Source organism: Eschrichtius robustus, chromosome 9 (genome assembly GCF_028021215.1).
Source record: "Eschrichtius robustus isolate mEscRob2 chromosome 9, mEscRob2.pri, whole genome shotgun sequence".
Lineage (NCBI taxonomy): Eukaryota > Metazoa > Chordata > Mammalia > Artiodactyla > Eschrichtiidae > Eschrichtius > Eschrichtius robustus.
Window position 1 is genome coordinate 22,434,090 of NC_090832.1, and position 144,179 is coordinate 22,578,268.

Here is a 144,179-nt window from a genome sequence, read left to right on the forward strand (position 1 = left end):
TGATGAATGGAGATCTGAAGCAGCTGCTGATAGGCTGTAATATGAAGTGCTATGACTGTTAAATGCACATTTGTTAAGAAGTGCCCTAGGGTGTCGGATGGTGTCTGAGCCATGGGGTCACAGAAGACCACAAGGGAATGGGAATAGAGAAGTTCATTACTCACAGGCCTTGGAGGAGTACATGACGTGCCTCCAGGGGCCACAGGGGGAGGTCAAGGCCAGGCGTGGGTAGAGAGCCGACAGGACCTGGGGCACATGCCTTTATCAGGGTCCAAGGGTGGAATGCTTTGAGGTTCCCAGGCTAAGCCTGGATTGGTCAATTCAATCTAAAAAGAGCAGGGTTTTTGTAAGCTTTTCGGGGCTCTTACCTAAGGGGCATGCAAGAATAAGGCCCTGGGAGACGGGGGAGATTGTTTATCACAAGGGTGACTCGGGGAGTCATGTCAGGAACTTTCATTTACTTGTGACTCTGAGGGCTATTGTCTCGGGTGTGCCAGGGGGAGGGGCTAGTGTCAGTTCAAGGTCCCTGCAGGCCACTTGTCCATACAAAAGGATGCCAACGCAGCAATACTATGAAGTAGTTTACTTAAACTCTCAACATGAAGGCTATTGAAAGAGGATTGGATCAGGAAGACCACACTTTGTGCCTTTGGGGAGATGCATTATAACAGACATGCAATTATCATTATTTTTGTTGTTGTTGTCTTTACAGCAGTCACAATTCATGGGATACCTGCATCATTCCAGGCACTGTGGTGAAGTCCATAGGCTTTGAATGCAAACAGCCTGGACTCAAATCCCAGTACTGCCACTTTTTAATAGTATGATATTGAGCAACCACTCCAAACCTCACCTTCCTCAACTGATAAATGGAAATAATATGAGGTTGATCTTGTAGAGTCGTTGTCATGATTAAATGAGCTGATGTATTTAAAATGGTTGGTACAATGCCTGACTCTTCACATTCAAAAACTTTGGCATCTATTTTTTTGTGTTATTTAGTATGTAAATAGTTTACAGATTTACCTTCATTAGAATGTTATCATATATGAACATCTTGGGGTGAATGGGTTTTTCAGACCAGTTCTCACCTGCCAGGGCTCTGATAAAAAGGAATGTAATAGGAAAATTTGGTGATGGGTAAGGACATGGAGAGACAGATCCCAAGTAGGTGACACTAATCAGGAGTGCCTCATTATGGGCCCTGGGGATCCTGGGGGGCGGTACTATGAGACACTGAATACTTTGGGGGGCAGAACAGAGTCCATTGTGCTCTTTTGCCTAGTCTAAGTGTTAAGCGTACTAAGCATACAACAGAGACTGATGTCTATAACTTAGCAATATAACGAAGTTCTAGGTGTTGAATCTAATTGCGTTTGCTTCTGAAATAAAAAAAAAAACCCAGTTGAGGACTTCCATTAAATAGCTCTACAACTTCTGGCACTCCTCATCTCTAAGATGAAAGCATAGGGGAAAAAGATTTCTAATGTCCCTTTTGTGTCTAACATTCCATGACTCTCAAAGTGAGGGCCAATATTATGTATTTCCTTTTATAGGAATTTGCTTTGCCTGGGGAGAGCAAAACCATATGCCCAAAACATTGTGTAAGTCAGGTCAATTAAGAAGGATTGCTCCTTCAGCTCCGGGTTTGCTTTAGCAAATCTTTAGAGCTGGCTCTTTATTTGTAACTCTGTAGAAGACCAAAACAAGCTTACATCTGCCTAGGGCATGGAGAAGCAAAACACAGTTCAGATGCATTCCTAAATCATGAATTTTTCTCATTGACGTACATGACATCACAGACAGTGCAGCTGCATGGCATAGATTTTTAGGGCTTGATTACAAACAACCTCCGACAGACATCCCTGGGAGAATGATGAGGAAGTTGTGCTTATGACATAGCTGATCCTTCTCCTCTACAGAACAGGCTAGTGGTTTTAAGGGCAAATATCAGCACCAGTCTTGGCACCTAAGGAATAATATATGTTGTTTAGGGATGGGTTGAAAATTGGGATCATTCACCATCAATTCATATTTTGAGTTTAGTAATTTTTCTAAAAGGCTATCCTGAGCATTTCTCATTTCTACATGTCAAGAAATGCTGACTTGGGGCCAGACCTTCAGTAACATTCTAAGCATCATTATATCCTGTTTATTTGAATGCTTGATGTCAGACTGTCCCCCAACCTGATGCTCCAACACCCTCAGACTCTGTCCTTTCACTTCTGGAACCTTAAACAATGGGCTCTACTATCATTTGGTCATCTACTAAAGGGTCTTATAATTCACTCTCCCATCTCCCCACAACCCACTCCAAATTTCAGTTGTAAATTTCTTTATACCCCCAGGATGAGGATACATGTTTCTCTTAGACAGGCCTATAGTAACCTGTACTTAACGCCTTTGGAAATACTTCTCCTGTGTGTTACTTTCTTCCTTTTTAGAATAAGCTCCTTGAGGAAAGGAATAGAAGCTGATTCTAATTGTAGAGAAACAAAATATGTTTGTGCGATGATTGAGTGACTGTATCTCATCTCCAATATCAAACATTGAAACACATGGAGATGTTTAAGCAATGGCTTGGCCCATAGTGACTCCTACCCTTATCCTTATTCAGCTTCTCAGTCATGGTGGACAATACTACCGTCTCCCTCAATCCTCACAAGAAAACCTCGGAGTAATCATGATTCATTGCTCTGCTTTGTATACATACTTCATGCAGCTGGTTTTTCTTTTTTAACTTCTTGCATATTATGTGAAGACTAACATTTATATATTTAGAAAGTCCGTAACATTCATTTAGACCCTTTCCTCAAGTGGAAATGTGAAACTAAATGATTAAGTTGTAATTAGTCCTCTATAACAAAGACATTTACCTATTTAATGAGTGGTTAATTGTTGGTTCTTTATATTAGGGTAGCCACATGATTTATATTCCAAACCAGGACTACTTTGAGAGTGAAAGAGGGCACTATTAATAACTGCACAGGTCGACAGGGGTAAGCTTGGACTCTACAGGTCACAGTGGGACATATGGTCACCCTATTTATAGATGAAGATGCTGCTGAACTAGCACCAACAAAGCATGCCCCTGGGACCATCCTTCCCTAATTGTGACGTGTACATGATGAGCCAGTTATATCTGCTTATCAGGACATCCTTGTAGCTGATAGGACAGGTAGGGACAAGGTTGGTTTGTGCCTGGATTTTAATTTATAAATGTGACTGAGTGACAACACAGAGAGGCTAACCCTGTTGAAAGAAGATTTTTATTACTTACAGGGAGGGGCTTACATTTTCCCAGAGGGGCCATGCTATGTCATGCAGGGCCACATGGGGAAGCACGAGGTTCGCTCAGGGGGGCAGATGCAGGATCCAGGGGAAAGCATGGTCCAGAGACTTTATTGTGTTTTCCATGGGAAAGGAAAGGCGGGCAGGGGAAACGGCTTAGGACTGGCTAGTTTGAATGATGTTGGTAGGCTCTGGGCTATATGGGTGGGCTCTCTAGTTGTCTGGGTGATTCAGGGCAGGAGAAATATTGGTTTGGTGTGTCAGTTAAAAGAGGTGGTTGGGGGTTTGGACCCAGCATTGATTAGAGGGTCTGTGCTATGATTTTTGTGCCCTTGCAAAATCTGTATCACAAGGGAAATGTAAACAACTTTGGCAATTAGTTCGACCCTATGATGAATGAATGCCAATTTATTAATGAATGCCTCTGAGAAACTCACTGTCTCAGTAGAGATTGAAACCTCAAACTTCACATCATTAGCTTGAAGCTCTAATCCACACAATGAGCTGGCCCATTCTCAGCTTAGTAATAATGGCCCCCTCAGGTGCCTGGGGACACAAACAAAAAGGACAGCATTGAGGGTAGGTTGAAGGTACATCTTTGAAATCAATGGTTTGAAGAAGACTCCTCTCCAGGTTTTGCAAGAAGATGTAAAAATTTAAACATATTTTACTGCATTTCAAGGAAAATGGTAGCAGATTGGCTTGATTTTAGGTATGATGTGAATGTGAAGTTCTCTTTTTTGGTATCAGGGAGGGATTTACAGTTGAGAACAGGTGGCCCAAACTCAGTGCTGCCCAATGGTGTGGTGAGGAAATGGGGAGGCCACTCAGGGAGGCCATGAAGCTGTCACTCCACAGTCTCTCTTGTGACCCCAACCAAAAGGCCACGGGGATGTTCCCATGTTTATTTTATAGCTGAGGACACTGAGAGGGGTTGAGGAAGTGTCCTAAGTACTTCAGCTTTTAAGATGCAGAACTGATAATAGAATGTAAGTTTGTCCAACTTCCCCAGACTCAGCTGGGAGCTCCCCTGTGAGGGAAAAACAGAGATCCTTTCTGCACAAGCCTGCTCTCTCCTGGTTTAAACCAGGGTTTAAAACCCATGCCTTTGGAACGGGCAGCCCCTGCTCCTCGGGTTCCAGACTGGAGCAGGCTTCTGCATATCTCCCAGCGTGTTGCCATTTATGGATTTGGGCAAAATAACAGAATTGCAAAGCTTCAGACTCCCAGACTTCTTTTTTTTTTTTTTTCCCTTTTCTTCCACACTGAGCTTCCTGTTTCTATGGCAATGAATAGGATGTTTTGTACCAAGAAACACTTTAAATGCCACTGGGGGAAGGTAAGAACCCCACATAGCTCTCTACAGAGCAGAAAGGTGAAATGATATGCTAAGAAGAGCTGAGAAGCGGAAAAGCTGGAATAGAGGTGGGAGGAGGGAGGAGGGAGGTAAAGAAGCATCTGTTGAGAAAGAAAACTAAAACCTAGGCAGCAACATGGCAGGCAAGAGCCAGGCGCCACAGAGCGGCAGCTGTCAGTACAGGGGCATCAATGAGCACTTGGAAATCCACGCGGGCATCATGAGAACCCCAGGGCTCGGGGTGTCAGGCAGTCTTCACCTGGCAGCGGGGGGCAGAGATCAGGGAGGCATCTCTAGATACGCTCACTACACAGGACCCACTACCAGGTGGCTTCCTGTGTAACCTGTAAGGTAAAGAGGCTCAAATATTCTACCCTGCAAATGCTCACTGGACACACACAGGCTGGTACAAGGCCACTGAAATCCAGCTCTTCCACCTACGAGGTTAGAACCAGGATTTCTGGTTCTAACCAGATACCCCGGGATGGACTCTGGAAGGCTCTGCCATCTTCCTTTCTTTTCCTGCCTTCTCTGGTTGTTTGGTTGCTTGGGTGGGATTGCTTACAATCCGTGTACCACACATGCTTACAAGAAGGCAGATGTTTAAAATAACATAAAATACAAGGGATGCAAAAGAGAACCTGGAAAATTAAAGTGGTAATGGGACAAATTTCTTTCCCTCTTTGCCCTATCTGACTTTCCCCAACTTATATGCAAAAATATATGACCAAATCAACATTCAGAAAAGAAACACCTTAGAACAATTTAAATTTTCACCTGGTAGAGCTATAAGTGGCCTATCAAATTGTTCTCACTTTTGGTTTTACTAATTCCTCCACTAGAGCCAATCCAAATCCAATCAAACTTCATCTAGCTTGAAGTTCCTGTTATACAAATTTTTAAGAGCTATAAGCTGGAATTAAAGGCACAGTAACAGCAAGAGCCAATCAGAGGGCAGCCTCAAAATAGCCTTGGTCCCCATGGAAGGCCAAGGCAGATGTATTTGTCCAGCTGCTTGATGCAGAAGGCCTCTCACTCACCAGAGGTCCGTAAAAGGCTCACCTACAGCTGCTTGTGAAATTGGTTCCTTGTAAATGAAAGTTGACCAGGAGTCATGTGAGCCAATGGCAGCCGGACAGGGAGGGCCAGGGTGCCAAACGGAGCAGGAAGTGGCCAGGGGCCAGGGTAAACAACGAGGGGCAGGAGCTGAGGTGAGTATCTGTCCCAGGATAGTTCAGCGAGCTCCTGCTTTCCAAGGGTTTGGCCAGGGCCACCTGGTTTATTTTCAGTTCATCTGGGTATGCCCTCATTGACTATGGGAGCCTCACATTTGCATGTCTGCTTTAGGAGACCCTAACAAGTACACATAATAAAATGTTAATTTATGCCTTCTGCTAGGGTTGGAATTGAGTGTGGCTTGATGCAAACTGCAAAACAGAACAAATCTGGAAATTCTGGCAGGCAGAAGAGTAGGGCGGAGGGAGGACGTGCTCCTCTGAGTTGTGGAAGGGAGGCTGAGAGGAAACTTCCTGGCGTCAAGCTCCCTTCAGACCCCAGACAGGGGCTTTCTCCAGCAGCTGGGCTCAGTTTCCCCAGCACAGCTGAGCGATGGCCTTTCTGTCTTGAGAGCCCCAAGCCACACACTGTAATAGTGACCAGTACTGGGCACAGAGTAGGGCCTTCGTAAATATTGGGGGAATTGATTAATAATACTGGGAATGTTCTGAAGATGAACTCTTCCTCCCATGCTTGCAAATTATCAGGTCTTGCTTACCTCTTTAAGAACTCCACACCCATCTCCACCTTAAAGGAGAAAGCCAGCGCACGTGATGTTCTGAGTTATTCTAAAAAGCAATCGGCTGTGGGTCTCTGAATTCTACTGACCCTAGACCAGTGCACACTGCCTCAGGCAGTCTTGTGTAAACAACTCTTTCCATTCAGCTGTGCTCAGACCACCCTATCCTGGTGCCACCCCCATGGCTGACACTCCTATGTGTCCTAAACTGGTCCCGTTACTAGGAGTAAGACAGAAATTCCTTATAGTTATCCCCCTTTCCCCCATTCGTATGAACATAAAGCTGATATCATTCCAGGATTAAAATACACTAGCAGAATTCTGGCTGGTCTCTGTAAACACCTTTTGGGGTTCCTGCCCAGCCCTTGACTCTGCGGTTGCCTGGGAATCATCCCCCTCTGCACAAAAAAAGAAGCTCAAGTAACCGTTTATTCACCAGGAACCCTCGACCTCCATCATAGATTGCATCAGAGTTCCAAGCTGGCCAATCATAGTCTTTCTCTTAGGAATTTGGAATTAAAGAAAGCTAGTTAGCATCTAAGTTTGGCTCAGACACACATTTTAGAGCAATGGTGGTCATCTGCGGGGAGAACTGGAACAAGTCAGTCTTGGGAGGGGGGGAAGGAAATGCAAATATGCAGAGTAAAGCAGAGTCAAAAGCAGCCTGCTTACACTTCCTTCCACTGGGTTCTGAAGATGACTTCGGGTCTTTAAATTCCTATTGATTGATTGATCAGCCTACCACCACTGCTTCCTGATACATGTAAACAAAAAGACTTTAAAAAGACAGTAACAAGTTTCACCACAGACATCTGTGGCTCTAATCTACGCTGCAATTCCTCACCCTAACCTTACCCTTTTTCATCATATCTTGACTCTAAGACTCTACTCAAAGTCAGGGCGAAGTTCCCAATTGCTATGTTACCATGACAACGACCCTTTATCTAGCTCTCAGTGAGCCCCCTGCCTGCCCATCCCAAATGATTTCCCCCTGCCACCGCAACGTGCAGCTTTGCTTGAGTCTTGGCATTTTTTCACACTTCTCTGAACCCACTCCTCTGGTCCTTCCTCTGTTTCCACTGGGATTGCTCGCTAGGCTTAGAAGGGGTTTGTTTCCCTCTCTCTGTGGCCATGCAAATACATCTAGATCGGATACTGGATGCTTTTGTTTTTTTTGTTTCTGTTCTTGGCAAGTGCAATGGTTTCTACTTGCTGACTTATGGAAACAGAAATTTTGGTGATGAAAAAATTGACTATAGATGGGGCACAGCACCTATAGGCAATTGGCTTTCGCGTGCCTGGCACGGTATCTGGTCCCTGCCAATATTTGTATGGTAATAAAAGAATTACCCAATTAAAAAAAATAGATCTAAACTCCTGAGGAAATGAATGAGCTAAAAGGAGTGGTCGCTTGTGTCCTTGGCTTATCCAGGGATCCTGATTCTCCTCCAGCAGGGGAAGAAGTGAGGGGTCTCCAGCCCCTGGGAAGTTAACTGGGCAGTGCCATTGTTCTCCTAGGGGTAAAGGGGGGAAGAGGTTTGAGGATGAACACACAGTATATAACACTTCATCTAACTTCTTTTTCTGTTTGATGTCAATAAACTACATCATGAAATGAAAGCCCATGTGATGGAGGGAAAGACCCATGAATGGCTTGCTTAACCATCTGATGAAAATATAACCAAGGAACTTATAGAGATGCCCTGTTCTCTTGCTCAGAGGCCCAACAGGTGAACAGAAATGCTTCTTTCACACAGAGCACAGTTGAGGACTGAGCATTTCAGGACACATGGGGCTCTGCCATGAGTGTGGGTCACACAATATTTCACAATATTCATGATGATATTTATGATGAGAAGCCTGAGGAAGCTAGTTCTGAGTTTCTAACTGTATGCGAAAGAAGCCTGCTCTGTGTCACAGGTATGCCTAAGTCTACCATTGTGATCCACCTGCGTTTACTGAGTGTAAGCTGGGTGTACCGTTTTTAGCCCTGGGTCTTATTTTATTTTTTTATGTTTCTTTCTTCATCATATTCTTTTTCTTCTATGAGAAACTCTCTTTGGTAATCTCTGCAGGAATGGCAAAAAAGACTATTTTTATTGTGAGATAGAGTTGTCTCCTGCATATGCAACATAAGGGATGGTAATAATTTTTTTAATGGCCACACATATGGAAAAGGTCTCTCATTGCTTTACACTCTCCACTGGATTTCTCCTCTACTCCTTCTGGCTTCCTGTTGTTCCCTGCCAAAAAGATGTTTTTCTGTCATTCTTTGAAGCCATTTTAATTTTACTTTGGAGTGGGCTCCAATTTGTTGGAGTGTGGGTTGCACACTGATACGAATCATCATAATTTTTAAGGTTTGAAATAGAGCCTATTAGGAATAAACACAGTTAAATAATTGTTTAAAGGATCCCACCAGGAGGAAAACTTTTAGGAGGTGGAAAACCCATATAACACTGAAAATTTACAATCATTTCCAAAATGCATTTGTGAGTCGCTGGCTGCCAAAATGCTTAGGGCACTGTGTATAAGCGGTAAACATCGTGGACTCAGTAAATGAGCTCTACTAGAGACCTTCTAAAAGAAAACCCCAGAGAGTAATGGGTTCCACTGGAGAAAAGGGAAGTCCTTTTAAAAGAATGATACATTAAATTTTCTAATTAGGTTTCAGGCCAAAGGTTGAGTAATTTAGTGGGGAATCCAGAGTCATCCCTGGATTTCTCATCCTCACACCACTTAGCTACTTTCTCTCTGGAAGTCTCTAACATTGTTAAATGAAAGAACAAAGTAGAGCAGGAGTTTTTAAAAATTAGATTATAAAAGACTGTAGCCTTCTGAAATATTTGAAACCTGGGACTCTGAAGAGAGGAGGGTGTGTGTCAAAAAATCTCAAGGCTGTACACACGATAAAACAAGAAACTCATTAGAAAAGAAAGTGGCAGTATGCCCTGTAGTCCTCTGACCTGTCCTTGTGTTTAAAGCCCTGTAGTCCTCTGACCTGTCCTTGTGTTTAAAGCTTTTCTTCTCTGGGTCCCCTATTCCAGGCAGGATGCCCCAGCGGCGCTCCTCCAGGTGGGGAGGTCACGGTGTGCCTATCCTGTGGTAAAGAGGACAGAGCAGCCCCGGTGGAGGACAGGCCTGGTTTGTGGGTGTAGGGGAGGTTTCTAGTAGCTCTTTTCATTCTTCCAAGTCATGACATTGGAAAACCAATTCTGAAGAAAGGGGACAGTAGCTGATTCAAATCACTGTGGAGAAGATGGCCAAGAAAATTCTGAATCTTAGTCCTCATGCACCCCCTAGTGTAGGATGAAAGGTAGTTCCTTGGTTACTGGGTTGAAGCCGAAAATCCTTCAAGCCATTCTCAATCACCCCCTTTGATGAATAGGACATATTAAGGGGGAATAAATGAGAAATAAAGTCCAGTAATGAGTTAAATTTGCAACTGCAACAATTGCAGACTACAAATTAATAATCATTTAAAAGAAGCAAGCAGCTTTGATATACTCAGGATTCAAATGTGAAGAAAGTGGGCAGACTCTCCATTGTTTAGACCAGCTTCTCAAACGTTAATGTGCATGTGGATCACCCAAAGATCTTGCTAAAATTTTTGATTCGATAGTTCTGGGTGGAGCCCTCAAGTCTGCATCTTTAACAAGCTCCAAGTGGTATAGAGGACGCTGGTCCACAGACCACACTTTGATAGCACTTCAAATAGCATGCAGGGCTGGTTTGTCCCCTCTGATTGGCCTGTGTGTTTTATAGTATTCTGAAGTTCTGCTAGGGCTGCCGTCTCCACCAACACTCCAACCAGCCCTGCTAGCACACTTCAATGATTCCCTCATTCATTCGCTGGCACTGTAAATTTGTCAGCTCAGAGATAATTCTTTTTTATTTTCTGAACTTAAATAGTATTTACCAATTTACATTTAACTGTTTGTAACGCTGGATTGTTAATGACTACATATTACTGTGTGATCTCATGATTTGTGAGTTGGTTTTGTTTTCCCAGCTAAGTTGTCTGCTCATAAGAACAGGGGCTGTCATACCACTTTGTTTCTTCCATGGGGACATGCACAGTGCAGGGCATATAAGAGACAATGACAAAATTTGTTGATTCCTACTGTCAGCTTTGATATGAAAAAATTTCAGATCTCTTTCCTAAGACTGAGTTTTGATTCTTAGGTGGCAGAGAGAGGAAGAGTTGGGAAGGCACCAGGTTCCTGTGAGAAGTGAACAGAGGATGCTGGGGAAAATTTGGACCTCTTCTGGCAATCAAGATAAATATATCCTGGACCTCAAAACTTTGCCTAAGGCTTTCCTTAGAGTTAGGTGGCTTGTTTTGAATTCTATTTAGGTTTGTACTTAAGATGACATATGTAAAAATGTTCAGACATCCTGAGCAGAGGAAACAACAAAAAGTAGATTTGAAAACAGTACACATGACATGACTGAGGAAAAAGTTAAGTGCTTTGAAGAAATATAAGATGAGATTTTCAAGTCAGGAGAAAGATATTGTATAAACAGGATAAATAACTCTTCTCTATTTTCATCGTGAAAGATCAGAGAAGGGTTACAATGCCACAGGCTTGAGTACAAGCTATACTCTCATGCCTTGAGAAATGAACAGATTAGGTGGCTTCACATACCATAGGGCTGGGTGTTTTTAAGACAGAAATGTCTCACACTTTCCAGAGCAGACCATGCTGAAATGCGCAACAAGAAAAGATGTGAGTTCCTGGCCATAGGCAATCACTGAGCTGTCCTTGCTGCCTAAAGTCTTTTTAATTCTGCCTGTATGGGCTAGAAAAGATGACTTCTGAGTTCCCTGACAAATCTGAGAGTCAGAGAGTTTTAAAAATAATTAACACCTATCATTAATGACTATGTATTGTACTGATTGATAATTATAATAGTTATTCATAATTATTTTGTGCAATAGACTTTCAGAATCTAAAGGCACCCTAGAGGCCAATAGAAGCAATAGACATCTTTTTTTCTATAGCAGGGTCTCTCTTTCCGTACCCCTGAGAGCTACAACATCTGTAGGTTCTGCTCAAACACCTCCAGCTAAAAGGAACTCCCTGTGTGCCAAGACAATCATTTCTGTGGGACAGTATTTTTCTGTCAGTAGAAAAATAACTCATCTTCACTGTAATAATTTTATAAAACAAAAGAGAAAAGCACAAAATAGAATTTGAAAATATCTATAATACTATCACCCAGAGATAGCCACTATTAACCTTTTGATGTATATGCCCAGGTGTCTGTGTGCGCGCGTGTGTGCACATGTGTATACTTTCATTTTGAAAAAATCATACTACCATATTTTAGAACCAGCTTTTATCATCCTTTGTCATTAGTAATTTTCCATAACATCAGTTTCAGAGGCTGAATAAGCATACTTTATTTTTTTAAATAGCTATAATTACTAAAAATTTTTTTCTTTCTATCAAGTTGAAACTTACCTCTTTATAATTTATATACATTGGTCCTTTCTCTGCCCTCCGGAGCTACATGCGATAAAAAGTGTCATCCTTCTTTTCCACACAGCTCTTCAAACATGTGGAGACTGCTTTCAGATCTCCCTGAGTCTTATTTTTGGGTTTCAATCAGCCTCAGGTTTTCAGGCCTTTTTATGGTTCTCAGGCTCCACTATCATGAAAGCTCTCCTCTGGATTAATTTCAGTATGTCATTTTGCCCAAAATTGGATACAATATTTCAGGGAAGATTAAAAGATGACTATCACCTCCTTTTTTTGGTGGAATTTGGAATATTTGTATGTAGCCAGTGTCCTGTTTGCTTTTTGAAGTCTTGACTTGTTGTTGACCTACTGAGTCTTCCATGTCTTACTCTCATACCTGCTGCTCTTGAGTTATCACAGTCTCCACCACCACCCTGCTATATCTTCTAATCATACGTTGGTCAAAAATTAGACTCAGGGAGGGCTTCCTTGGTGGCGCAGTGGTTGAGAATCTGCCTGCCGATGCAGGGGACACGGGTTCGAGCCCTGGTCTGGGAAGATCCCACATGCCGCGGAGCAACTAGGCCCGTGAGTCACAACTACTGAGCCTGCGTGTCTGGAGCCTGTGCTCCGCAACAAGAGAGGCCACGATAGTGAGAGGCCCGCGCACCGCGATGAAGAGTGGCCCCCGCTTGCCACAACTGGAGAAAGCCCTCGCACAGAAACGAAGACCCAACACAGCCAAAAATAAATAAATAATAATTAAAAAAACATTAGACTCAGAGAGATCTGAAAGCAGTCTCCACATATTTGAAGAGCTGTGTGGAAAAGAAGGATGACACTTTTTATTGCATGTAGCTCTGGAGGACAGAGAAAGGACCAATGTATATAAATTATAAAGAGGTAAGTTTCAACTTGATAGAAAGAAAACAATTTTTAGTAATTATAGCTAAAAAGATGCTACAGAAGCACACAGGAGTGTGCTTTATTTATGACAGATTGCTAAGTCTGTTGACGGGCAGAGAACGCCATCGTATCCCTAGTACCCCAGCAGTTTCTGGCACACAACAAGTGTTCAATGAGTATGTGTTGGATTAATGAAAGAATATACAAAAAGTTATGCATTCAGGCTAAGAGCAACCTGAGTGCATGATTAGAAGATGTAGCTACAGAAGCACACAGGAGTCCTTACATGGTCCAAGGCTTGGGTAAGACCTTGCTGAAGAAATATGATTTAGGTGAAGACCTGAAGGAAGATTGAGATTCATTCTTGTGAGATTCAGCCCATTTTCCCAGCCCACAGAGATAATTCTGGATCTCAATTTAATTATTATTATTATTTTTTTTGGTGAATGATAAAAATGGCATCTACATTATCATATGAATTGTCAAGAAATGGTAAATGTAAGAGAGCCCAGGACAGGTTTTTGTGACACCATAGACCTTTCTCCAGACTTTTCCAGATCTATCTAATTGTGTTTTGCATTAAGAAACTTTTCTCAATGAATCTATTTGCAGTGGGTAAAGAATATGGTTAATATGAATTTACTTAATTTTTCACTTTAGGATTCCTTGCTTAAATCGCTAATGTGCTTAAAGCCTCCGAAGGCTTGTTTTGGATGGAGTGTGGACATGACATTTCACACAAGCTCCTGATGCTCTGGAAGTGAGCTGTTGATCACGAGCTCTGGCTTATGAAGCAAATGTCTGCCGTTAAAGCTTCTTGGCTCCTTGGGTGGCGTTCCTAGAAGTTGCTCTCAGCTGGATGATGAGCGTATGTTAAACTGTGTTTTCCTTCACATACTGCAGGCTTCCTCCATTATTCTTGTCCATTTTTCCACGTTCCTTTTTGCTCTTTTAAATAATTGTGGGCTCATCATTCCTCCAAGTCCCACTCTGGCTCTGCAATATCCAAAGTGACCAATTCAGTTCCCAAAGAGTCAAGCATTTGTTTACGCCCCAAATACAAACAACTGAGAGACTAAATGAATCTTTCATTTTCCAACCTATTTTGACATTGTGGAGACACATATTAATCTTTTCTTGTTCTCACTCACCTTGAGCAACTACCTGGATGGAAAAAATGTAAAGCAATATTTTCTAATAGCAACATTGATTTCTTTTCCTGAACTGTTGCTTCATTTTATCATGTAGATGTGCTTTTGATACATTGATTGTAAACTCCCAGAAAGACAGGGTGACTTGCTGTAAAACGTAGTGAGTGCGACCCAGGGCCTGTGGTTACTATCAGTGACCATCTCAATCTCAGGCATGGGCTGGGGACACAAGAAGGAATCTGTCCTTGGTGGAAAGTAAATTGCTGTTGAACATTATAGGGCTGATACACTTCTTTGTGTGGAATGGTAATTCTTTTTGAAATTACTTCCAAACTTGGTTTAAATACAGTCTTGCCAAAAAAGCCAGACCGTCCTTCCCCTCTCATAACTCTGTGCCTTCATTCAGTTAAGGCATTTTTCAGGGACTATCTCTTCTGTTTTGCTGCTGCTATTTGATATTATCTAATGTTTTTCCATGAACTTACTGGAAGATTAAGCTGTTTTCTTTTCGGATTTATGTTGTAATGCCATCATTTATACAAATCCATCGCAGGCCTGTTTTGAGAGTTTTTTTATTTTTAATTTTAGCCATAATGTTACTGAGTTTCTGGGCAGAGAACACCTTTTTTCTGTCTGGCAGTGAGTCATGGTTTTAACACCTTGAAAGGCTTACCAGAGGCTCCTTTCATACATGTGGGTGCACTTTGAAAAAGCAGTGGGTTGAACTGGCTGATGCGATATTTAGGGTAGCTCATTGGCAGAGAGCTTAGAGAGCAGAGGTAGAGGGTAATTTTGTTGGACGTCTCAGGTGAGGTGAAAGTTCGCCTCAATCTCCACTGCTGACTTTGATGACACAAAAAAAGTGTTTCTCCCAGATACCAGGCATGAGGCAGACCCTCCGCAGGAGACAAGGCAGACTGTCAGGTTTTCACATTTAGCAAGAAATTTTTTTTTAATGATACTTTGATGTCATTCTTGGAGCTATCAGACATGTAGGGATCACTGAACATTTCTGCACTCTTCTAAGCCTGTGATGTACAAACTAGCAACTATTTTCAGGCCATATTTTTTTAGCACAGGGTGCTACATTTTATTTTCATCTTAGCAATGACTGAGTCCTCTTGCACATTATTGAATGTTTTACTCATTTAGGAAAATAACTCTGGCTGGTCAAAAATACTCATTGAACTGTTCAAGTGTGATATTTATTGATTCTCTAATATTTCACAAGTGCTCTGTCGAAACATTAGATTAAAGCGCTACGAGCAAGTAAGAAATTCTTGACAAAGTTTATTTATTCACCCATTTATCTATTCATTATGGAACAAATACTTATTGAAAAGTTGTTCTGTACCTGACATTGATGATATAAAGATGAACAAGACACTGGTTTGCCTTCAATGAGTTCACAATCTACTGGTACATCCAGGAATGTCAGAAGAAAATTACATTCAGTGTGAAAACTATCATTCTAGAGGGAAAAAGAAGGTGATTGGGAAATCACATAAAGGGTTCATTTTATTGTTTATAAGGGGAGGAGGCAGAGGACCAGGGAGGACTCCAAGAACCAGCTACATGTCCACAACCTTCTGGGAAATGCTAATGTAACTGGTGAGACCACAGTACCCCACCCAGAACAGCAGGCATCAATTTGACACAGGATCTGATTACGCGCTAACTGTGGGACACAGGGCATTGGTGCTGTGGGACTGCAGGGGAGATGGTGGTCCACGAAGGTGGGAGTCATTATGAAAGCCTCCACACTGGAGCTTATGTTGAGCATTAAAGACAGTTAGCATTTTGATAGGCTTTTCACTTGTATATCTCAAATAGGACAATCCAAAACAAGAACACTACCTACTGTAGGGGTACCATATATGTTTCCTGGAGATTAGAGAGTATATGATACAAAGCCGATTTCTTCTTAAGTGATAAACCCTCAGGTAGGGTTGGGGGAGTCTACATGCACCACAACCAGATGCCTCCTAAGGTTGAAACTGAACAAATATTTATAGTGAAAGTAACAGAACAGTCACACATTTTGAAGGGAACAAACGTGCGGATACATTGTAAGGAAATGTTGAGAACGGATCCGTTTCTCAGCAGAAACAAGAAGTAGTCTTTCACAGTTTTACAATCATTTATATATTCTTGTTGATCACATGAAAAGCACAAGATGGAAATTCAGGAATGTTGAGATGATATATAACTTTCTGGGAAGGGAATTTAAGGATCTGTAGTTCACTGAAGGGGGCAAGGGATGTGATAATAGAGAAATGGAACACGGGCTGCAGTACTCACGGACCATACATCTGCGCCGCAGGTAGTGAACAGATGAAACGAATTAAAATCATGTTTCTACTACTCATTTCAACCCACTTGCATAATTCTGAGCCAACTTTTGAAAGGAGGCTTAGCTGAGCTTCCTCTTCTGTAATTCCTGATAAACGGCGATACGCTGGTTGCATACAGATAACTATGAGTTCTGAAGACATGAACTAAAGAAGACAAGAACTAAAGAAGACAAATCCCTACAACCAAGAGAGTATAATGGGGAATAAGCTGGGTTAAAGCAATTAAACCAGAAGATCCTTGTGACCAGAAAGTTCATGGTTTTACTCACAGCTGCTATTTTTCTGGGGCCATTGGCTGGTGAGATTCAGGAAGTACCTTGGAGTAATGGCTTCCGCTTAGTGGGGAAGAATTCTTTAGGCAGAGCTCGTTCAGATGTTCTTTTCTCTCCAAAAGTCAGCGTGATCTGTCAAAGCCCTTCTACGGCTGTGGGACAAAGAAGAGAAGGTATTCTGTAGCAGGCAAGTGGCAGCAATCCCTCCCAAGTTGTAGAGTGGGCCCTGGAGACGAGCCATGCTTTCCACAGTTCTTGCATTTGCATGAGTCTATGCATTCACAAGTAGGAATCGAAATAGCTAGAGTTATATAAAGACAACTGATGCAGACTCTGAACTTTAATGTGTGAATGTCGTGAAATCATAGAAGACACTAAGAATTCTCCAAATCAGTCTATAAAGAAGGTCACATACAGACTGGTACAGAATATTAGGAGGATTTTTGCCCTGTTCTGAACACGGCTTACAAAAGGAAGATAAGGACAGGGCAATGATAGAAATACTTGCCTTCCAGGTATCTGGCTAAGTGTTTTATCAATACTTTAGTGAGGAAATTTTGGAGGTAATACAACAAACCACCCTATATCTGTATGTTAGTTGTTGGAACTCAGAATTTTTCAGCATAATATTAATAAATTATACATTTTATGTTTATAACATCAGTTCACGATCTATCTATCTATCTGTCTATCTATCTAATTTAAATAAAAGTAATCCTATCTGAACTAGCTACAGAAAGATATTCTAACTAGGTGCGTCCAACTGATATTGGCAAAGACAATAAGCAGCAGACTTCGCTAAATGGTGCCCGAACAAGGCAAATTCCTCTTTGGGTGTGCCAGATGAACATCCACAGGTTTATGCTTGTTACATAGATCCATGGAATGTTTGAGAGCTGGAACAGACCCCAAGTCCAATGCCCTTCTTTATATAGGCAAAGATGCCACAGGCCAAGGGGACTTCCTGAGGAACGGAATTTCACCCCCAGGACTCGAACCCTGTGCCTCAGCTCCCAGTTGGGTACTTTTACAAGTACACCAAACAGTCTTGGAACAAAGAAAGGGGAATCAATGTTGATGTCCAGTAGGAAGATACTGTGAAATATAAGCATTTTGATCCACTCTCCAAGGAATTACATTTCCCAACTTGATAAACATATCCTGGATATTAAACAACCATGACAAAGAAGCCAGCAGAGAACTTATTTAGAAGTTCTCTTGCTCTTTTCTTTTACTCTGACTACCAGAGAGAGTGTATATCTCTTCAGTTACTCCTCTTTTCTTTCCTCAGCATGGCTGGGAAACAACGAATTTGAGAAGGCTGATGGTGAGAGAGCTGAGGGAACGGGGCAGTGCAGGGAACTGGGTTGTGGCAGCTGCTATGTCCCATTGTCTAGGTGGGCACAGCCGTGGCCTGACCGATCAATCAGGACTCAGGAGGAGCTGGAGTTCCTCCTGCCTGTCTTTCTAATCAGAATTAAATCCTACTACACTATACGAGTTTTCATCATAAAACAGGGGGAAGTACACTTTTATTTATTATGAGAAAAGAAATACCACTTTCTCTTTTGAGCAAATATGAGCATTTCTAAAAACACATCAGCAACACCTTTTAGAAGAGTTTTGAGCTTATAGGGATGGAAACACCTAGGGTGGAAATCCCTTACTGGGAGCAAGTTTATGAGATGCAACCTCTTTGCTTAAGAGCTTAAGGAAAAGTCTTGGGAATTCCAAGTTGTCAAACATCTCAGGAAGAGGAGTGAAACACAGAGGGAAAAATAAGGAGAAATGTCTGGGAACTCATGGGTGATCACACTGCAACTAACCAGGTTCCCCCGAGTCTGCAGAGACTTCCTGCTCCCTCTACAATCCAACACTATTCCTTAAAGGAAATATTCAAGTTGAGAGATATTCAGATTTAAAGAAGTTGTGTAGTGTTGTGTGGGGAAAATAGACCAAGGGCAGGAGATGGACCTCAGAGGCGCCAACAGGATTCAGGTTGGAAAACCAGCATCCAAGCAGATGTCTGTGCTCACCTACTGTGTTAGAAGATTCTGGAGCACAGCAAGCATTTCCTGCCTCCGTGCATTTGCATCTGTTCCCTCTTACTGGAAAACTCTTCCCCTAGCTATGTACAGAGAGACCCTTCTGGCTGTATCATCCTTGCTCCCTGCTCTCCTACTCTTCTTTTAGAGGATGCCATTCACATCTTTAACAACATGAATCACAGTCTACGCTTTGATTTTATTGCAGTCATTCCACAAATACTTGTGAGCACCTATTCTATCTCAGGCACGTCCTAAGCTTGGGGAATAAGGCAGAAAGGAAAGTGGCAAAAGACCCCTTCTCCCTGTGCTCATCTTCCGGGGTGGGGTGGTACCAAGAACCCACACTTAGGTAAGGCTTTCCCTGTGCCAGGCCCTGCTCTTGGCTCTGACACAGCAGTTCATTTACCCCGCACCGAATCTCAGAGGTGGGGACTTCTAATACCTTCCTTAAGCAGACGAGGAAATCGTGGCATAAGAAGGTTAAGACAACTTGCCTTGGGTCACACAGTTTGTTCATCATTCCTTGGTTTAAGGACAGATCTTTGCTTATGATCTGTCTTTCCCAGTGAAATATAAGCTCCATGAAGTTAGGGACCATCAGTGTCTTGTTCCCTGGTGTATCCTCAGCATCTGGTACATAGGAGGTGTTTATAAATATTTACAGAATGAATGAAAGAAAAAAAAGCGTCCTTACAAATACCCATTAGGATCGTCTGGGCTATTTTAGTAGAAAGGCTGCACATTTAAGAAAATGCTATTTCCATCCCTGTTGGCTGTATAATGGCAAAATCGGGCCATCTTCATCCTTGCCTTCTACCATATAGAAGTGCATTTATTGTACAGCCATGTTCAACTACTGTATGCTTGTTGGTTAATACTGAAACTGAAGTTTAAATTTTTCCTTCATTACTGCCTCTTTTCTCCCCTGTTTATTGATGCTGCTGTGTTTAGTCTCCAGGAAGCCGAGCCGAGTTCCTGAAATGAAAACCACCTTCCCTCAGCTTGGATTCGGGCTGCGTGACTCAGGGGCTGGCTCCGACACCCTGACATCAGAACTCAAAAACCAGAAGTTTGGAAGAGACTTTATTCTGGTATCTAAGTAAGAAGGAAATACCTGGTGCAACTTGTCAGCCTTGAAGAGGAAAAAGAGAGTAATCATCATAATGAAAGGTGGCATCCTGGGTGAAGGCGAGACTGTTTACAAGCATATGTCTTGTGCACACTTGGCTTTGCACCGTGGGGCAGGATGTTCATTGTAGCTCCATGGAAGCTGCTCTCTGCTGTTTGTGAACTTTGATACCTTGGAGCTGCTTTGGAGTTGCTGATAATTATTAGGATTCCAAATTAGTGAATTAATGGAATTCACACATGATTGAACATAATCAAGAAGAGGCTAAAAATTGTTTGAGAATAAAACCAACTAAACCAAAAGGAAAAAGAAAGGTCTCCACAACTGGTGTATTTATGGAAAGGTTTCTTAGCAGGTGGACAGAAGATGTTAATGACCATGATAATAGGCATGCTGCTATATGATTGTCCGACACTGGGCTAAACCTTTAGTGTCATCTCATTTTTTTTAAAAAATTAATTAATTAATTAATTTATGGCTGTGTCGGGTCTTCGTTTCTGTGCGAGGACTTTCTCCAGCCGCAGCAAGCGGGGGCCACCACTCTTCACTGCGGTGCACGGGCCCCTCACCATCGCGGTCCCTCCCGCTGCGGAGCACAGGCTCCAGACGCGCAGGCCCAGCAATTGTGGCCCACGGGCCCAGCCGCTCCGCGGCACGTGGGATCCTCCCAGACCAGGGCTTGAACCCGCGTCCCCCACACCGGCAGGCAGACTCTCAACCACTGCGCCACCAGGGAAGCCCTCTCATATTTTTTTTTTTTTTTTTTTACAATATTTCTTGTTGTAAAGAGGATTATCCCTGTTTCACACTTCAGTAGGCTCATTCAGCCTGTCGAGATGAAGTTGGGATCCAAACCTGGTTCTGATTGACTCCAAGGCTTAGTTAGGGCTTAAACCACCATGTCATGTATTTTTGAGGATCCTCTTCAGGGACTCAGGGAAAGGAGAGGGGGTGGGAACGGTGACCTCTCATTCCAGGTACCTTCCTTTTCACCTGCTTGATCTGGCACGTGGACCTTACTAAGACATTGGGCTGGAGAGGAAGATCTTCTGGGATTTTTAGGATGTTCCCCCTGGCCTGCCCTGCCATCCTGCATCCTAGAGAGTCATTTGGTACATTTGGGACAGGAGTCAAGAGAGAGGGGGGGCCCATTTACTCCTCATGAGTATTTTGCAAGAAGGTGTTACTACCCATTTTACGGAGAGAACACTAAGATGCAAGGTAGAGATTAATTTGCACAGTGTCACATAGTTTCTCAATGGTAGAATTGCTATTTGAGCCCCAGTTTTTCTCAGTCAAAAGCTTTGTTCCTTCCAAGACTAAATCGAATCCCTTTCCCGTGGAGGTTCTCTTCTCGTGTCTGGGTGACTGGCGTGGGTGCTTCTTCCTCAGGGAAGGGACACAGGGTGAAGCCAGAGACCCCACTGCCCTGCAGTTTCTTCCACTTCATCCCCTCAGTGAGGCCTCTCATTCCATGTCTGGTTATTTGTGGAGGGATTGTTTACTGAGTTGTTGACTGTTATTTTGTTCTTGGGGCCAGGTCTCTGTGTTCCCTTATCTTGGAAAGGTGTGTGATACAGGGAAGAAAGCAGGAGTTACGAGGCAAAGAAGGCAATTCTTCGATGCTTAGTGTTCATTTGTGAAAACTTGGGCTTGTCACACTGGATGCTCCTGGAAGAGGAGTGGGCAGATGAATTATACTGCTTGGAGTTCAAAAGAAAGAATTGACTTGGCTGGAAAGGAGAAAAGGAAACTGGGGGCCCAAGAAAGTGCCAGATACTTCTCTCCATCACACACTTAGACACAGAGCCCGAGAAGGGGGATTTCTCTGGGGGATGGGGGTGAGGTGGGCGGACATATGACCTGAGCCCCTGGGAGTGTAGGCTTGGCTTGAAACTGAGGAATTCCTTGCCTCTGGGGGACGTCTTGGGGTTGGGAAGCAAGCGTATCAGTGACGACCACATGTGGACAGAAGACCAGGGCCTTCTAGCATTGTCTAATCCATAAGATTTCAGGGAACTTTGCATGATTGGGGAGGTGGAACTAAAGCCCCAGTAATGACAGTGACTGAATTTCTCACAGCCTCAGAGAAAAGTGAACTTGGAGCAGATTAAGACAAGAAATAAATGTGATATTTCTTGCACTTTAGTTTTGTGGACCAAATTTTATATCCACTACAGATCCATTTCTTTGGCTGAAGAAAAATTTTTCTTGTAGTTAAACGGACAAATATTCCTGGAAGAAGTTGTATTTATAATCTAGTGTCCCCACCTTGCTAAGGATAAAAATCTCATCCTCAATTGTTACAACAGTGACTCTTCCCAAACCTTGGCTTTGAGGAAGGCATGATGAGTTGACAAAATTCCATATGGCGGGAGGGATTCTTCAGTGCAATCTCTTCACTGTATAGGGAATTTGAAAGCATAAAGGAGCAATAGCAAGAGCCTTTAAAGGAAAAAGGTAAATACAAGTTTTCCTTAAGGAAAAAGGTAAATACTCCTGTTTAGTGATCCTTTGATATGGCACTCAACTTTCTCACCTGCTGACCACTGATGGAAATATGGACTGCGTCCCTCCCTCTTTTCCTCTCTCTATCCTGTTGTTCCTCCCTGTCCTCTTTCCTCTTCCCTTCTTATTTCATCATTCTTCTCTCTACTACCATTTTTTTTTTCGTGCTCTCAGCGAATGCCCCAGCCTCATTTGGAATTTCAGCCAGTTAACATGATAAATGTATTGCTTGATCAACTAACGTATGGATGAGAAATGGGAGAAATGCAGGGAGGGGTTAGAATAAGGTTAGCACAACACAGTCCTGCCGAGGAGTCCACTTTCTCCCTAGAGGGGATTGCACAACGTTGCTGAGATTTCTCACAGACCAGGTAAAGCAGGAAGCAAGAAGCAGAACTCTGTGACTTGACTCAGTGTTCCCAAGACGAGAAGAAATTGGTGTCTTGGGAGAAGAACATCTAGTGCAGGCGCTGAGACCAGGGAGAAATTGCATTTTGGTGTTTACAGCATTGAGTGCACTCCAGGAAAATTTTGGGGAGAAAAGGAAACAATTATGACATTGACTTCTTAATAGAGGGGACAGAATTCTTACTATCAAGTCCCAGTATTTTCCGAGTTCTCCTGGCATGGAGATGAATGCGAAGTCACTTGTGGGCTTCCAAGCAGAGGCACAATAGATCATAGCGGTGTGCTAAATTCCACAAGAGCTGTTTGCTTTTTCATGGCAGTCAAAAGGTCATTTAATGCCAGGACTTATCTGGATATGAAATAGTCATTTTGAAAATGTTCAGGTGAAGAAATAATGCCCTAACTCTCAACATGTGACTAATGCTTTGAGAAAGGTAATATTAACTTGCAGCATGTGATTCCAAGCAGAGCCGAGCCGTGGAGTGTCTGCTGGTTTCCTAACCATTCTTAAATTAAGGCGCTGCAATCTGTTACATAAATCTCTATTTTCTTATTTTAGGTTCAGCCAGCATTTTGCTAGTGAATAAATCAGACAGCCCAGATGTCATTTCTCCCTGACTAGATATAAATCACAACCAAAAGGCTCGCTAGGTTTGCCAAAAGTGCTTCATATGTCAACGAAATCTATCGTTACTGCCCCAGGATTCTCGCCTCCCCCCCAAAGGAATAAAGAGATCATTTGCCATCAATACAGCATCAAAGAATATTAAATTCCCCTGTTGAGTAATGAAATTCTCCCCCCTGATGTTTTACGGTATATAAATGGACAAGATGCATCCCTTTCCCAGTTGACGTGGAGAAGCTTCTAGAGCTGCTTGTTTTCTCCTTAGAGATGACCTAACGGAGCCTTGTTGATGAGGATCCACCACTTCACAGGACTAGATGAAGATATGGAGTTCCTTACCAATTCATTTCTTTAGGTGCTGTATTGGTCAGGGTGCTGTATTACTGTAAGAGACACCTTAAAATCTCAGTGGGTTACCCCAGAGAAGATGTCTTTCTTACTCACATCACACATCCAATATGGATGCTCTGTTGCCCTCACTCCCACTAGTGGTTCCGTCATCACCTGGAGCCTCCTGAGATAGCTTCCCTAATCCTCTGCAGCTGGCTAGCCTGGAAGAAAAGGGAAGGAGAATGTGCAGTTTTATTTGGGGAGTTTCATGGGTCAAGCCTGAAGGTGGCGAACACCACTGCCCCATTCCATCCCCTAGAACGTAGTCTAATGGTCACTTTCAAATGCAAGGGAGATGGCAAATGTGGGGTATTTCTGAGCGCAGCAGGAGAAATGAGATTGTGAATATGTGGTCATCTCCACCAGTGATGCCAGACTCCTTCCCTGTCCTTCCCTTCCTTCCTTCCTTCCTTTCTTCTTTCCTTCCTTCCTTCCTCCCTTCCTTCCTTCCTTCCTTCCTTCCTTCCTTCCTTCCTTCCCAGAGTCTATGGTGTTCTAGTTGCTTTGGTGACAGGTTTCCATGTTCTCCCCCTCCTTGATGGTACTTTAGTGGTCTGGGTACCGCTTCTGTACTGGGAAACCTAACTCAGTGTTGGACGGGTGGTCTGGAAGGAGATTCAGAAACAACTGCTTTAAAAAATTTTTTTTAATCATTAAGAATTAAAAGGGTAAAAATGAATAAAGTATGGCTGACACATATATATCTTCAGTATATTATTTTCCACAGAAAAGCTGCAAAACTCCTGACATGGCCTGACATCATAGAAGTGAAATATTTCCAAAATGAATTGAGCCCAAATATTTTATATATGGTGGACGCTCTATCGAGCCTAATTCAATATTTAGCAGTATTTATAATGAATAACAAGCAGTAACATTTTAAGTTCAAATTTCCTACTTTCAAAATAATTTTTCAAGTTAGTGAAGGATGGATTTCTACTCTCCATCTTTACCTACCACTGGTGATAAAGGGTACCTTCTTGATAGTGATTCAATTATAGCAACTTAGAAATTTAAATTTTAGAAAGAAAGAAACATTCACTTCATTGATAGCTAATCTCTGGCTCACTACAGAAGGGGGAAGGGAGGGGGCTGACTGGTCATGGGGAGGAAGCTAAGAACAGTTAAACTTCTTTTAATTAACAGTATTTTATTCAGTAGATTACATAAGACATAAGTACTTTTAAAAAATTGGGCAACGTATCAGTGTTTTTCTCATAAGAATTTTAGTGAAGAAATTAATGCATTGGTAAAGATTGCTAAAAGAGACAGAAGGAATTAAGAAAGGATAGCACATAAATTGAAGAAACATTGGCTTAAGGCACAGAATAAAATTTTATTCAAAGCACAGTTCAGTTATTTCTTTCTGAAAATTAAAAATTTTTATTTTAGTTTATTTAAAAAATGTCTCTCTTACGGGTGAACCAATAAGGTAAAAGAGAATTGTAATACCTTTTCATTTCTGCTTTTCAAGGAGTAATTCATTTTGCTTTATTCACTTGAGAGACTGAAGCCATTTTATTGTTGAATTTTATAAAGCTTGCGTAAGCAAGTTCTGTTCACCTGTAAGCCCAAGTTGACATGGTTGTAATCTTCCTTTTCTCACTGGCTGCTTCATTTACCATAGAGAAATCCTTTCTTCAGCATTATTTTCTCCCTAGAATGTAAGCTTCTTTAGGACAAATTCTTGGCTTATTCATCACTGTACTCCTAGCAACTAAAACAATATCTGACACATGCAGAGCCCTCAGTAAGTACTTGTTGAAGATTTGGGTTGATACAAGTGCAAATAAGGTGCCTTTAGTCCCTCTTTTATTGTGCCATAATGTCCTGGTTGTTAATCTGAAGATGAATTAGATCATTTTGTGAACTCCATTGACACTGTATCGGAAGTTTATTCATTTACTCTTTCACTCATTCATTCATTGATGTGTTTTGTGTTTATGGCACTAAGATGGACATTGAGGACCACAAGGATTTATAGGATGCAGCCCTTACTAAGTACTAAATTCACTGAAGATTAAAAAGCTTATTCAAACGCAGGTGATACGATGACAAACATAATGTATTTGAACAGCCCAAGGCGGAATGTAGCCTTTCTTAGGAATGCTCTTTTATGAGGTATCATTACTTTGTTCTTTTAAAAGCTTCTGTTCATCTTGAAAAGCTAGGGACTCTTACAAATTTCTGCAACTGGATTGGCAACTCCTTAAGGGCAGAAATAATATCTTTACTTGTATCTCCTATAAAGGGCAGAGTCTTTCTTCTAATTGGAAATCAATAAATATACGTTGGATGATTGAGTTATACTACTAAAAACACACTAACCTGCAGAAGAGATTTAAAGTGGTAATAATGATTCTAGTTTGTCTTCCATATAGAGCAGGGATGGAGATATCTTGCCTTATGAAAACTGACTATTGGGTAGCCCTAAGATCTTTACAGAAAGGGATATATTGCAGAGATTGCTATAGTTCTAAAGTGACGAGGAGTAGATGTCTCCATGAATCTTTCCTGTGGGGTACATACAAATTCATTTCCCTGGACTTGTATATGAATAAACTGGGTCCAATTTGCATTGAGAAACCCACTACAAAGGAAATTACCCTACAGCTTGCAAGGCAGCAATAGAGACACAGATGTAGAGAACAAACATATGGACACCAAGGGGGGAAAGCGGGGGGTGGGTGGGGGGTGGTGGGATGAACTGGGAGATTGGGGTTGACATATATACACTAATATGTATAAAATAGATGACTAATAAGAACATGCTGTATAAAAAAATAAATAAAATAAAACAAAAAACCAAAAAAACAACAAAAAAAGGAAATTACCCTACAGATAAAAGATGTGAGGAAGATGTTTTCCAAATGGATTGAATTTCTAGTGTTTGTCTTGTGTTATCTGAAGAAAGCAATACCTTCCTTCATCCTTTTAATACATGACAAGAAATTTGACAGGGGTTGGGAAATGATAGCCAAATTTTATTCAGCCTTCTGCCTTCCCAACAGTAAAATCCTAATTAAATAAGTATTAGATCCAGGATAGACTAAAGTGTGAGATAGAATAAAAGAAGACCCTTGCAATAACATAATGAGAAAAGTATTTTTAAACCGAATTAGCACTGTTTGAAAAATGAGGCAAACTTGATTCTTTCAAATGTAGGGCTCTCAAGTGGTGAAATTTTGTACACACAGCACAGATGTGTGCTGACAGATATTCAGAAAAGAGGGAAGATCATGCTGTGGAAAAACTGACATGAGTTGGTCATATTAATCTTTGGAACAATCATAGATGAGTCATGGCAAATTCTTACAAAGAATGCATTTTAATAAAAAATGTATGATTTATCTAAGGTATCTCAATTTTTAAAAATTGTACTGATTAGCAAGAAAGAGGGAGGTGATGTGAATTCAGTTTTTTTCAAATCAAAAGGGAAGCAAAGAGGGGAAAAGAGTCAGTCTCTGTAAATGTCTTTTCAGTGGAATCTGGAAAAACCAGCTTGCCATTTCTTTCACTTTATGGTCTCACAAAATCATAAATTCTTGGAGGCCTGAAACTGATTTTCTCTATGGATATCCTTGTTTCTAATATAGATTATAAAAAAGATAAGTTGTAAGAGAGAGAAGACTTTACTTGCTGAGTTTGTTTAAATGTGGGGGGCTGGCTCTAAGAATTCATCAGGGACCTATGCTCATTCTGTCTTCTTGTTCGGTTATCCTCACCATGTGGCTTCCATCTTGTGGTACATCCACACTTCAAGCCAGTAGAGTAGAGAGCATACCCCTTCTTTCTTATTTCTTATTTATTTATTTGGATTCCTTTTTTTTTTTTGGCCACACTGCACGGCCAGGCCCAGCAGTGAGAGCACCGAGTCTTAACTAATGGACCTCCAGGGAATTCCCATATACCCCTTCTTTTTTTTGTTTTGTTTTTGTTTGTTTTTTATAAATTTATTTATTTGTTTGTTTTTATTTTTGGCTGTGTTGGGTCTTTGTTGCTGTGCGTGGGCTTTCTCTAGTTGTGGCGAGCAGGGGCCACTCCCCGTTGCAGTGTGCAGGCCTCTCACTGTCATGACCTCTCTTTGTTGTGGAGCGCAGGGCCCAGGCATGCGGGCTTCAGTAGTTGTGGCACGTGGGCTCAGTAGTTGTGGCTCGTGGGCTCTAGAGCCCATGGCACACGGGCCCAGCTGCTCTGCGGCATGTTGGATCCTCCCGGACCAGGGCTCGAAGCTGCGTCCCTTGCATTGGCAGGCGGATTCCTAACCACTGTGCCACCAGGGAAGTCCTACCCCTTCTTTTTTAATGGCATGTTCTGGAAATTATACACACCAATTCACCTCAGCTCCCATTGGCCAGCACTTAGTCACATGGCCATGTTTAGCTGTAAGGAAAGCTCGGAAATGTAGTCTTTAGTGGGGGTGGCTCAGGGACCAGCTAAAACTCAGGAGAGATGCAAAGAGATGATAAAAGGAGTACTGTTATCATTGCGGCAGGCTGAGATTCTGCCACTCAGCCTGAGAGAGTCTTAAAATTGAGATGGCGCAGACTGAGAACAGAGGCTGGGGTATGAATAACTGGGCAGCGGGAAATGGTGTAGAAAGCCAAACTGCAGTCAATAAATGAATTCATAATGATGGATAAAGTGCAAGATTAATTTTAGCTAGAACTCACTAAGGGTCAAATACTATCCTATGTGATTTGTTTGGACTAGTTTATCTAATCTATCAAACAACGCTCTGAGGTAAGTCTGATAACCATTTCCACCTGAGAGATGAAAAAACTGGTGCACAGAACAGTTTAGAAACTCACTCAAGCCATATACTTAAAGCTGCCAAGGTTGAAAGACAAACTCAGGATGAACAGATGTTAAAATATTGAGGCCAACCTTGAGTTCATGTGAGGGTTTAAAGGAAATGTCTCCCCATGGTGCTTACTGTAGATAATCTCTTTAGACAGAGTTTATCCTTCTGTTGGCCTCCCAAGGAAACATTTTGAAAGTCTACCTCTCTTATTCATTATGACACTTCTAACTAAGATTCTTCCAATGATCTGCTCCGTTCACTTCCCTTCCTAAGCAATGTTCTCAACTCCAGCACCGTCCATCAATCTCAAGGCAGGGTCACTCTATACAGTGAAACCTCTGGTACTTCCTGAGAGATGGCAGGAAGATGGGTCCTTTCCCTACCTTAACCTGGAACCACTGACTGCCTAGCTGATGCCACCAGGCTATAAACGGCTGCCAGGCTAGGGCTGGGGCTCTTGCTCTGCTAGGAGTTTCCTATTTTACCCAATGTCCCTGTGGCACTGTTACACCCAGAGACGTCATAAAGTATCTGGGCCCTTTTCAGCAAGTGATTCTGGCCAGCCAGAGCAGAACTCTCTCTGTATAACTACCTGCTTAAGTTAATTAAATTTAACACATGAGTTATGCATGGTAGGTCCTAGAAATATGAGTGAAACACAATCTGTGTCCACAAAAATCTTACAGTCCATGTAGAAGACGAGCTCAATAAAAATAACGTTACAAGGGAGAATAATTAAGTGCCAAAAGAGATGAAAGGCAGTAATGTCATATCTGTGGAGGAAGCAAGTGTCCTATCAATCCACTTTGAATGAATTATGGCAAAGCTATATTATATGAGTAATTAATTGAATAATACATGCTCTAACTGAAAGGGAGGGAGCAAGAAACAAAACAACTAAATTAGGGCAAGGCCATTTCCATCTGCCCTTCTATTTAATGAGAATGCATCCTGGAGGGAGCAGGAGATGGGAGCTATGAATCTGCCCTTTCCTCAGTAGCCTCAGTCCTCTTGGGCAGTAGAAGTTTGCAATGACAAATCCGATATTGGACTTTAAATGTGATTTGAGGAGTTATACAGATTAACTGTGACTAAGTTGCTTTATGCCTACGTGTTGATTCTATGACCTAACCAGAAATACAAGAAGTTACTCCACTTTATAGGAGTCTGACAAACAGAGATGAAGAAAAGAACGTCCCTGGTGGAGGGAAGGGCGTGAACAAAGGCAGAGATGGGGCAGAGTAGACTATTGGGTGAACACAGGGAAGAGCTGGGAGAGGAACCTCAGGAAATGAACTGGAAGGTGAATATTTGCCCATCCGGAAACCAGTTTTTCTACACTGTTCAGAATCCATCAGACTTAGGGCTCACTTCACATTCACACACAAGACGTCCCGTTTGTGTGATGGGGAGTAAGTACGATGGCTTTCAGCTTTCTCCATCTCCCCAGCTCTCCCCATGTTCCACGCCTTCATCCTTCCTGCTTTTTCTTTGAGATAATGAAGTGGAAGTTATGTGACCATGAATTCAAATCCAGATGCTGTGAATTTGGGTCCCTTTGGGCTCATTTTCTCTTCTCTCCATTAGTATAGTAGCCCCTAACCCTCAAGTTTGTCTTGAGGATTAAGTGAGACAAGATAATGTATTTGAGACCCCGCATGCTTGGCAACGAGTTGGTTTTCTCACTCTCTTGCACCTGTTGGTGGCCCTGTCAAGGTCCTTCACCTAGGCCTGCTCTTCCCTGCCAACAAAAACATATAGAACTTCATGATTCCAAGAGTGGGCTGGCTGCCCTAAAGGCTTTGCCTCTTTCTTTGACTCACTCTACCCTTCTGAAGTCCCATCTCATCCCCTCAGGGCTTTGCTGTCTGCTTGGGAAATTACAAAGCATTGAGCGCAGATCCTAAATAAGAGTCTGGTAACACACCTGCGTTTTAACTGAGCTTTCTGCACACAGATCCCTACTCTAGAGGGAAAGGGTCAGGATTTGGGAGGCAAATTTGTGGAGGGAATTTTAAAAATCAGAGATACCTTCTTTAGTTTTTTGTTTTGTTTTGGCCACACCGCACAGCTTGGGGATTCTGTTTCCCGACCTGGGATTGAACCCAGGCCATGGCAGTGAAAGCCCGGAATCCTAACCACTAGACCACCAAGAAACTCCTCTGAGATACCTTCTTTTGTACTCCTCAAATCATATTGTGTTGAGAAGTTGCCAAATCCACCCATGGGAATGGCAGTCTGATAGAGAGATAAATTGAAATTTATCAGTGAACAGGGAGAATCTATATTCTAATGCTAAAAAATTTATGGTATGACTCTCCCCTAATTTTTTTCCTTTCTGTGTGTTTTGTACCTTAAAATGTTTTGTCAAGAATTATAAAATTTACAAAGGAGAAGTGAAGAATTAAGGAAAATCTATAGTAACAGCCTGTAATTGAGTTTCATGAGATTACAGATTATGTAGAAGATACCAGACTTATTTGCAGAAGACATGTTAGAAGTTTGGAGAAATGAAAGTTCAGGGCTGCTGACATGAGTGTATTTCTTTTGGAAAAAACACACCATAACAACTTCAATGGCAATAACCAATTTATCCTTCATTTCTGGGTTTTAATGCAGATCTGATTGCAACGAAGTACATTGTCCAAGTTTCTAAAATTGGTCAGCTTAACAAACTGAAGTAATTGCAATCAGATGTAGCATAGGATAAGGTCAGCAAGTTATCTGAATGAGGGGAAAAAAAATCTGTGTAGGATTTTAAAAGGCAATCCCAATATGCTAGAGTTTATTCTTCTAGTTCACAGCCCCTCTCTCCTTCCCTCCTACCTCCGTGCCTTTCTCCACAAAATCCCCATTATTTGGGTCTAAATCATAAAACAGTTCATTAAATTGATAAACCATTAAAAAAAACGAGACTCTGCCTCACTGGAAACATAGGGACACAGCAGGAAATACAGAACATGATCTAGGAGCAGGAAGTGATATAAAATGACAGACAAAATGGAAAGATTTGAAAATGACCTCTGAAGCTCTAGAAGAAAACGCACAGATCCTGCATCAATATGTTCATGAACAAAAATGAAAATTCTACTGAATGTTTTAGGAGGCAGATATTATCCAAGCCTACTATATTATAGCTCCAAGCCATCTTTCCTTTGTTCTTTTCATTTACTAGATGTCTCATATAAAAATGTTCAGATGTATTGATCTTGGTGTTGGATTTGCAAGTCCCTTTGCAAGACTATAAAAATAACAACCTTTAGTAGATTCGAAAGCAAATATGAGTCCCTTTTGCATTTGTGGAGTTATTATGCAAAGAGGGTCAGTGAGTGGGCAGTGTACAGACAATGATCAATATTTTAGAGAGATGACATAGAGAACCAGAGAGTGCCTGGAGAGGAAGCAGTTGGGTGGTCTGCTCCAAATTCTGTCCCTGATCTCTGTGAACTGGGAGAAGAACGTTTCCCGGTTAAGGAAACTTAATTTCTTTTTGCCTATTATTTTATCTTTAAACTAGAGAGAACTTCATAAATGATTTTTCAACATGCTCCAGAGAGCTCTGGGGGCTCAGAGGAGCTGTTTTGGGACCACAGAAGTCTAAAGGCCAAGATGGGAGGGGCTGCTGAGCAAGAGTCCTGGTACTTCCCACCTGATTCAATCAGAACATCTCTACAGACTTGCTTTACTTCCTTATGTTTCCAGTTTATAGTGCTTTTGAACAAATAATTCTGTGGTAAAAATAAAAAATAAAAAACTGAAATACTCTGAATGAAAGTATCTCTGTTCTGGGAACCACTTTCCCACCATGTGCATCTGTAAAAGTCTTCCAAAAACTTTACTAAGCTCTTTGAGGACATGAATTATAAAATCATAGATTTATGGTCTTTTACAACTTCAAGAAGACTGAGAGATTTTTTTACCCATGAGAAAATTGGATCCTGGAAAGGTTTAGATTTACTGATGTCACATAGCCAGTTAGTGTGTTATTCATGTTTGAATGTCTCATGTCACCTGTATGTTGTAGTTGTACAATATATACTTTTAAAATGATTCTTTGATTTTTCACATTAAAGCTGAAAAGACTGGGAAAATCTCTGTTCACTTGGTGATTGTAGGTCTTTCTGTGTATGTGTGTCCTTTCTATTTTGGTACTTTCCTGTTAAAATGAGTGTATTTTCTGAAATCCATATCGCTTGTGTTTCTTTGTTTCCCTCCTTTAGCTCATAGAGCATTTATCCAAAGACTGAAGAGTTTTTACAAAAAAACATTAAATGCACTTGGCTTGTGCTTCTACAAATTCTCAGATTATAACCTAAGTGGTTTCCTGATTAATGAGACCCCTAGATTTGTGTTCACCAGTGCCCTGTAGCACATGCCAACTCCCCGCCACAGATTTACTATGATCTAGAAAATGGATTCTTTTTCAGTTTGCATGGTCCTGCATCTTGAGACATTCTTTCCATCTGCAACTTTTTGTTATATTCCAATTCATAATGTGGTGATGGGAAGGCAGGGGAAATTCTGCTATTTTCACTTCCTGGCTGAAGTCGATGCTAAAATCAAATACTTCTCGTGGAACTGTTAGAAAAAAAAGTCAAATATATGAAAATTAGAGTAAAGGAAGGCTGTCGTTGAGAGAAATGTCTAACTAAAAATTACCCAATCTTCTAGAGGCATATATCTTTGTTTGACTTGCTATTTGTTTCAATTAGGACCTACCCAGGCACACAGTTTTTGCTTCCCAGAGTGAATTCCAAGTGGCCCTGGAACCTTTCCTTTGTTGAATCTTTTTTCTCTTTTGTTTTTATTTTCCTTCCTGTTTTTCTATTTCTTTCTATTTCTGGATCTTGGCTAGGTGAGTTGGTCTCTGATGTTTGTCTATATTAGGGTTAGGACTCTATTTCTTTCTATGGCTGGGACCAAGGATCGATAGTCATCAGATCAACTGGTTATAACTGTATAAACAATAGAACAACTTGTATATAACATTTATTGTTTGGGTATTGTGTCTTTCTACAACTTGCTCTAGAGTCTAGTGGTTATCAGACCATTAGGCTGGACTCAACTGAGTAGTCAGGAGATCACTCTGTATATAGTAGTATAGTTTGTGCACAACTGATAAATTATTCCCTGTTGGAGACAGTGATAACTGGAAATCTTGTTTTATAATCTGATCACTTTGTGATCTCTCAGGTGAACAGTCGAGAGTTATCTTCTGTTGAGTGACATACCACAGAGAAATGGAAATTGTTAGTCTGTTTTTAATGAGCTTAAATCAACTATGACAATGTTTCATGCCCCGTGAAAAGTAGAATGGTCCTTTGAGATCCAGACTAGTAAGATTCTGTGTTCTGCAGGGTTTTTTTTTTTTTTTTTTTTTTTTTTAGCTATGGCTAAAGTTGTAGAACTGATGCTGTAAGCTCTTTTTGTGCTCGTATGGCTATAATTGAGAAAAGTCTTTATCTCTCACTGTGTAAGTTTGAAATATTTTCCTACTGTCTGAAGGTATTAATAAATTAGATTATAAAACCTCTAAAATTGAAAGAGCTCTTTTCTGATTGATTTATGTATCTCCACTCATTTAGTTCTTTTACATGTCTCTATGTATCTCCATTCATTTAGTTCTTTTATTTATTTATTTATTTATATTTATTTTTGGCTGTGTTGGGTCTTTGTTTCTGTGTGAGGGCTTTCTCTAGTTGCGGCGAGCGGGGGCCACTCTTCATTGTGGTGCACGGGCCTCTCACTGTCGCGGCCTCTCTTGTTGCAGAGCACAAGCTCCAGACATGCAGGCTCAGTAGTTGTGGCTCACGGGCCTAGTTGCTCCGCAGCATGTGGGATCTTCCCAGACCAGGGTTCGAACCCGTGTGCCCTGCATTGGCAGGCAGATTCTCAACCACTGCACCACCAGGGAAGCCCCATTTAGTTCTTTTAAATGCCTCTCTGCAACATTTTGTAGTTTTCAGTATACTGGTCTTGCATGATTTTTGTCAAATTTATATTTAAGTATTTCATATATTTTGATGTTATTGTAAATGATATTTTTATTAATTTCAATTTCCAGTTGCTTATTGTTAATATATAGACATGAAAATGATTTTTGTATAGTGTTCATGTATCCCATACCCTTGCTCAACTCCTTTGTTAGTTTGAATAGCCTATTGTAGATTACTTAGGATTTTATACAATGCCAAGTATGCCATCCATGAATAAAGCTTCTGTTTGCCTCATTTTTCCAATTTATATGCCTTATTTTTCTTGCTTTATTGCATTGTCTAAAACAGTATTGAATAGAAGTGGTGAAAGCAGATAGCTTTTCTCAAATTATCCTTTCTTGAGGGAATATATTCATTATATCATGATTAATTATGTATGATGTTAGCTGTAAGTTTGTGGTAGATTGTCCTTAATCAGGTTGAGGAAGTTCTCTTTCTTCCTTATTCAAAGTTTTTGTCATGAATGAGTATTCAATTTTGTCAAAAACTTTTTTCATATGTGTTGAGAAGATCGTACTTTTATTCAGTATGTTAATATGATGAAATACATTGGTTGATTTTATAATGCTTAATTCAACTTGCATTCTTGGGATAATATCATTTGGTCATGATATTACCCTTTTTATAAATAACTTGATTCAATTTGCTGAAATTTTGCTAAGGATTTTCATTTCTCTGTCCATGAAGGATATTAATTTTGGTATTCTGTTCTTGTAATGTCTTTGTCTGGTTTCCCTGTTAGGGTAATACTGGCTTTGTAAAAGGACTTGGGAAGTATTCTTTCCTCTTCAATTTTCTGTAGACAGATATACATAATAGAATCAATATTATTTCTTCTTTTTTAGACATATGGGGAAATTCAGTTAAATCAACTTGGGAGGGGTGTTGTTGGAAAATTTTAACTACAAATTCAACTGCTTCTAAGCAATAAGCTGGGGCAATCATAGAGCTCACCTCATTTGTTTCTCTTCTCTTAGGAATCATGGTCCTGTGCTTGCTATTGTTCCATGTCTGAAGAATCATTGCTTCATATAATTTTATTTAGTGTTCTAGTTGTTTAGGGTGGGGTGATAAATCCTGTCTCTGTTATTACATCATTGTTAGAAGACGAAGATTTTGTCTCATTCTGATGTGTTTATTCTTAAAAGTGTTTTGTTAAAAAAAGATTAAAGTTTTGGGAATTCCCTGGTGGTCCAGTGGTTAGGACTTGGCGCTTTCACTGACAGGGGCCCAGGTTTGATACCTGGTTGGGGAACTAAGATCGTGTAAGCCACACTGTGTGGCCAAACAGAAAAAAAAATTAATTCATTTTTTTTCAATCTTAAAGTCGCAAATTAGTCATGGATTACCCAGCTGGTTCTCAACAAGAATTTATAAAATGATATTCTATACTCATTAGGTAATCCTACCAGTTAGCAGGATTTTATATGTCAGTAAAATAACTTTCTATGCTTTGTAATGACTTTGTTATATCTTTATTTGTTTAAAAAAAACAAATAAAAAAGTTTCTCATTTCTAAACTGTTATGGTTTCTTCCAATTGTATATTCTTACTTCATATTTATTTTAAAATATTATAGTATCATTTCAATTTATGTGTAAACTCACCCAGTATTAGCTCAATCTCTCTCAGTATTAGCTCAACCATTCATTATTCTTATGTACATGTGCTCCAATCTTAATGAAGTGATGATCTCTCTCCTAACATCACATTTCATTTTCTCTTCACAAAAGTAAGTCTTATATTAAAAAAAAAACAACAACTATATCAAGATGTCTTTTATACCTGAAACTGTCTTTGAGATTTCCCAGATGAATATTAGAAAATCACAAAGATTTTGTCTTTCACCTTATAAAAAAAGAGAGATGATAAAAATAATTAGGATTTTTGGTATGTTCTATTTTTCCTAATTAGCTCAACATCATTGAATCGGTTTCATGAGAAAAGTTGTTAAATGAAGGAAGAAGCTTTCTATATGTTTTGTACAGAAAAAAAATTATTGATATAAATATGTTTTATTGGTTGTACACTTTATAAGATGTGTTAGAAGGCCCTGGAGATTTGTCAGTCTGTATTATGTTCTTATCCTCAATGGAAACATGGATCTAATCCTTTAAAAAGAGTTATGTATCTTATTGACTTCAATAGAGAATTTTACTCTTCCCCTTTATGATATTGTTGATTACTATAATGAATTAACTGTCACTCAGTCTTAACATCAGCAAGTTGTTTCTACTTTCCTCTCATGTTTGCCTGAAGTCATGAATCTGATTGTCAACAAAGGACAACCTGAGAATTTCTTGGAAAAGACTAATCCAGGTATACTTAATGTTATGGACGAATTTTATCCCCCCAAATTCATATGTTGAAATCTTCACTTCCAGTACTTCAAAATGTAACTGTATTTGGAGATAGGTTCATTACAGAAATAAGTAAGGTAAATTGAGGCCATATAGGTGGGCCATAACCCAATATGACTGGTGTCCTTCTAAGAAGATGAGGTTAAGACACAGACACATGGAGACAAGACCATTTGAAGACAAAGGGAGAAGATGGCCATCTGTGAGCCAAGGAGAGTGGCCTCAGAATGAAACCAATCCTGCTAATACATTGATCTTGAACTTCAGGCCTCCAGAACCATAAGGAAATAAATTTCTAGTGTTTAAGCCATCCACTCTGTGGTACTTTGTTCTGGTATCCTAGCAAACCAATATATTTAATGTGGTATTTTAATAGTACAGGCTTTCAAACTGCCTTCACTTGGACAACTCTTACTGTATTTGGGGAGTAAGTAAGGATTTCTATTAACTCTTCTCAATCCAGAATGAGATGATTTCATGAAAGCAACTGGTGATCCAGGGACCAGTGGAAACAATTAACTAGGATTGATGAGGAAGGAAGCAGAATTATGGTTGTTTGTCTTGAAATATTATTGGTATTGTCTTTAATGTTCTGTATTTTACTGGGTATTCCAGAAAGCCTTTTCTCCTTTTTCTTCATCTGTGTTTATGCCTCAACTTAATAGACAATACTTCTGAGCACACCCTCCACCTCTCTGAGCCGCAGTGTCGCATCCTGAGAGCAGGCAGGGGAGCCCACCTCTCTGCATGACCTAATGTGCTGCCTAACGAGTGCAGGCGGGTTTCCCATCCAGCTTGTCTCCAGGGCTCCTGCAGAAGCCAGCATTGTGGGGGGCAGAGTCCACACCACTGCTGCATCTGTTGGGAGAAGCTCTTGCTGACAAGTGAAATGGCAAGCTGGCAAGCTTGAAATGAAACGTTCTTTAAATGTTATTTCTTTCTTTTTGAACTCTCAGAATACAGAAAAAGATATTTTTTTACTATGTCTCTACTTTTCATGGCAATATAATTTTTTGCATAAGTTCAATAAGAATCTGACCTCTTTTTTTACTAGGATATAATTGGACAAATTGACTGTGTAACCAAAGACATGCTTGGAGTGTCAAGTTTGAGAATTCATCTTATTTAATACACTTATAGTAAGACCATAACTAAAGAGCAAGGGTTTTAAATCACATGTGGAACATATGCCTATAAAGCCCTCCCAGGAAACTGGTCTGATACCTGTTGTATACTAACAGAGTCCTTGCATTACAAGTAGGAAGAAAGGTCATTTCTTTGCAGGTCAGGTATATGATCAAATATTAGAAACTTCGAAGAGAGAGGAATTCACCCATATTTATTAATAGTGCAAGTGAAACCTAGTGGAGAGAATTTCTTGGGCTTCATTTCCTAGCTTCCGTATAGAAGAACAAGTAATGGAGGCTTTTCGAAGTCTCTTCAGAGTCCAGGATTCTTTATGAAATTTCAAGACAAAAGTTAATTTTATGACCTTAGTAACTAGCTCTGGATCTGATGATCATACAGAAGTTTATATAGTTAAATAACACCTCTTGTTTCACTTGTATAAAGTAATTGGGTAGACACATTATGAACACAGCTTTTTGTGTTAGGAATAATCTTTAGAGACTATTTAGGGAGGACTACTAAGAAAACACATCCAAAACATGGAAAAACGTTGGTTAAATGTCCTTTCGATATCATATTTCTCCACCCCAATTAATATTTAATTATATAGGAGTATACAACTTTGACCTACTGTATACTACTGATTAGAGCACAGACTCTGTGAAGTTACATGTCAGTTTCTGACTTTTGTCCAGTATGGATGTAAATAATTTATGTCTGGTAGGAAAGATGATCTCAAAGGTTGTGAGTCTATTGTCTATAGACCATTTTCCACTTTTGTCTCTAACTTAGCAAACTGATTTTGGCTTATCTTTGCTGAGGAATGTACAAACTTCTGTTCCTCAAACGCTCTTGGAATAAGTTTTACCATTCTGCTAGTTCTCACATGAATTAAGTAAATTAATCTCTGAATAACGTTCACTCTATATCAGTATCAACTTTTTGTCATTTGAAAATTATACTTGGACATGGCACAAATATTGATGTCATACTGTTCCCTCTGTAAAATTATTAAGTATTCACCTTGACCATAGTAACCCATATGTTGTGGGTTATATTTGTCCCCTCAAAATTCATATGTTGTTGTCCTAACCCTTTATTTCCACAGGATGTGAATTATTTAGAGATAGTGCCATTGCAGATATAATTAGTTAAGGTGACATCATTAGGGTGGGACCTAATCCAATATGACCAGTGTCCTTTAAAAAGGGGAATTTTGGACGCACACACACAAGGAGAATGCCGTGTGAAGATGAAGGTGGAGACCAGGGAGATGCTTCTATAAGCCCAGGAATGCAAACTGTTGCCAGCAAAACATGAGAAGCAAGGTGAGAGTCATGGAACAGGTTCTCTCACAATGCTCAGAAGGAACCAACTCTGCTAACACCTCCATCTTGGACTTCTAGCTTGAAGAAGTGTGAGACGATAAATTTCAGTTGTTTCACCCACCCAGCTGGTGGGCCATTGTTCAGGCAGCCCCAGAAAACTAATACACTGTGGATATCATCAATGAACTACTTTACATCTGATATTCTATGGGTAAAAGAAAGTAAAATGCTTGACTCTGTGAGTGCTATAACATTTTAAAATGTGGTTCTTATCGCTGAAAGACTTATGACTGATGTGGTGAGTTACAATATGGTCTTGAAAAATTAACAAAATTCTAGAGAGGTTGGGGAGAGGAGTGATTCACAAATTGTTTAAAGGCTTGATGCAACAGCTGGATCAGGTCAAAAAGAGAAAATTACCTAACACAGTCCAACCCTGGAAGTGATAAATATGGTGGAGTATTGATTAAAGCACAGCTTGTTAGAGCACTGAAGTGACCATGCTCAGCTGCAGGTGAGGGGAATAGGTTGAATCCTTCAAACCCAGGGCAAGACCAAATCCATAGCCACAGGGAAGTCAGGAAGGACAAAAAGAAGGCAAAAGCAGGTGAACAAAGCGTTAACAGAGAGAGGGGAAAAAGAAGAAACTAACATATATTGATTACCTATTAGCTAGAAATTCTTCTAGACTTTTTGAAAAACATTTTCTCTCATTGAACCCTCAAGGCAGCCAGGTTAAATATTCATTTAGCAGTTAATATATTTGAGGTTCAGAGAGGTCAAGCATATTGCCCCAGGCCACAGAAGGCTCAGCTAATGAGTGGCAGAATAGAGTTTTGAACCTAGGCTGTTCTGGCTCCAAAATGCATGCTCATTTTAATGCCTTCCGGTTACTCTCATAATAATATAATGATACGGAATAAATATAACACAGGTGGCTTAACATTAGCTATAGTTATGGTAGTTATTAGTGCTGCTCATTAATTTCATCGCTTCTTAGTTTGCTTCTGAACTTTCTGGCTCCTTTGGGCAGGTCATGGATTGATTCTAGCCCATTGTTTTGGCTTGTTCAGGGGGAAGCAACTGATGTCACTTCGAGGTCAGAACTTGGAGTCACAAGGGAAAGACCCTCCAGAGCCCTGATTTCTTTGCCCCGTAGTAGAAACGTGTATTGAGATGTAGATTCAATTAACCCGCGTTCCCGCAAAACTGCAATGAACAAACTCCTCAACTGACCCACGCTGGATACAAAATATGAGTGAAAAATAAACTTTGTTGGTTTAAAGTTATACTGACTGATAAAATAACATACAGTAATTTTTTTTGTAAAATGAGGGATGTAGGAATTAAAGGTCCTTCATGTCTAAAATGTTATAATTCTAGGCAGCTTTTGTCACTATAATTGCATTTAAAAAACTAATTTGCAGTCTATTTTTAAATTATGAAACAAATTCATAAGTGTGCAAATGAAGTGAGTAAATTACTATGGGGAATGAGTTCTGATGTCAGTTTTTTTTGTTTCTAATCATCAGATGTGTGATGGTGATTATAAATCTGTTGTTTGGGTACGAGGTGTTGGCCAGCCCCTTGTAGGGTTCACTCTTGTATCCCATGGTGGTGATGAGCAGGAAGGACTAACACAATGAGAGCCTCTTGTTTGGTACCAAACAGTAACAGCAAGATATTTGAAAGGGCAGGGAATTCACTGGAAAGTTTCACAGAATCAGAGCTATTACATGTTTCATTTTTGATCACCTGGCAGAGGTAATACATGGCTATGGCTATGCAGGATCAGAAATCACTTTGGGCTGATATGCCTAGAGGCATTTCATGAGAAAGATAAGACTTGAACAGAAACTTAATGTATTGGAAAGAAAGAGACTGGATGGCTTGGGGGCAGGAGGGGCTCAGGTAGAGATAGATAAACGCATAGAGATGGCAAAAGCAAAGGGTGTATTTGTGTGGCAGGATCAGTGAAATACTGGGGCTGTACATAAGTGTGAAAAATTTTATTTCTAAACCAAAGATAGAACCCCAAATGTATGCAACAGTCAACATATTCACAATGAGATAATACGGTGCAACAGTGATCCCAGCAGGCCCTGGCATCTAGAGTGGGCGTGGTGTTCAGGGCTATGTGGACGCTTGGTGTGAGCTTCGATTGAAGGTGGGGAGGAGACTTTGCCTGATGGAAGAGAAATAACGATGTGAAGGAACAGTGGGAAATGAGGAACTTGCTAATCCATCTTCCCAAACCTGGGACACAGGATTTAAAGGTTCTGCCTGGAGAAACTTTCTGGGAACAGGCAATCCTCAGGCCAGTGCCAGTCTTCAGTAAAGGCCAGGAGGCCAAAGGAATAATCATGGAATTAAGAGAATTGGCTCCCCGAGTTCCAGGGAGCACCGAAGAAGTGTTAGGAAAAGAAGAACATTGTAGAAATCTGGGTAAGAAAAGAGCCAGCTCAGGGGAATATGAGGATAAAATATTGAAAGAGGAGAGATGATCAGAACCCAGGGGGCAAGGGAGGTGAGCAGGATGGGTTTAGCTGGCCACGAGTTGCCAAGGTTATACCCAGGGGTCCCCTCGTGGATTCACAGGTGGTGGCCCTCAGGCCTGTCCATAGTCAGCCTGGTGACACTGCCCTTTCCAGAAAGAGAGAACCTCCAGGGGGTGCGTGCAGTCCTACCTTTTTGGAAAGAGTTATCTGAGGCTGGGTTAGACTGCACCTTCCAAGGACAGGCTAGCTCTCCTTGAGATTTTTCACATTATCCGCAAGTGGGGTAAGAATCTCCACACTGCTGTAAACAGCACCTGTTGCTCACCGCCATCACCAAGAAGCAGAGATGGACTGAAAATCTTTGCTGGAAACTTTGCAAGAAACACCTCTGAGACCTTCTTGGGAATCTAGAAGGCCTCATCTTCAAGTACCATCCTCTGGAGAAATAACTGTAGCTCTTGGGGATACCAAATCAATGACAACTCAGTAGAAACAGAAATAATTTAGGTTTAAAATGATTTTTGTGTCTATTTTAAGTTCATTTCCTTTTAGCTATCCTGGGGAATGGCTGCCTTCTCAAAATTGTTAAATTGTATCAAAAAGGCAATGATTTAGGAGAGGTTTTTCTTCCACTGTCTATCCCCTAAGGATCATTGCAGAAAACAAATCCCACGCAGTGCTTCCTGGCTTTCACCTGGGCTTTAGGCTGAGTAGAGCAGAGGCAGCTCTGAGTGGGAGCTGATACTACACAGGGGACTCACTGAAATGCTGCCCCACATGTAGAACCAAGCCCTAGTTTAACACGGGGAATGTATTTTGAAAGGCCTCTATTCCAGTCTCCCTATGACCTCCAGAAGCAGCGATAGTAACTCAGGTGCCATATAGCGCTCACAAAGGCTGAAATCAGAGATGTTTTACTCATCTGTTACTGCCACAGATTTGCTTTGAGCTCACTCTTAAATTATTTAAAATCTTTCTCTGCTCTCTTTCATATGGCCCATGATTCAATTATCCAAGTTAAGCAGCCAAAAGCAATCAAAAATGATGGAAATAAAGACAAGAAATGGTTTTATTTACAATGCAAATGATCTGGTTCCTTCTCAAATAAGAGAACAAATCAAATTAGCTGCTCTTCAAATTGAGAGGAAGTCACTGTACAGAACTGGCACTTATCAGAGCAGGGTTCTCCAGCGGCTCTTGGCTCTGGAGAGGGCTTCAGATGAATTTCACCATAGCAAGGGTTTGATTCAATGCATGTAATTGGAATGAAAAAATATTGAAGGCAGTGGAAATGTACTCCATTACGACCTGACAAAATGCAAGTGCCAAATGGCTGTCAGAATGTCTCAGTGTACAAATGACAAATACCCAGGGGAAATGATGCAAAGTAACAAGGACAGCATTTATTAGCACTTCTACAACCTTGGAGGCTCAAAGAACAGCTGTTTCACCTAATTCAGTGTTTTCCCCTCCAGTGGGAAGATGGGCACAGCAAGAATTGCTCATAGGAAGAAGGCTGGGGTGAGAGGTTAGGCAAGGGATAGAAATACTCTCTTCCACCTGGTTATTTTTCCACCTCAGTGCCAACTATTTTTCTCCCTGGAATTCCTCAGAAATGCTGACCATCACTCAGTGCTTCATCTTGCTTATAATAAGCTCTCCGTGTGTCCTTTTAAATCTCTCTTATAACTTAGCAACCTGGCTTGCTAGTTACACTGGTCCGCTAGATGCAAGAATGTAAATATACAGTGCTCTGATAGCCAGAACACCACCCCACAAAAAGGAGTAGATAAGTTCATCAAAGAATAGTGGGTGAAGAGAAGACAGAGATCCAGTTTTCTAAGGAAAACACTTCAAAGTCAAATAGTTCCCTAAAGAAAAACTGTCCTCTTTTGCAACCTACAGATGTTGTTCAATTGACTGCAGCCTCTCTTTCTCTCCTAGAGAAGCAGCAAGCACAGCAGAGTAAGGTGCTGTGGTTTTCTGTGGAGCAGTAGGGTTCCTACCTCGGCTCATAGGGTAGGAGTCACATTCCAGAAGGTGGTGAGCGTCTACCTTCTCCTGAAACTGAGCTCCCTGAGCAGCTTGGATGCGGGAGTCCTGAAATCCCAGCCTTTGGGAATTACGGCGAAGTGATAACTCCCAGCAATAATTTTGCCTGGATAGTTCCCCATCTTTCTAGTGCTGAGTCCAGTGTCAGGCATATAGTAGGTGTTAGTAGCGTCTTTCATGAGAGAGAGTGAGATGGCTAGGATCCTAAAACCCTGAATCCTCCACTGCCTGACTACCACCTTTGCAGGTCCTCAGGGAAGCAAGAAGATGGGACCCTCCAGGAAAAATAACACTCTATTCCTAGCTGAGGTTTTGGCTCTAAACTTTTATGTAGCTTCCTATTGAGAAAATGATTTGCACTGCGCATTATCTATGAGGTATCTGTTACCCAGCCTAGACGTTGGAGAGCAGAGCTGTTGACAGTTTTCCCACCCTTAACCTCTTCCTGAAGCTTCTTTTACAAGGTCTAATCACTCAGCAGCTGAGAGGTCACTTTCTCTCAAGAGGCTGACACCACCATTTTCCTATTGTAAGAAAAAGAGACAATCCAAAGGAAAATTCCCTAAAGTGGGATTCCACCAAAGCAAAAGCATTTTTAGTAACTTTGATCCTTTCTGCAAATGCTCCAATCTCTAGTTAAGCTTGCTTAATTTTTAAATCTTTGACTTTCGTCCAAATTTTTCTCAATGTAGATTAAGCAGTTGGACAAAAGTTCTACCTTGAGCTCTTTGTTTGTGGAGGTTGGAATACACATCTCACATATGATTTGCATGAATCAATGATGAAACGCAGAAACTCTACCTCTGCACTTCTCTTTCCAGATCTCAAGATCACATCTGTACTGGCAGAGGATCTCCAAGCTACTGTTAATACAGTATCCAAGATAGCCAAGCCGGTGTCATCCTTCCAATAATTACACTAAGTGCTGGTAATTCACAAAGTGTTTTGGATCATTCAAATAGCAGTGACTGACAAATTTACTTCAATCCTGGTTGTATTTGGGGATTCTTAATAAGAATTACTTTTGATCAACTCTTATATTAACATTATTTTTAAGAATCAAACACCTTACAGTACATCTAAATTATCTCATTATTATAAAATGGGAGTCTCTCTTGGTGATGTGAAATATGTTTTATGTCAGATTCAGTCACCCCCAGCTTTGCATGAAAACATTGGAGGAGATATAGTTCATTTTAAACATGATAAAATGTAGTCAATTTAAAGGATGAGAAAGCCCAGGCAAAAATCCTGTTTCAAAAACAGCACCGTAGCACAGGTAACTTTATGAGAAGTAGGAACAACTGAAGATATGGCTAGAATAAAGAAAAACAGTGATGGAATCCTTAGGGAGTAGAGAGAAACTTATCAATGAATACATATGAAACACCCTAGGAGAACTCTCAGAAGTAGCTGGGAAATTTTTGAATAGTAGATGCAACGCTTGAAAAATTAATTTTGGTTATTCTTCTGGGGACCGTACGTAGTCTAGAAAGTGAAGGTAGAAAAGAATCACACCACAGAAAGGAAATGTCAAGGTCACCAAGTTCAATGCTCTCATGTTAAAAACGGCAACTAGAAATTTTTAGAGAAGGAAAGTATCTTAGAGGATCATCTGATCTTATACTGCCGCCCATTTTACAAATGAGAAAACTGAAGCAGATAAAGGTGAAGTGGCTTGCTGGAAGTTACATGGTTGTATTTGGAAGCATTACTACTCAGCTTTAGAAGGCATTATGTCTACTTACAGGGATTCAAAGATTGACAGCTGCAGTGCCCTGTCAGAGCAAAAGAATAAGAGTTTTCAGCAAAATAAATTTTCATTCTGACTTCAACTATTATCTAGTAACCTCAAGACAAAAATTTTTTTACTGAATTGACATATCTAAATGCTAAAATTAAAAAAATACTAAAACGAAAACCCCCTTTCCTTGGATTCAACAAATTAATGTATAAACCATATGGCACTATTCTACAGTGCATGCATATTCATTCAACACACATTCAAGAAGTATTCTAAGGGAGAACATTTTGCTTCCTGCCCTCCAGACAGTATCATTTAAATTAGAATGATCAGATTTGGGCAAAAAACAAAACAAAACTACAGTACAGGGCAATGAGTGACAAGTGCTATGTGAGGTATATAAAAGAAGTGGCACAGGATTGGAGATTATGGAAATTCACTTCTAGCTTCTGGGATTGGAGAAGGCACCATGGAGAACACATACTTGAGAAAGGACATTGACTAATAGGTGAAATTTTGTTACCGAACCAAACTTGGGTCTGCTTGCCCAAAGCAAAACAAAGCTAATCTACTGACACTGGCTTGTGGTGAAGGAAAGCACAGCACTTATTTGCAGGGCACCAGTCAAGAAGAACGTGCAGCTTGTGCTCAAAAAACCCAAACTCTCTGATGGATTTTAGGGAAGAGTTTTTAAAATCGACATTAGGGGTGAGGGTTGCAGGGTGCCTGATCAGCTTGTGGACATTCTTCTGATTGGTTAGTGGTGAGGTAACTGGGTGGTATTTCGGGAGTTAATATCATCAACCTTCTGGTTCCAACCGGTCTATGATCTACATTCTTGTGTCAACTTCTTCCATCTAGCGGGGGTTTTAGTATCTGCAAAACAACTCAAAGCTATAGCTCAGAATATTATCTGTAGCCCTTGAGGAGGGACTAAGTGTCCTTGACTTTGTTTTATGGCTAAACTATTATTATTTTTTCTTGCTTGACTGCTTTCCTTTGTTTCTGCATTTTCTCGCTTCTCTAATTAAATTTGCTCTTTGGAACTTGGGAAAAGCTGAGGAGGCTAAAGCTTTTCTACAGACAAGAGGCAGGGGACATGGGAACCTGTCCCTGGGAATGCCCCATAGGGTCCTGCTTGGTTTCAATTTCAATGGATGAAAATATAAAAAACAAGAGAGATTTTTTTTTGGCAGAATAAATTAAAAGAGGAAAAGAATAATAACAGCAATACAAATAAATTACCATTTATTGAATGCCTACTATGTTACATATGTGAGTTCATAAACTCTTCATGACAGTCTTCAGAAGTACTTATTATTATTCCTGTTTAACAGAAGAGGAAACTGAAGTTCAGGGAGGTAAAATAACTTGCTCAAATATATACAGTTCGTAAGTAGTTTGTCTTTGTCTCTGTTTGATCCCAAAGCCTCAGTTATTACCTCCAAAGACCTCTAACAAAATAGGAAAACCACAACTAGTATCTAAAAGTCCTTAAGAAATCAGGATGGTTCTAGTTAGGTGTTAGCACTGGTGAGTCAAGGGGAATATAGAGACAAATTTGACTTGGTTAATTCCATGGTCAGTAGTGAAATCTCAGATCTCCTGACTACTGGGCAAAGTTCTGTCCATTAAGTACTTTTCAGCTATTAAAATCCAAGAGAGTTAGAAAAAGGCAAAAGGTCAATGCAGAATACATTTCCTTTAATAAACATGTATTTAGAATTGTTAAGTTTTTAAAAAGTACTTGAATCATAACATTATGAATTTTAAGCCAATATGGATGTGTGGAAAAGCTTAATACTATTTAAGTGGGTTTTTTTTTGAAAATTAAATATGTGTGAAAACTGGCTTCTGTTTCCCAATGGCCTCCCACAGTATTCATCCAAAAAATATTGGAAGCAATTTTATTTGCCTTATTCTTGTGTAATAAGCCTCATTTGCCATACATGTGCTCAAGGGACCAGGGAGCAGCACTCAGCATCCTGTAAGTTAAACATTTTTGTTTGCAGTCCACCTTCTGAAAAGAGACCTCAATTTTGCCTGATAGAGACTCATCTCTAAAGTCATCAAAATGCTAACTGAAGCACCCACAGGCGATATCTCTTCCATTTTCCATCTCTTGAATTATGTCTCTGACATTTCCCTTCCGTTGAGATGAAAGGCCAGATTGCCATCTGGAGTCTCTATGTTAAGGTTAATAATTACTCTTTCTATTTTTACTGCTGGTGCCACTTGGGGAGAAAACTTCCTGACTGACCATGATGAGTCTCCAAGGGGATCAGGGGTGTTGCCTTATCTAAGTGTCAAGAAAAAGACAGACAACAATCTTTCTGGTTTGGTTAAAGAGCAGCATTTTCCAGAGGCTAGACATCCCTCCAGCTTATGGTCGAATGACTTCTCTGGGGCTTGTGAACAGAGAAACCAAGAGTTATGTCCGACTAGTCATTGCTTCAGGCTGCCCTGCTCTTCCCTGACAAGGAAGGACATCATTAGCTAAGGGCAGGAAAGCACCGAGAAAGTAGGTACACTGATTTCTGGAAGGCAGTGAGGATGTCTGGGCAAACAACTGGTATGGGTGATATTCCTCTTTGAAAGGAACCTGGATTTCTGTCTTAAATAAATACTGCTAGGACTCACCCTTGACCAGAATGAACTGTCAATTGTGTTCCAGAAGGACAAGTTTCAGCAACTGTGGAACAGTGGAGTGAGCTCTTCAGAGACAGAAGACCAGGCTGACATTTATAGAATGACCTCAGGAAAGACCAACATCCCTGGAACCCATTTTCAAGTGAAAAGTTGGCATAGAATACCGAGACCACTGAGTAATTTGGTGGATTAAATATGGCAGTGCTTGAGAAGCATTTGACACATAGCAGGCATTAATTCCTCCACCCCTTGGTTTAATTGAATATTGCTCACATTTTGACCCATTCACAGAGGCATATGGATAATTCCTATGTCTTTCATCTTTTCTCCACAAAATGAAATATTTTACCCCAACGCTTTCTTGACCTGGGGCCATAGGTCAGTAGCCCCTCATGTGGGTAGGATCTTCTCTTTTCCTTTCTCTGACTTTGGCTTCTTTGCCATAATTATTGCCATCTCTATCAACACCATTATCACTAAGACATCTGCCACAAAACTAGCAAAAACCACTTTATCATACAATATTTATTGAATTTGCTTTGAGGTAACATTGTTAGGTTTTGAGGATTTAAATGTAAGGGGAATAGCCTTTTCATTCAAAAGACTCGCAGTACAGGTAAGAAGCCCACGTGTTCCTTCTTGCTTCTATTCAACCAGTCCTTGGGGAATCCTATTATTAAATGCTGATTCTTGAGTAGGTGTCTTTTTAATATCTAATATAACAAAATGGGAAGTGTATATAAAGTAATTCTGCTAGATACCAAAGTATAGAAAGTGCTTGTGAGGTGGTTTCCGTTGCAAGCCCAACTAGCTAGTTTTTTCGTGGAATACCATTTTTTTTCTCGAAAGAACAACTGACAGACTAGTTACGGTTATTCAGATTTGGGTATTTGGCAGACATTTTGTTAAAAATCAATTAGTTCAAGGAAAATAATTATCACTCTTGGTTGCTAATGGTACAATAATAGCTTTCAAGCAAAAATTAGAATTTTAAAAAACTTGTATCTGCCACTTTTAGCATGACAGTTTTTCAACACTTAGAAAGTTTCTGATGAAATCAGTGGGGATTTTAATGAATGTGACTTTTTTAATATTGATTGATAAATATGTCAACGTTTGGAAGATGTGCTAACTAACTCAGGGAACCCGTATGAGTTTTTACAGATGAAAGATCCATTTAAAGTGAAGTTAGATTTTTGAATATTAATGCAATGGATCATGAAACTGAATTGATATCATTTCTGATTCTATACTGCAACCAGCCTTTAAGAAAGTGCCACTTGTCAACTTTGCCTATTGTAACAAAGAAGAATATTCACAATTATCTAAAAAGACCATTAAAATATTCTTCTATTTCCAAAGGCATATTTGTATAAGGCTGGATTTTCTTCACATACTTTAACTGAAACAACATATTGCAACACACTGAATGCTGAAGACATGAGAATCTAGCTGGCTTTTATTAAGCCAGATATTAAAGTGATTTGCTAAAAATATTTTAAAACGCCACCCTTCTCATTATTTTTTGTTTTGGAAAATATGGCAAAGTAACCAAACTATATTACTTATGGTACTATGTAATGTGCTTATTATTTTAAGATGAATTAATAAATATTTTCAAATTCTCAGTTTTCATTTTTAATACTGTTAGTATTGATAAATACAACCCATAAGCAAAAGTTATTTGCAATGCTTAATAATTTTAAAGAGTATAAAAGGAAGCTTAGACCAATATGTTTGAGAACCACTTTTACTGGGTTTACTACATTTTAAAAATGAGACACAACCACATACAGAAAAGTGCAAAACATATAGATATATAATTTAACAAATGCCATTAAATGACTTCTTCCATATAACCTCCCTATGGTCAAGAACAATGCTGCAAGCCCCCCAAAGCCCCCTGCCTGCCCTTTTTAATCACATACCCTCCCTCCCATCTTTAATTGGTTTATTCTCAAATAAATTTTAAAATTTATTTACACTTATAAAGAGCTTACTATGTGCCAGACACAGCCCTAAGTGCTTTAATTTATTTAATCCTTCTGTCCAACCCTGTGAGGCATTACTATCATCCCAATATATTGTTGAGAAAATAATGGCACAGTGAGCTTAAGTGGCTGGCCCAAGGTCAAGTGATGACTCAGTGTTTAAACACAGACAATCTGGCTGTAGCATCTAGCTAGAGGAAAACTTAACTATTGTATTGTCTCCCTCTAAAACTTTAGATTCTTGGCTTGAGGTTCAGGGATCACTCAGGTGATATGATTCTGTGCAGCAAATCGAGAGCAGGCTTGTGAATAGAACTACTGAAGGTGGAGATGATGGGCTTTATCAGCTCTGGGTCACCCTCATTCTGAGACTGTAGCCCTAGTGGAGAGAGGGGCTCCTCTTAGACTCCCCATCCTGGGCTTGTTTTGGGCTTTGACTTCTGACTACTACCCGCCCCCCCCCCCCAATAGAATCATCAAAACCAGAACTCAAATTCTCAGAGACTGGCAAATATTTTCAGGGCAAAAGTATCTTGCTAGTTCTTCAGTGCCTTCTAGAAATACTTTAAAATATGCTTCCAGGCATTTTTAGATGTTTTCAGTAGAACATCTGGTCTGATTACTTAGCTTGCCATATTACATATTAATACAAAACTCCATACTATATTAAATTGAATCTCTATAAACATAATAAATGTTAATAGATGTGCTTGGGGTTTGAGAGTCTGATGATATTCAATGCTTTTCTGGGCTTTAAAAATAGCACCTTGACCTGTCAGTAATTTAGGGTTTTATCCATTTATTTATTCCCTGCCTGTTGCTAAAAGAGCTTTATGCATGTTTTCAGAATACCCTTCACAACTTCCCTAAACATTTTTCTGTGTTGTAAAGTATAGCTCAGTGCCCATCAGTTTATATCCATAGCTGTGGTACTTTGCACTTACCCACAATGAACTCATCTGCCATTTTATCCCCATTCATTGGACCAAGTTAAATCTCCATGTACTCCTCATTAATTTGGTGTTTTCACTCTTCCAAAGAGTTTAATGCCATCAGCGTTCCTCCCCAACTTCTCCATGGCACTTACTTATTATGTGAGATTAGTGAGAGTACTGATCTTTCCAGTGCTTTAAAATCCTTCATTCATTGGGGTGCTCATTTATTCCTACCCAAGGCATTTCTCTGTTCTTGGTATATCAACTTCTTTTCTAGTCACCAGGCAATGGCAGGAATAGCCATATTGTGACTCATTTTTCATGATGGTTTTTGAGCAAAATTTTTTTAGTTTTTTTTTTTATATTATTATTGAGCAAAATTTTTGAAGGTTTTTGGATGTTCCAATTATATTTACTGAGTTCTATTTTACCTAGAAATTGATTTACTGTCAGAGAACTCTCTGATGTGTTAGGAAACTATGTTCCTTTTCCCTCTATTGGTAAGGTTTTAGTAAATATTTCATCATTCTCTCATTTGTTATAGATTCCTTTAAAACAGAAAATAACAATTTGGTGTTTGTAACTGCAGAATGGGCTCCAAAACGGACATCAAGAAAGTAGCTTAGACTGAGGCCCAGCCCCTGAAAACCCAGCGTGTCACTCTGGTGATCTCACAGTCACCAGACACCTGAGTTCTTTGTTGTGGTTCTCTTCTGCCACATCTAAATAGCATTGAGAAGTCACTGGGTTACCTGCACTGCTACTATCTTTTACCTTTTCTGGAAGGAAAGTAGTTTGATCAACATTTTTTGTTTGTTGGTTTCTACATCAATCTGGCAGAAACAGGCAGAGGTCAAGAATCAGAGTTATCCAGTGACCTTTTGAATAATCCTAGCATCAAATTGTTTCCTTAAATGACACAAGTGCAGCTGACCTCTCCAGAGTCAGAGGCCCCAGATGTAACAGCCTCTGGGAGCCCGCCCCTTCCCTGGAGAGGGTCAGGGCTGAGGCAGGGCCCTCAGACAATTTCGAGTGGCTGGTGATCTCAGCTCTCATTCCCTTCTCATCTGTACACGTCTACAGTTGCAAGTGATTAGATGACTCTTTAAACAAAAATATTTTGCACTGTACATTTTTGTCCAGGTCTGGGTCTCGAGAATGCCAGCCTCAACATTTGTGAGAGGAGAAGATGCTTTTTTGTTATGCCAGTGTTGGAACCCTCTGCTGAGCAGGACAGATAGTCCACTGACCAGTATTTTTCCAAACCTCTTATTTCTCTTAAAGGAAAAGATAAAGGAATTATCCCTTTCTCTTCTAAAGTGATAATTGGAAAAAGTCAAGGCTTGCTCTGAGTGGGCAGAATTGTGTGCAGAGTATAGGAAAAACTACACCTCTGCACATGATAGTAACTTAGGAATGTCTGTTGGAGGAATCCAACAGATAATAAAAAAAATTATCCTCTCGCCAAATCTGGGTAATTTACGGAAATAAATGGAAGGTACCTGTGCTAGTTAATTTTATGGGTCAACTTGACTGGACCATGAGGAGCCTAGATATTTGGCCCAGCATTACTCTGGGTGTGTCTTTCAGGGTATTTCTGGGTGAGATTAATTTCTAAATCAGTAGGCTGGGTGAAGGGGATTGCTCTTCTTAATGGGGGTGGGCTGCTCCTCTAATCAGCTGAGGGCCTGAATAAAACCAAAAGGTTGACCCTTCGGCACGTAAGGGGGAACTCCTTCTGCCTGACTGTCTTGAGCTGGACATCGGTTCTTCCTTGCTTTGGACTAGAATGCAAGCATCGCACTTTCTGGCGCTTGAGCCTGCCAGCGTTTGGATGGAAACTAAACCCTTTGCTCCCCTAGGTCTGCAGCCTGCTGACTGCAGATCTGGGCTTGTCAACCTCTGTAACTGCATAAGCCCATTCCTTATAATAAGTAAGTAATTTACTTGGTTGTGTTTCTCTGGCGAACCCTGTCTAATACAGGTTTTGGTAAAGGAGAAGAAAGGACACCAGGACTTGCTCTCTCTCTCCCTCTCTCTGCCATGTGAAGATGCAGTGAGAAGTCACCAGGAAGAGAGCCTCACCAAAACTGGCAAAACATCAGCTGGTACCTTGATCTTGGACTTTCCAGTCCCCAGAAATGTGAGAAATAAATTTCTGTTGTTTCAGCCACCCTGTCTGGGGTATTTTGTTACAGCAGCTTGAGCAGACTGAGGCAACACCCATTTCAATCCTTCAGAGAATCTCTAAATAGTCCAGAGGTAACAGGATAGCAAAGCATATGATCACTGCCTCATGCAGGGTAGCTAGAAAGACTACATTCACTTTTCAACTTCAGTAATGTCAATGCAAGTGATCTGTACAAGGCATTGACAGTTGAGAGTGTTTCAGTGTAATTCTACAGTACAATTCTTATTTCAGAATGCTTGGCAAGCAAAACATAACTACCTCAAGAAGATGAGTTGTCCTTTTGGTGACTGTGAGAAAAAAAAATTCAATTTGCTTTTCAAGGGCTCTTTAAAGATTGTTTATATCATAACTGTAGCTTAAGTAATGATATAAACAATCTTTAAAGTCCTTGTAAAGCTTTTACAGCTATACGAGGACTCTGTGAAGACAAAATGGTCAGGTGACTTGCAGAGCTGAGAAGCTGAAGGACTGATAACTTTCTTTCCAGAATTCTGTTTATAAGCCATCCACACTGACTACAATAAGCAAGTTACGCAGCAAAAATGGCCATTGCAAATCCTCAAATTGCTATGTTCATACAATGTCCTCTATCCAACTTTTAGTTTTAGAGCGTAGGGAATATGAAGAGAATTTTCCAAGATCTTAGGAGATGGAGGGAAAAAAAAGACCGAAGGGCTTGAAAATAAAGAAGAGGGACAGTTAGAGAAATCAGAATCAGCTAAGAAAATTCGTGCAGCAATAAAATGTCTTTATTTATCCAAAGGCCTATTTTTAGCAAGGTGATGGACAGTCTGTTCCTTATTCTACCTGAATAATGAAACTGGAATTTTTGAAGTTGAAGAGATTTAGATTAGAAACAAGGAGAAATTATCTCACTAGAAGTGGCAATATCTACTCACAAGATAGAGGCATGTCATCTGAGTCTCCAAAAAGAGTCTTGGTCTTAGGGCTTGTTATGGCCTCAGCACAGTCCTCTGGCCTGCTGAGCCAGAGCTGCCATGAAGGTCCGGAGTAGCCAGTCAGAATGACCACTGGCCAAATGTAGAAATAGCCCCTGTCAATGCTAAGTACAGAATTATAAGTATTTTCTCACCATTCCCCCAAATCCCATTTGTTTAAATTTTCAAGAAATGTTAGTTAAATAGTAGATATACTGGCCTGACTTCTTTACATTATTTCAATTTTCCAACTGATGGATACATAAACCGAGTCCAATCTATGTTAAATAATGCAAAGAATGGTTAAAAAGTCTATGTGAGGACACTTCACACAGAGAGCTGGCTGAATTTTGGTCTGCAAGGATTTAAACAAAGCCCACCCAGAGACTGAAGACTGGAATAAACGACCCCTGCAATTCCTACTAGCCTCATGATTCCATAGTTTATATGGTAGTTTACAACAGGGACCCCCAACCTCTGGGCCATGGACCAGTACCAGTCCATGGCCTGTTACGAACCGAGCCGCAGAGCAGGAGGTGAGCGAGTGAAGCTTCATCTGTATTTACAGCCGCTCCCCATCACTCGCATTACCGCCTGAGCTCCACCTCCTGTCAGATCAGCAGAGGCATTAGATTCTCACAGGAGCAAGAACCCTACTGTGAACCGTGCATGTGAGGGATCTAGGTTGTGCATTCCTTATGAGAATCTAATGCCAGATGATCTGAGGTGGAGCTGAAGAGGTGACGTTAGCTCTGGGCAGTGGCTGCAAATACAGATTATCATTAGCATAGAGGTTTGACTGCACAGACACCATAATAAATCAATTGTTTGCAGACTCATATCAAAACCCTATCAGTGAGTGGCAAGTGAAAAGAAGCTCAGGGCTCCCACTGATTCTGCATTATGGTAAGTTGTATACTTATTTCATTATACATTACAATGTAATAATAATAGAAATAAAGTGCACAGTAAGTGTAATACGCTTGAATCACCCCCAAACCACCCCCCTCCCCCAGTCCGTGGAAAAATTGTCTTCCACGAAACTGGTCCCTGGTGCCAAAAAGGTTGGGGACTGCTGGTTTACAACACAAATAATAAACAATAGTTTTCTGTAGGGAGTCAGTTAAAAGGAGAAGTATCATGCTCTACAATAGTGAGTGTTAAGAACTGTTGTTTTCCCAGATCTTTTCATCATAAGAAAATAGCAGAGACTTTACATAAGGGGAAAATTAAAGGCAAAGGGATTTAGAAGTTTTAATATTCAAGGCTATGTTATTCATTTAAAAGAAAGGTTTAAAATGAGTTGTGGTGGCTTTGTAATGCATCATCTTGGCTAGGCTGAACTACATTTCCCAGAATTCCTTTTCTTGTAGGTTTTCTGCTGTTGAGCCCCAAGGGATAATCTTGGAAGATTTAGAGAGCAGAAAGGAAGCAGCAACCATTTTGTACTTCTGACTCACTGATGTGCTGACTTAGCTTTGTTGGCTTAAAGAAGCATCTGGGTCGTACCTGCTTTACCTTTCCCAGGATTCTTCTCCACCTTCTCTGACTCCTGGGCCAGATATAGGTGTTTATCTTCATGGCTTCTGCAGGATACCCATGCCATTAATGCCAGAAGCAAGAGGAACCAACAAATTTCAGTCTATCCTTCTCTGTGTTCCAGGTCCAGTTCCGTGTGCCTGAGCTCCAGCTGGGTCTTGCCCTCTCTGACTTTATGACCGTCTATCTTTCCTGACTGCCTGTGCTCTGGACTTTGAGCAGCCACATCAGACATGAAGACAATAACCTTGCAAAAACCGCTTAACCAGTTCCCACAATTGTGAAATCCCCTAAAACATACTTACATGTGTAAATCTCCTAATGGTTCTGCTTCTCTGGTTGAACCCTGGCAGGTACCCATGATAAAACTCTTCCAAGAGGGTTAGACATCAGGTGAACATTTAATGAAATGAGTAAATGCCTCCACTAAGATTAGAAATGTGCAGTCAGTAGAATCTCAGCTCCTTCTATAATCAAATCACTTCCTTAAACTTCATTGGAGCCAAACGAAAAGAGATGAGCTGATACAGAAAACTATTTAACTATACTCAAGGTCATTTGGTACTTGCTTTTAAATACTGATGGAGAAATAATCCCATCTCACACATAGGGAAAACAGAAGTTCAAAAGCTTAAATAAACCTGGGCCCCTGGTTGTGCTAGAAGGCAGTTCAAGGTTGAGATTTTATAATACCCAGATGGTTCCATTTAGAGTTGGATGAATGGAGGAAAACCGTGATGGTTATCGGACTGACTTCCTGGACTCATATGGAAGGAAATTGTATACATGGTGTATGCTAGACACTTTATGTTTTTATTCTCTACCATAGGGAGCAGTGACTTCCCACAGAATGTATAACAGAAAAACAAACACAGAATAATGTCACATATAAGTCAGTGTGTATATATACACACATACATATACACGATTATTATAGCTAACATTTCTATAACACTTTGGTTGTATTAACTCAATTAGTCATCAACATATGCTGTGGCAAAGATATTATAATAGCTATTTTTCAGACAGGAAAGCAAAGCACAGTGGGATTAAGTGACTTGACAGGGTCACACAGAGGTATATGGTGGAGCTGGAGAATGGTAACCAGCGGAGTGCAGCTCCAGGGCTTCTGTGCCTATGGATTCACCTCTGATACCTCACTTGCAAATGTATAATACATGTGGTTGTGTAGCTTTGTGAACCTGACAGTCACCATTCTTAATAATCCGGCTACAAATTCCTTTTTCAACCCTATCTTCCTCCTCTCTCTTAAACGTTACATTCCTTATGTTCCAGCAAAACTTTACTCTTTTCATAGTTTAGTATTTCTTTGTTTTATCACAGCATATAGAAGCCTCAAGTGATTCAGATAAATAGGCTAAGGTCAAGATACTTCCCTAAATTCCTAAAACCCACCCAATCCTTTCTTCCCTTTGCATCTTTAGTAATGCCATCCTGCTTCCTGGGATGCCTCACTCTATTCCACCCTCACCCACTCTGTGTTACTGTGATTTCTAGAAAATCTACCCATTTCATATAGCACCCATTTCTTATAGTTTGAATAGCACCCCCTTCAGAATACATTCTGAGTCCCTTCTCAGAAGACAATCCCTCCTTCTTCAGAATTTTCACAGCCCTACGTTTTATGGACCACAGCATTGTGCAGCAATTTATAAACTTGTTTTATATTCATGTTAGCAGATCCTACATAGACCTACATCACAAATTTTAGCCACATTTAAAGATCCATCTTGGCACACGGGTATTGTACTCTTTTTGTCTATGGTCGCTCACTGCCTCTGCTCTCACGTTAAGGAAGACAAATTAAAAGTGCCATCGAGTGCTCTGTATGTGAAACCATTCCTCACTGAGCTCCCGGGGATAGATGTGACCACTGCGGAAGCTAGTTAGTTTTTCTTTACACCGTGGACACAGCCTTCTGCCTTCTCTGTGCAACTGCTTTAGATATTCCCAGATGATAATCCCTGCTGTTTCTTGCCAAGCATTTTATTAATACCTCTACTCTACTATTTATCACATTCTGATAGTCCCCTGAGCACATCATCCATCCTCCAATAAAGAGTAACGTCCCTGAGACTAGAAACATATTTTATTCATCTCTACATGATTCCTGGAACAGTACATTGCATATGAGATGCTCACTAATTTTATTTGTTTAAATTTAAAACCAACTGTCTTCAGTTTTAATTTATGTAGAACAAAATACATCGATTGTAAGTGTACAGTGTGATGAGTTTTGATAAATGTATACATTCATCCCCCAGTCAACATTTCCATCACCTACTGGTTTAGCAAGGGAGGAGGAGGATGGTGAAAAAAGCTTGGTGGTAAAGAGAAATTTGTCATTGACATTGTTTAGATAAAATGATTTTAAGAAGTCCAACTTTTTTGGTACATGTTATTCTTGTTTTAAAATCTCTGCAGACAATATATCCACTTTATGGCCAGTAACCAGGGTAAATCATGCCCACTGCCTGCCCTTGGCATACCACTGCCCTCACTCCTGCTTCTCTGAGGGTCCTTCTGCCACCCTACCTCCAGGAAACCATCTGCCTCCTTTCTGCAAGAATAGATTATTGTTTTTCTCTTCTAGAGCTGCATATGAATGAAATCATACAGAATATACTCTCTCGTGTCTGTCTTCTTTATTCAGCATGTTTTTGAGATTCATCCACATTCTCATGTATTATTAGTCTATTCCTTTTTATTTCTGAGCAATAATTCCGTTGTATGAATACATCACAAATTTCTAACTATACTCTTGTTGATATCCTTTTGGTTTGTTTCCATTTTTGGCTCTTAAAAATAAAGCTTCTATGAACATTCTTGTACAAGTTTTTTTGTAAATTTTTCTTACGCATTTAACTTTAAGGAACTGCCAAACAGTTTTTCTAAGTGATTTACAAATTTTTTTTTTTTACTTCCCCAATAATTGCATGAGAATTCCAATTGTCCTGTATTCTCATCAACATTTGGCGCTCACTCTTTAAAAATTTTAGGCCTTCTAGTGTATATAAACTGGTATCTCATTGTGGTTTTAATTTAGTGAGCTGATGACTAATGATGCAGATTATTTTTTCACTTCCTTAAGGCCATTCATTTATATTTTTTCATGAGGTGTCTGTTCACCTATGTTGCCAAATTTAAAAAATTAGGTTGTGTTTCTTCTTACTACTGCGTTTTAAGAATTCTTTCTATATTTAGGATACGGGTCCTTTGCATTTGTATATGTATTATAAACATTGCATCCTAGTTTGTGATTTGCTTGTGCATTTTCTTAATGATATCTTTCAAAGAACGAAAGTTTTCAATTTGATGAATTCAAATGTTTTACTTTTTTTCCTTCAAGTTTACTGCTTTTTGTGTCTTTTCTAAGAAATGTTTGCCTAACCGATGTTGAAAAGATTTTTCACCTATATTTTCATTGAGTCGTTTTATAGTTTTACAGTTTAAATGTAGTCTTTACCACATTTAGCAATAAAATTTGTAAACGGTATGAGAGTAAAGGTTAATTTTTGCTTTCTAAATTTCAGCACTATTTGTTGAAAATGTAATCTTTCCATCCATTGAATTTCCTTGGCACCTGTGTCAAAAATCATTTGACATATGTGTGGGTCAATTTTTGGACTTCCTTTGAACTATATGTTTATTCTTATGATATATTATCATGACTCAAGTAACATTTTAGTGATTTTTAAAATCTAGTAATGTACACTTTCTAATATAAATCTTATTTTTTCAAAATTGCTTTTTATATCAAGGTCATTTGCAAGTCCACATAAATTTCAAATTAGCTTGACACTTTATACCAAAAAAAAAAAAAAACTGGGATTTTGACTGATACTGTGTTGAATCTATGTAAGAGTGTGGAGGGAACTGACATCTAAATATCAAGTCATTTGATGCATGAGAATGATATATTTCTCCATTTATTTAGGTCTTTGATTTCTATAATCAGTGTTTGCAATTACCAACATACAGCTCTTGCACATAATTTTTAAGCTTTATATTTATGCATTTCATGGTTTTAATTGCTGTCATATATGGTACTTTAAAGTTTGATTTCTAAGTGTTCGTTGCTAGTATCTAGAAATACATTTGATTTGTGAATATTGGTCTTATACCCTGAGGCCTTGCTAAACTCACTTATTAGGCCTAGGAATTTTTGTAGATTCTTTGGAATACTTTATGTAGATAATTTCTTTTTTGGTAACTAGAGACATTCTATTTGCAATCTCTGTAATTTTTATTTCTGATTCTTGGCTTGTTGCACTGGCTATCACCCCCAGAATAATATTAAATTGAAGCAGTAACAGTATACTGCTATGTCTTGTTTCTGATCTTGGGGGTAAAAAAACCAGTATCTCATCATCAAGTATGATGGTAGCTATAGTTTTTTCATAGATGCCTTTTTTCAAGTTGAGGAAATTCCCTTCTATTCCTACTTTGATGAGAATTTGTTTTTGATCAGGAATATATGCTCAATTTTGACAAATGCATTTTCTGCTTCTATTGAAACAAGCAAATAGTCTATTATTTTCAGCATGTTGATATGGTAAATTACATTGATTTTTGAATGTTGAACCAGCCTAACGTTCCCACATGATTGTGATATATTTTAAAATACATTTTTGGACTTGATTAGCTAACATTTTGTGGAGGATTTGTGAATCTATATTCACTAGGATATTGGCCTGTAGTTTACTTTTCTTGTAATGTCTTGGTCTGGTTTTGGTATGTGAATAATGCTAGCATCATAAAATGAGTTGGGAAGCTCTCCTGTTCTTCTACTTTCCGGAAGAGTTTGAATAGAATTGGCTTTTAACAATACTTAAAAAAACTATATCTATCTAAATTCTTTTAGCAGTTTGTGTGGTTTCGGGTATCTCTTCCTCTGTGCTCTGTCCAAAGGAAGCAAGTGCTTGCATCCACCTCTACTTACGGTGCTTATCTTTCCTTAGATTTTAGGTTAACTGGTAATTATGTGACCTCTGTGATGGCTTCAAGAAAGGTAAGATTGTATAGATTATCTGAATTTTTCTTTTTATTAAGCAGGAGCACTGTTTACTTTCTTGGTTTCTACCTCTATCATCTAATTGTTTACAGCCAGAAGGAAAGTCTGATTCCAGTTATTCCACTGTGACTAGAATTAGTCCAGTAATTTTGTTATAAATTAATTATAAATAGATACCAATGATCAAAATGAGACTGAGTATGGATGGACTGGAATAAAACTACTTTGACTAAAGCTTTATATTTGTAAATGAAAAAAAGCACATATCAGTATGTCTGGCTCAGTTTTTATTTTCTAGGTTCTCAGTAGGATTGTGATAATTTTCACGTTTTTACAATCTTTTCCCTAATATATATCATCAAAGGGCCCTGATACACAGCTTTGTAAGGCACATCTGTGGATTTCTGTAAATAGTTCAACCATAACGGTGAGTTTCATTTCATGCTCAGATCAACTGTACATACACATAATGAAAATTTACTGGTATATATTTTTCTCTCAGTCCAGCCTTCCCAGGGGACAGATGAAAAAATGAAATAAATCCTATCAGCATCTTTACAACTTTTAAGGCAAAACCCAGTATACTTTTAAAGAAAATAGGAAGTATATTATAGTGGTCAAGGGACCAGAAGAGATAGAGGTACCCAAAGAACTGCAGATATCCCAGGGCACAAATGTTCTGGAGGCACAACTTTTCTAGGCATTTTTAAAGTCTAATTCTTCAATACCACAGGGGAGTTTCCTAGCAATGTGACCAAATTTATTATTCACAAGTTACGGCTCTGAAAGGAAGTCATGTGTCCAGGAAAATCTGGAACTGATTGTGAATTTCACTCCTACTTTGGGTGGGAGTCTTCTTTGTATGGAAAATACTTTGCTATCAGCTTTGAGCATTCAGTAGGTGCTCGATACATGCTTGTTAAATAAATCATTGTGAATGTTGAATGCAGAGCTTTGAAGGCTTCTTCCAGCCCAGTGCTTCACCCCTCTTCTTAGGCTGTGCTTTCTCTCTCACCAAACAAGTACAGAGGCCTTTTATGGTAGGGTCATTTCCTGGGAAAATACCTAAAAATCAAGTGTGAACTTGATGCTTTAGTTGGTAAATGAATATTTTACAGTATCTTAGGGCCAGTGTTCTTTATATTTCAAAGTCAAACTGTTTCTGTACAGAGTCGGCCCTCGGTACCTGTGGGTTCAGCATCCCTGATTCAATCAACCACGGTTTGAAGATCTTCGGGCAACCATGGATAGGCAGGGCCGACTGGACTACGCCCTTTTATATAAGGGACTTGAGCATCTACAGATTTTGGTAACTGTGAGGGATCCTGGAACCAGTCCTGAAGGGAGACCGAGAGAGGACTGTATTCTAACCACGGACTATGAAGAAGAGAACCGTACTATGTACTGTGCAGCATCTAGCACATTCTTTCCAATTTGCTGTAGGTACATTAAAGGCATATATGCAAGCAGTTTAGATGCACAAGTCAGAACGACCAGGTCTTCTGTCATTACTCAGAGGTGAGGGGGCAGGCAACCACTCGGTCACAAAGCACTTCAGAACTCCCAGGAGATACCAATAAAATGAGACATGCCGTATATAAAATATAATTATACAGCTCCCAGTAGTGTTGTTTTGAAAAGACAATAACGCATTTAATATTTTGAAATGGCTTGCCCAGACAGCATTCTTTGGAACATCTTGCACTTTCCTTGACCTCTGTCTCTAAGGTCTTCCAGCTTTTAAAAAATTCTGTAATTCTTTGGATTTTGTGAGGAAAACAGTGAAGACTTCTAATTGTTGAAATGGGATTTGCTCAGAATTTCAAATTGCTTAACCAATTAAAAGGGATGAAACTTGTTCACTGTTCCCTTTTTTTAAAAATTTTAACATCTTTATTGGAGTATAATTGCCTTACAGTGGTGTGTCAGTTTCTGCTTTATAACAAAGTGAATCAGCTATACATATACATATATCCCCATATCCCCTCCCTCTTGCATCTCCCTCCCTCCCACCCTCCCTATCCCACCCCTCTAGGTGGTCACAAAGCACCGAGCTGATCTCCCTGTGCTATGCAGCTGCTTCCCACTAGCTAGCTATTTTACGTGTGGTAGTGTATATATGTCCATGCCACTCTCTCACTTCGTCCCAGCTTCCCCTTCCCCCTCCCTGTGTCCACAAGTCCATTCTCTACGTCTGTGTCTTTATTCCTGCCCTGGCACTAGCTTCACCAGTACCGTTTTTTTAGATTCCATATATATGTGTTAGCATACGGTATTTGTTTTTCTCTTTCTGACTTACTTTGCTCTGTATGACAGACTCTAGGTCCATCCACCTCATTACAAATAACTCAATTTCATTCCTTTTTATGGCTGAGTAATATTCCATTGTATATATGTGCCACATCTTCTTTATCCATTCATCTGTCGATGGACACCTAGGTTGCTTCCATGTCCTGGCTATTGTAAATAGTGCTGCAATGAACATTGTGGTACATGACTCTTTTTGAATTATGGTTTTCTCAGGGTATACGCCCATTTGTGAGATTTCTGGGTCATATGGTAGTTCTATTTTTAGTTTTGTAAGGAACCTCCATACTGTGCTCCATAGTTGGCCAGAGTTTTTAAAAATGAAGTTGCTTTAGAGAAGGAGTAGCTCATTGGCTTATTATGATGTTGCTATGAGTTATTTCTTTATCAGAGTTTTTCTATTGTACTGGATGACTTGTGGATGCAAAAAGACACGGTCAAAGATATACAGAATGGACTTTGGTGAGAGAAGACTCACACTTATTCAGGCCATTGGGTAGAACTCTGGCCCTGAAAAAAAAGCCAAAAAATTCTCAATAAGCCATGTAGCCATGAGGTGACTTCAAGTCACCAAGATCAACTATTTTATTTCTCTCTGGATGGTCTAAGGCAGGGACCACTAAGTCAAGTATTTAGAGGAGACTCAGCAGGTGACATTCAAAAGCCAAGTGAGACTTATAGGGCAGTGACAAACTTGAGAGTTCTTTGGATGTGTAGTTCTATTTCCTTAGGTTAAAAAAAAAAAGGTGGAATTCTGTATTATGATGTGAAATCTTCCAAATGTAAGATCTTTGCTCTATATTTTTATTAATTGCATAGATCATCAAAACAATATTATTAGGCTAGCATTGGCCTTTGGCTTCAATGTACCTTGTCTCTAAAATGCTTGATTCCTGTGCTTTATATCCTAATCTCCCAATTCGTCCCACCCTCCCCTTCCCCCACTATGTCCACATGTCCCTTCTCTATGTCTGCATCTCTATTCCTGTCCTGTAAATAGGTTCATCTGTACCATTTTTCTAGATTCCACATATATGCGTTAATATATGATATTTGTTTTTCTCTTTCTGACTTACTTCACTCTGTATGACAAACTCTAGGTCCATCCACATCTCTACAAATGACCCAACTTTGTTCCTTTTTATGGCTGAGTAATATTCCATTGTATATATGTACCACATCTTCTTTATCCGTTCATCTGTTTTTGGGGACAGGAAGCTCAGCTCGGTTCTCTGTGATGACCTAGATGGGTGAGATGGGGGGGGAGGGAGGGAGGTCTAAGAGGGAGGGGATATATGTATACATATAGCTGATTCACTTCATTGTACAGCAGCAATTAACACAACATTGTAAAGCAATTTTACTTCAAAAAAAGAAAAACTAAAAGAAAAACTAAAAAAATAAAATAAAATGCTTGATTCTAGGTCTTTCTATATAGATAGAGTGAGGAAAATCAAGCAGCATGGGATGTGTATGTTTATTTTTCCTTCATTTATTTTACATTCATAGAGAACATACTATATCCCAAGCCCCAGTTCTACTCATTTTGTATACAGTTGTGAACTAAACAAAGTTCCTACCTTCATAAAATTTATATTCTTGTGAGTAGGAGTGGTAAGACTGCTAAAAAAAAAAAAAAAAAAGATACGTAAAGATTGGAAAGAAATGAAATGAAGAGCAAAGATCCATAGAATTTTTGAGTGGTGTCAGAGTTTCTTCCTTCTTATCTCACAGACAAGGAAATGACTCCCATAGAGGTAAATGAATTACTCAAGATGTAGCAAGTTACTGGGAGAATCCAGGTGAGAGCCCAGGGCTGTCTTTGTAAGCAAGCAAACTGTGCCATTACACAGGACCCCATGTTTGGTTTAATGCTCTGTTGTCACTATTCAGAAACTCTTAATCATTTTATCTTTGAACTTGTGGTTTGTAAGAGAAATGCATGGAGTGTGTGTTGTTCTTTGTTACTTCATTTGCACATAGCATGATGCATGGAGTTCAACAAGACTCAAAGCAAGTGCAAGGTATGCATGTTAGCTCTACGACTGAGTAACTGTGGGTGGTGGTGGTGGGGATCCTGACAGCCCTGAGAGACTACCCATTCCATTCCAATGAGAACTTGCTTTGAACACAGGAAGGCTCTGGCATTCTAAGAAAACACAAACAACCAAATAACCCTATCATATCCTTTCTTAGTTATGTGACTTCCTTGTATTAGTTAACCACTTATGCTGAACATGATGACACAGAAGGAAAGGTAAAGATAGTGCAACTCATAGTTCTTCTTCTTTTTGATCTTTCCTTACCTCTAAGGTAGAGAGTATTGGTAGGATATGTGTGTATCAAGAATTGAAATAAAAACATTTGAGTTAAAAAAACAAAACAAAACAAAACAAAAAACAGCTGAGTTAGTTCCGTGCAGAGTTTCCACTGTCTGGTAAGAATGAAATACATATGCATGTAAAAAGTATTAAATATGAATTGTGTGATTTCAGTGATTTTTGCATATGAGTTACATGCCCTTATATTTGCATAAGGACAAATTAAAACTTCCCATGCACAATATAATGGTAAACGGCAAAATTCATGCCAATCATTTAAAATGTTAATTTTTCTTTACTTAGCACAATATTAAATAGAAATATAAACACCATGATGCAAAAGAAAAGAAATAGCTTATATTTTATTACCTTCAATTACTCTTTTTTTCCTGCTTTTTGCCAAGGGTCCCTGCATTTTCTTCTTGCACCGGGCGCTGAAAATTATGTTGCTGGCCCTGCTACACTTAGGTTAGAATCCTTTCTCCTAATTTCTAAGTCACTATACCTCACTATGCTCTGGTTTGGTGTTCCAGATTTTAGTGGTGATGATTATAAGCCTAGAGCAAAGAAACAAGGAAGACTTGTTTAAATAGTTTTCAGTTTACATAGAGTGATCATAACCAAGATTTCACGGTAAATATTAATGCATCCAAACTTGCCCATCTTTGGTCTGTTCTGGACTTTTAATTCATTAGTGCCCTGCTCATGAGACAAAATAAGGTAGTGTAAAATGACAAGCAGCACGTACAACAATTTATGTGAATTACCGCTTTTTTTAGTTAGATCATTGAAAATGTGATTATCTGACATGGAAATAAAAGAGCAGTTCTTTGTCTCAGTTGGAAATAAATGATGAGAATGTAAGGTGCCCTTTTCCAAAGAGAGGGTCTTTTCAAATAGCACACTGTCATCATTTTTGTAGAATCATTCTGAAGAAATAATATTTGCTCTTTTTTCTTTTCATTTTCAAAGCTCTTAACATACAAACTTGAAAAGATTTCGAGAGGCATTTATATCTCTTAAGAGGTTGCATATGAACCTAGAGACAATTCAGTACCTTGTACAGTGTAAGGCATTAGCCCTGTGTCTTAGTTTGCTGCCATAATAAAATACCACAAACGGAGTGGCTTAAACAACAGCAATTTGTTGTCTCACAGTTCCAGAGGCTAGAAGTCTAAGATCAAGATGTCACCAGAGTTGGTTCCTTTTAAGGGCTATGAGGAAGAATCAGTTCTATGCCTCTTCTCGAGCTTCTGGTGGCTTGCTGGCAATGCTTTGGCATTCCATCGCATGTAGAAAGAAGCATCATTCTGATATCTGCCTTCCTCTTCATTTAGTGTTTTACTTGTCTGTGTATCTGATATCTGCCTTCATCTTCATTTAGTGTTCTACTTGTCTGTGTATCTGTCTCCAAACTTTCCTTTTTAATAAGGGCACCAGTCATGTTGGGATAGGACCAACTCTTACAACCTTATTTTAATTCGATTACCTCTGTAAAGATCCCAACTCCCAGTAAGGTCACTTCTGAGATACTGTGGGTTAGGACCTCAATCTATGAATTTGGTGGGGGGAACACAATTCAACCCATAAAAACCTGACATCTTTGCAAATATTAAACATGGTCAGACAAGGAACGAAAGTCTTCTGTGTCCAGTCTCCATCTGGATCCTGCTTAATATTTAATTCTTCAGTGGAGGCTGAGTCGTAGAGGACTCATGAGGCTGACATCAAGGTGAGGGAGACCAGCAGAAGGACGTGTCCCCTGCACCCCAAGACATCAGTTGTCTGAGCAGAAGGACATGTCCCTTCAGCCCACCGCATCAGTAGTTCCAGACATGTATGCCAGGGACAATCATGGACAATAAGAATGGGAAAAATGAGGTCTTTGTGTAATCAGCAGTCATAGTTACACTTTTTTCCTTTGTCATAGAACAAGGTCTTAGCCACTGGTGACTTTGTGTGTGTGAGAGGGTATATTTTAAAGCAGTCAGAAAGATGTGAAAATGTTAGAGAGGCATGCTCTCCAGAAGACAGTAGAATTGATGGATAGCTAAATACCAACCCTACCACGTGCCACATGGTTTAGATATCTGACAATGCCCGAAACATGGTGGACATTCAGGAATTTTTGAATTTTTGTTGACTAAACTAATAAAACTAATGAATGAGGGCTATGTTTCTTACATACTATTTTCAACTTCTTACTTCCTGATTTTTTTCTCTGTAGTCTGGATCATAAAAATGAAGGAAGGAGATATTATATGATGGAGGAAGGGGATATTTTCATATGCTTAGTTCATGGCCCACTGTCATCCCTGACCACTTTTACCCACAGCTCACATGCTTTTAATAAAGAAGGTTGATTCCTGCAGTGCACAGCCAGGTTTACTAGATGTGGATTGTTTAACTTTCCCCTGCTCTCAGAAATTCGTTTGACTTAGAGCCAGTCATTATGCAGACGTGTGTTTGTGATCGGTTGTGACCGAGATTGATGACCTCTTTTCCATCCTACCGTTTGTTGCCTAAGCCTTTTTACAGACTTTGTTTGGTAGGGCAGGCTCTTCACCAAACCCACTTTTGGACATCTATTCCAAACTGAAGAAAGAAGTCATAATTCTATTTTTCAATTTAGTTTGACTTTGTGGATAGGGAATAGTCATGGCATTAAATGAGATTACCAGGAAGAGAGTGAAGAGAGAAAGGCTGAGAAAAGGGCCAAGAGAGAAACCATTATGTATGGCCTAAAGAAGCAAAATTCTTCTTTCAGCTGGTCCCTGATTTAGGATTTGATGTCCCTTTCTGAAATATAAACAACTTTGATTCAGTTGAGGTAAAATCTTGGTCATATTGTCTGTAAATTTACAAATCCATGAGAAACTTCTACTGCTTTCCATGATCGACATTCTCATATTTCTCAATTTCTGCCCTGCAAACCAAGAACCCATGCTTTTAATCAATGCACCAGACTGCCTCCCATGTCTGTATTCTTCTGGATGGTAAGTCTCATTCACTTTTCTAACCTCTTTTCTCAGACATTACGGAAACCAGAAAATGGTTTAAAAGATAAGTAAATCATTCAGTAACTATTATCCAGGGGCCTGTATTTTAATGTTAAAAGGTCCAAGTAAGCATGGACCTTTGAGTAAACTAGCATTCAGGTTTTGAGAAAAAATAGGTTAAATAACCTATTAAGTTAGTAGATTAGGCTTTTACAGATGTGCTCATATTATCTTTTTTCTTCCCATATCAACAACAGCTATCCCAGACCTTTTTCTCATTAAAGTTCTCAACTTCATCCATGTCCCCATCACCCTTACTGTTCACCACAGATCCTCTTACATTTCAGGCTACCAGTAGATAAACTTTCCCACTTCCCTCATATTCATGTTAGGACTTATTTAGAGGGTTACCCATCCTTCTGACTTTCCTACATTTTTCTAAGGAAGAAATGTACTTACCCAATTCCAAGGCCAGACCTTATTAAAAATTGCATATAAGCCTATGATCTTTTCTTAAACTAAGATGATAAAAACAATCATAAAGTGTCAGTTGAATGGAAGTTCAAAAGGAGATTCAGTGACTTTTCGAAGGTGTGATATTCATGTTTGTATCCTCAGTACAGGGTCTGGCATACAGTAAATATCCAATGTGTGCCTTCTCAAACAAATTGGAGTAGGATAGAGGATGGATTTCTAGCTCAGATTAAAGAGGAAAGACTATGTAACACAGCCAGAATTATAGGAAGTACAAAGAATGCTGGAGACCACAGGGCTCTTAAGGGGGAGGAGAGAGAAAAAGGCACTGGACATCAATGCTTCTCCCTTGAAGTTTGGTCTCTGACAGGTTTGGGGATCTATGGTGTCGCTCTCCACGGATGCCGGCAACTAGCTTCTGCTCTTGTTCAGATTTATTTTAAGGTGTCCTTAGAGATTCTAAGATGCCATGATTCTTACAGTAGAAGAAAAGGTAAAAAGATAATTAATGCATCTTAATCATTTCAAGCATCTCACAAGAGCCCTTCAGTTTTCAAACTTGCATAAATATTTAGTACTCTTGCCATATATTTCAGCACTTAGCATATTTTGCATGTATTGGGAAAGTAGTGAGCAATGATCATTTGTTAAATGAACTCAAAAAAAAGTGTGTCTCTGAGAGACAAACTAAGACCAGAAACCATTATTCTGTAGTACAACCAACCAGCTGAGTAATGCAATTTGATTGTCTCAGCACCTAGGTAGTAGATACAAGAGACAAACAGATGGCTCAATTGACCTGAGAGAGAGGATTGTCTAGGTTTGGTGGGTTGAGGCACATGAGGGTTTGGATAAGAATGCAGAGGGAAATGTTTGTCTCTGCTGGATAGGGAGTTAGGCAAACCAGGAGAGCCATCATGGAAGGACCAGGGGACTGAAGTGTGACACTATCAAAGAGAAGATTTGATGAGAAAGATGAGTGGATTGAGGAGTAGGATTAGAAAGTCATGGTCTCAGAATTACATATTTTAAAGTAGAAGAGTTCAGAAAATGGATGAAGGACCAATGTTGCTATGCATTGTTTGATGAAATGGAATGAGCAAAGTCATTTGTAAGATTTATTTGAACTCTCCTTGTGATTCTCTGCTGTCCCATAGCTGAGGGATTAAAGTGGCCGGTGGAGGCACATTTCTCTGCCTCCAGTGCATCTCAAGTCATCCTAAGCAGGATGCCGAAGACCAACGAGTAAGAGAGGCTGTCTTAGGCTCAGTCCTCATATTCTTAGGTGTTGAACCTAATCTCTGTTTAGAAACTACTTATCTACTTTCCCCACTTATATTTTGGCCTTAACTCTTCTCTCTGAACTATCGTATTTTTGTTCCCTTCCCTACAGTAGGTGACCTCAGAGCTGTGATTTCCCTCCCCTTACAGGATGTCAATGTCTGTCAAACTCTTTTGGTTTAGCTAGACATCAGTCTCTCTTTTCTTTGAGTCTATTCCATTTAGTTGCCTTTCAAGACCTTATTTAACATCTCTCAGGGATCCATTTCCAAAAGTATCTGCTCTTTTCACTCTTAGTTGGAAAGATTTAAGAAATGAGTCCACACTTAGAATATTTTATTTCATCTTATTTTTACCTAATTTTTCTAAAATATGGCAACAATGACACCACTTAAACAAGTGGGATACATTTTTTAAGGCAGAAAGATCTTTCCTTGTGTCCTCAAATCATAATAGCTGGAACCCTGAGGGTAAGGAAGAAAGCCATCTCTGCCTCTCCCTCGGCTATTTCATAGCAAGACTAGACTAGCCTAGACAAAGAATAAGTCTGGCAGATAATATTCCTTACTCAACACAGTAGCTCAGAATGTCTGATAAGGCTGTTCATGGGCAATTTCTCTTCCTTGAAAATTGCTGTTTGATCTTGCTGACTTTTCTTGGAACGCTTGGAGGAAACATGTCCAGCAGTGGGAACTCTCCGACAGTTATGGGAGTAAGGGGACTATGCTATCGAGTGAGACTGACTTTGGAACGATGCCTGGGATCCCCCAGCAGGCACTCAGGATCCCAGAGTTAGCAGCTCTCAATCCATGTCTTAAGAGACAGCTGGGTTAGGGCAATGAGAAGTATTTTGTTCTCTAAGCAAAAAGCTTCAGGCATGGAGCTTTGGAAATCTGTGAGTATATTTTGCATATTCAGAATTGCTTTTACTTTTACAGGAATTAATTTTTTATTCTATCATAGTGTGTTTGTTTTGAAGATTTTGTCTTTTTTTAAGCCTTTTTTTTTTCAGTTGTTGTTGTTAGGTACTGATTTTAAATTGTTTTTATTCCTAACCAAGTAAAAATCTTTGTTTCTTCAACTTTTTCTATGCCACTGGGAAAAAAAATGCTTCAGATTTATGGACATTTGGCCAAACACCCCACCAGTGCTTCATCATATAAACACATCTACTGGTGACAAGTTTCCAAGGATGATACTCAACTCTGGCCCACGCACGAGAAAAATGCCATGTCCTCTGGTGTGGAGCCCATGCAAAGTAGCCTTCTTATCATGCGAGTGCGGGAAATGAGGTTGCTCTGCTCTCTCTCATACTTCCACCGCCACAGTTCCTTCCCAATGCAGAATCCTCAGCTTGACATGAGCCTCAGCACTTACATAGATATATTATTTCTTTGGACCACCTTTAATCAAAATGTCTTAGATAAAACGCTCACCCCTACACCCTACAGATACTCCAAAGTAAAGTACTCTCCACAAAGTTAACTTGGGAAACACAGTTGGGAAGTTAATTCCTGGCAAAATAGTTTGATAGTACAGGAAATAATGTCATTTTTTTTTTTTTGGAAATTCACAATATGTGTTAATAAATTAAAGCCTCTGCAAAGTCCTATAGCAATGAAATGTCTTTCATATTTTTAATCCAGTGTCTCTCAAACTAAGATATGATCCCTCTTTCTTTTCTTTTACATAGCACCTGTTCACCTCAGGTCAAACCCAATCATGACAACCTATGGGACCTCTGTAGAATATGCTTGGCTGAACAGCCCTTTGGCTTTCTTCCATCTGCCCACACTGAGTAGCATGCTGGGATGTTATCTGGGAAGCTCCTTATTAAACTAATTGAAAGGCTGCTGTTTATCTTCACGACTGTCCAGTTTTCTCTTCTTGAAAACTCAGGCAGAATTTTTTCCCATCTCTCAGTATCAGAAAAATCATGATACCTTTGGATAACAAATACTCTTTTATTTTATGGACTCTGTACGTATTTTGTCTTCTTTGTGCTGAAAAATAAAAAGGTCAAATTTTGAGCCTCTTGGACTGGACTCCCAACATGCAGTTTATTTACTAACCTATTTCCTTACTTAATTTAATTTTTCCCAAACACTTTTTTTCTTAACATTCTTGCTTATTTGGTTATTATAATGTTGCCCTATTCTAGTGTATGCATTTTATAAATTAATGTGCATTCCCATTGTAATAAGGAGGGATATAAAACATCATTGTTTAAAATTTCCATTAAGGGTTATGAATGAATGAGATACTTAGGCTGATCAACTTTAATATAACTATATTAGACAATACACTAGATGCTTTGAAGACTATCAAATTCAGGAAAATAGCTATCCTAGAAGCTTTACAGTTTTAGCTTTTACATTTAAGACTGTGATCCATTTTAAATTAATTTTTGCATATAGTGTGAAATAGGGATGAGATGTGATCTTTTTCCATATGGATATCCAGTTGTTCCAGTACAATTTTGTTGAAAAGAACTTTGTTTCTCATTAAATTACACTGGCATCTGTCATAGGCTGAATGGTGACCCCTCCCCCCACAACAATATCAAGTTCTAATCCACAGAACCTGTGCACATTATCCTATGGTAAAGTTGTTTTTACAGATGTGATTAAGTTAAGGCTCTTGAGATGAGGAGATTATCCTGCATTATCTGGGTGGACCCTGAGTGTCCTAAGTGTCCTGCTAAGAGAGAGGCAGAGGGGAACTTCCCTGGTGGTCCAGTGGTTAAGAATCCTCCTTCCAATGCAGGAGACTCAGGTTTGATCCCTGGTTGGGAAACTAGGATCCCACATGTCGCGGGGCAACTAAGCCTGCGTGCCGCAACTACAGAGCACATGAACAACAACTACTGAGCCCACACGACACAACTAGAGAGAGAAGCCCATGGGCTGCAACAAAAGATCCCGCATGCCACATGGAAGATGTCCCCCGCATGCATCAACTAAGACCTGACACAGCCAACAAATAAATAAATATTTAAAAAAAAAAAAAAAGAGGGAGAGAGAGAGAGAGAGGCAGAGGAAGGTTGGACATGGTCAGAAGGCAAAAACAGAGAGAGGTTTGAAACTGGCTTGGCAAGTGGAGGAAGGGACCATGAGACAAGGAATGTAATTCCAGAATATGGAAGAGGTAAGGAATGTATTCCCACATACACAGTTGTGAGAGTGACCCTGTCAACACCTTAATTTCAGCCCAGTGATACTGATATTGGACTTCTTGTCTCTATACATGTGAGAGGATTTAAAGAAAGCAAAACTCTTTGGTAATGGTATAAGTCATAGAGCAGGAAAAAAATGAAGCCTAGCATGAAGGAAGTCTCCTCTCCCACTTCACGGGGCAGGAAGCAAAAGACCCTCTGGATTTGGGGGAAGCACTTGAGGAGAGAATTAAGGAGACTAGACTAAAGGTGGAGATGCTACCTGAGGTCTCTGGGGACTAGCATCCTTCATTCCCTGGGTCTGCCCAGGATGGAGAGAGGTGAGGTAAAACAAACCTCAGACAACGTGAGGTGAGAATCCGAAAGCAAAGAAGGCTGTGCTCCACTTTCTTTTTTGGAATACGAGTGCTCCGGAAGCCAGCATAAAGTGGGCATGATCAGGTAGCCATAATCCAGGGAGATTTCCAGGCAACTGGCCTCAAGAGAAGATTCAGGGGCATTTCATGGAAAGCAGCTGATAGTTTCTGAGCACCTAAGGAGGATGAGGGAAAGTACAGAGGTAAATGGGTGACTAAAGCTTGAGTTTGAGATAAAGAAGCTGAAGAAGGCGGGGAACTCTCATCTGGAGGCAGTGACTAATTTCATTGTCTTTTGCGATGGATGTTGGCACAGTGCCCAAAAGACCAACTTTAGTGGGTATCGGCTGAGGATGCCTGGTGATACGGTGGGCTCATGGCCAGAGATTATGGGGATGAGATATTTCCAACCAACGCCCCAGGGGCATTGTTTAACTTTTTCTTGGTGCCAAGACAGTGCAACATAGGAACCTCCTTGGGAACTCAGGTCAAATTTGGGCTTAATAATAAAGAAGAGGAAAGGGAAGAAACCTCCAAAAACTGAATATGTACCCCAAAGTGTCTAAGTATTAGAAAGTAACTGAGATGAGATTTCAATTTATTAATAAAAGATCAATAGGGGGCTTCCCTGGTGGCGCAGTGGTTGAGGGTCTGCCTGCCAATGCAGGGGACACGGGTTCGAGCCCTGGTCTGGGAAGATCCCACATGCCGCGGAGCGACTGGGCCCGTGGGCCACAACTGCTGAGCCTGCGCGTCTGGAGCCTGTGCTCCACAACAAGAGAGGCCGCGATAGTGAGAGGCCCGCACACCGCGATGAAGAGTGGCCTACGCTTGCCACAACTAGAGAAAGCCCTCGCACAGAAACGAAGACCCAACACAGCCAAAAATAAATAAATAAATTTTAAAAAAAAAAGATCAATGGATTGCTCTAGATTTATTAAAATCTGATAAATAATAATTTTTCACTCCGCAGAGATTGGGAGCTTTAGAAAAAAGTTGAATTTTGATATAAGAAATAAATAATAAAGTTATATTTAAGCAATCCAAATATAAATGTGTAAATTTGGGCACTGCCACATACATATATTCATTAATTTCTATTACAACAATAAATAGCTAGCATTTCCGTTTTATAGTTAATAAAAGCTAGGCTCAATGAGTTAAGTAAATTGTCTATGTAAATATAGTTTAAAAAGATAGAATTCAAATCTTGGTCCATTTAACTTCCAAGCTGTGTCCTTTCCATTGCTAACACATGCCTCCAAGGGAGAAAACACCATCAAAAACCTATTAACACCACAGAGAGCTGACTTCACTCTCCTCAGCCTCAGTTTCTCCATCTTGAAAATGGAGATCGTCCTAGACATAAAAATTTATAGTTCTATACTATGGTGTGGCAGAAAGAACTCAGTAATTAATTTTCCTGCAAGATACTTTGAGAGCTACCATCTTGATTATGGTAAAGTTGATATATGAAAAAGTTGAGAAATTATATGCAGAGTTCAGGGGAAAGCTTAGCATATGACATTCTCATTTTCCGTACTTGTTGGTACATTTGTTTTTGCTTTTAGGAATGGGAGCAGGGAGTCAGAAAAGCCTTGACTAGCTACCAGCATTAGCCAACTTTAAGGGAGATAAAGTAGTTGAATTCTTCTTTTAAAGAAAGGACTCTGCAATGCTTATTTGGTTCAACGTGACTTGTGGGAGCTAACCTTTATAAAAAGTTGTCAGACTTCTAACCAGTATAAACATTTCTTCTCAACTAATCTTTTATTATAGAGTTTGAGTTGCAAACGCCTTCCTCAATTGTGGTAAGAATCAATATGGGAGAGAGAAAATAGAGTTTGTAGATAATTTCCTTTATTCTTCCATAAGCATTGAGAAAAAGCATATTCTTCAAATAATACAACTAAGCTGCAGAGATATATTCTTCATTGCTCCATTGGGACTCCCCTCCCACTTATTCACTTTTAAAAACCCTTAAATTATAATTTAACCAGAACTTCTCTAATACCCACCACACGCAATTAGACAAATTCTAATATTCTGGTAACTAACATATTAGGAAATAACAGATATTAAATCTGAAACTTAGAAAATCAAATACATGGAAAAAAATGACCATATTTTAAAGTAAGAGTATAAGAACAGGAGTTGCTAAGAAACTACTATCCCTGAAGCTTTTCCTTGGAAATACCCTATTTTAAACTTACAGTGACGATGAACAAGGTGGGTAGAGTATGCACAGCTACAAAACAAATGCAATGATGAGTTACAGAAAAAAGAGGAATGCAGTTTGTAATCCACAGGATCAGATTTGTGGATCTAAGCAATTCTCAGTAAATATTTGTATGTTCTTCCTATTTTGTTAACTTTAAATTTTAAATTGAATTATAGCAGTTTCACTTTGTAAAGTTAATAGTTGACAAAAGCAAATTATATAGAAGAACTCTAAAATTAGTTTCCTTAACAGGGTAGGATTTACCTCATCCATCTGAACCAACCAACTTCACCATCCTTAGAGCCAAAAGAATGTGGATATTGGCCTATTTTAATAGTTCTAGTTCAGACAGAAGTCTACTATGCCCTAGAAATTCTCCCAACGATAAGCTGAGGCATTTGTAAGGTTCACCTTGTTTATTTCTTCTCTCTCAGGAATTACATTCTACACTGACTGACACCTAATATATGAAAACCATTGTTTCATATATTTGGGGGTCTTTTGGGAGGGATTTTGGTTTTTTGTTTGTTTGGGGTTTTTTTTGATTTTTCAGTTATGAAGGTAAATCTGGTTCCTGTTACTCCATCTTGGCTGGAAGAGAAGTCAATTTAATTTTCTTTAATCTCATCTTTTCCCCTGTCTCATGAACCATTTTCTGGCTTTTACCTTAGTGTAAAGAAATAGGATCAGTAACATTTAAATTAGTTTGGTCCCATCTCTGACTGCTGCTCTTAAGTCCCAGGTATACTTAATTCTGTCTTTTTATTATTGGGCATTTCCACTGTAAGTCTCTGGCACTGCAGTGCCTGATATGACGGCCACTTCTCACATGGAGTACTGAGTACTTACAGTGTGGCTAATCCAAATAGAGGTGGCCTATAAGAGTAAACTACACACTGGACTTCAAAGGTTTACTACAAAAAAGTAAAATATCTCCTTAATAATCTCTTATATTTATTACACTTTGAAATAAATATATTTTACACATGATTTCATGTGTTTCTCCTTACTTTTTAAAAAAAATGTTTTAAATGAGTGCACTAGGAAATTAAAAATCACATATGTGACTTACATTATGTTTCTATTACCGCTTTCCAGAACACTTTCAAATTAATTTGTAAACATCTGTTCTTAATCCTAGAACCATCTCTATGTCATTGGCATTTAAAGATCAGAAAATGTGTGAAAATGAAAATGGAGAGAAACCTAAAGAGATGATTTGAGTTGTAATCTCAGTTCTCTAGGAAGACGCTCACAGTGACTTTTGTAAAACTTTGCCACTTTTCCACAGGCTCTGATTGGCTTTTTTGCCGCTCTCTGCAGGTAACCTTTTTGTCGTCCGAATTTTCCTCTGTCTGTTTCAACTTAAATATTCTTCCAGGATAGTGGTTCTCAAACTGTGGCCTTTGCTTCAGCAGTAATAGAATTACTTGGAAGTTTGCTAGAAATGCAAATTATGACTCGTTAGTGATTCAGAAACTCAGCAGGTGGAGCCCAGCAATCAGGGTTTTAACAACATTCCCTATTATTTCAATGCGTGCTCCTGCTTGAGGACCACTGCTCAGTATGAGGAACCATAGTTAACATACTAAACATGTCGACTGTCTTCAAAGTCACCACCAGCTCCCCTTTTTGACTTCCTTATTTCTATTAACCTTTCTTCTTGTCATCAAGGTGCAAAACGTCGATGTCAATTCATCCTTCCCCCTCAAACCCTATGTTTAAAAAGTCATCAACTCCTGCCATTACTGATGAGCAAGTACCACAGATTGGACTAAATATGCCCTCATTCAGTGTCTCCTTTTGCTCTCCTTCCTGCTATATTCTGGCCAAATTGAACTACTTTTTCTGTAATGCTCTACTTTGATCAGGTTGTTCCCACTGGTTAGAAACTGTTCCTTACTCTGGAGAACTTACCCATTTCTAACTTCCTAGCCGTCAAATGACCTGTTCTTAAAGTTAGAGTTCAAAAGCCACTTTGGGGAGGTTTCCAGTCTTCTCAAATCTGCAGTTATTTCCCTCTTTCCTAATTGAACAAAATCTCTACCTCTTTCCACCGTTAATTTTATTTTTATCTCTTTCATTACTCTACCATGGGTTTTACCCTTCTAGTAAATTATAAATTTCTTGAGGGCAGGCTTCAAGTCTGGTTTATCTTGTTATCCCCTAAGAAATAAGAAAGGGGGAACTAATATTTCTCACATAAACGCCTGTCCCAGGGCTTTTGCACTTTCTATCCCTTGTGCTTCAACTATTCTTCCCCCAGTATCTCTATGGTTCTTTTGCTCACTTACTTTAAGTCTCTTCTTAAGTATCACCTCACAAAGGAAACTTCTCCCCATTGTTGTCCTTTTGTCCTCTTGTCTTATTTTTCTTCATAAGACTTATCCCTAGGTAAGACATATAAAAATATATATAAAGATATATAAAGATAAAAAGATATACGTATCTTTTTCTTTTTGATGACTGCTCTGTTTCAAGTATCTTGAATTAGAATTATTTGTTGAATCAATGAACGAATGAATGAATGAATGAATTTAATTCCTGAGCCTCAATCAGTGCATCTTTAATGGTGAAACAATTATACTTACTTGTAAGAGATTGGGAGAATAAATGAGGTGACAGAAACACATCATGTAACCACATCTGACACATGGCCGCCCATAGTAACTGATTATTATTATCTTTATTATTTCATTAGTATATACTGTTTTGAGTTCTTGCCCTTTTCCCCTTAGACTGTAAGTTCTCTGTGTGCAATTACTTTGGATAATTAGTTTTTGCATATCAGAAAGAGGTATGCAATAAATAATTCCTGAATGCATGACCTTAGCAGTGTCTGGATTGCAGTTTCTTCACTTGTAAAACAAGAGAATTAAAATCTCCCAAGTCTTTTCAGGCTGTGTCTTTTCACTAAACAACTTGTTAAAAACCCCATGGTCTGATAGTTTGGGGGCAGAAGTTAGAGTATAGAGACTGCTCCTTTTAGTGATATATTCTTCAAATCTTTACAATATCCTCAGTGAGAAACAGACATGCGCCTGTTGGATTTGATATTTGCCAAAGCCCCAAAATATCCTCCTATTCTTTTCCATATAAAAACGCACACATATATATTTCTTCTCCATTTCCTCTTGATTGAACTTAGTTCTTCTTTCTGCCTTTCTGGATCCCACCCCTAATATATTCTTATGATTAACCAACCAACTTTTTTTTTTTTTTTAATTTATTTTATTTATTTATTTATGGCTGTGTTGGGTCTTTGTTTCTGTGCGAGGGCTTTCTCTAGTTGCAGCAAGTGGGGGCCACTCTTCATCGCGGTGTGTGGGCCTCTCATTATCGCGGCCTCTCTTGTTGCGGAGCACAGGCTCCAGACGCGTAGGCTCAGTAGCTGAGGCTCATGGGCCTAGTTGCTCCGCGGCATGTGGGATCTTCCCAGACCAGGGATTGAACCCGTGTCCCCTGCACTGGCAAGCAGATTCTCAACCACTGCGCCACCAGGGAAGCCCCCCAACCAACTTTTTAAAACCGCTGAAATCTTGGTGTCATTTGGTGTGGATTGTGCTGTACAGTGTTTCTAAGAAGTTATGTGACAATTGAGGCTCATTCCCGCATTCTAAATTAGGTATCCTGAGTGTGAGAACAAAAACAGTTGTTCACAGAGCTGGGCTAGAATCCTGTCTTTGCTGGGCTGAAATTTCTGCACATCTCTTTGAGCAAGCTTGTACTCCTCTCTGCTATGATTTCAGTGAACTTTCTGCCGGTTCCTGCAGATCCTACATTCTGTCTGGCTGACTAATGATATATTCCCTTTTTTCTTGAGCCATCCTATGATTTCATCACATAAATAGTAGCTTGGTTTCTTTCCTTGAATATTTGGAATGCCACCTTTTATTTGGATTGCCTCAGACATCAGTAGAATGAGATCTGAGTCATGATTTATTTGACCTGTTTGAAGGCAGAAAAGCAGAGGCATATTTCTGATGAGAAAGAGGTTTGCTTCTAATAAAATAAGTTATTCTAAAACTAACCACAGATATTGTCATTGCTTCAGAATGACACAAAGGGTCAAGGCAGCAACCCCAAATCCCTATATGCACCTAAAGGGGCAGCCATGCCTGGCTTTGGACATTATTGCCATGCTGAACCATATGGACCCAATTTTGCCAACACTTCTGATTTTTCAAGAGAAAATATAAATCCAGATTTTAATGTGAATTTTTCTGATTTCACAGATTGACAATGAATTAACTTGAAAACAACAACAATATTTAAGTGCTAAACAAAATACGTCTGTGACCAAAAGCTATTAGTTTATAATCTCTGGTCTATCCATCCCACAGGTTTGGCATTTTTAAATGAAATAATCAAACAGGATATTATCACTGTCTCTTAAGTGTTCGTGGAGAAATACATCTTTCAGAACAATGTTATGATAGACTCTTCTCTAAATATCTGCCAGTTCCTTGAGAATCTAAAAGGCAGTAAAACTTGCATCAGTTGCCTGCTATATGCAAGACAACGTGGGAGATACAAAGCCATCTAAGTCATCATCTTTCGCTTTCCTCAAGGAAGTAATTATTTAGTTTGGAGAAACAGACATTATACATTCTTTCTTATAAAGTACCATTCCTCCAAAACATGACAAATGTAATCACCAAAGAAGTATTTCTATAAGCTCTAACAATTTCTAAGAATTCAAAGGGGCTGTAGAAGATAAATATGAGGCTGTGTTGATCAGAGTAGACCTTATGAAGTGGAAAGCACAGATCAGACATGAACAAGAGGATAGGAAAAGTAGATTCCAGGTAAGGAGCAAAACTGCAAAGATGGGATTGCATCTAACATTATTTGTGAGTAAATGAGAAAACCAGTCCATTGGAAACTAAGCGTTTATGTTGAGGAGTAAGGGGGTGAAAATGTGTTTTCCAAATTTGGCAAAAACAAACCAAAAAAACCCACACACACATTTTGAAAACTTCAATTATGAGGCCGAAATATTTGGGCTGTTCTGTCGTGGCTATGAAGGTGGACACATCAGCCTATCTTAGGCTTTTCGTATCTAATACTTTAATCTGAGTTAATTCTTTTTGTTTGGATTCTGTGCTCACCAAGCAATACTTCCATTCTCACTTGACATTCCTGTGAGCTTATGAGATTGACCCTAAGAGATGATACCTAGGTCTCAGATATTTTTGATCCAACTGTTTTGACCCTGCTGATTTTGCTCTTTGCTCGAAGGAAATATATAAATTCACTATTATATACATATATATCATATTTTTATCTTAATTATATGTTTATCATCAACTGTATGTATGTATACCATTGATGATATACACATATACACACAGATATATACATACATGCATAGTATAATGATATATATTTGTGTGTATATACACATTTAATGATAATTTTTGCCAAATATTATTTTTCAGATAAAAATTCATTAAGCTAACTTAGTTTATTGTTGACTTCCTTCTAAAGAACAGTCAAACCATTTTGAATTCTCTTTTTCCATTTTTATCTTCCTAAAATTATTTCCAGTGGGATCAATTAATTTTACTATAGATTTCATTTGATCACTTTTGAAAATCCACATTGTTTTCTGCAGTATAAGTTCTTCCTTTTAGAATTTTCTCTTTTATGGTTATTATTTCTCCAAGTCTGATTTTCTGAGATCAAATTTACTGCTATAACTTTTACTAAGATGTCTCATTTTTCTATAAATACTTGGACAATAACAAAATTTATAGGCCAGTCTAGCTATTTATATTTTTATTTTATTATTTCTGTTAAATCTATTTTTGGATTCAATAGTATTCATTATGAGTTGGACAAGAGACTATTAGTTTATTTCTTAGTAAGTCTGTGAGATGATGGTGAGAGGTTTTTTCCAGACATTTCATGATTAAGTTTTTTTAGGATTTAAAAATTCTGTTATTAATCACTTTATTCCGTGAGCTTCTGATCACATTGTGTACTATGTACTCACCATCCTTGACGTTGGTGTGGACAAAAAACAAACAATGGGGTCAAATTAATGGCATTGAAAGGTACCCCTTGATGTACAGCCACCTTAGACTTCATGGTGACCCTCTAGTTTTATACGATTGTCTTTTGAGCTTGCATTCATTTATTCAACAAGCGTTTACCAAGGACCGACTATGTGTCAGACATACCACTATGCAAATATAGTGGTGAGCATGTCCCCAAGCACCTGTGCTCTTAGAGCTCACAGCCCAGTGGGGAAGACAACCCAGTCAGTAGTTCCCATAATGTATGATGAGTTTTATGATAAGGAAAATGCTGGGGGCCATGGAATGCAAAACCTAATCCAGACTGAGAGCCAGGGAGGCCCTTCTAAAAAAGTGATGTTTTGGCTGAGGCCTGGAAAATGAGTAGCAGTCAGCCTGATGAAAAAGAAGAGGGATGTGGTGGAAGGAACAGCATTCCAGAGAGTTGTGTCACTAGAACATAAGAGTCAGAGGAGAGTGTGTCAGGACATGAGGTAGGAGAGAGGGGGAGATCAGATCGTACAGAGCCTTGTCAGCTATTTTAGAGTTTAAAGTTCATCTAAAACACACTTGGAGCCCATTAAAATATTTTAAGAAGAGTGACATGATGGGCTGAGAGAACAGTGTGGAGAATGGGCTAAAGGGTCCAAGGCTGGAAGCAGAGAAGCCAGTTAGGATGGATGGCTCTTGTGAGGGGGAGAAATGATGTTGACTTGGTTAGCATAGTGGTAGTGAGAATGGAGCGAGATAGAGAGATTTGAATATTTGGGAGGTAAAAGTGATTGGGTAATTGATGAGCTGCAGTGGGAATGGGTTGGTGAGGGAGGGAACAAGTCAAGAGTCGAGTTCCAGGTGATCACCTTGCATGACTAAAAAGTGAGTGGAATGATTTGCTCTAGTAATAGCTAGTTTGGGGAATAATATAACATGTTCAGATTTGCAGATGCTTGGTTTCAAGTGTCCGTGAGATATCCAAGTGTCCACGTTCAGTAGGTAGTTGGAAATAAGGTTGTGGAACTCTTGAGGGAGAAGTGGAAGGGAGATATTGAGAGTAATCTGCATACGACTGTTAATCAAAGCCATGGGCATGGATAAGGATGCCTTGGGACAGGGATTAGAGCAGGAAAGGCCTCGGGCCCGTGGTAGCACTCAGAGGATCACCAGTACCTGAAGGGGGGAAAGAAGTAGGTGACTCTACAAAGGACACTGAAGCATGGACAGAGATAGCAAGAGAACCAGGAGAGAGGGATGCCAGGGAAACCCAAGAATGATGAAAGTGTCTAGTGCTGAAAGTGCAAGCAAGGTGGAGGTCTGAAAATGTTCATTGGAGTTAATGACATGCTGGTAGTGGATTTTGGTGGGGCAGGAAACTAGATTGAGGGGTAAATGGTGAATGAGGGGGTAAAAACAATGAATTCAACAAGTTTGCTTGCAAAGAAGAAGAAAAGAAACAGAACCATAGCTGGAGAGAAATATAGGGCAGAGAAAAAGATGTTTGTTTTTGAAAGAGACATGAAGGTATTTAAATGATGATGTAAAGATGTCCGTTAAGATAGAGGATGGGGATTCCCTGGTGGCGCAGTGGTTGAGAATCTGCCTGCCAATGCAGGGGATGTGGGTTCGAGCCCTGGTCTGGGAAGATCCCACATGCCGCGGAGCAACTAGGCCCGTGAGCCACAACTACTGAGCCTGCGCGTCTGGAGCCTGTGCTCCGCAACAAGAGAGGCCGCGATAGTGAGAGGCCCGCGCACCGCGATGAAGAGTGGCCCCCGCTCGCCGCAACTAGAGAAAGCCCTCACACAGAAACGAAGACCCAGCACAGCCAAAAATAAATAAATTTAAAAAAAAAAAAAAGAACCATTTAAAAAAAAAAAGATATAGAGGACGAAGTTATGGAAGAGAAAAGAGAATAAAGAGATAGGGAGATAGAGGCCTGCAAAGCAGGAAACATTTCAAATGAGAGCACAGTGGTGGGGTGGCCCTTAAATTTCAAAGAAACAAACATGAACAAGTAAATCCATATCATTTTTCCTCATGGACCACTGAAATCCAGCTTAGCATTTTTCTTGGCCTCTGTGCTCAGAAATTCCTAACCACGTCTCTCTTTTATTTTTGAGGTGCTGCATTTTGACGGGAGCCTCTTCTCTTCCCTTTCATTCACCATTCTCTATGTTAAATTCTTCCTCCTTTCCCCCTGTGAATGCATAAAGATGTCACGTCTCTATGCTTTTTAATGAAAAAGAAGAGATGCTGGAGTCAGATGGCTGCGGATTTAACACTGACTCCGTCACTCATATTTGTAGTTTCACTTTGGTCAATAACCTAAACTCTCCAAGACCTGCTTTCTTATTCACAGAAATGGATATACCATTTTGAAAATTAAATGAGAGAACATTGTAGACTCTTAAGTGTATTCATTTTCCTTCTTTTCCCTTATAAAGAATTATCCCCCTCAGTTGGCAATCATCTGCGTGATTTACAAAAGCATTTCCAAGTTTTGGGACTTCCCTGGTGGTCCAGGATTTAGGACTTGGCGCTTTCACTGCCGTGGCCCGGGTTCAGTCCCTGGGAGGGGAGCTAAGATCCCGCAAGCCATGGGCGCAGCCAAAAAAATAAAAGCAATAATAATAACGGGACTTCCCTGGTGGCGCAGAGGTTAAGAATCCACCTGCCAATGCAGGAGACACGGGTTCGAGCCCTGGTCTGGGAGGATCCCACATGCTGCGGAGCAACTAATCCTGTGCACCACAACTACCGAGCCTGTGCTCTAGAGCCCGCGAGCCACAACTACTGAGCCCGTGTGCCACAACTACTGAAGTCCTAGTGCCTAGAGCCTGTGCTCCCCAACAGGAGAAGCCACCGCAATGAGAAGCCCACACACCGCAACAAAGAGTAGCCCGCGCTCGCCACAACTAGAGAAAGCACACACACAGCAACAAAGATCCAACGCGGCCAATAAAAAATAAATTAATTGATTTAAAAAAAAAGCTTTTCCAAGTTTCTCATTCAGTTTCATCTCATTTTTATTTTATCTGAATGCTGCTTTCCTCCTCATCCTAACAGTCATCCTAAAAGTCCCAAGCACAGTGGGTCATCTGTTGCCATTCTTTAAATCAAAATTTTTCTGATAGGAGGAAAGAAATTTGGGGGGTGGGGAGGGAGGAGTTAGGGCAGAGTCATTTCTAAACTTCAATCTATATGCTTACAATATATAGCAAAGAATCAGAAAAAAAATAGCATAGGTTAGACAGAAGCAGAAACTTCAATCCTGGTTTCAATACCAGAGGACATTATTGACTATCTTAAATGAAATTGTTCACTTCCTCCATTTAAAAAAATTTTTACAAAACAACACTGCAGGTCTTTTGCAAAGACTGGGGAGACTAGTGAATTTTTAAAAAATCGGACTCTTAAAATAATAACTGTAAACCCAAGGTAACTTTGTTTCTGTGCAAATATGTTGATTTCTGAGACAGAGAGTAAAACTTGGGAGTAGCCAAAGACCTCTTAGTGTAAGCAAATAGCTCAGAGACAACCACTGGTTTTTTCAAGTGGTCTAGATCAAATCTTGTTTTCAATGAGAGTTCTGTCTTGTCATAGGAATTTTGTACATGACAGATATGAGATGTTAAAAGCTGTATATAAATCCTGTCTTTAAAAATTATTTGATGGGAACAAAATTAATCACTTCTCCTCATTTTAAAAACTCAGGTTCATTTATGGATGAACCAGATCATTATGTCAGTACCTCACAGTATGATTCTTTTTTTCATGTTTCTATGTAATTTTAAAAGGTGTTTTTCAACAGGAGCATATGTACTATTTCAACTCCTGGGCTGTGGGATGGGTACTTGGGGGTTCATTATAAAGTCTACTGAAATCAAAGCAAAGTACGAAGCCTAGACTATTCCTCTGACCACTTTGCTGGAGGCCCTTGAAGTGCCTGAAGTGCGAGTACTTCTAAGGGGAGTAACTGCTCTGATTCAAGATAAATACAGAGTTGAAGACGGGGAGAGAAATTAAATCCTGGGAAATCAGAAAAGGAAATGTAGGGAAAGGCGCTGTAGTACATGACACTACAGAGTTTTTCAAGCTGTTTTTATTTAAAATAAAATAACATGCAAAATGCAACTTATCTTTTAAAAATATGTACGTGTTGGGAAGCATTTCCTTTTTGGGGTGGGGGCAGTTGGCTTCTCTTCACTCCCTCTAGAGCTGTGAACTCTCTCTAACTTGGAGACTAATCTCTCACTACATCTCATTTCCGAACTTCATGAAAAACGAGGTGTCAGACACCGAAGTGATTTCAATTTGGCTAACAGTTCAAGAAACTAAACTACTGATTGCTTTGTAAAAGTCTCTGTCCTGAATTGAGTAACTGAACACTGTACAACTATTTTAGAATAGAAAATTCAACTGATGGCTTTAAAAGTAATTGGAAAGTCCTTAAATTGGCCGAACTCAATGCTTGTTACCCTTTAGGCTGTCCTTCACATGCTGCCCTTCACATGCTGCCCCGTGAGATTATTTCAGAAGATCCAAACTCTATTTACCATTTCAGTTCTGACTCGTACTTGCAAACATGCTCTCTTCTTCCTTGATTTTCTCCACACCTATTTACTCAAAGAGCTATTTTGGAGTAAAATAATGGAAAAGTGATCTTGGCAAAACAAAGAAGCTGCAAAAGGAATGAGAGAATTTGAAATGCTACTGAAAACAAGTATCTTTAAAAATATATGTTTTTAGGGGAAGAGGGTAGACCTGTAGTCCATACATCAACCTAGGGCTTTCAGGACTCTTAAGATCTGGTTAAGTTTGCTATGAATGACCTCCCAAGATTTCTATGAATTTTGGGGAGTATATTTTTACCATCTCATGATGACCTCTGATTTGGACTTTTGCCTCTACTGATTTATTATTTTTGACTTTGCATCTACAATTTTCATTTATCTCTACCATAGATGGCTCCCAGAGATGCATGAGGTCACTATTCTTGATTCCTATGACAAATCTATTCACAAAGTCTTGCTCATGCACTGAAAACTTTGCTGAAAGTAAGAGATTTTTTTTTTTTTTAGGAGCAGAAAAAATTTATGTAGACTGTAATTTTTTTTTACAATACATGAAGATGTAAACATCTTTGTTATTAAAGATCCTACAGCTAATCTCCTGTGTTTCTTGATCATCTTTCCTCTCTTCTTGCCACCCTACCGTCTCCTTTTGACTCTTCTGCTCTCTCTCTCTAAGGAGAGAAATCGATCCTCCCATTTCAGGTGTTTCCAGCCTTCCTTGCTTTTGCATACCTAACCATTCAACTAAAATTTTGAAATTTCCAATTAGTTTTTAGATAAGATATCATTCTTTTTCCAAGTACTTTTGTGAAAGACAGGATGGGAATTAGGTTTGGGAAAGTAGGGATCTATACCTCTTCTTGTAGCCTTAGCGGCAGTATAGTCCCAGTGTTTGCCTCTTCATCGTGGTCTTTTGTCAGCCTTCCCTATACTCTTTGAACTCCAGCCACCCTGGCTTTCTTTATGTCTGTTAAACTCACTGTAGTAGGCAGAATATTCGTCCCCAAAAGATGCCCACCTCTTAAATCACGGGAATCTGTAACTATGTTAGGTTACAAGGCAAAAGGGAATGAAGGCTGCAGATGGAATTAAAGTATCTAATCAGTTGACTTTAACATAGGGAGATTATCTTGGATTATCTAGGTGGGCTCAATGTAATCACAAGGATCTTTAAATGAGGAGGAGGGAAGCAGAAGAACATGTCCGTGTGATGCAGTGTGATACAGTTCGACCTGCCATTTCTGACTTTCAAGATGGAGAAAGGAAACCTTAAGCCAAAGAAAGCTGGTAGCCTCTAGAAATTGGAAAAGGCAAGGAAATAAATTCTTCCCTAGAGCCTCTGGGAAGGAAAACAGCATTGCTGATACCTTGATTTTAGCCCGTTGAGACCCAGTGTAGACATTTGACCTCAAGAACTGTAAGATAATAAATCTGTGTGGCATCTTTTCTTTCATTCCGCCTCTTTTCTTGCCTCTTTTTCTTGGAATAATTATTGTATTTTGTGGAATTCTACCTTATTTTCTCTATTGGTTTTTAGTGTACTTCTTTGCACTACTTATATATATATATATAGGCTGTTGTAAAGATCATAATGTGCATTCCTAAAACATATACAGCTGATATTTCATATGAAATATAAGAACCTTGTAATAGTGTAGCTTATTTTACCCCCATTATTTGTGTGAGTTTTTCACATACATTATGTCCACATACATTATGTGCCTCACAATATGGCCTTACAATTTTTGCTGTAAACAGTCATATACCTTTTAAAGAAAATAAGAAAAAAATTAGTCTTTTATATTTACCCCACATATTTGCCATTTCCAAGGCTTTTCATTCTTTCATGTAGATGAAGTTTCCATCTGATGTCACTTCCCTTCAGCTTAAAGAACTTCCTTTTTTCATTTCTTGTAAGTAAGCTCTGATGGCAATGAATTCTCTTACTTCTGTATTACGTGCAACAGTCTTTATTTTGCATTCATTTTTGAAGAATATTTTCTTTGAATGTAGAATTCTGGGTTAATAGTCTTTTTATTTTCTTTAGGCACTTTGAAGATGACATTTAATTGTCTTCTGTCCTCCATTATGGCTCTTGAGATGGAAACCAGGATTCATATCTTGGTTCCTGGTATGCAACGTGCCATTTTTTTTTTCTGACTTCCTTCAAAGTTTTTTTTATCTTTTGTTTTCATCAGTATGACTATGATGGGCCAAGGTAGGTATGTGTGTGTGTGTGTGTGTGTGTGTGTGTGTGTGTGTGTGTGTTTGTGTTTAAGTTATCTTGCTTGGTATTCATTGAGCTTGTTTGGTCTCTCAGTCAATTTTTTTGACCAAATTTAGAAAAGTTTTGGTAAATATTTCTTTAAAGTTTTCTCCATTGTCTTCTTTTTATTCTCTCCTTGTGGGACTCTAATTACTTGTAAATTAGAGTTTTTATATTGCCCCACAGTCAAGAGGCTCTGTACACTTTTGTTGCTGTTGTTCATGATCCTTTATTCTCTTTTCTTAAGAATGAATAATTTTTATTGTTCTATCTTCAAGTTAACTTACTCTTTCTTCTACCATCTCTACTCTGCTGTTAAGCCTATCTAGTCAAATTTTCATTTAGGTATTATATTTTCTAGTTCCAGAACTTCCATTGTATTTTTTATATCTTTAGTTTTATTGGTAAATGCCCTGTAAGTTCATTTATTATGGCCCAATTTGTCTTGAATATATTTGTAATACACTAAGGTCTTTGAATATATTTGTAATTGCTCCCTTAAGGTTCTCATCTGCTTTTGGCAAAATATCCATTATCTCAGAGTTTGTTTTATTGACTGCTTTTTCCTCTCTCCTAAGAGTCACATTTTCAGGTCTTTACATGTCTAGTAATTTTTATTGAATAATTTTTGTATTAGTTTTCTAAGACTGCCACAACAAAACACGACAAACTTGGTGGGTTAAACAAGAGAAATTCATTTTCTTACAGTGTCTTAATCTCTTCCTCTTATAGTGGCACCACTCATACTGGATTAGGGCCCACCATAATGAACACTTTTTAAGTTAATTGCCTCTTTAAAAGTCCTGTCTCCAAATACAATCACATTCTGAGGTACATATGAATTTGGGGGAACACAATTCATCCCATAACAATGGATATCATGAAAAATACATCTTAGAACTGTTGATTCTGTTATATCTAATTCTTAAAAAAATGTCAATTTTTGTTTGTTTGTTTTAAAAAGCAATAATCTTGGCTAGAAACAAATCCATACTCTCTCTCGAAGGGAGCAGCAGCTGAGATCTTCTCTCAGCTTGTTGTTGTTGTTGTTGTTTTATCTTCCAGCTGTTGCTTTTTGCTGAAATCCTTGAAGTCTACCTTACACATGAAGTCTACCTTACACCTGCATAAGTAAGTGTTCAGGCATGAAATTGAATGATGTTTGTGCTCAGATTTTGGTGTTCTCTCTCCTGTAGTTTTCGTCTTTCTGGAATTATCTTCACATTTTTCAGCTGCTTTGGCATCCCTGAACCCTGCACTTTGACCCTTTAAACCAGTAAAATCAAGGCTTTCTGCTCCAATTCCTGATATCCCTGTACTGTGTAGACTGAAAGGTCTCCTCAGGTGAAAAGCTGTATAAAGACAAATCTCACCTAGTACAATTCCTTTCTTTCACGGTTCAACTTTCTCCCAGTTTCTGTCTGATTTGATTTGTTCTATGGTACCGTCAATCATTTTTTTTTTAAATGTTTTATCCAGAGCATATAATTTTTTTTCTGTGGGAATGTTGGTCTGATACAAGCTGCTAGTTTATTACCAGAATTTTAAAATAAATTTTGAATTTCTTGAGTTGTTTGTATAGATACAGAGACAAGAAACAAGAGCATATTTGATTTAAAATCCCATGTTAGTCTGCATGCCATATTAGAAATATTGTATTGAAGTGATATGCACTTTATGTCTTCAAAAAGAAGCAAGAATACATGGCAATTGTGATGGAAAAGCAAGGAGCAACAAAGAGAAAATGAGTTAAAATAAAAGATGAGATCAAGGCACATGTGCAAGTAAAGGAGACTCAGATAAAATAAGGAATGCAAGGAAACTCCAAATGCAGTGGCAAAACCAAAGTTTATGCATTTGAAGAAGTAAAGATAAAAATTGGGAACATAGCAAAAGGAATCAATAATTGCTATGGTCTGAATGTGCCTCCTGAAAATTCATAGGTTGAATCCTAACCCCCAAAATCATGGTATTAGGAGATGAGGCCTTTGGGAGGTAATTAGGTTATTATGGCAGAACACTTATGAATGGGATTAATGCATTTATTAAAGAGAAATCCCTCACCCTTTCTGCCATGTGAGGATACAACAAGAACTCTGCAACCTGGAAAAGGGCCTTCACTCTCAACCATGCTGGCACCCTGATCTCAGACTGTTGGCCTCCAGAACTGTAAGCAATACATTTCTGTTGTTTATAAGCCACCCAGTCTGTAGTATTTTGTTATAGCAGCCTGAGCAGACTAAGACGGTAATGTAATTTAGAGGATCATTTGAAACATTTCCAGATGGTCAACCATGTTGAGAATAGTGAGAGGAGATTATAATCACAGAGGAAAGAGAATAGTGGTCCATAATTAGAATTCTGTTTGTTGTAAAGGAAGAAAGGTAGATGAGTGGAATAAAAGCAATAATTAAAAGTGCAAGAGAGAGTGCATAGAAAAAGAACTTGAGTCTACAAATCAAACAGAGCTTTTCACTTACCACATGTGTGTCACTATTGCAGGCTCTGGGCGTACAGTAATGAACCATACAGGGAGGGTCCCTGCAATGACAGATTTTCTGTTCTCACAGAGGTAGAAGTGCAATAATCAATAACTAAGTTAATAACATATATAATTTTAGATATTTATAATTGTCATGAAGAAACATACGTTTGCAAAAGAAAGATTATTCTCCAGGGCAGTACTTTACAATTTTTACATAGAATAACACACTAGAAAGGGAACTATTTCTATGACATAATGGGGTAAACTTGAGGGAATATGGGAGTGATTATATATGTTTATATATATATATATACACACATACAGTTTTGTTAAGGAAAACAGAATGCCAAGATTATAAAATAAAATAAATGCTGATATGGTAAAATACTTTTACAATTAAAATATTCCCCAAATATTTTTAATGAGCAATTGAACTTACTTCCATGAACATTAGTTTTTATTCTCTGGTTAAATGTACCCACAATTCCTAGCCACAACTTTTTAAGGGTAATTTCTTTAGATAATTTATCATTACCACTGACAATAAACTTTGTTTACCCAAATAGATAACAAATTTAAATTTTAAAAAATAGCCACCCCAAATTTTACAACAGTTAAAATGATATTTTAAAAAAAACTAGAGTTCTTCCTTTTATTTCCCTGAAAAATGCACTCTTGAAATAAATTGTGATAAAGCAAATGGGTTTATATGTAATTAAAGTTTGTATATCAATATTTAAAAATAACAAAAGCTCTAATTTGCGGTTTGTGCTGCATCACTAGAACAGCCATTCTGCTGCTGGCTTGAAAGGCACATTAAACACAAAAGCATGGGAATACCCAAAATATGTGGTAATAGAGACTTAGGGCTGCTGCCTGGGCATGTTCCTGCTCACGTTCCCTAACATTCAGCCTTCATCTTAGCTGCACAACCTGCTCCTTGGGCATCACCACATGAACTCCTTAGCAACTGCAAGGCCTTTTGTCTATGGCAGGCAGCAGATCACTCTTCAGGTGGATGCTGAATCAAGTTCCTAAGTGATAGAGCGTTTCTTTGACCAGGCTCTGTGTACTGCGGTACAGAGAAAAGATGCTGTTATTGCATTTGTTGTTGCCAGAGTCATGTTGTCAGACTCTGTTCAGGCTATTCCCTGAGCGGTCCCAGAAAAAGCTCCCAATGAAGGGGGCCCGGGTTCGATCCCTGGTCAGGGAACTAGATCCCACATGCCGCAACTAAAAGATCCCGCATACTGAAACGAAGATCCTGCATGCTGCAACCATGACCCAGCACAGCCAAATAAATAAATAAATAAATAAATAAATAAATAAATAAATAAATAAATAAATAATATTAAAAAAAAAAAAAACGCTGCTCAAGGTTGGAGGTGACCAATCTGAAATTTCCAGCAGCCTCAAGCTCCATGAATGATTGAAGGCTTAGTAGGTCCTAGGACATAAGAGTGCTTATTAGTTGGGAAACAGTTTTAAAGTGCAGAAGTCAATAGATGTTTATTTCTCCCAATATACCAGTAGCTGGAACTTGTGTTTGGTTTTGTTAATCATTCTTTGTCTAAAATTTGTGCTTTCTGTATTTTGATGCTATGTTTGGTGGCATGTAAATGTCCTTGATTGCTTTTGTTTTGTTATTGATTATAACTTTTACCAATTTATGAAAAGATTCCCTTCCTCATTGTAATTATAAGTTTACTTTGTCTGGATGGAAATACCATAGCTCTGATCTCTTTTATGTTTAATATTTGCCTAATAAGTTTTATTCTTTTATATTTAATATTCCTTTGTCATTTTGATTTATATATTAGGAGCCTAGCAGCCTAGGTAGTTTTATGTTTCTTCTGAGTGTTTGTCCTTTAGAAAGGGATGTTTTCCCCTTTACTTTTTTTATTGTCTAAACTAATTTACTTGTTTTTTTCTTCTGTTATTTTGTCTTATGCTTCTCCTTTTTGATCTTTCTTGGTATTTATTGCATTTTTAAAAATCTTTTATTTCTGTTTTATTCCTGTTAGCCACATATCTTTTTCTAGAACATTTATAATTTTATTACTCTCTTTCCCTGGACCTTTATGTTGATCATAAATCGTCTTCACTCTCAATATTTTAAACTCATTCATGTTTTAGTTGAAACTGTGGGAGACACTTAAGTTGATAGTTCACAGATCAATTTATTTTGTGCGTTGTCAAGTCTATTCATTAATGCCTCCAATTCAGATATTAATTTTGGTTCTGCATTAGAAGATTTTTTTTTTCCGAGTGCTTTCTTTTTTATCTGTCTTCATCTTAATGAATTTTCTTGGTAATTTCCTACTCCTCTTTCACAGTTGCCATGTAGTCTGACTTCTTGTAATGACATTAAGAAAATACCATTTATAATTTTTTTTTCTTTCTTACTTGAAGTTATTTTTCAAAGACAAGCCTTTTCACTGAGTCTTTGGAACTATGTTTATATTCTCTTATAATTCAGTGTCATTTCTCTAAAGATTTCTTTACATATTCTTGAATGTGAAGAGATTTAGTTAAATCTAGAATTTGCTCACAGTCATGAAAGTGGATATATTAATTCTCATTTAGTGCTCATCTAAAGCTTGACTGTTTACCCATTTTATCTAACCTGGAAATGTTCACTAAAAATATTTGAAAACACATAGAAAGGTGCTGGTCAGAGATGGTTGATCAAGAGAACTGTTTGAAGTGAAGGGAATGAATTAGGTAATCACTCAAGACTAAAATTCCTTAGAACTCCCTCCTTGCTATTATTTATTAATGGCCTTGCCCACCTCTCATAACACCAACCTGGGGAGTTCCCAGAAGATAGAAAGCATGTGCCTTTGACTAGCAGCTCTGTGGAAAGTAGTGGTTGCTTGCACTGGATGACATCATTTCCTGGAGAATTCAAGGAGTCAACATTTTAAAAAAAAGTCTCTTACACTTTCAAAATGAGCATGAATTTTTTGCATCACTCTTTGCTTTGGGATTAGCAATACTAAGACAGCTGCAATAGCAAGAGAAATTTAAAACCTAGCCAACCACAAAGTTAAATACCAGGTTTCTACTCTTCGAAAACTCAGTAGAGAACTATGAACAAGTCAAAACTTGTCAAGTGCTTCAGAAATTGGAATGTGTGAGGTGAGTTTTAGGTAAGCAGTGAAACAAGGTTAAATTGTCAGCTTCCATCAACATGCTTAAAGTTTAAAGAAAACTCAGTGGGATTGACAACATTTATCACAACGTAATTTGCTTTGGTTGGTCTTCATGCTGGCAAAGATCAGGAATCTGGCAAAATAGGCTACATTTCAAAAGGTTTTACAATTTCCTTGGAAAAAAAGAATGGTTCCCCCAGTTAATTTGTTTTCTATTTGTTGTGTTAGGCTCTAAACTTGCATATTCAAACCCTACATGGGAGTAGGTGTTTCTGGGGAGGATGAGCTGAGAAAAGCATGGATGGATGTGGTTTGGGAAAAGAATAGGATGTAAATTTCAGAACAGCAAAATGACTGTCTAAAACCACTTCAGAGAGAAGGAAGTGGCTTAGTGACAACATCTCAGGTGTGGGAAATGAGCTGAGATGCCTTTGATTCCATGGTGCGAAGAGAAGAATCTTTGCTTATCATTAAGCTGCTCAGACCCTTCCACCCCTTTTCTTCCTGCCTCCCTCTCATGTTCTGTGAGTTCAGTCCTTTGGAAAATAAATCTTGCTGTTTCAGCATTTAACATCATGCCATTTGCTCAGCGATGATCAGGACCAGAAAAATATCTCATCAGCAATTTAGATATTAATCATAAGTTTTTGAACTTTAAATAGATGCTTGAGCTCAGTGGCAAATCTTAATTTAGATAAATAAAAACGCACACGAGAGGTTTCCATTGTAGCTCAAATGCTCACAAGTTATTTGGTTTCTGAGTCTGTGGCACCTGTAAGGAGGAAGGAGTTCTTTGGGGCCGCTTTGCATTTTGGTACTTCTGGGAAAACACAGGCTGTGAAGAATATGTAAGGTGATACCTCATTATGCATCTTCTGTGAATTTCAGGAAAATGTGATGCTTGATGTTTGATCAGAGCCGTTATCTCTTTTTCTCCACAGCTCTGTTTCACACCCATTGATGAGTCAGAGTAGACTCTCAGGAAAAAAAAAAAAAAAGAAATGAAATGGTACCCCAGAAGTTTTTAGTTAATGCTACATGTACTCTTATTAAAGAAGCCATAGAGGGATTTCTGAATCAAAGGGAGACTGAAATGTCATTGGTTAAAAATGGAGTAAAAGTTTTCTCCAGAATGCAGAAGACATACTCTCAGCATTTTCTCAATGATGTTCAGTTATGTAAGAAGCAAGATCATCATCAGAATGTTTCTTTGGTGAATATGTGAATATAGAGATCAGTTTTAAAAGGAATTCAGGGACTTCGCTTGCGGCACAGTGGTTAAGAATCCGCCTGCCAATGTAGGGGACACAGGTTTGATCTCTGGTCCAGGAAGACCCCACATGCCGCGGAGCAACTAAGCCCGTGTGCCACAACTACTGAGTCCTCCTGCCTAGAGCTCTTGCTCTGCAACAAGAGAAGCCACTGCACAAGAAGCCCACGCACCGCAACAAAGAGTAGCTCCTGCTCGCCGCAACTAGAGAAAGCCCGTGCGCAGCAACCAAGACCCAACGCAGCCAAAAATAAAAAATAAATAAAAAGTAAAAAGGAATTCAGATAATCTCATAAAGAGACCTTCAGCTGAGAGAGGGATAAACTTGCTCATGGGTTAAGGTACTTATAGTCCCATGGCCAACAGTATTCTCACTTGGGTAATTCTGAATACACTCTTGATAAAATTCTGATGCAGCCCCTTTTTCTATGTTCCATGCAGGTTATCTGCTAGTCATAACTTTTCTTTTTAATTTATCTTTTATTGAAGTAGCGTTGGTTTATAACATTACATAAGTTTCATGTGTGCAACATTATATCTCTATTTTGGTATACAGTACAGCTTGCCCACCACCAAAAAGTGATAACTTTTGTTTTCTTTATAAACATGCATATTCAACAGATTTCATATATGAATGCCAAGGACTTTGGATAAACTCTAGAGCAAGGCTTTTGACCTCTGCACTATGGACATCTGGGGCTGGATCATTCTTTGTGGCGGGGACTGTCCAGTGCATTGCAGGATGTTTAGCATCATTCTTGGCCTCTACCCACTAAATACGGGTAGCATCTCTGTCCCGTCCTGCTCAGTCATGACAATAAAAATGTCTCCAGACATTGCCAAAACCAAAGCTGCTCTAGAGTTCCTTTGGTCATTTGTTTATAAGAAACCTTTAAGTTGGTCAGTCATTTACAAATTACTATATTGCATTTTATGAAGGCCAACTTCCCCTGCTGACTGACTAATAGTCCCTGAATGGCAGAATCTATTTTTTAAAAAATCAGCATTTATTATCAAGATTCTGACTTCTTAACGGCAGATGGATTCTGCTATATAATGTGTTTGGTGCAAGGTTCTGAGAAATAGAAGGCTATAATACATGCAGTTTTTTCTTAAAATCTGATCTTTTTATGCATGACAGAATCCCTCCATTGGCTCTACAGCTCATTTTCTCTTATATTTTCATGTACTTCAACTTCCATTATCCTCCTTTACCTGATGTCAGCCCTCCTCAGGTCTCCTGGATAAACAGTGGCAATTGCTTACATACCTTCTCATTTAAATATTTAAATATTTAAAATCTCATTTAAATATTTGATATTTAAAATTATCCATCAATTGCTGCAGTCTACTCTGAAACAGGCATCACCTAAAAATCTCAAAACCTTCCTTCTCCTTCTTTACATTATTCATTATCTAAAGAAAAATCTGGTTTCTTCCTGAGGGGGGAAAAAAAAAAGAGTTCTTTCTTTGCTTCAAAGTTCCTTTTTCCAAAACACTGTAATGTCACTGGACACATTGTCTTACTAGTCATATGTCTGTTTTTCTCACTAGACAATGAGCCACTTGAGAACTTTACTGTCTATTTCCTTCTGTGTTTGCACATGCCTAGCACAGAGGCAAACTGGAAGGCAGTATTGTTAAATGAATTGTGTTAGGTGAATAGAGTTGTAAGAAGACGGTACCGTAATTCTAGAAGCTGCCCCAGAGGGTGACTGCTTAAGTCATTAGACATCTAATCACATTTCTCTTCTCCTGTCTCACCATTAAGCCCATCTCTCTCCCTTTTCCTACCTCACATACTCAGGGCAAATAGAACTCTGGAGCTTTTGTGTTTTGATTACGGGTACTATAAAATGTGATTCAAGGCTGAAGTGGGAAGGGGAATTTAGAAGAAAGAATTGATTAGGCAGAGGTATGTCACTATCAAGTTTAGAATAAGGAATGATGCATATTGAAATATGAAGCCCTTCTACCAAAAGGAATTAATGAATTAACTTTCAGGAAAGAAAGGGGTCATATAATCTGTTTGTAAATTTTGCCTTTAGAACATACAGAGCCTAACGTCTTAAAACAGTAAAGTTTCTAGGTTAATACTGGAATACTAGGAGGGGGGATGGGGGCGGGGGAGGCAGGAGTTAAGCGTTTTCCCCCATGTCTCAAATTTGACCTTTTAAAAGACCTCCTCAAGGGTGCAGGTCATAAAAGATAGCTTAAGATCAAGTGATAGTTAAATAAGAAACTAAACCCACATATTCCTAAAGAGACTCAGTCTCCAGAAATAAAATTTGTAATTGAAGAGTGAAGACATCTATCTAGATCATATCATTCTAGAGACAGGAAGGACTCAAGTCTCCTCGTTTGTGACATGAGAAGTTAAAATAGATGATTGTTATATATTTTTTTCTCGAGATCCTATAACATTTCGAATCAATTGAGGATGATTTGATTTGAAAAGCAAAACTAAAATCAAAACCAAAAAGCACCTTTTCATAAAATTCTTCAGGAGCACATCTCCTGTATGCAGTGATAGATAGGTGAATTCAAATTAGGTGTCTGCAGAAACAATATGACGTAGGAAGAGGCTGAGAATGGTGCTAGGTGGCACAGAAAAATTTACAAGGAGTGATCACTTGGTAAAAATATATAAAAATTGAGAGCACCTCAGTGTTCATAGCAGTACTACTTACAATAGCCAAGATATAGAAACAACCTAAGTATCAATCAACAGATGAATGGATAAAGAAGAAGTGAGATATATATATATATATACACACACACAGTAGAGTAATACTCAGCCATAAAAAAAGAATGAAATTTTGCCGCTACGTGGATGGACTTGGAGGGCATTATGCTAAGTGAAATAAGTCAGACAGAGAAAGATAAATACTGTACGATATCGCTTATATGTGGAATCTAAAAAATACAACAAACTAGTGAATACAACAAAAGAAGCAGGCTCACAGATATAGAGAGCAAACTAGTGGTTACTGGTGAGGAGGGAGGGGACAGACCATATAGGGGCGGGGAGTGGGAGACACGAATTATTGAGTGTAATATAGGCTCAAAGATGTACTGTACAACACGGACAATGTAGCCAATATTTTGTAATAATTGTAAATGGAAAGTAACCTTTAGAAATAGTATAAAAATAAAAATTTTTCAAAAAGTAAAAAGAATTGAGATTGGTGCTCTGTAGACTCCCCTATACACACAGGGCTACACTGAACTGTGTAGCCACCTACACAGTGTTCTCGCCTGATACAAGTGCCTATGATCAGGAGGGGATGTTCTGGCCTGGTCTTTTCAATAGTAGAGATGGATTTAGTCTGGTGCCTCATAATACCCTCTTGCTTGTTCTTCTTTGTGGCCTGTGAAATAGGATTTCTGAACAGCTCGGACATAGTCTGAGGTCATGAAACTGTATTAGACTAACAAGGGCCAAGGTCTTGTTTTTGGCCTCCTAGGTGAGGGGATCTCTCCAGGTGAGGGAAAGGCCACATAAGGAAGGTTCAGTGAGCATGCACCCAGCTGTTAGGGCAGAGGTTCTCAATGTCACCTGCATCACTGCCCCTGGGGAGGGTGTTCAAAATGCAGATGTCTAGGCCCTTCTCCCAGAGATTCTGATTTTAAAAGTTATACATTGGGGCCAGGACTTTGCATTTCTAACCAGCAGTCCAAGTGATTCTAAAGCAGGTGGTCCGCTTTGAGAAATGTAGTTCTAGAAGTTGAGTTGATTTCTGCCTCTCCTCCTTGGCTCAGGTCCTTTGAATTAGGCCCATTAAAAGTTTTTTTTCTTCATCTGCTCCTATTTTGATGAAGCCAGTTTTAGAATCATAATTTACTTCTAGAATGCTCTTACTGTTATTCAAAATAGTATCATTTGGCAAAGTGGAAATGATTTTGAGAAGAGGGAACATAAAAGCTTTTGAAAAGAAAACCAGATCATAAGATGGCCTATTAAGCAGCAAGAATAGATTCAACTTTGAAGCTATGGAGAATTTTAGCAAATGGTCTCAATGAGGAAATGACTAATGGAGATTTTAGGAGCCAAGGGAAAGAGAGAGAGTATCATACTTCTGTCAGTAGTTAGACCAAGAATGTTTGTTCTGCTAGAAGACCTTGTGACACAGAGGGAGCCAGGTGACTGGGAGATTAGTGTTCCCATCACAGACTTTTATTCACTTATGTGGAAACCATTCCAGCTGAATTTGCGTTTCCAAGACTGTGAAGAACATCTAGGGAAAATTTGCCTGGATTTATATGAAGTCTAAAAACCTTGGCTTCAGCATGAGTGTTTGGATCTTAGGTTAGAACAGCTGAGAGATCGATTTTGTGGTCCCCATTATTAGAAGAGGCCAGAGTGGTTAATTATCCAGTATGGGTCATGGTGGGAAATGGACTTAGGCACACACTCATGAAACCTGGGGAAAAATTTGGAAAGAGCAACATACAGATACAGAGGTGTTTGCCCTTCTGTCAGAAGGATCATTTTAGTAAAACAGAAAACAACAAAAATGCACATGAATTGACAGTTGGCCAGTGTATGTCAAGAAGTATAAGGATTAACAGCAAAGGCAGTGGAAAATGCTCTGAAATCTGTTCTCACTAGAGTTGAATTCATACATTCACCATGGGGAGGACTAATAAATAATAATAACATTGAAAAAAAAAATACTGAAGCAGGCAGTCTGAGCCAGTCCTTTTCTCAATGCCCTCCAGCTTACCTTTTTGATAACTGGGGCCCAGGCTTCCTGTGTCTCTAGACCGCCCTCTGGCCGTCGCTGCTGGTACTGCTCAGTCTCTTCTAGGCAGAAAGTCTGCAGAAAGCCTTGGAAAACAGATGGCTTTGCATCCCATTGCCTTCTTGTTTCACTCCCTTCTACTAAATCTGAAAAGCCAATGATGTTTAAATACTTCTAATAATGGAATCCTTTCTTCAAATACCATTTCATGCAGAAGGGCAGTACATAAAACAGATAGAAGTAGACCTGCTTAGCCTGCAGGGGGAAGGACCTGCAGCCATAATCATTTGGCCTTCAACTGGAGTCAACCCAATAGGGCACAGTTAGGCAACTACTGTGACAAACTCATTGTGGCAATGGACTCCTGTTAGTCATCTTAAGGGATATATTTGCATTTAAGCAGAGGCATCCTGAAAATAATACGTTCATCAGAACTCTTTAGGTTGGAATGGACAGAAACCCAAGCAAATTAACTACAGCAAAAATGAAAACTTTTGTTTATGAATCTTGCAAATGCAAAGGTGTGATCTGAAATAGGACTAGATGCAGATGCTCGGAGGACGTCAATAGGAATTGTCTCTTTCCATCTCTCAGGTCTTTGTTAAAATGTGTTGGTTTTACCCTATGTAAGTTCTCTCCACAGAGTTGCAAATGAAGATATCTAGGCTTACATGGTGGACATAGCTAGACTGTCATAAAAAGAGACAACATCTTTTTTTCCTTTGCCTGAGTCTTGGTCCCTTCCCCACCACCCACGCACTCCAACTGGCCATGGTCAGGACCAAGGTCCATCATTGCATCAGGCACTGATGTTATATATTCATGCCTCCCACATGGAATGAGTGTATCATTAAGGATCCCTATTACAGAATATGCAACTTTTATTCTCTTTTCTTAATAAAGGGAACAGATCATCTAAAGTGAAAGCCAAGAGGGGGTTCAGGATCCAGAGGTCCACAGTGTCATTAAAGCTGTAGTTCCAGCTCTGTGCACTTGGTTCTGCCCTCCTCTTCATGTCTGCTTTGTCCTCGGGCTGACGTCACACATAGTAGTACGATGGCTGCAAGGAGCTCCCAGGGCCACATGCTCTCTCATTCATATATATTACCTAGTGAAAGACCTGGGCTTCCTCTGACTAGATCAACTAGGCTAATGGGCACAGTCCTAAGTCAGTTACTGCTGGGAGGGATTGGGAAATCACTGTTTGGCTCGGAACAGTCAGGGATGACTCCTGTAGGTAGGGATGGCTCAGTGGATAAAAGGTTGTGGTTTGAGAATAAAGGGATAAAAGGAATAAATGCCCTTCTCTACAATATAGTGGGGGAATTTAACTCCCAATAAAGAACTGTGTCAATCTGTGTTTGATCAGAAAAGCAGAATCACTAGGAGATATAAACAGATATAGATATAGATATATCCTCTATCTGGTTATGGACCAGATGATGTCCACCCCCCCCCCCCAAATTCATACATTGAAGCTTTACTTCCAATGTGATTGTATTTGGAGATAGGGCCTTTAAGGAAGTAATTAAGGTTAAGTGAGGCCATGATCTTGGACTTCTAGCCTCCAGAACTATGAAAAAATTTCTGTTTTTTAAACCACGCAATCTGTGATATTTTGTTATGGAAACCTGAGCTGACTAATATAGATTTTGGTACCAAGAAGTGGGCTGCTGCTATAACAAATGCCTGAAAATGTGGAAGTGGCATTGGAACTGGGTAGTGGGTAGAGTCTGCTAGAGTTTTGAGGTGCATCCTAGAAAACGTCAAGATTGCCTTGAAGGGACTGTTAGTAGAAATATGAACATTAAAGGCAGTTCTGGGTGAGATCTCAGAGGAAAACGAAGAACTTGCTGTTGGAAACTAGGGGAAAAGTGATCCTATGAAGCAGAGAAGGCAAGGACAAAGTAGAACCTGCAAAGAAGTATTAGAGGTCCCAAGGATGCTTTGGAACTTGCTGGTCTCTCATCACCTCTAGGACAGCAACCTTGATGATGGAGTGACCTGAAGGAGCAGCTGGCATCCTTTGCCATGGAGCTAACCATGCAGTTGTCGTGGGAATCATAGAAACTAAAGGAGGTGATATGGCAAAGCAAAGGGGCTCTGGGTCTGGCTGCTGCCTGATACTAAGCAGGTGGCTCAGTAGGTAAGTGACAGCATGTCTGAAATCAACAGTGCTTCATGGTCTGCATCAACCTTTCAAGCATGAAAAAAAAAATTAAAAAATTAAAAAATAATTGCTGTTGCTTCATTTCTGCCTGCCAGATCTCATGCAAAATGTCTCGTGTAGCTAATGTTAATCCAGAACTATGCAGTGATGGGAATTCTAAAAAACATAGTGCTAGATTTTCTAAATTGACGCAGTACAAATCTACCACAGGAATTAACACAAGGTAGAAAGAAAGGTAACAGACAGCATCTTAACCATTGGTCAAACTGAGGATTTTAATCCACAGGAGTCCTCCATGGACACTGGAGAACTTTCTGTGCCTATCCTAGGGCACTCTGTCTCCTAGCTGGGATTGTAGCAGAGTCTGTTTTCCAGGAAGATTCAGGCAAAAGCTTATTCTGAATGCTGAAGCTCTGTTGAGGTTATTAAAAACAGCAATCACCTTACCTTGGAGTCATTCTTTTTTTTGAATTTAAGAATTGACTGTTTTCTGGAGTGTTCTAGGGAAATGTTTTGCTTCCAAATCTTTCTTATTTTCTAATGTTTAAATTTATTCACATAGGAATGAAGATGACAGAGAGCACACAGGAGAAAGAGAGATTGGGAAATGGAGAGGAAAGAGAGAGAGAGTGGGAGAGAGAGAGAGAACAAATTTAGGATTTCCATCACTATCAGAAAATAGGTCGTACCACTGGGTAGGACTTTTTAAAAAATGAGCTTTACTGTAGAGGTGAAGCTAAGTGTTGCCTTTTTAAAGTCAGCAGGGAGAACTGACTATGAGTTACACCTAAGAAAGTGTACTATTTGTATATATTTGTGTATAAGATGAACTAAGGAGACTGGAGTAGGAATACATTTATAAATCCAAGGATCAGAATTAGAGCCAGAGAAATCTGTGTGTAGCTGTAATACATAAAGCTGAAAACAATAAATTGTGTTTTATTTGAAACTATTGGGTGCTCTGAGAGGCAGTAAAGTGAAGTGCCTAAAAGCATGGCCTTTTGAGTCAAACTACTTGAGTTTCTACCTGGTTTCCACTGTATACTAACTAGCAGACCTTGGACGAGTTGCTTAAACTCTCCTTTGACCTCATTTATTCATATTTAAATGGGGATGAGAGTAAGAATGGCTGCTTGTAGTAAAAGTGCTGAATAGTACCTGGCATATAGAAAACACTATGAAAGTGTTAACTATTATCATAATTCTACATCTGTAGGAGTTAAAATGACGGAATGTCATTATTAGGGTTTTTTAATCAGCATGTTAAGAAACACCAAAGATACTATTTTTTAAGGGGTTATCATCTGTTGAGTACCCGTTATATGGCAGCTGCTGTTACTGAGTCCCAGCTCACTCTGCTCACTGCACGACAGGCCAATAAATCGGGAGACGAGGTGTTGAGGCAAGGAATACCGACTTTATTTGGAAAGCCGGCAGACCAAGAAGATGGCGGCGTTGTGGCCCCCAAAAACATCTTATCGGGGTCTGGAAGCCAGTTTCTTTTATAGAACAGAGAAAGGAAGGAGGTGAGGAAGTAAAGTAAAAAGACCATTAGCTTTGCAAAATGTCTCCTGGCTTGGCCAGCATGGGAAGGGGATGTGTTAATTTCTTCTTTTCTGGAGCCATTGACAAGTGGGCAGGGTCAGAATGTCTCCCTGTGAGCTGAACAAAGGCACTTTGGTTTAACATTCAGGCAGAGGGTCAGGGTTCCCTGAGGCAGGCCATTATGTATGATTATAATAACAAAAGCAACAAAAAGCAAAGGTTAAAGTAAAATAAACAGATCCAACATGGAGTCAGATTCTGCTCTTCCCTGTTACAGTGTTACACAAAGTACCTTCCAGTTATTATTTAATTCGTACAACAATCCAAGAGTATAGACTTCCTTATCCCCATTTTGTGAATAAGGGAACCAAAGCTCAGGGTTGCTGAGTAATTTACCCAAGGTCACCTAGCTAAAAAGGAAAACAACACGGATTTTAACCTGAGAGCTCTATTATGGGGTAAAGTCACACCCCATCCTTCCAGCAGTGAGTCTGCCCCTGAGGCATGCCCTTTTGTGCACGTTTTTAATCAATCTTTCTCTCAATGCCTTGACAAGAACCAAGTCTTGAGCTTTCTGTACGGGGCACAATTTTAGGTCTTTTCTTGTATTTGTTGTCCTGACTTTTGAGGAGGGTCCATAAATCTAGAAAGCCTTGGGATCCTTAGCTAGTTTGGGGATGAAGGGGTTGGAGATAAAGCTGTGAACACTGGGAACCGATTTTCACTGAGGTTTTGCTCCCAGATCAGAGCAAGGAGTTATCAAAGGGAAGAAGATGGAGAGGATTGATGGAACATATTGGCAAGACCCCTGAATATCTGAGAGTCTTATCTGGCTTAGGCAAGATAGCCAGAGAGGCCTGCAGCTAAGGCAACTGCCCCTAGGCAGTTTTTGAGAGACAGAGTGATGAATCCCCTGAAGAAGCTACAGTTCCCCAGTACATTTGTGGCTGCCTTAGGCCGCTCAGGTCTTGGTACTGGACTTGCCCTTTAGGTTGTTCTCCAGTCCCCTGGGGATTATCTCTGAATAATTACTTGTGACTCAAATTGCTGATTAGAGACTAAGCAGTTCTTTCTTTGTCAACATGTTATGTGTGCTGCAGGCAAATATAACAGCTTTTTGTTGTTGTTGTTGTTTTTAAATAAAATATTTGCAACGGTAGCACCTACAATGAATTTCAGGGCCACTATAGTCACATTGTGAGAAAGACATATGTTTGTATATAGGAAAATATTGCTCTATTGACCTCCTCTTTGCCCCAAAAGATCCTTTTTTTCGTGTCCTGGGTGTGAAACTGCTCAGAAGACCCTGGAAGTTTCCTGACTACACATCTGGTGACTGACAGGAGTGTGTGTGTGTGTGTATAAAGGTGCCACTGACTCATGTATCTTATTCCACACCCCCTCTCCTTCATCAGCTCCAGGGAACTGATGCAGAATCAGTACAGCACATATTCCTTACATCAGAGACCTTTCTAAATGGTCCTCAAGTATTTGCGAGAACTCCCTTTGTCATTTGTATCAGCAACTTCATGGCCTCAGGGTAAACATTATTTTTGATTCTATAAAGAGTCACAGAAAAACTACCTGGAGAAAATTAAACAGAAAGAGAGGCTTTTGCTTATTTTTTAAGAGTATTTTTTCCTCTTCTAAAAGTAATGTTGACCAAGGTAAGTTGATTCACAGAAAAGAAGAGAACTCTCTGTCTCTTCCACATCTTATCTGTTCCACCTGGAGACAAACACTAATGATTGGTCATAAATGGTTAGCTGATGCTTCTGTATTGACTTGTGGTTTGCTGCAGCCTTACTTCCTTTGCTTTGTGACATCATTTTCCTGTTCATTTCCCACACTTGCATATGTGGGTTTATGGGATCCACACTAATCCAACAAACGGAAGACATTATGTACCATGTCAGAGAGCTTTCAGGAATAGAATTTGGAACAAAGGGGTCAATACTTGAAGAGTTCATGAAGTAAAAATGATGATGAGATAACTGATGAGGAGTGCTTCTCAGCCAGCGATTAAAGAACCCTGCTCACCAAATGTTTTGAGTGGATTGTGGTGATTCTCTTTATCACAGATGATCTTCATGCTGGCAACACTCACTTCTGGGCTGGTGAGCATGTTGGGCAACTGGACAGATATTTATCCTACAAAGCCTGACGGGGTTGACCAAGATTGAGTAGTCAGTCACCTGTGGAAGTCATTTCCATCAGCAGGAGAGAAGAGGGCTTCTTTGAGGTAGTGTGGTTTGAGGGAACCATAAGAAGTCCAAGAACCTTAGGATACTGGTGCAGTTCTCATGGAGAGAGAAAAGAGGGATTGAGGGTGTTCCATTTGGCCAAAATGCCTTCAAGCTGGAAAATGCTTCCCGAGGTAGCTTTGGGCCACTGTAAATTCTGTAATCACTTTAACCCTGACAACCTCACTGCCCAATGACACTAAGAGCATCCTGGAATTTCAGGGGAGTGTCAGAAGTGCCCCTTGACTGGTGATAACATTTACTCTGAAGGATGATACCTTGCATGGTACTTTTGTTGATGTTTTCTGCTATAAGGAGCACCTCTGGTAGTTGCTGACTGAGATTCTCTGTCACGCTGTTGGGGCTTCGTCTTGATAGTCAAAAATAAGGTGCACTGCTGTTTGGTGTCTATTCATTTCCTGTGTCCTCCATGCACTAGATGCTACACTTGTAGGAGGGAGAGACACTTACATGTTGAGCTGACCACTTCCATGAAGCCCGTTATCCAAACAGTTTTCACTCAGAACTTACCTGACTGTAGAAGAGGTACTCTCTTTTCAGGAGTCTGACATAGTTCTCAAAATGGATCTGGAATAAGCCAGGGCTAGCACATGGCATCCGCAGAGGTTCAAGGAAACATTAGAGTCACAAGGTGTGTGGCAGTGCTTGATCATGGGAAGATCACATGGTTATCAGCAAAGCCTGGGAGGACAGCAGATATGAGAAAATTAAAAATTTAAGTCCCAAGAGACTGGGTTATCTAAGTATCTTCAGTAGAGTTTTTCAGTATTTATGATAATGCCTGGCATATAGGAAGTCTCAGTAAATGTCTTTGAATGGACGCCAAAGGAGTGCTTAGGCTGGGCAGAGCCTGGGGAAGGCTCTTTACATGATACTCCAGCCTGACTGCTGATGTCTCCTGCAACTGTTGGAGCAAATGCTGCCATAGGACTTTCTCTTCAACAGAGAGTCAGTGGAGCTTGATATATGGAAGAAAACTCTATGATTACAGTGACTTAGCCTTCAGAACTCCAGCTTACTCATCTATAAAATGGGATACGGAGACATACAGGACTGGAGCAAGTATTAAATTGTATTGTAGGTTATTGTAGTTGGAAAAGCATCTAGTACATATACATATACACTTAGACACACATATAGAATGTCATATGCTATCTCCTCTATTCTTCACAATAACTCTGTAATAGTCTGTGACTTATATAGACCAGTTGAGCCTTAAATACTTAAATAACATATCCAGCTAGTAAATAATGAAACCATAATTTCAGTCCATTCTATCTGATTCCCCAGCCTATGCTCTGTCCTCTACAGGATGCTGCCTCCCTGTGGGTAGTGTAAATTGGGTGAGAAGAGTTTAGAACTGTTGAGTTTTTTTACTTTTGGCTACAAGAGAAGAAAACTTAAAAAACTTTTAAGTTTTTTTGCTTAAAAGTTAGTTACAACTAACTTTTAAGTTAGTTGATGTAACTTAATTCTCTGCTTGTTTTCAAGAACATCACATGTAAAAGAGATCTGGGCAAACCTTGTACCTAATTATCTAGTAGTCTATGCAAATTAATTTTAAAACAATTCTTGTCTTTGAGAAGTCAAGTGACAACTAACATTTGTAATTGACTAATTTGATTTTCCTCCAGTTTTAGTTAATTTCTATTTTAGCATTTCTTTGAAGTATTGATGCAATTGAATTTCTTTTCTTTCTTTTTTTGAATTTTTTTCCTGTCAATTTATAGGTTTGTCTTTTTCCAGAAGGAAAAGAAATTCCTTTTCATGTTTGAGAGATGAATGAACCACCATGGATAAAGATACTATAATACACACATACACAGTCACGTGCACACCCCCCCATGTATATGTATATATGCATATGGGATATGTACATATGTGGATTACATATGATAATATGATATATATGTAGAAGATATATATATTCTACATATGTATATACACTCTTTATGTATTCCCAACAGGATCAGTGTGAAGCAAGTTATTATTCTTAAACCTCTTATTTGTCTCACGTGCCTTCTACATCTCTCATCTAACATAGTAATTTTCTTTCCACCCTGTTGCAAAATGTACACCAGGATCACTCAGAACAGATATTCATGAGTCCTTCCTGAGAAATTGCTTTTAAGTGTCTATTGTCATCTCACAACTTGGACCATCTAGGCTTTGACCCCAGGAAAATTCCTATGTGCTATTGCCTTTAAAGATCTCGGAAAATACGCTCCCCATCAGTCTAGATGTATACATCTCTATCTTTTCAAAAGCATAGGTTCATCCACTTGTTATTCCAACATCTGTCTCCAGGCTGCTGAGCCAGCCTTCCAGGTCTTAGGCCTGCTGTGGTGACCCCTTCGTCCTGAGCCAGTGACCACTCATCGCAGAGGCACAGCTGGTTCTCTCAAACAAGCTGAGGAAGACAGTGACCAGTTCTGAGCTGTTTGGCTGGGTGCAACTCCTCAGTCTGAAATGAAGGACACACGTAGGTAAGATTGGCATAAAATGGCTGAGATGAGGTGCCTTCCGTGTGCCCGCCCTCCCACTGCCCCTCACACTTCTGGACTCTATAGCAAGCAAATGTCCGTTGTCCAGAGTTCCAGTGTGCGGGAGGGGTAACAAAGGTGACATGTCAGCAGTGTGGTCTTTCAGGTTCCACTGCTCAGGGGGTCTTCTATTTTCTGTCACGACAGGTGTCCCAAAGGCTGCCACAGAGCCGTCATCACCACGAGTAACACGCATCTACATTTCTTTCCCTCATTTACTATCATCTCTGGGAGAATTTTGATGATGGGTTTTCACCCTTAATTGGATGATTAAGCCTAAGCTTTGATAGTCCATTGGCCTCAGATTTATATGAACACTATCCTTTTATATGTCATTGTATACTTTTCTAAATCTTTTATTTAATTGCTCACAAGTCAGAACAAATCAAAGTTGTCTACTGATGGTAGGAACTTTTTTCTTTCAATTGCTTCTGTGGGAAGAGGAGTGAGTTGGGGTGGGAGTGGTGTTGAGGCAGATGGAGGAGTACGGAGTGGACTGTAGCTGATTCTCTGATCCTCTGACTCAGATGCGTGAGTGAGTGAGGCAGGTGGAGTCTAGACTTCACCACCATCACCAAGACAATTACCTGTTTGTCTTCACCATCATCATCACCAAGCACAATTTGTAAGCACTGTTTGCACATGGTTGGAATGAACGACCACAGTGCTCAGATGATTGTTTCTGAGAGCTATCGTGGGGCATAGGAGTCAGCCGGTATCAAACCCAAGGTCCAGCACAATGGAGGTCAAGGCCATTAGTTAGCTAGCTTAGAGTACAAATTGAGGCTTCCCAGTTTTTCCCCAATCATGCAAAATTAGAAAATGATAATGTTTCATGGCATTTGGATAAGTGGATAAAGATGCTCTTGGCCCAAGCCCACTGATCCAGGAGCTTTGGTGACCCCAGGCCCCACATGACTGCCATAAGGCCAAGGAAAGTGGTATCTCAGCAGCCGATGGCCTGTCCATGGCCCAACATTGCACTACTACCTGCCAGTAGAGAAGTGCTGATCTGTGTTACCGATATTGATGAACCACATGTGTACCAACTGACAAAATTCTATGCCTATATAATATTTGAAATATCCCCTAAATTAATGAATGTATTTAAATATTCAACAAAATGCTAAAGTCCATTGATTGTTCTTCTGTGAATTCTAGCAGCTCAGTTGACCCTAAAGGCTCATAGAGACTGGAGGGAGAGGCGGAGTCTGTCACGAAGTATGTCAAGGTTTCATTACTACCAGGTGTCTCTAAACCATAGATCCACTGTTTTCAGAGTATCCAGGAATTTGGTAGGACTATTTCTACTTGGTTACCTTTAGAGAGATCAATCCCAGGCAAGTCCAAAAAATAAATCAAATGCTCCACTGGATATGGTAGCATGAGAGGGAGACCAGATGGTGTTGCCAGGGAGCATGGGAGGTAGCTAGATGGTGTTGTCCAGGGGGTTTTCAGATTATAGCGGCACTTAATAGTTGCTTTAAATAGTCACAATGTATTAGACTCAGGCCACACCCTCTAAGAGAGTATTATGCGAGGATGGTCCTCAGGAGAAATTGAATGTACTTGTCGTTCAAGATACAAGTCTGAAGCCACTTCCTCCTAAAAGTTTGTGGCTGTGCTTCCCCAGGAGCCCCCTTCTCAGGAAAGCATCTTGTTTCCTCTTCTATGATAGTCCTGCATGTACCATATGGTAATTGCTTCTGAAGAGTATGAACTCTTTAAGAGCTGGGACCATGTCCCATGCATTTCTGAATCTACAGCTTCTTGCAAGTACCCAATAAACTATCAAATGACAGAGGATGTGAAATATGAAATTTGGGGAATATTTCTCCCCTATTTTATAAATTTTATTCACCACAGATGATAAGCTGGTGTGTTATAGACAGTTTGCCCCCAGTATATAAACATTGGGCCTTCCCAAAGCTCATTTTATTAGGTAAATTGTAGGAAATTCAGAAAGGGTTTCTTGGAAAAACATTTAAAACATTTTTTATTTTATATCGGAGTATAGTTGATTTACAGTGTTGTGTTAGTTTCAGGTGTACAGCAAAGTGATTTAGTTACACATATACATATATCTATTCTTTTTCAGATTCTTTTCCTATATAAGTTACTACAGAGAATTGAGTAGAGTTCCCTGTGCTATACAGTAGGTCCTTGTTGATTATCTATTTCATATATAGTAGTGTGTATATGTTAATCCCAAATGCCCAATTTTGATGTATGGTGGGTAGGTTCCCGCCTAAACTATAAAATTCAGTGTAACAGGGAGTGTCGTGGAATCATCAGACTCAAGTAACAAGAAGGAAATCTGGACTGGGGGACAGGGGTCTCATAATGCAGAAATCAAGGGAAAGGGTCTGTCTTCTCCTGTCTGTTCGGGGTTGGCCCTTCAAGGAATATTTATATTTAAGATTCTTCCATTTATTGTAGAGCACTATTTTGCCTCATTCTAGATCTGTCTTATTTCCTAAAATGCTGCACTTTTTAAAATATCCCCTTTAACTCCAATCACAACGCAGATTTTCTCACTGGATGAGATCTCGCGCTTGCATTCGGCACAAAACAATCGCAACCAAATGAATCCCACGAAAGTGAATGACTTATCTGTGAGGCGCTTGCTCTGTTGAGTGGGGATTGAGGTTAGTCCTCTAAACTGTTCTTGATTTTCCCAGATTTTGCCTGGCTTTGAGGATCCACGGTTCTCTCGGTGCTCTGTTATTTCATTCCGAATTTCTTGGAAACAGAAATGCTAGTGCTTCCTTTAGCCTGGGCAGGAATGACCCTCTGTGTCACTCCTGGATCATTTATTTATAAACTAGGAATGTGAAAGTCTGGTACTGTCTATGCTCAGGAAGGCTGACTAAGGTTCCCCACCCCAAGACGCTGGGATGCCCACTTCTCTAAACCTTCAGAAGGCGGCTCCTGCAGCTCCCGTGAACAGCCTGGGGAACCTGGGAGCCACCCTGGGGAACCTGGGAGCCACCCTGGGGTTTGGAGGCTTGAGTTAATGAGACGCCTGGCTGTGGTTACTGGCGGCTTTGCCAAGGTTGTTCAGCTGGTTGCCTGTGTGTTGGAAGATTCTGATGCCCCCTGCTGTACCCTGGATTGCCAGGGAGAGCAGTTCCAGTGGATTTAAGGCGAGCACAATTTATCTTTTCTCAAAAGCATCCTTGTTCCTTGGCTCCTGGCAGGTCGGGCTCAGCTCAGGTTGTGGTTACGTAAGTGTTATACGCTGAGCCATCTGCCTTCCCCAGGGACCAGGCTGATTTACAAGCGAGGCATGGATTTTACTTCAGACTTGAACCTCCAGAATATTTTGTGCTGTGTTCACTTCCTCGCATGGATAAGGCAAGCATTCCATGCATTTTATTTTTTCCCTTTCCTTTTTGCCTGGATTGTTTATTTACCATAGTGTCGTATAATACCACAACCATTGCTTCAACTCTCTTAATCTCCTCAAATGAAGATTGTTTTTGCCTTCTATTCAGTGGCTCTCTCTACAGCTGCTGGACGTGTTTCAAATTTATGCTTTTATTAAATATTTAAACATGTATTTTCAGGGATGGAACATATTCTCTGCTCAGAGCTGTGCCAGCAGATTTATCTCCTCTACTGGTGGGGAGATGAATTTATGAAAGGCTATGAAGTTTCCCCAAGTAGCTAGCTGCAAATGGAAATATCAGAGGTTTTATGTTATTTGCAGCTTCAGACTGGCCCTTATTCCTAGAAGACCCTTGGTACGCAGCAGTATTACAGGGCTGTGAGATTCCAGGGTCAGCAGCACAGAATTAAACTGAAATGCATAATGCATGCTGATTTAAAGTAAAATGTGTACCCCCTGAAAGAAAATGGTAACATTTAAATTCTTGCAACCAAGGCAAAAATCTTTTATTCAGTGAACAGGGCTCCTGCAAGTAAACTTTGCAAATGAGATCATCTTTTAACATTTGTGTGGACCCCTCCAAGTGTTTTGTGAGCCCCTGCCATGTGCTCAGCCTGCTGGTGGAGAGGGGCTGATTTCAGAAACAGCATTTTAAAAAAGCCTCTGCGACTTTGCCAGAACATTAAGAGCTGAACCCAGTCCTGTGAGGGCATCAAAGGTTTTTATTCTGAACGCTGGCTTTCCCCATGCACTGCCTCCAGGGTAAGTGATGCTATCTTCTAAAAAGGAGAATAGAGCACAGAAGGGAAGACAGGTGCTTTGGCATTGACTAAGTAAGAACCCCTGGGAAATACCAAGCCAAGGTGACACATAGTAAGAAAAATACAGTCTTAAAACAAACATAAAATAATTTATTTAGTCGACCTTAAATGCAACAAGCATTATGATACCTAAAGGCAAATCAGAAAAAGTGTGCGTACTAATTGTCTTTGCATCCTTTCAGCTCCTCCTGGTCTGAGCATTATAAGGGCTCTTATCCAGTGATTGGCCAGCAGTCCTCCAGTTACTGCACTAAGCCCCACTTCATGTTTCAAAAAAGAGTAAGCACACACTTGCCTTGATCATTATACCCAAATTTCCCTGGAACTAGCCTCTTGCTTGCTCCTTCCAGATCCTTGAGATACTGTATCTTGCCTCTTCACTCCAGTCCCATAAGTAGGTACCTGGTACTTGCTGCCAAACCTTCCTCAAGCTGCCTCCCAGCCTACCTGTCTGCCGCCTCTCACCTGTCATTACGTTCTCTCACCTGTCATTACATTCTCTAGTACCCTCTCTGCCTCCCTGCTTTCATCTCCTCTCGTTTCCCACTGCTGGGTTTCACCCTCAGACCCCTCACCCCAACACACACATACAATTCAAACTGGACCTGTTACATACTGTCTCTTTGTAAGATATGTAATCTTTTAATTTTGACCTAATTCCATCATTGCCACCGGCTGTTTTATCATCTTTAAAATATATATACCTTCTGTTCTAAATAATTAAAGTCCCAGTGAAAATTACAAATTAATATTGTTTAGAGTTTAAATACCTTCCATCTTTCTGTTTTGCTTATTTCTTGGATTTCAAAACAGTCAATTGCCTCTTCCTGAAAGAACCCCCCCCAAAAAAAACACCTTCCTCCTACATCAAACTGCCATCTAAAGTGAAGATGTCTCTTCCTGGAGCGGCCCCTCTTGCTCTAAGCTTCTTGCTCTTGTGTGTGACCACCCTCCCCGCTCTGAAATTCTGAGATCCTGTTTAGGTACCTTATGCCTGTGCGGACCAGCTTCTGATGACTTCAGTCTTCCAAATCTTCAGGTTTGACACTAGGCAAATGATTTAATCACTTAGCGTCTTTTGAAAAGACCAGAGTTATTTTCATGCACAACATATGTTAAAACGAATTTAATCTCACACGTAGATATATATAAACAAATGACTTCCCTCACAGTCCCTGATTACAGTCTACTTGAGGAGACAAGCCTAGCACATGTACATTAATTCTGGAACAATATAAGGGTGCTAAGCGAGGTGCTAAATCACATGGACTGTCAATAAGAAACCAAAGAGTATAGGGAAGTATGGGAAGGGTAAAGGCAGCAGGTGTGAGTGAGCTATGAAGGGTAGTCTTTGAAGACCAAAGGGATTGAATTACGAGAAGGAAAAAAAGGAGGGCATGTAGGGGAGAAGAATAATCAAACAGAGGGGAAAACAGGGATATGGTTTTAAGGGGTGAGAAGAGGGTGTTTAAAAGATTAGCTGACACACGCATGGCTGGAAGTGATGAAAAATAAGTTTGAATAAGCAGGGTGAGTCCCAGCTATGGAAGGCCTTAACCAGACACTGGGACCTGGATTTAGACGCTCAGGGATTAGGTGCTGAAAATGTTTATGAACACTGAGTCTAGAGAATCTGAATTCAGGAATTTGGCAACAGTTGGGAGGTTATTTTAGTTATAGATTTACAAGACAATGAGGTTCTTGTCCAGTGATTTTTTTTTTCTTTAATAAAGGATTAAAGAAAAAATTTCCTTTCTATAATTCCTCTTTATTGATATGAAACAGAGTATAGGTATGATTGGAATCAGTTGAGAAAAAAGAGGGTAATAAGTGAGTGGTCAGTTTACATCGGTACAAGTGAATCTCGCTTCACTTCATCCTCCGTCATTTTTCAAGTATCCCAGAGGCAGAAGGAGAGTAAAGGCAGGTTAGAGTTACCATTTAGCTTATTATCAATAATGGATTTGGTCTTGTTTGCATTAAATTAGCAGCAATGTCAGGAAACCCAAGCAGGAGTCAGAAGTGCTCAGGAGGTGCGCTCATGCCCATCAAATGACACGTTCTTGATTTGTGACATGCTGTTCCTGCATGTGGAAGGGTTTCTCTTTCCCTGCTACGTTGCTCTTATGGAATAAGTTGTAAACACTCTATTTACTTGAGAAATTTTTTATAATGAAATATACCTGAATTAAACTAACTGGCTAAACTTAGTAGATCTACCTTGTATATTTGTCAATAGTACATATAAATAAAATCAGCGTTTTCAGTGCTATCTCTGTGAGCTGGCGCTAGTTTTCTGCTATGCAATCTACTAATCTTGGTTCAGTGGGTATTGAACCAGTATCAAAGAAGGGACTTCATGGCCTGAAAACCTTTGTGTGTCGTGTAAGCAATATCAAGGAGAGGGCCAGTAGGCAATGACAGGCTACCAGAGTGCCCCTAAGGGTCCTCGGTTAGATTTCACCATCATTAATGGAAGAAACCAAAGACCTGAGATAGGCCATTGCAAAGAATATTGGAACATTCAGAATTTTGCCAGAGCGGGATGCAGAAGTGTTGAAGAAATCAAGGATAAGAAGTTTGGGGATCCGTATTTTCAAAACAGTGAGGGAAATGAGTAGCGAGAAGGGTTTAATGTAATTGTACAAGTCCCCTTACAATTTGTGTAAGGAGGACGAATGCCAGAAATCTGAAGACTGAGGAAGAACATTTGATCTGGTGAAGAGGAGCTGTTGGATTAAATATCAATATGGGGAGATTGGGGTTTAGATGTGTTTAAAGTAAGAAATGCTGAATTTATGAATTTATGTTTGGCATTATGCTTAGGTGAGTTTAGGACTTGTAATTGGGAGGTGACTGCTGTCCGTTTCAGAAATAACTTAGAGACAGAATTTAGCCAATCTAGTCTAGAAAAATAGACAAAATTTTTGTTATTATCATTTTAATTTTAATTAAATGATTAACATAAATATTTTCAATTACAGGAATCAAAACATATGTCTCAGTAGCTACAATGTAGAGTAGGGAACCCAATGATTAAGATCTTAATGTTTGAATGAAGAGAAGCCAATTCCTAGCAGAATACCGGACAGCAACACTGTATCATAGAAACCTACCTTCTAATCTCCTCTCTCTAAAACTAATTTGCTCAAAATAGCATAGCTATTAAGAGTGGGACCTAAACCCAGATGATCTGATTCTGAAACATCAATATCAATTTTGGGCCCCTTGCTTCCACTTCGCTTTCATCTGTAGATCACGCTGAAGCAATCTGCAGCTGAACTGGTCTGTCTTTGCTCAATCCTCTTTCAAAGCAGAAACGTAAGGGATTTAATATTCCCTTCATATATCTGTTTATGTCACTCAGAGCAGCTATACGTGCTCGAATTTGTAATTTCAAATTCAATGTATGCACCTTTAAAAAATTAATAATGGATCTTTTAATCTCCTAAGAAGGAATGCTAATGCAGACAGACAAATAGATAAGCTTTATTTCTGGTGGGTAGGGTTAACAGAAAATTTGAAAAGAGAATTAAAGGGAGTGTAGCAGCTAGCCTGGGGGTCCTCAGATAGGTTACACGAAATACCATAAAGTAGGTCTCACCTTTTTCTTACCTTACACATGCCTGGGTTCCTATCAGGCTCTGTATCTTTAAGTGACTAATGAACTTAGTCGTTTTTTTTTTTTAACATCTTTATTGAAGTATAATTGCTTTACAATGGTGTGTTAGTTTCTGCTTTATAACAAAGTGAATCAGTTATACATACACATATGTTCCCATATCTCTTCCCTCTTGCATCTGCCTCCCTCCCACCCTCCCTATCCCACCCCTCTAGGTGGTCACAAAGCACCGAACTGATCTCCTTGTGCTATGCGGCTGCTTCCCACTAGCTATTTTACATTTGGTAGTGTATATAAGTCCATGCCACTCTCTCACCCTGTCACCTCTTACCCCTCCCCCTCCCCATATCCTCAAGTCCATTCTCTAGTAGGTCTGTGTCTTTTGAACTTAGTTTTTGGTGAGCAGTATATCCTTCATTCTATATTCTGGGAAAGTATAGGTAAAGGAACGGCCCTTTGATTATGGTAACGTATCAATATTTGTCTTAGTCAGAAACAGAGGTCATTCAAAGAAGCTATTAAAAGTGAGTTTTACCAAGGAATTGGTGGGATTAAGGAAAAACAAAACGTTAACAAGCGCCTTGGCATGATGATACCACCCATAGGTCTAAGGGACAAAGAGAGGGACAAGTTAACAGAACCTAAAGATAGTGTGGTACTTAGTAGTAGAAGTAGTTGTAGACGAGATTGGGCAGACAGGAGCTGCAGCCTTCAAACAAAAAATGGGAAAGAAAAGAAAAAACTCAAGCAACCCTAGTGATGACGCAGCTGTAATGGGGCCAGGGAAACACACCCACCCTGATTGTCCTCTCCTTCCTCACTCTGATCTCCTCCCAGCGCCTCCCACGGCAGAAGCCAGCCAGAAGCCTGGGGGCAAGAGAGGCTTTGCTGCAGAGGTGGAGCTCAGTCCCCCAGGGCTCCAAGAGCAGGTGAGGGGAGTGGATCTGAGAGGCAAACGGAGAGTGACCAGAGCAGACAATGATTGAGAGTAAGATTAAGGCAAAGTAAACTTTCTGTGGACCAATGCTGATCATATATGATTGACAAATATTTGATAATTATTCTCTAAACTAAAGGCTCTTGGGAACAGAGATTCCCTGTTAATAACACCCTCAGAACCTGGAAGTGAACATCACTGTCTGAATCTGGAGTTGGAACTGGGAATACTTGAATTCTGGCCAAAGCTGACAGGGCTCTCAGAAGGAAAGACAACGGGAGGCTAGTGGCTTTCACTTTCCTAGAGAAACAACCAGGAGGGTGAAGTAGATGAAACCAGTGAAGAAGGAAAGGTTATTTCATGGTCAAGCTTCTTCTAGATATTGGAAACAGGAGCCAGCTTAAACGTTTTTTTTGCAAATGAGTTGGCAATGTTTCTTTAAAGCCGGTTACACTTACCTCAGATGGAAAATGATTGTGACCAGTGTTGTTCTCATTTTAAATCAGGGGTTTGAGGTTCGTTTGTGAGAGATCAGTGTAACCACATTTACCCTTGGCCTAGTATTGAAACAAAATAGTTACAGTAAAAATGATTCTAGTCTTTTGAAGCTGTGGGTAATATGAGTGATACTGACCGAATGGAAATTTCAGGTTAAGTGTATGAAACGGCAATTCAATAATGATGTGGAATTTGGGTACAGAGCGTGGCGGTAGATTTAATCTAAAGACACATAGGTAATTTACGTGCAAAAAAATATCATTGTGTTCCAGTAAATGATGTGACCCTGAAATGTTCATGGAGTGGGTGCCATCACACTGCCACAGCCGAGCACATTTTCAGCACTGGTTAAATATATGCTGGGGATGCAGTAGAATAAGGCCTGCGCTGATGACAGTGAGCCTTGCAAAAACCAGCCCCGGCAGAGTAGTCCCCTTCTGTTTTCCTACTTCCAAGAAAGGGCTTCAAGCGTTCATTTGAAATTTGTCTCCTAATCTGTTTTCCATTGATGGCAGCAACCGAGAAAAGTTTTCAGCCGGAAAAAGTTAAGTTAAGTCAAACCAGCCTTGCGCACAGCAAGCATACAAATTGGCTATTTTTTAAAAATCAGAAGTTAACCATATGCTTTGAATTCAGAAGTGAGATTACATACTCAAAGGCTGCATTATCGTTAAATCATCCCGTCTGTGTGTGTGGGTGTGCCGGCACAGGGGTGTATGTGTGTGTGTGTGAGCGCACACGTGTGCGTTGGACTGTTCTCTCAGCACCCTACCTCGCGGTGACCCTCAAACAGGGACAGTGCGATAGGGGACGGCTGCCACAGAGTCCTGTACAATGCCCCGCAGGCAGAGATCGTCTCTTTGGGACACTGGAGAGACAGGTTCACTGTACACACGCTCTGAGAGAATACGTACAGAGCCCCAGAAAGCACAGAGAAGATTTCTACAAAGTGTCTTTAGTAAATGACACTTGAATAAATATGCTCTTTTAAAATAAAAGTAGGGGGGTAGATAGTATTCCTTGAAGTTTAAATAATTCCCCACCAGCTACTGTGTATGAGAATGTTCTACAGACGAGATCTGAGAACAGGGAAAGGAGTAAAGGGAGACCCCCCCCCCCCACTCCCACCTTCACACACACGCCTCTGCAGCAGTTATGGAGCTGGCTGAATTCCAAATGTAAAACGGATGGCTAGTGGGAAGCTACTGCATAGCATAAGGAGATCAACTCCATGCTTTGCGACCACCTAGAGGGGTGGGATGGGGGGGGTGAGAGGAAGGCTCAAGAGGGAGGGGATACGGGGATGTATGTGTGCATATGGCCGATTCACTTTGCTATACAGCAGAGACTAACACAACGCTGTAAAGCAACACTAATCCAATAAAGACGTGAAGAAAAACAAAAACAAAAGCAAAAAAACAAAAGTAGCTCTAGAAGAGAGACTGCTTCAATGCCTCAGATTTATATAGCAGGACTCCTGAAGTTTCAGTTTGGGGTTGGTTGGTTTGTTTTCTGAGCAGTGTGTATACGCACGTGGCACTAGCCCTCCCGTTCTCACAGGGGGTGGAGCCCAGACGTGGAGATATCCCATGGGGGTGCTGAAGGGACCAACCAGGGATGCGACCTCATGTTGTAACCAAGACTGGGTGAGAAGAAGTGGCGTGTGGTAAGACCCCTGCCCCAATGTGACCTTGTTTTAGGGCAACCGCTTACCTCAGTGCTCGCCTTTCCTGGGAGCCCTAGTATATTATCCTTACAATGCAGGTGCGTCCTTTGCTCCCTTTCCTACACATGTCATAGGTAAGTGAATTACTGTATAACCTTTCCCAGACCTGTTATTGAGCCTGGAGGCAGAAACATGTGCTCCAAGGTCTTTGTGTCTCAGTAATGTTTCCAATTATCCACTACTATTTCACAGATGTTGCATCAGTGTTAGGAGACGGTGGGGGGCAGTGCCTTACGCGGGTACTGCTGCAGTCTTGCCCACACTGAGCCATCAGTGATGCCCGGAACCGGGCGAGAGTGGCAGCAAGCAGCGACCACCTGGGATCTTGCTCCTCTCTGAGTAGGGAAGACCGCCGGCTGGGCATCGCAGGTCAGGCTTGAGGTGGGAAAGAACGGAATTGGAGTGTGCATCTCCTCTCTCTCTCCTACTCGCTCCGATATGTGTGGGTACCTAGGTTCTCTGGACTTCTGGAGGGTGCATGTGACCGGACACATTGGAGAAGATAGTGGAAACATAGCTACAGACAGAAGGATCACAGCCTTTACCTAACTGCTGGACAGCATGCAGTGTTCATTAGGCCACCGTGGGCAGAGATAGAGGAGCACAGCTGCCGACAATGCTACAGATGTCTAAGTAGAAAGTTTCGGCACAGCAGGCCTTCCCCCACCTCCAAGTCTTGGTAAACTTCCTCTCTAGTCATAGGTAAATCTAATTAAATTTCTGGAATACTATTTTGTTATAATCCCTGTCATCGTCTATCATTAATATTTTTAATATAAAAAAGTAAGCAAAGGTTTTGACAATAATTCCCAAAGCACTATGGCTGTGAGGTAACTCCTAAGAAGCAACCTATAGTTGCACTATAGCTGGATTCAGACAGAAATTTTGCGTTATTTATTTTTAATGAGATCAACAATCACAGATGGGTTGACCTTCCTGTGGCTTCCATAGCACCTTACCTTCCGCTATCACTTGTCACATGGTATGTAGTGATTTCTGAATTTTTCAGCCCACAGCATGCATTTAAAATTAAAATATTGGCACCCATCATTGGGCTAACCGGATAGAGCTGTCCACAGCTAGAGGCAAAATTGGTCTGGGGCTCCGGTCATCCAGGGCCCCACTGGTCTCCCTGGGTATTGAGTTGAATTCTCTGTAGGGTTTAAGAATGTCTCCACTGCCTGCAGAGCAATGGAGATGCTGGCTAGTCTTGTCTTTTGAGAGACTCAGTCTCTTCTGTGTATAAATGGTGTGAAACTCTGACACCTGAAAAATGCCCTGCAAACAGATTAATGTGTGAAGTGACCTGAGCTGACTTGATGACACATTGATCCCAATCTAGGTGAGGTTCATTTACACTGTGATTGCTTATCCACCACATCTGACTTACCTTGCCTCTGGCTGTTGTGTGCATGCTGCCTTAGGAAGTGAACTGTCACTGTGTTTCCTCTAGCATCACGGGGTCTCCCTATATCTTGACATGTCAAGAAACAATGAAAACATGTAACACATTTTCTTACCTACATTGCAATCACCTTGATTCTAAAGGTCTAGTGTGACTCCCTGGTACTCTGCCTTAACTGTGAGAGCACGATATACAGAAGCGTTAATAAAGTTAAATGCAATCTAACCATCTAATAATATTGAACGTGAGTATGAAGATCCCAGACTTTGATTCTGTCAGTCAAGATAGGCTATGACACCAAAATTCATTTGTCATTAATCTATATTCCATCATGATCTGGCAAGAGCGTTATCCCCACCATAGACACCCAGGAACCTGGGATGGTGGAGGCCCCATCTCACCACACGGTTCCATAATGCAGAAGCAGGGAAGAGAGAGGGTGCAATCCACACGCTGGTACTTAAAGTTTCCAACCAAATATAACACATATTTCTTCTGCTCAGATGTCATCGGCTAAACAAGTGCTGTGACTGAATTCCCTTATAGGCAGGGACACGGAATATTTGTTAGCTGTAATAGAGTATACCACTGACTGAATGGCCTCATTATCCAAAAGAAGGCATTCATTAATTCAAAGAACACTTTTGAGCACCTATTATATGTCAGGACTATTTGAGGTTTTTGTGATACATTAGAAAACAAAATGAACAAAGGTCCCTGCCCTCATGGAGTTTATATTTTAGTGGGGAGAGAAAGACAATAACAGAATAAGCATCATGTATAAGAAAATTATATGGTTTGTTAGGAGGTGATAGGTACAGTGGAAAAAGAAATCGTAGGACAAGGTTGGAGGAGATATCATGTGATTGGAAATGTTAGGTCAAGAAGAATGGCAATTTTATTTTATTTTATTTTATTTATTTATTTTTAATTGAAGTATAGTTGATTTACAATATTGTAATAGTTTCATGTGAACAGCAAAGTGATTTGGATATATATATATATATATATATATATAAAACATTATATATATATAATAAACCAAATATCTTGTTTATTACAAGATATTGAATATAGTTCCCTGTGCTATACAATAAATCCTTGTTGCTTATCTATTTTATACATGGTAGTGTGCATCTGCTAATCCCATACTCGCAATTTACCCCTCCCCCTCTTCCCCTTTGGGAACCATAAGTTTGTTTTCTATGTCTGTGAGTCTGTTTCTGTTTTGCAAATAAGTCTTTACTTTGAGTCAGTTAGGAAATCAGTGATGGGTTTTGACCAGAGGAGTGACATGACTAATGTGACTTCTGTTTTAAAAGGAACTGCTCTGTTGAGTGTAGACTGTAGGATGCAGGATAAACACAAGGAGACACATTAGAAAGCTGTTTCAGGAATCCAAGTGAGAAATGATGGCAGCTCAGATCAGGGTAACAGCAGTGGAAATGATGGGAAGTAGTCAAGGAAGGAAGGAAGGAAGGAAGAGAGAAGTGAAGGAGGGAGGGAGGGAGGGGGAAAAGGAGAGGAGGGAAAAGAGGGAGAAAGAAAGAAAGATGCGTGAAATCCATCAGTGGCTTCCTACTGGCCTTGGGAGAGACTCAAGCCTCTCATTACCTGCTTGCTGCCTCTCCAGCTCTCTCCTCCCTCCCCTTCACCCACCACGGCTAACTCTTTGGTCTGTTCTTACTCCTAAGGCCCCTTTTCAGGTCTCAGCATAAATGTCAAGTCTCTGACCCCACCCCTTTACTCCCCCCAGACTGGGCCAAGTGCCCCTGATATTTGCCTCCACAATCCCCTTCTTTCTCTTATCATTACAAGCGTGATACATTGCTATATTTGGATTCACACAGGTTATGTTGCTCATCCACATACACCCAGAGCCTAGCATTTTGTGAAGCATTCAACCAAAATTTATTAAGAATGTTAGTAATAAATGACAAAAAGGACACTACAGCTTTATTCCATCTATAGAGTGTTTGCTTTGTAACAGAGATGAAAGCTTTGATTTAAGAGCTGAAGCTGCCTTTGGTGCTGGGGAAGAAAACTGCAAATGCGATTGGGGAGAAAACTCTGAACTGCTCAAAATGTTGGGAGCAGATAAGGAAGTGGCAATTCCCTGGGTCCTGCTTCCTTTAAAATGTGAGCTGAAGACGGAGGGTGTGATGTGTCCGACAGGGGCGTACGTCCTGCACATTCCTTGGCCACTCCCCTCTCCTCCTTCTCCTCCTTTCTGCCTTAGCATTTCACAAAGAAGGAAGCTTTCTTGTTTACTGGAATTCATGTAAATTTATTTGGAACTACCTCATTCTGAAAGCTGTTTCTATCTGCCTGTTTTTAATTTACTGGAAATTTCAGAGAAGAAGATGATTTATGGATGTGTCAAATAATTCATGTCTGAGGTAACCTAAATATCAACATTATTTGTCCTGCTGAATATTTCAAATATGAAACAAAATATCTGTCTTCAGTCTTCGGAGGCTATAGTAGGAACTATCTGGGAATATGTGACATCTTCCACAGCATTTTGATTGCTCCATGTCCTCATGAAGAGACTACCCAATATTTCAACCTTTCTCTTTCCTTCCTCCCTTCCTCTTTTTCTCCATTTCTTTATATACAGATTCATGGACAAGCAAATTGCTTAGCCAGTTAATCGGGAAAGATTGGAAGAACAGGATTAAGGAAGTCTGGGTAGAGAGCTGTGTCTGGATTTATGGGAGTGGAAAGGTAGATCCTTGCATTCCATGTTAATGGTCACCAGAGAGCATCCACTACAAAAGAATATCTACCACTAAACCACCAAGTACACAGAACAGAATAACTTGGCCAGATCGGCCAGCCTCTGTCATCAGATGCCAGTGCATAAACAATGGTGCATGAACGGAGTAGCCCTGGTGGCAGCTATGAAAGGGTCCAATATAATATGCCTTATAACTTGAGACCAATCAGCCACCTGATGGAAAGTCCTGCTGTGCCACCACCACTGAGCTTGGAATCTCATTGCTAAGTGAAGCTTGTACCACAGTAGTTCTTCTTGCAAAGATCCTCTGCTATTGGCTGAACACCACTTGTTCCTGATCCCCTCTAGTGGATGCGCCTCTGTGCTGTTTTTCAGCTCTTTTGCCCTCTTTCCTCATGCTGAGTTTTCATGGAAAGGACAGCTAGGAGAAGGAAAGTAGAGAAAAGGGAATATATGGAAGGAAATGCCTCAAGAATTGATGGTTGCATGATTATAATTCTGTATTTCATTGTATAATTTGTAGGTTAGTCTATAACATTTATAGATACACTGTTTAATTCAACAAATATTTATTAAGCACCTACTATGGCTTAGCCTACTCTTTATTAAGCATGTGCTAGGGTTGGGCAATGGTTATATAGAGATAAATAAGATAATGTCCTTGTTTTCACAAGAACTTACCTTCTTAAAATATGTGACCTATAAGCAGGTAAGCTAAGGGTTATAGGTGCTAAGAAAAACTCTGTTTAGGTAGAGTAACTAAATAACTTAAGGGGGGCACTAACTTGGGATAAGCTGACTTACACGCAATATCGGGACAACAGCATAACACAGAACGGTCCAAGAAACATCAGGACATAGTTTCACATTATGAATAAAATAAGGCACACAAAGCACACAAAGGAAAGAGCAGCCAGTTTCACAGGCTGATATCAGGAATGACTTCATTAAAGATATTTTTGAGCTGAATCATAAATGATGGGTGGGTATTGCAGGTGGACACTGAGGAAACACATTTCAAACCATGAAAAGCACCAAGGTGTGGAAGAGAAAAGAACAAATAGCAAGTGATTCAGCCTGGCTGGAGTGGAGGTTCTGAAGAGAAGAGGTAGAGACTGAGACTGGAGAGTTAGGAGAGTATAGACCATGGAGACAGGACCTTGTATGTTATACTGGGGAGACTGGAGTTCCTCCAGTGGGGATAGGGAGCCACTGCATGGCTTTAAGCAGGAGAAGAACATGATTGCATTAGAATTTTAAAAAATTAACTCTGGCACTAATGCATGAGATGGACTGAAGGGGCTGGAACATAAGGCTATAAGCATATTTCAAGCTTAAGGATCAATTTTGGGAGGATTTGGGGATCAGTGATCCTACAAAGGTGGTTTGCTGGTTATCTACTATGTTCCAGACTTTTACGGGGTATTGGGCCATTTAATTCTACAGCCACTGTTGGAGGCGAGAATTACTCTGATGGGTTGAACTGTGTCCCCTCAAGATTCATATGCTGAAGCCTAATTCTCAGTGCCTCAGAATATGGCCTTTCTGGCAACGTGGTCATGGCAAACATAATTAGTTAAGACGAGGCCATACAGGAGTAGGCTGTGATCCAACGTGACTGATGTCCTTATAAAAAGGGGAAATTTGGACACATACAGAAACAGAGAGAACACCATGTGAAGATGACGGCAGAGATCAGAGTGATGCAGCTGCAGCCAAGGAACACCAATGACTGGCAGAAAACCACCAGAAGTTAGCAAGGAGGCACGGAATAGACTCTCCCTCACAGCCCTCAGAAGGAACCAATTCTGCCAACACCTTGATCTTGACTTGAGCTTGACTTCTAGCTTCCAGAACTGTGAGTCTATAAGTTTCTGTTGTCTAAGCACCCAGCCTGTGGTAGTTTGTTGTGGCAGCCCTAGCAAACTAATACAATTACTTTTCCATCTTACAGATGAGGAAACTGAAGTTCAGAGAGACTAAGCAATACGCTCATCAGACGGTAAGCAGAGTCAGGATCTGAACTAGCATCTGTCCTATCCGTAGCCAGTGTTCTTCCCACCAACCGCACATCATTAATTCTTCAATGTTGCACCATTGGTTAACATACATACACCACGGTGAAATCATTGCTTCATGCAATGTTGTCCGTAGAGCTCAAATGGGAACTCTGGGCTCTGGATTCTGTGTCCCTACAGAGCAGCTGCAGTGTTACTAGAATGTCATCATTTCTCCTTAGTAGAGAAAACGATTCTGGATTTCTTGGTGGAGTAGGGCGGGGGGGACTTTTGTAACACGAGATTTTATTCTAGCCAAAGAAGTAAAGAAAATCTCTTATTTTGGTTGATGTGTCAGCAACAGAATATATATGAGCTGTAAAGACAAGCAGATGTGGCTACAAAAGCCAGGTTGGCATCAGAATATTTTGACTAATGTTCCAAGACAACAGCCTTTCTGTTTAGAAATCTGAAAATGGTCAGAAATTCTGCAATCCTTTTATCCAGACAAAAGGTTGCAAATTGAAAGCCAGAGACTTTGCAGATGAGTCTTTCTTGGTCTTCAACATAGTGTAAATATAATACATTACACTGTTGCTTGGACTCGGTCTTGCTTTCTAAAATATTTTTTACTTATATGACAACTTTGAAAAATCATGCCCTTAAGATAAGAATTGAGTTCTACACTTTGCCATAGTCCTCGCCATTCCACAATATTTACACTGGCCGTGCAGCACTCATTTAAGGTCTGTAAACATTTCAGTTTATGACCCCCTGTCTAGGTATTTAATAGTTTTTTATGATGTTCTGAGTGTCATGATTTGATAGCTCTAGTGTTTAATATCCAAATGATCCAAATGCAAAGCCCTTTTCTTTTTCTTTCCCTTTTTAAAACAAAAGAAGGAAGACAAAGCTTCAGTCTATATTATATTTATACTCAAAGGAGCTAATGATATCCTAACCTAAGGACATATCTGGGAGAAAAAATTAGTTTTGTTATTTAAGTAGAGTGCAAATTTTACCTAGTAAAAGCTTTTTAAAAGTTTATCCTCAGAGAACACTTACTTCTCTGCCTGAGTAGTGCTATATGCCATTCAGACTGAAGGATGTAGATGTGAGGGTAATATTTAATTCATTCCTCTCATTTCCATGTCTTTGGGGCTTTTGTGCTAACACTTAGCTGTAATGTCAACAAACACTAACTTTGAAATTTCCAAAGGTTTTCTTTTTTTTCCCCCTCTTTCCTCAAAAACATCCCTCTTCCTTTTGCACATTTACAAAATAAATCTGAAGCTAGAACTTCAAACTTCTTTTAGCAAGAGCCCCGTTTCTTCACTAATAACAGGGTTTGCTTCAACTAAGACCCAGAGCTTGCCAGCTCTCCACCCTCACTGGATTCCAGGGAGGAGAGAGGGAGATGAAGCAAACTGGTGATTGATGAGATCTTGTGGGGATGGCAGAAAATATTTCCAATTTTAATTTATTAGGCTTATATTGACAAAGAAACCATAAGCTCTTTTTTTTTTAATTAATTAATTTAATTTATTTATTTTTGGCTGCATTGGGTCTTTGTTGCTGCATGCGGGCTTTCTCTAGTTGTGGCGAGAGGGTTTACTCTTTGTTGTGGTGCGCAGGCTTCTCATTGCGGTGGCTTCTCTTGTTGCGGAGCACGGGCTCTAGGTGTGCGGGCTTCAGTAGTTTTGGCTTGCGGGCTCTAGAGCGCAGGCTCAGTAGTTGTGGCGCATGGGCTTAGTTGCCCCGTGGCATGTGGGATCTTCCCGGACCAGGGCTCAAACCCGTGTCCCCTGCACTGGCAGGCGGATTCTTAACCACTGCGCCACCATGGAAGCCCGAAACCATAAGCTCTTAAAAGCTTACTTTATTCACATATTTTTTGGCCAGCGAAAAGTTTCACCATTGCCAAGTAAAAGTGCTTCCTTTATTTCTCTCACTTCTGCTGACATATAAATTTTTTTGGAAAGGCTTAATTAGAATCAGAAAGCAGCGGATCCAACCACGACTGGTGATGGAGACAAGGTGTTTGGTAGCTGGATCTTGCTAGGTTTTTTGTTATTTTCCTGGTTTTGCCATAGACGGGAGTTGAGGAGGTACAGTCCTTTGACACAAGAGAGCGCCTGTCACCCTGGAGTCCATTCACTACTGGGGAAGAGGAAAATGAGGGCTGTATGTACTATTCCTACCAATATGGATGCTGCTGACCTTGGCGGTTTCAAAAGAATAAATGCTGTTTTATGACTCTTGGAATAGCTGCCGCAGTGAAAAAACGACTTGAATTCTTGATGAATTCTTTAGAAAAATGATATTTTCAGTCTGTTCAGCTCTGTACTTAAAACCGGAAGTGAAAGAGTTAAAGAAGCTGAGAAAATAAAGACCTTCTCTAATCAGGAGTTTGGGGGAAGAAGTGGGTGGATCCATTTGAAGCTTGCCAAATCTTGCCTTTCTGTTTACTTCCCTCTTGTGCAATCATTCTTCAGGATGCTCTTGTTGATGTTAACACTTAATGAGGGCCAAAAATATGCTAAGCCCTCAGTGGTACATAGAATGAGCAAATCCCTTTCTCTGAGGTTCACATCAAGACACAAATGGGGTAGAGAAAGAAAAGTTGAAGACAGGAGCCATAACTATAGAATTATAAAATGAATTCCACCAGCTGTTCTCAAAACAACACAAAATACTGCCCCCTCCAAATAAAAAACAAAACGCAACCCACAGTGAGACACATCAATTGATAGTCAGACTACATATACTAGAATATGTGAAAAAATATATTTTCAATGAATATATGTTCATGAATTTATTCCTTTACTCTCCTCATTCGAAAAATATTTATTGCGTTATTACAAAGTCCTGGTTTTGCATGGGATAAAAACGTGTTTCCATAATATTCCTGACCTAAAGGAATTTCTGATCTGGTAAGAAAGATAAAGACAAAATATGCACATGGTATCTGTTGATTAGATAACACCACACTCTTATTAATAGGAAGTCAATGACTCTTCCCACCCAAGTACCATCTATTTATCTCCATCCCCAAACCTTAGTCTGGATCCCAACATGTCCTTCCTGGTCTCCTAATTTCAGTCTTGCTCTTCTCTTGTCCATTCTTTATTCAGTAGTTGGAGGGCTTTTCTTATCTGGAGAAGGCCCGGAACGTATGTAAGATTTGGACTCCAGAAGGGAACTGGGAATGTTCTCAGAAAAAGAAATTCCCATGTGAAGGAAGCAAGTGAAAGACTAATAGTTCCTTTGAGTAAATGAAACATGTTCCTGTGCCTGGGTGTTGGGTTATGCAAAGAAGGAGGTGGTGAGAGATGAGGAGGGACATGCAGGCAGGGTCTTGCAGGTTACGTGAAGGAGCTTGTGCTTTCTTTCATAGGAGAGTAATTGAAGGCGTGGAAGGGTTTGCAGAAATGCAGGGCATCCCTTCACACTTCCTGCTTTCCACACCTCTCCATCTTTTGTGCCCATTGGACGTTTTACTCTTCCTTGAGAGCATTCTATTATGATTCTTTTCCATATCTGCAAATGACAATCAGATTTCAGCATCCAGAATTATGGCAGATTGAGTTAACACAGATAGATATCTTTCCTTTTAGATATACTTGTCTGCAGTGGATAAAATACTTAAAACAAAATAAAATACTATAAAATTTACCCATAGGGAAAGGAAACTCTCAAGTGCTAGGAGGTAAAATGGGATTTTTGAAGCCAAAGCAGTGAGTGTCTAAGCCAATGCTAGGGGGTACCTAACCCAAATAAAAGCTCTTAAATGCTAAACACTGAAATTGTGATGTCCTCACAGGGAATCCCAAGCCAGGACCATATTATTATAGTTTGCCAGACTCTCATAACAGCACCACAACTGTACAGCTTCAAGCCACAGAAATTTATTCTGTCACAGTTCTGGAGGCCAGAAGTCTGAGATCAAGGTGTTGACAGCCTTCTAGAGGCTCTGAGGGAGAATCTGTTCCATGCCTTTCACCTGGCTTCTGGTGGTAGCTAGCAATCCTTGGTTTTCCTTGGCTTGTATATCACTCCAATCCCTGTGTCCACTGTTAGATGGCCTTCTTTCCTGTGTTTCTGTATCAAAATTTCCCTCTCCTTTCTCTTATAAAGATTTAAGGGGGCTTCCCTGGTGGCGCAGTGGTTGAGAATCTGCCTGCCAGTGCAGGGCACACGGGTTCGAGCCCCGGTCTGGGAAGATCCCACATGCCGCGGAGCAACTAGGCCCGTGAGCCACAACTACTGAGCCTGCGCGTCTGGAGCTTGTGCTCCGCAACAAGAGAGGCCGCGACACTGAGAGGCCCGCGCACCGCGATGAAGAGTGGCCCCCGCACGCCGCAACTAGAGAAAGCCCTCGCACAGAAACTAAGACCCAATGCAGCCAAAAATAAAATAATTAATTAATTAAAAAAAAAAAAGATTTAAGTCATTGGATACTATATGTTGGATCCAATACGACCTCATCTTAATTGGAGTACATCTGCAAAGTTCCTATTTCCAATTGAAGTCACATTCACATGTATTAGGAGCTATGACTTGAACATATTGTTTTGGGGAACACAATTCAATCCACTACAAGGACATTAATACAAAATTTGGTCCCAGGGTAGTGAAATACCGATAGTGCCACATCAATGCAAACATCTCCTCCAATCAAGTCACGTAGGACTCCAACAAACACACACACACACACACACACACACACACACACACACACATCTGAAGATTAGCTCACAGTAAAAATATTACAGCGCATACAAGGACATGATCTATCAATGTTCTACAATAAAGAAGTATCACGTAAAACACTAAGGGACAAAAATTTGAAATAATAAAAATTTCCAAAGGATTTGCAATTATGAGAAGAATCCACTACAAAATAGTTACTGAAGTGTTTAAGACATAAAAGAAAAAACAGAAAATAAAATGAAAGATGAGAAGAAGAGTAATGTGGACTTGGAAAAGAGAACATAGATCCTCTAGAAATAAAAAATATAGTTATTAAAGTTACAAACTTAATAAATTGACTAAGCAATAGATTAGACATAGCCAAAGGAAAAAATCAGCACATTGGAAGATGAATCTGGAGCAAGTGTTCAGAAAGAAGCACAAACTGTTGAAGACATTAAATGTATATATATGCATATATATGTAAAAGACTGAGTAAGGGGCATGGAAGACTGAAAAAGAAAATCCAATATGTATTCAAAATAACTCCAGAGGAAAGAAAGAAAATTAATGTGAATGAGGCAATATTTTAAAAGACAATGGCTGATAATTTTCCAAAATTAAGAAAAGTCAGGATCCTCAGATTGACCCCTGAGCACTCCAGATGCTCAATAGACTGCAGAATACCAAAGACAAAGAAGAAATATTAAAAAACAAACAAACAAACAAAAAACCTATAAAGGAACAGCAATTAGATTGGCAACAAAATTTCTCATCAGTAAAAGTAAAGGCCAGAAGAAAATAAAACAATACCTTTAAAATACTAGGAACAATAACATTCAACTAGAATTATACACCAGGGGACCTATCATTCAAGAAGGAGTCTAAGAGAAAGCTAAACTGAAAAAAGGGTAAGAGAATGAGTCACTAGTAATATAAAAGCCATGATTTAGGAAGTAAAATGAAACCCAGAAGAAAAAGAGTAGAAATACAAAGCAATAGAAATTATAAAAAGTAAAACCACTAGCAATCCCATCTAATGAACACAGGTATAAAAACCATGAATGAAACATTAGCACATCAAATCTAACAGTGTACCTTAAAAATACAGACAGGGTGCGGAGAAAGAGATGAATAGGCAGAGCACAGAGGCTTTTTAGGTCAGTGAAACTATTCTCTATGATACTATAGCAATGGATACAGGTCATACATTTGTCCAAACCCATAAAATGTACAACACCAAGAGTGAACCATAATGTAACCTATGGATTTGGAGCGATAATGATGTGGCATTGAAGGTTCATCGATTGTAACAAATGTACCACACTGATTGGGGATGTTGATAATGGGGGAGGTTATGCATGTGTGGGGGAAATAGGTACCTGCCTCTCAATTTTGCTGTAAATCTAAAACTGCTCTAAAAATTAAAGTCTAAAAAAATACGTGTGACAAGGAAGGGTTTACCTCAGAAATATAAGGATGGATTAATATTAGAAAATGTAATAAAATCACAAATGTGTAGGAAACACATTTTAAAATGGAAAAGGGGGTAAAACAAAGTGCATAATATCTCAGTTGATCTAAAAAAAGTATTAGATGAAATCCAACATCCAGATGTTACTCAGGATACACACACACACATACACATACACACACTTAGCTAACTATGAATAAGAAGGGAACCCTTTAAACAGGTAAAGAATATCTACCTAACACTTACAGCAAATAACATAATCTACTTATTAAACATTAGAAGCATTTCTGCAAAGTCCCAAATAACACAAGGATGCCAATTTACAAACATGATTGTTTAACTTTTTACTTTGAACTAATTTTAAACTTACAGAAAAGTTGAAAAAAAACTAGAGAAAGTCTCTTTATATCGGTCACCCAGCATCCCCTCATATTGATACTTTATATGATCATAGTACAGTTATCAAACCAGGAAATTAACATTGGTACAATATAATCAGCTAAGACCTTATTCAAATTTTGCTCGTTTGCCACTGATGTCCTTTTCCTGGTCTAGTTTCCTATAAAAGATTCTACATTATATTTCCTTGTTTAGACCTAACTGTCTCCAGTGATTTGTAATAGTTCCTTGTCTTTCGTGACCTTGACACATTTGCAAGTGTTGATCAGTTATTTTGTTGAGGGTCTCTTGGTTTGTATTTGTTTGATGTTTTCTTATGATTGGGCTGGGGTTATGCAATTTGGTAAGTCTAACACTGAAATAAGGTTGTATTCTTCTCAGTGCATCATACCATGGGGGCTCAGTACCTCCATATGTACAAGGTGTAACAAGTTGTCAGAACAGCAAGACACTACAAGCCAGAAAACTTACTGGTTTAAGAATTGGAATGAATAAAGCAAATTGTCTTTTTTTTTTTTTTTTTTTTCCACAGATAATGCTTGTCTACATAGAAAAGCCAAGACAATCACAGACCAACTATTAAAACCAATTATATAGTTTAGCAAGTTTGCCGGATAAAAGATCAAAATATAAACTACTTTCATATTTTTATTCACATGCATTAATCAATCTGAAAATGTAATAATAATAGAATAAAGCATAACATAAAAATATCCAAGGTACCTAGAAGGAAATATAACAAAGATATACAAGATTTATGGAGAAATTTATTAAAAATTTACAAAACATGAAAGAATAACAAAACGCATATGAGATACACTTCATTCATGGACTGGAAAAATAAATAGTCAAAATAAAACAATTCTCCCTAAATTGATGTATAAATTCAATGTAACTTGAACCAAATTCTCAGCATAGCTTTTCTTGGAATTAGACAACTGATTCTAAAAAATTATAAGAAAATAAACCATCAAGAAGAACCAATACAATTTGATGTGAGATTTTTTTATAAAGCTTTAGTAAATAATACTGTGCTTTTGATGCAAGGATAAATAAATTGATCAATTGAAAAAAATGGAGCAGAAACAAACTTACATATTTTGGGTACCTGGTATATGAAAGAGATGGCATTAAAAACCAATGAGGAAAGGATGGATTACTCAAAATGGTTTTTTTGATAACTGGTTATTCTTATTAACTGCCATGTCACACCATATGGATTAAAGGTCTAAATCAAAATATCAACACCCTTAAAAGTCTAAAGGTCTAAAGTTAAAAAGTCAAAATTGCAGAAGTTCAGAAAACAACAGAGGAGACTATCTTAATGGCATAAATTAGGACAACTTAAAGCCTAAATAAATAAATAGGCCATACAGTAAAAATTGCATACAATTGACTACTCTAAAATTAAAAACTTCCACACAATAAAATACACATAAAGTAAGTGAAAGGACAGGTAAACAAAACATCACAAACTCGTAAAATGGACAAAGATTTAGTATTCAGGACATCGCATAACCTAGATTATAAAACGCACATTTTTCACACTTTGATATCTCTAAATTTGGATATATCTTACTATTGAGAAAGCAATTGGCGATAGCTGATCAAGTTAAGAATGCTCATACCCTCTGACCCAGCAATTCTGCTCCAGATATATACCTTAAACCAGTGTTTTTCAAACCTTAGGTCCTAACTCATTGTTGAATCACAGAAGTAATTTAGTACGTCACTCTCAGAATTTAAAAGGGAATAGAATAGAATAGAGTAGAAATACAGCAGAACGTACCTCAGTTTTGTTTCCGTTAAATGCATGTAAATATGTTTATGTATGTTTGCACCTGGGCCTGTGGATGACAATACATAATGTAGTCAGACTGTGGGTCCTTGTCAAAATGGGGATGAAAAACACTGCCCTAGCGAAATTCTGACAGACATGAACAAGGAGGCATATACAAGAATGTTCACTGGAGAACTATACTTAATAGAAAAAACTTTGAAAGGTGTAAATATTCATCAAAAGTAGAAAAAATAGATTATTATAAACTCATAACAAAATAACATTCAACTGCAGAATATATTGAACTAAGTCTACAAGGATCAACTTGGATAAATGTCAAAAACATAATTTGAATGGAAGATGTAACTTCCAAGAGGGCTTATAGAGTCTGATACTATTTTGAAATATTTTTAAAAATCAAAATCATACATTTTATAAATACAGGACCACCAGGGAACGAGACTAGTAGTTACCTTTGGGAAAGGATGGCGACAGAGAGAGGGAAGGAGAGAGGGAGAAGGAAAATTAAACTGTTGGTTGCAAGCTCTTTAATTCTGTTGGTAACATTTTCTTTTTTACCAATACAAGATCTCCAGAAAACTTGGCAAAATGTTGACGTTTATATCTACTTAGTGTTATATTAATGGCTGTACTTTTTGACTATTTGCTTTGCTTTATAGTAAAAAAAAAAAAAAATTTCTTGAGAGCAAGACAAAGTAACACATGTATCATGCCCCATATTCTCAGCATCCAGGGCATGTTTGGGATGCAGTGTTTTTAATTCATTGGTTAGTCAACCAATGGACTTTGGAATATTTAATGCCATTAGAGAACATTCTAGTACCATATCTCATGTATGAAATAACCTGGTAGAGCCCTCAGGCTTGCAGGGAGAGGGTGGGCAGCACTGGCAGGTGACAGCCTTGCGGCCAGTGGCTCCATTCATTCCAAAGGACTCCACAGGGAAGCAGCAGGAGATTTCAGACATCCCAGACAATGTATTTGTGATGAAGATGACAGTATGGAGAAAAATATCATTATCCTTCCTTCTTTAAGAACTCAAAGTCAGAACCAGGAAAGGATGTTTGGTTGCCGGATGCCTTTCATCAGTGTCAAGAATTCCCAGGAGGATATCTTTCTCCCAAGAGACTGGGGGACAGAGGAAAATCTTAGGGCAGCAGGGGACCACCCAGTGTGTCTTAGACTGCCATCGAGTTGGAGATTCAGAGAAAGGGTGGGGGGCGGGAAGAGAGAGGCAAAGAGGGTCTCTGGCTCCGGGGAATGGCTGAATTCCTGCTCTGACCCTGTGCGGTTCTATAAATTCCACTGCAGCTCTCCTGGTGAGGAGTAGAGGCAGCTGTTTGTACTCAGGACACTTCCCCTTCCAGTCTGCAGCTGTGATGGATTCTGTTGCTCTCAGGGACAGGACAGAAATAGGTTGGTGGAGGCATACATTTCCCTGGTTTAGAGAGAGAGAGAGAGAGTTGACAGAGAGAGGAAAGATTGTCCACACCCACTCTTCCCTGTCTGAGACGCTGCTTTGGAGGGTACGCAGTTCCAAGCCCTTTGAGGTTGATTAGAAGTGAAAGTCCACTTAGTAGCTGATCACAGTGTTAAGGAATCGATTTGCCCCAAATTAATTTTTAGTGCTTGTTACAGACTGACCATTGTTACCAGTTAGGGGAGGTAGGGGGCAGAGGGAAAATTCTTAGGTATAATTTTAAAATCCCCCTGACTTGTCCTCTTTTAAGAGAGAAATCTGATTTATTTGGACAAAGAAGAGGGATTTTCTGTTCTTCTTTCCCTAGCAGTGGACTTGTCGGGGCGCAGGGAGAGAGAGGGTCTGTTCTCATTTGGAGAGTGAATGCACTGGCAGACCAGAACAAAACGCAGGCTGGACAGAGCAAGTCCAGGACTGAAAAAGGATGCACCAGAGGAGAAAAGGGTTAAGGAGAAGGAATAGAGAACTAGAGAATGAAATAATTCCTAAAAGTTATTTGGAGTTTACTATAGATCAATCACTGTTCATAGCATCTTACATACATCATTTTATTTAACCCTCTAACAACCCTCAGGTATAAGTACAGTAGAATTATTACAAATGAATAAAGTGAAGTACAGAAAGTTAAGTAACTTACCTGTGGGAGTCAATTAAGTCAGCTCACCACTGTGGCTGTCCGTCAGTATCCGCGGCAGATCGATTCCAGGACCCCCATGGAGACCAACATCCTCGGATGCTCAAGTCCCTTATACAGAATGGCGTAGTATTTGCATATAACCTATGCACATCCTCTTGTACACTTTAAATCATTTCTAGATTACTTATAATATCTAGTACAAGGTTAATGCTATGGAAATAGTTTTCTGTGCATGGCAAATTCAAGTTTTGCTTTCTGGAACTCTCTAAAAATTTTTTCCAAATACTTTCAATCCTCATTTGGTTGAATCCATGGATGTAAAACCTAGGGGTATGGAAGGCCTGTACAACAGTTCCCCTGCTTCTGAGTACCTGACAGGATCTCACATTCCTGCTTCCTGAAGGCAGATATTACCATTGACTTGCTTTGTCCTATAAAAAATGAGTGGAGGTGACACGTGCCACTCTGGACAGAGATTTAGGACATAGTGCTTCCTCTGTCCTTGTTCCCTTCCCCTTACCATGACAAATCAGAGACACTCCAGATGGAGGCATTGCCATCAGCCTGGGTCACAGAGTGAAGAGACATGACCGAGTTGTGCATTGATCAGAAAGCCCAGCCTAGAAGCTTCAGCTATTTAAACAACTGTGTAAGCAGCTAATTCAATGAATTCAATTCTTTCTTACTTAAAATACCTGCAGGGGTTTCTGTTTCCTTCCCTGACTGATACACTTAAATAAGGACTCCTGCAGAATCTGATACAGTGAACCACTCCCTTCTTGACCCTCTCCCCTTTGTTTCCATGGCACTGTTCTTTTTTGAGTTTTCTTACTCCTTCCCAGTGCCCTTTACAGGTTTAGCACCTTCTGTCCATCTATAAATGTTGGTGTATTTCAGATTTGATTCTTGGCAATCTTCTCTTATTGCACAGTTTGCCTGTAAATTTATATCCACATGTTTATTTATCATCTATATCTATGCCTGCCAATACATGGATGGCTATCTTCAGATCAGACCTCTCTTCTGAGCTCCAGATCTGTATTTCCAGCTGACTCCCAGAAATCTCTGTCTCAGCATTAAAATTCAAAACAAAATCCATCCTCCTCAGTAACACCAAACCTGCACCTCCTCTGGTGTTTCACATCACAAATCAGTTCATGACTTCTAAGAGAAACCAGTCTTCTTCAACTATTCCTTTCACCAACCCTCATACGTCACCTCCCATCCGTCAGCAGTGCTTCTCTTTCTGTTACCTTTTCATTTGTTCAGAAAATATTTATGAAACACCTAAATGTGTTGGGAATATCATGTCAGACAATGGTGAACAAGATGTGGTCCCTGCCCTCAAAGAGCTTAGCTTAGTTCACACTGTCACCATGTCTCCCCAGCCTATTACAATAGCCTCCTAAGAGGTGCATCTCTCCAATCTACCATGTTGTGGCCCAGTGACCTTTCATTATTGAAAACTGAGCTTAGAATATGTCTCCTGTGCTCAGAGAGGTCTGGTTCTGAATACCTGCCCTTAAACTGGTTAGTTGTATACCATGTGTAAATTAACTAAAAAAATTTTTGTGTGATTCTCCTTTTATGTGACCTAGACATCAGGTAGCTCAATAAATATTAGTTAATATTAGTAAAATGCAAATTTGACCAGGTGACTAGCCAGCTTACATTTCCTTTGTGAATCTTTACTGTGGATAAGATAAAGTCCAACCTCTTTGGCATAGGGTACTAGAAGCTTAGTGACCCAAGAGAGGATGAATTTGCTTTTAGTTTTCTCCACCCTCACACTCCCGCCATGTGTTCCTACCGCACTGAATGACTGGTACTGAATGTACCTGTTCCAGTCTTTCTGGCCTCTGTGCCCTTGCACATTTTGTTCTTTCTGCCTAGAATGCTCTTTTCTTGGTCATCATGGACTCCTGATCATCTTTCAATTCATCCAGCAACATTTATTGGCCATTTATAATTTTCCAGACACTGCATTAGGCATTCAGGACTCAATATTTTATAAGGCATTGTAGCTGTTCAGGAGATCCTTACAGTTTAATGAGAGAAGCAGCCAGTAAGCAGGTCATTACAATACCAAGTGATGGGAGCCATGATGGGCAGAGGAGGACAGAGGAAAGTTGTTTACCTTGGATTCGGAGGGTCCTAGAAGATTTCTGGGTTGAGGAGATGCCTGAGCTAAGTTTTAAAAGAGGAGATGGAGGAGAGGAAGAGAGAGTATAGTCCATGCTTTTGAGGAATTTTGCTGTATAGGGGGACAGAGAAATAGGATACAAACTCTTGGAGGAAATTGGGTTGAGAGGTTATTTTTTTTAAGATAGGAAATACAAAAACATGTTTGTATACTGATGTAAATGACCCAACTGACCCAATATAGAGAAGCAGTAATCGATGGCAAAATGAGAGGGGAATAATTGAATCACTTTGCTGTACACCTGAAACTAACACAACATTGTAAGTCAACTATATTTCAATTTTTTAAAAATGAGAGTGGACCACGCTCCCGGTGCAGGGGGCCTGGGTTCGATCCCCGGTCAGGGAACTAGATCCCACATGCATGCTGCAACTAAGAGTTCGCATGCCACAACAAAGGAGCCCACATGCCACAACTAAGGAGCCCACCTGCTGCAACTAAGACCTGGTGCAGCCAAATAAATAAATTAATTAAATAAATATTTAAAAAAAAATGAGACTGGAGAGTTGCTAAAGTGCTAGCTTCGAGAAGACAAAAGAAGACAGGATCCAATGTGCAAGTAGAGGGCTTGGCCAGAGATTGGAGCATGGGGGAGGGGCGGGCTCATCTGCAGTAACCTCATGTCTGCCTTCTCCTCTGGTGTACTCCTTTTCATCTTTCTAGAAGTCCTTATTACCATTTTCCCAGCAGGGATAGGATTTTAACCATACCTCTGTATGCAGAAGGCTCTCAAAAATTTATCTGTGGAATGAATAATGAATGACGAATGACCTAGATACTGTACCAGCATGTGCAAACCTAAAACACAAAACTTGCTGTCCAAAGGAAAGAATAATTGAATTACAAATTATCCTTTGGAACACACTTATTCCTAAGTTGAAAAGTGCCTTTAAATTTCGTTATTGCCAACAATTTGACTTTTAAGTGGACTTAAATGATATTGCAACTTTTTTGCGAATTCTGTTTACACAATTGTCCACTTCAAAAAATAATTTCGTGTTATGCAGAGAAGCCCTCAAATTTTGATATTTTGAATATTTGCCATGAACTAAAGAAAATATTTCTTAAAGTAGAAAGATTTAATTATGTAATCGTTCATCACAGCAATGTTAATAATAATAAAAGAATTGGAAAAAAGTAATCTGTAAGAGGAAATTACATTAAAATATTTATTAAATTCGATACAACCACGAAATTAATGAGAAAAAGAATAGGCATATTTAATGACACAAAACCTATTTATGACATATATTTAAGCAAAATAAACAGTTTACAAAGCATATGTTCAATATTTGTTTTAGGAAAAATTATAAATTTAGACATTGAAAAAATTCCTGGAAGGATATATACCAAAGTATCACATAATTTTCCCTACATGTTTGAATCAGGGGTGGGTTTTTTCTTTTTTTTTTTTTTTTTCTTGCTTTTCTAAATTTTCTAGTTTTTTTGGTGATGAAAATATAGTATTTCTGATTTTTAAATGTTATTTTTAATCAAGAAAAATGCATATTCTATCAACTCCTTCAGTCAACATTATACCTACATGGCCCATAGTTCTCCATCACTAACATCCTTAATAGACCACATTTTCCTGTACCTTTTCCTTTCACAGGCAAAAAGCAGTTAACTCTCGTGTTAAATCTCTTCTGACACAAAAGGCTGTCCACACAGTGTTAGCATTCATCTGGGAGGAGTGTAATGGTGTGGCAAACATTTTCTATGTTCCATTCCAGACCAGGAAATATACAGGTGATCTGGGTATGTCAGGAGTAAATATTCATGATCAATGGGTATCTTGATTATCCTGAAAAATGCTCTGTGAAAGTGTGACTCTTTCTTCAGGTGGTAGATTATTATTCATTTATCATCTCAGAATATTTCATTTTCTCCAATGCAAGTGTGATGTTTAAAAAAGAGCCTTCGGTTTTTTTTCAATTGAGGGAAAGGAAGCTTCATTGAAACTGGTGAATGCACTGTGCCTTTAATACAGAATCTATAGCATCTTCAAAAAAGGCATTGAAGAAATATTACAAAACAGGTGTTAGTGTTTCTGAGCTTGGCTGGTTTTAGGTAAAAGTAACACTTTCAATTTTATGTACTTAATGCCCTCCATCTCAGCTATCCTTAATTTCCACTGTAATCTTCTCCAAAATTAACTTCCAATAGAACACAAGCTTTCTCTCCAAATATAGCCTCCACCAGCACTAAAATAGCAAGCTTTTTTTTTTCTTTCTATTTCTTCTTGGTCACAATCAGAGAAGAGAGAATTCAGTAAAATTCTTCCCTTTGAGGATCATGTTAGCATAATTTGAATCCTTTTGGGAAAATAACAACCCACTCTAGATATGTAGAGGACAGGTGTTTGAACTGTTAATATTTTATGTGGCTAGTGTGTTCCTTCAGCCCTAGAATGGACTTTGACGATGCAGCTGTGTGGACTTCTCCATAAGTCAGGTGATGGGAAGCAGGCAGGCGGTCAGTTTGTCTCACACTGTACATTTTCATTGGTACTGGGGCCGAGAAGAATGCTGATATGTGTGGAATAAAGACATTTCAAAATAGAACATGAGAATGGAAAGGATCTTCACATTCATGGGGGGGAATGCAGAATTATAAATATATGGGGAATAAGTGTCAGAGAGAAAAAAATGGAATAGAACAAGATTACTAGATTAATTAGATGTAGGATGCCCAGCTAGCTGAGAAAATATCAGTCCTAGTCAAAGGGAAAGAGGTATAAACTGGAGATTTACAGAGCTTTTTCCACATAAAAAATTAAGAACAGAGCACAGGAGAGGTATGAGACTAGATGCATAATAAATGTTCCGATATGACACCTCTTTTCACCCTTCAAAGGGAGAATTTTGAAGTGAGCAGGGAACACATGCAAAGGGAAATGTAGTTTATTTGGAGAGAACAAGGCTTTGGAGAGGGAAAGATTTGAGAGTGGCTTTCCAGCTGTGTCTCATGGGGCAAGAACACTTACCCCTCCACCTTGTCTTTGCTTTCTCTTGTTTAAAATGAGCAAGTTAACCTCTACCTCCTTGGAGTTTTATTATCTCTGAAAGTAGGTGGTATAATACCTGATATATGATTGATGCTAAACCAATAGTACCTATAATTATTTCAGAGAATGTTCAAACCTTTAAATATAGCTTCCCAAGAAATGTTTGGTTACTCTGGCTTTGGGGTATGAATAACATAGTGATGCCCCAACACGTTTGTCCAATGTAGCCAATGTTCTTCACTCTTTACGAATAAACCAATGTAATACACCAGTTAATTGATAAATAATATGTTTTTTCACCAAGCATCATGATTCAGTGTTAAAAGTTGTAAATATATTGTAGATATGTTTTGCTTTTGTTATATAAATTTAGGAACTAGACAGCAACCAGAATGGAGAAATGGATAAGAGAGCAACAGAGGGCAGGCTGAGTATGACCACAGTCTTCGGCTCTGGTGTCAAACAGACCTGGTTTGAAAGACTGGTTCTGCCCAGTTAATGCTCTGTGACCCTGAGCAACTTACTTAAACTGTGTAAGTATCAGTTTCTTCAACTCTATAAATAAACATAGTAGATATTAACTATTGTTATTCATGATTAAGGCATAAGTGGGTGACCAAGAGTGGAAATGCAGCAGATCTCAAGTCCTTGCCTTGCCTGGTACAGAGTTGCAGGCTTATGGTAAGAACTTGGAGTGTCCAAAATGGGACACTATGGGATCTATGGGATCTATGTTTGTAGGTAGAAACATGATTTTCTCTGACTCTTGATTAGGTGTTGACAGCTCATTTCATATTAAATAAATCATTTTGAGACATTTTTTACGTTACTTTTAGGTATAGTGGGATCTACCCAAATGCTGCCTCTGTAAAGCATAGGTCATCACAGGCACATATGTATATTGGTAAAAGTGAAAAAGTGACATGTGTCATAAGAAAAGTATAGATCAAATGTTATGGGAGTTTAAAAGATTATTACTTCCAGTTGGAGGGAATAGAAATGTGATTTTTAAAAAAGCTCCCCACACTTTAAACCCAACAAATGCCATATCTGAATAGGGGGTCATTGAGACACAAACAAGTTCTGTGCTCCAGTTCAATCAGGGGACATTTGGGTACAAATTGGAACTGTGTCAAAAATAGCACCATAAACCAATATTTGGTTCCTTTTTGATTTAAGGTAAAAGATCGGTTTGAATTCTTTTTTTTTTTTTTAACATCTTTATTGAAGTATAATTGCTTTACAATGGTGTGTTAGTTTCTGCTTTAAAACAAAGTGAATCAGTTATACATATACATATGTTCCCATATCTCTTCCCTCTTGCATCTGCCTCCCTCCCACCCTCCCTATCCCACCCCCCCTATCCCACCCCTCTAGGTGGTCACAAAGCACCGAGCTGATCTCCCTGTGCTATGCGGCTGCTTCCCACTAGCTATTCTTGAGTGGCAGTTCCAGTATGTAATATTGGTGGAACGGGCTGGTCAGAAATTTTGGTTCTGATTCAGTTATCTCATATAAGATTAGCCTTAGAGAAGAAGGAGCTAATTGTATCAGAACTTCCAAAATATGACAAGGGCTATAAACCAAAGATTAAGCCTTACTAATGATCATTACAGAGAACTGTTCATCAGCCATCACTTTTTGTCTATACTCATCTACATGAAAAGCAATTTGTCCCAAAGACTCAAAACCACTATCCTGCATAATATGACATGTAGTCTATTGTGAAAAAGAAGTACAGTTAGTTAGTTGAATCTGGAACTACATGGGGGTTAAGGGACACCAACTCCTGCATAGTCGAAAATCCAAGTACTGTTATCTCTGTCTCAAAAACGAAGGAATGATTCACCCAAGGGCAGGAAGCCGAAACAGTTGGATAGAGTCAGGACTCAAACCCTAGTTCTCTTGATTCTACACATTGTGCTCTCTAATGGAACACAAACTTTCCCCCATCCTTACTTAATTTAAAGATCTGTAAAATGAAAATATAGGTACTTTATTTATATTTTAAAATCTGTGTTGTTCAAGGGTCAACTGTATAACCTTAATTGTAAATGGGCTCACTACTCTCAAATAAAATAGTTCTTATTTTGAATGGGGATCAAAATAGCAGATTTTCCTCCATGTGGCAAAACCAAGCAATGAAAAGAAATCCTTTCCACAGAGTCTATATTTTTTGTGACCTATGCATTCTTGAACAGTCTGTTGTTGCATACCTAGAGTCTCTGTGACTCTAAGATTTCATAACTAAAATTTAGTTTAGACCACTTGAAGTCTCCCTTGTTTAGACTACT